The sequence below is a fragment of the Carassius carassius genome, chromosome 28 (assembly GCF_963082965.1).
Source record: "Carassius carassius chromosome 28, fCarCar2.1, whole genome shotgun sequence".
NCBI lineage: Eukaryota > Metazoa > Chordata > Actinopteri > Cypriniformes > Cyprinidae > Carassius > Carassius carassius.
In genome coordinates, this window is record NC_081782.1 from 13,121,615 (window position 1) to 13,263,842 (window position 142,228).

General features: G+C 36.8%; 12 protein-coding genes and 1 long non-coding RNA gene across 40 annotated transcripts; 7 read left to right on the top strand and 6 right to left on the bottom strand.

Moving 5' to 3' along the window:
* The first annotated feature begins 6,529 nt into the window (after positions 1-6,529).
* Positions 6,530-8,392, top strand: ckmb (creatine kinase, muscle b). Its single transcript, XM_059514451.1, has 6 exons — positions 6,530-6,719; positions 6,841-6,995; positions 7,065-7,197; positions 7,271-7,566; positions 7,650-7,839; positions 7,929-8,392. The coding sequence occupies exons 1-6, from the start codon at positions 6,530-6,532 to the stop codon at positions 8,105-8,107; spliced, it is 1,143 nt and encodes a 380-aa protein (XP_059370434.1). The 3' UTR covers positions 8,108-8,392.
* Positions 8,393-10,499: 2,107 nt separating this feature from the next.
* On the bottom strand, positions 10,500-55,704 carry mark4b (MAP/microtubule affinity-regulating kinase 4b). Of its 18 annotated transcripts, none has more exons than XM_059514411.1 (20): positions 54,776-55,703; positions 43,683-43,880; positions 43,254-43,307; positions 27,974-28,022; positions 27,367-27,432; positions 25,276-25,346; positions 25,051-25,107; positions 24,645-24,881; positions 22,737-22,856; positions 22,516-22,615; positions 22,140-22,249; positions 21,866-22,052; positions 20,332-20,543; positions 19,638-19,741; positions 17,724-17,999; positions 15,899-15,977; positions 12,902-12,938; positions 12,764-12,805; positions 12,610-12,649; positions 10,500-10,925 (listed from the first exon to the last, which is right to left on the bottom strand). In XM_059514411.1, exons 1-20 carry the CDS (start codon positions 54,824-54,826, stop codon positions 10,592-10,594), a joined length of 2,424 nt encoding a protein of 807 aa, XP_059370394.1. In that variant the 5' UTR covers positions 54,827-55,703; the 3' UTR covers positions 10,500-10,591. The 18 variants fall into 18 exon arrangements, with proteins under 18 accessions (XP_059370394.1, XP_059370393.1, XP_059370395.1 ...); XM_059514410.1 differs by having other exon boundaries at positions 12,902-12,946; positions 15,895-15,977; XM_059514416.1 differs by having other exon boundaries at positions 10,813-10,925; positions 15,895-15,977; positions 54,776-55,704.
* Positions 55,705-59,111: 3,407 nt separating this feature from the next.
* si:dkey-182i3.11 (insulin-like growth factor-binding protein complex acid labile subunit) lies at positions 59,112-61,817 on the top strand. Its single transcript, XM_059514431.1, has 2 exons — positions 59,112-59,246; positions 59,533-61,817. Exon 2 carries the CDS (start codon positions 59,565-59,567, stop codon positions 61,602-61,604), a length of 2,040 nt encoding a protein of 679 aa, XP_059370414.1. The 5' UTR covers positions 59,112-59,246; positions 59,533-59,564; the 3' UTR covers positions 61,605-61,817.
* Positions 61,818-64,611: 2,794 nt separating this feature from the next.
* si:dkey-182i3.10 (gastrula zinc finger protein XlCGF57.1) lies at positions 64,612-67,950 on the bottom strand. Its single transcript, XM_059514441.1, has 4 exons — positions 67,712-67,950; positions 67,072-67,294; positions 66,912-66,985; positions 64,612-66,153 (listed from the first exon to the last, which is right to left on the bottom strand). The coding sequence occupies exons 1-4, from the start codon at positions 67,889-67,891 to the stop codon at positions 64,750-64,752; spliced, it is 1,881 nt and encodes a 626-aa protein (XP_059370424.1). The 5' UTR covers positions 67,892-67,950; the 3' UTR covers positions 64,612-64,749.
* Positions 67,951-69,720: 1,770 nt separating this feature from the next.
* On the bottom strand, positions 69,721-74,603 carry si:dkey-182i3.8. 4 transcript variants are annotated; one of them, XM_059514434.1, is made up of 5 exons: positions 74,367-74,603; positions 74,015-74,207; positions 73,852-73,925; positions 73,661-73,745; positions 69,721-71,333 (listed from the first exon to the last, which is right to left on the bottom strand). In XM_059514434.1, the coding sequence occupies exons 1-5, from the start codon at positions 74,499-74,501 to the stop codon at positions 69,892-69,894; spliced, it is 1,929 nt and encodes a 642-aa protein (XP_059370417.1). In that variant the 5' UTR covers positions 74,502-74,603; the 3' UTR covers positions 69,721-69,891. The 4 variants fall into 4 exon arrangements, with proteins under 4 accessions (XP_059370417.1, XP_059370416.1, XP_059370419.1 ...); XM_059514433.1 differs by having other exon boundaries at positions 73,852-73,928; XM_059514436.1 differs by having other exon boundaries at positions 73,852-73,928; positions 74,015-74,227; positions 74,367-74,493.
* Positions 74,604-75,709: 1,106 nt separating this feature from the next.
* On the bottom strand, positions 75,710-77,361 carry LOC132108016 (uncharacterized). The gene is made up of 3 exons (XR_009424395.1): positions 76,936-77,361; positions 76,601-76,684; positions 75,710-76,041 (listed from the first exon to the last, which is right to left on the bottom strand). It is a non-coding gene; the product is annotated as an uncharacterized LOC132108016 (long non-coding RNA).
* A 496-nt stretch (positions 77,362-77,857) lies between these two features.
* si:dkey-182i3.9 (zinc finger protein 883) lies at positions 77,858-81,051 on the bottom strand. The gene is made up of 5 exons (XM_059514430.1): positions 80,724-81,051; positions 80,271-80,478; positions 80,084-80,172; positions 79,924-80,008; positions 77,858-79,453 (listed from the first exon to the last, which is right to left on the bottom strand). The coding sequence occupies exons 1-5, from the start codon at positions 80,997-80,999 to the stop codon at positions 78,000-78,002; spliced, it is 2,112 nt and encodes a 703-aa protein (XP_059370413.1). The 5' UTR covers positions 81,000-81,051; the 3' UTR covers positions 77,858-77,999.
* A 62-nt stretch (positions 81,052-81,113) lies between these two features.
* On the top strand, positions 81,114-86,191 carry hmbsb (hydroxymethylbilane synthase, b). 2 transcript variants are annotated; one of them, XM_059514454.1, is made up of 14 exons: positions 81,114-81,278; positions 81,831-81,884; positions 82,757-82,829; positions 82,958-83,007; positions 83,083-83,138; positions 83,310-83,387; positions 83,610-83,687; positions 84,145-84,220; positions 84,363-84,476; positions 84,560-84,598; positions 84,705-84,824; positions 85,649-85,702; positions 85,789-85,875; positions 85,974-86,191. In XM_059514454.1, the coding sequence occupies exons 1-14, from the start codon at positions 81,255-81,257 to the stop codon at positions 86,151-86,153; spliced, it is 1,083 nt and encodes a 360-aa protein (XP_059370437.1). In that variant the 5' UTR covers positions 81,114-81,254; the 3' UTR covers positions 86,154-86,191. The 2 variants fall into 2 exon arrangements, with proteins under 2 accessions (XP_059370437.1, XP_059370435.1); XM_059514452.1 differs by lacking the exon at positions 81,114-81,278 and adding an exon at positions 81,647-81,749.
* A 2,069-nt stretch (positions 86,192-88,260) lies between these two features.
* Positions 88,261-99,295, top strand: abcg4b (ATP-binding cassette, sub-family G (WHITE), member 4b). Its single transcript, XM_059514432.1, has 15 exons — positions 88,261-88,452; positions 90,040-90,280; positions 94,021-94,138; positions 95,083-95,215; positions 95,377-95,427; positions 95,524-95,669; positions 95,756-95,879; positions 95,960-96,074; positions 96,330-96,472; positions 96,828-96,926; positions 97,262-97,430; positions 97,583-97,683; positions 97,851-98,009; positions 98,089-98,207; positions 98,287-99,295. Exons 2-15 carry the CDS (start codon positions 90,049-90,051, stop codon positions 98,510-98,512), a joined length of 1,935 nt encoding a protein of 644 aa, XP_059370415.1. The 5' UTR covers positions 88,261-88,452; positions 90,040-90,048; the 3' UTR covers positions 98,513-99,295.
* A 3,181-nt stretch (positions 99,296-102,476) lies between these two features.
* nlrx1 (NLR family member X1) lies at positions 102,477-113,294 on the top strand. Of its 2 annotated transcripts, XM_059514408.1 has the most exons (9): positions 102,478-102,544; positions 106,126-106,250; positions 106,617-106,686; positions 106,777-106,886; positions 106,996-107,618; positions 108,691-110,114; positions 111,173-111,259; positions 112,269-112,520; positions 112,617-113,294. In XM_059514408.1, the coding sequence occupies exons 2-9, from the start codon at positions 106,145-106,147 to the stop codon at positions 112,969-112,971; spliced, it is 3,027 nt and encodes a 1,008-aa protein (XP_059370391.1). In that variant the 5' UTR covers positions 102,478-102,544; positions 106,126-106,144; the 3' UTR covers positions 112,972-113,294. The 2 variants fall into 2 exon arrangements, with proteins under 2 accessions (XP_059370392.1, XP_059370391.1); XM_059514409.1 differs by lacking the exon at positions 111,173-111,259 and having other exon boundaries at positions 102,477-102,544.
* Positions 113,295-115,028: 1,734 nt separating this feature from the next.
* On the top strand, positions 115,029-122,470 carry nherf4a (NHERF family PDZ scaffold protein 4a). Of its 4 annotated transcripts, XM_059514446.1 has the most exons (13): positions 115,029-115,108; positions 116,041-116,068; positions 116,250-116,314; positions 116,394-116,599; positions 117,143-117,350; positions 117,995-118,131; positions 118,234-118,438; positions 119,434-119,630; positions 119,974-120,168; positions 121,121-121,312; positions 121,425-121,471; positions 122,182-122,211; positions 122,453-122,470. In XM_059514446.1, exons 1-11 carry the CDS (start codon positions 115,054-115,056, stop codon positions 121,455-121,457), a joined length of 1,521 nt encoding a protein of 506 aa, XP_059370429.1. In that variant the 5' UTR covers positions 115,029-115,053; the 3' UTR covers positions 121,458-121,471; positions 122,182-122,211; positions 122,453-122,470. The 4 variants fall into 4 exon arrangements, with proteins under 4 accessions (XP_059370429.1, XP_059370428.1, XP_059370425.1 ...); XM_059514445.1 differs by lacking the exon at positions 122,453-122,470 and having other exon boundaries at positions 122,182-122,287; XM_059514442.1 differs by lacking the exon at positions 122,453-122,470 and having other exon boundaries at positions 121,121-121,345; positions 121,425-122,287.
* phykpl (5-phosphohydroxy-L-lysine phospho-lyase) lies at positions 122,066-129,508 on the bottom strand. 3 transcript variants are annotated; one of them, XR_009424394.1, is made up of 12 exons: positions 129,323-129,508; positions 127,722-127,840; positions 124,198-124,357; positions 123,962-124,036; positions 123,742-123,829; positions 123,543-123,659; positions 123,288-123,370; positions 122,976-123,201; positions 122,729-122,883; positions 122,536-122,617; positions 122,323-122,453; positions 122,066-122,209 (listed from the first exon to the last, which is right to left on the bottom strand). XR_009424394.1 is itself a non-coding variant. In XM_059514449.1 (12 exons), the coding sequence occupies exons 1-12, from the start codon at positions 129,379-129,381 to the stop codon at positions 122,169-122,171; spliced, it is 1,344 nt and encodes a 447-aa protein (XP_059370432.1). In that variant the 5' UTR covers positions 129,382-129,508; the 3' UTR covers positions 122,066-122,168. The 3 variants fall into 3 exon arrangements, 2 of the variants coding, with proteins under 2 accessions (XP_059370432.1, XP_059370433.1); XM_059514449.1 differs by having other exon boundaries at positions 122,528-122,617; XM_059514450.1 differs by having other exon boundaries at positions 122,066-122,453.
* Positions 129,456-140,689, top strand: ube4a (ubiquitination factor E4A (UFD2 homolog, yeast)). Its single transcript, XM_059514407.1, has 20 exons — positions 129,456-129,578; positions 130,183-130,350; positions 130,434-130,610; positions 132,899-133,011; positions 133,130-133,282; positions 133,417-133,576; positions 133,655-133,857; positions 133,948-134,139; positions 134,232-134,565; positions 134,658-134,784; positions 136,383-136,690; positions 137,039-137,171; positions 137,267-137,457; positions 137,543-137,643; positions 137,751-137,864; positions 138,058-138,232; positions 138,410-138,590; positions 138,667-138,814; positions 138,924-139,081; positions 139,638-140,689. Exons 2-20 carry the CDS (start codon positions 130,224-130,226, stop codon positions 139,771-139,773), a joined length of 3,231 nt encoding a protein of 1,076 aa, XP_059370390.1. The 5' UTR covers positions 129,456-129,578; positions 130,183-130,223; the 3' UTR covers positions 139,774-140,689.
* Positions 140,690-142,228: the final 1,539 nt, after the last annotated feature.

Genomic DNA, 142,228 nt, shown 5'->3' on the forward strand with positions numbered 1-142,228 from the left:
TGGCACACTTTGCTGCATGGAAAAAGTAAAACCAGTGTGTGTTTTAGGGAGAAAAATGAGTGCAGGGATATAAAGTGGAAGGAGAGTGAAAGCAATGGAGCAACTGTGAGCAGATATATGAGACTGGAGTGATTAATGGTTCAGCTGTTAGGACAGCCAGGGGCAGATCTACTCCCAATAAGGGCAGCTTGGCTGGGCCAGTGCAGGGCAATGTTCTCAAACAACGAGAGAGCTAATCTATATTCCAAAATGTGATGACGCCAAAGTCAATAACACCAATAAAAACCCCTTTTTATTCCTCTCTCTCTCTCGCTCTCTTCCTCTCTCTGCTGAACCACTTAACAGTTTACGTGGCACTACTGAATTCAGTTTGTATGTCAGGACTGTCCTGTCTGAAATTGTCAGTAAGATGTAAATTATATCTTTATATCTTTCAAATTCAGCACATAGTTGCAGTGCCTTTTTTATTATAACTCTCCAAAAAAATTTATAATAATAATTTACAGTTTTTTAAACAATTACCCACAATCTTAAATACATGGTTAAAGACTTGCATGTTAGCAGTAGGGATATGCTGTTATTAATCATTTATATAATTTGAATTGATAATTCCACTAATTGTGATTATATCACTTAGTTGCACTTTGTCTTATGATAAATGACACATGCTTGGCAAAAAAAAAAAAAAAAAAACAATTGAAAACATTTCTGTCATTCTGTGGAAAAAGTTTTTTTTTTTTTTTTTTTTTTTTTTTAAATAGCTAATAACAGTCTGTATACAAAATTGAATGTTTTTACATACTGACATTTATCTGTAAATATTACATTAGTAATATTAATTATATATAAATAAATTTAGGATATATATACAACATATTATTACATACTGTATTACTAAAATATAATTGTAAAAAATATAACAATATATGATATATTGAGTGTGCTTTTTATTTTTATTTAATTTTTGTTTATTTTTATTTTTTGGTCAGCAAGAGGCCAGTGATGTAAACAATGAAACACTCACATATGAAGAAGGATAAACCCAAACCCAAACAGACTGATAGTTTATACTATAGATAGTGAAAGCATGATATCAAGCAAAAATTAAATAATGTAATCAAGTTTTTTTTATCAATTCAAATATAATGGCAAATAAACTGATAATGATAAATAAATAAGTGAAATGAACAGTTACACTTTTTTTAAGTGCTGAGTAATATTAATTAACAGCATGTATTTACTATAGGGTTAGGTTTAGGATTAGGGTTTGATTTGGGGTTGTTGCATATAATTATGCATAATTTTGTACTAATACTATAATAATTACATGTAACGTGTAACAAAGACACCTTAAAATAAAGTATTACCAAATAAACACTTAACAGAGTTCAATATATCAGTTAATGTGAGATTCTTTTTATTTATTTCAATAGTCAATTATGAGGGGGAAAAAATAGTGTGTTTCCTAAGAATGAGGCACAATTTTGTTTTAGATAAGCACCATTCATTAAAGTATAAATGACTGAAGATGGGCAGAGGTGGGGAGGCTTTAGTCTAAGCAGTCAGGTTATGGGAGAGCAGTGCTAAGCACAGAGAATGCAATGAACATGTCTGCATGAAACACCCCCCCCCCCCCCCCCAACACCCCAGGTGACGCTCACAGCACAGCTGTTAAATCTAACAGTTATAGCTGTGCTTTCAAGGAGTTCTGTAAAAGTGCATGTTGAGTCGATGGGTGTCTGTTACTAAGTGTATGGACTGACTGTATAAAAGTGGGATATGTAATAAAACAGAGCCAGCAAAATGCTAGTATGGGAATCAAATGCTTAATTAAGCTAAGCGAGAACATATCTGGCGCCTTAGCACTACAATATGACTCAATTTAAAGATATCCAGCAATGTTTTTTTTTTTTTCACAGATGTACAGACCCATACTGCTGCACTGGACAAACACACTACATGTGGGGTATTATGCATGCATTTCATGCATAAATGCATTTTGATTATGGTCACTTCAAATTCTGAGGGCAGAGGTCAATATACAGGCAGAGGGAGGGATGGACAAACGAGGGACTCATGACTGAGTCAGTGCAATTCAATCTGGCGAGATGGCATGGAGAGAGAGTCAACCTTGCAACCTTTCACTAAACATAGTGCCTGTAGAGTAAGCCAGCTGACCAACTCTGATTTCAACAGAAGAAACAGCAGCGGATGTGCATATAGGTGCTCAAGATCTCAAGTAAATATCAGCTTAAAAAAATAAATAAAAATGACCTACAGTAAAAGCAAAGGGAGAGTATCTGGCATTCAATGACAAGTTATCCAGCAATGTTTATTTTCACTAAGATTTACATACATACTGCTGAAATAGAAAACACACCAGATGTGGGGTATCATATTTGCATTTCATGTGCATAAATGATTTTAATACGATCAGTTTAAAAAACTAAGCAAGGGGAAAAAAATAGAATGGTAGCAGGGTTACATATTTTGCCTAAATTAATATAATAATGGTAATAATATTATCATTATTACAACTAATTTAATATAACTTCAATTTGAAATTGTTGCATTATTTACATTTTTGGATACAGTTGAGAAAGGCAAGCCCTCTGAGAAAGATAGGCCAAAAACACAATTTTAAGGTACAGATGTGTTATAATGTTAAATAAAGGTTTATGCACCAATTTGTAGGAAGTGAAATATATAAAGATCACACATCAGCATCAGTCCCACACTTTTGTCATGGGGTCACTGGACAACGTCCCACCACTGCTTCTTATGTAAGATCAAATGGAATAAACTGGCTGTCTGTTAAAATAGACTGGAGCTCAGTTACATCTCTTGTTTCATCAGCCTGGGCCTTAGCAACTTGCTGACTTCTAATTTAAATGGTGAATTGGCTGGGTTATACTTTTATCTTTTAAAACCTAAAGTTGAGAGCAAACACAATCTGAATACTTAAGTCACGTGTAAATTTGTTTGAAAGCATGTGCATCGTACAATCCTGAAATACAACAGCTATCGGATAGCAGAAGACAGTCATGCACATTCAGCTAAATATATCTCAAGGTACTCAGCTGACTGTTGAGTTATACAACAATGTGCAGACAGGTATTGACAAGTGCAACAACTTAAAAGTAAAATTCTCATTTGCAAGGCATTTATTATTTGTGTGGTTCATTATATTTTACAATCAGAGATAAAAATAATAATAATTGCTTTAGGAACCAATTCAAAGATTGAAGACCATGGCTGTATTTTTGACACAGAGCTTTCAGAGGTCATGCCCTGTGCATGGGGTCCAAAGAAGGTGGCCTTGTAACAGCTGTAGACAAACCCTAAAGGTCTAATGTTTAGTAGTTTCTCTACATCAAATTCCATTGCATGTAGACATGATATTCTGCATGCAGACTCTGCAGCGGACCCTACCCCCTGTTATTTCCTAAAAGACATAGGTGTATACTGTTATGATATAAGGGGGGTTTCTCTGTTCATGGGGACCCCCACACACCCCGTTATGCCCCACTTTCTGCTGGTGACTGTCCTCTCTCACTGCTATGCTATGGTGTTGGAAGCATGGTTTCTAATTTTGGAACAGACTGTGAGCTTCAGTTTTTTCTTTCCCCTTTTAGTCCTTGAGTTATCCACCAAATACAAAGGCTCTCCTGCAATATAGCAAACAAAACTCAGTTTTTGGTCATCAGTAAAAAAGGAGATTTTGATCCGTCTTTGTACTTATTTTCATATCAAGTAATCCAAAGGTAAGAAAAATAGAAGTTTAAATCACATCAGTGTCTAGATACAAGTTGAATCTGGCAGTTTTTGGCACAAAAAGGAGATAATGGTTAAACTAAGTTTGTCACATTGGGACACACATACAGGATTTAACTGTGAAATTGTACACTGAGTATTAATGTAGAGTAAGGGGGATGGTTGAGTTGTTCTCTTGTTTCTTTCTGTACTGTACACACACTTTCACAAACCTGTCCCTTCACTGATGTTATGGGATTTTTTTTCTCAACAGGGTTCCTGGATATTCCACCCACCTGTCACATGCTCTGTCATGTGCTCTTGAAGCATTTCCCAGGGAGGAACCCACAGATAAACCAATGGCTGTGCAGTTGTGTTTTACTTATTCAAAAGAAAACTCCTTAGTGTGTTACTTTGGGATTGTAGGGTTGAATGAAGTAGATAAGAAATAATTGGTCTTGATCTTGGATTTCCAAATTTTTGGTATAGTTCCAAGAACATCAGGTTGTGTTTATATGTCCAAAGGCAGCTGTATTCTGCAATGAAGAAGTTTAGTTTTATTTATGTAGGACACTGGTTTCAGATTGGCTGATAAGGCACCATAGCATCATGTCAAATGAGGCATAAGAACAAATTCAAAGTGATCTTTAGAGGGAACTAAACTGAATGACCGATGCTTATTTCTCAGGAGAAATGGAATCATACATTTTAAAAATGGAAAAAAATAACTTCTGTGATAACCAACTACTAAACTGTATGGACTGGGTTGTGTGATGTTACATTCTGACTATGAAAACCACTTGGATGATTATGCAAAGTGCCATATACACATATTCTCTCAGGTATAATTAAAAAAAATAAGCCATAGTTGCAATTTTTATATTGCTTGCAATGGTTTAAGTAGTACAGATCAATAACTGGACACTGAGAACACTACTGGGTACAGTACGGACTGTCTTCACCTCAAGAGACACATGATGCCTTCTCTTACGTAAATTATATCTTACAAGACACGGACGAATACAGGGCTCACCACTACTTTAGTGAGAACAGTCAATAATGTCTGCAATTTTATAAGTAAACAGCATATTTTAGCATAAAAAGTGCATTTACCATATAAAGGCATTTTAAACACTCACATTCCACAAAAGTGAATATTATGCAAAAAAAAATTATGGGCTTTGTTTCAATTTTAGTCCTTTTTCACAATTTCACAAATTAAGTAGCAATTACAGTTTTAGTCCTCAACACTATAGTATGATACAATACAATAACTGAATGCATTATAGGTCTTAAAATTAGGAATTTTTGGGTCTTTTACAGTGTCTTCGAGTTATTTCATAACTGAGCAAGAGAGAGAACGTGCAACTGTGAGGGGGTGGGGACAGCTGTCTCCTCGTCTCGGGTGTTGTGATATAGCTTCTTTCCTTTTAGAACCTGAAACCCCTATTAAGGACCACAGCTGTCCAATGAGATTCAAGCATGCATGAGCCGAGCAACCAATGGGCAGCAAACATTCAAGTATATAAACCAAGGTCTGACATTTTGCAAAGTTGGGCAACCCCTACATTGGCTTGGTGAACAGGATCTGATCCCAAGGGCTGTTACCTTTTCTCCCGTACAGGTAAACTCAGCTACGGTTCAAAGATTTCTCAAGGGTGGGAATAAGGGGTATTTGATGAAACATGAAAAACTTCAGCAAAAAGGACGTTATACATTGCAGCTTTATGTGCCAAAATATTCCCCATACAAATTAATGAAACCTCATTGGGGTTAAGGACCGTATCCCTGATGCACAATATCTGGATTCTTCTGGAATTACATACTTGATCATTGGAGTATTAGAAATGCTCTATCTCATATTTTAAAGTTGCTTTCTACCTGTAGAAAGCTTGTCTTTGCTTGATAAGCTTCATAGAGTCATAATGCATTGGAAAGCTGTTAAGTAGGCAGCCTGGAGTAGATTGCTGTCTATGGCAGGAATGATCTGTGTGTGCTTGACACCTGTTGTAATTCTGTGCAAGGTCATGTCATCTGGGGGAATTTATAGCTGATGTATTTTACTTAAGTCTATTTATACTCCAGATATTGCATTCTTTTTAAATTAATGCAACTATGCAAAAGCTGTGAATATGTGGACAAACTGTATTTTGCATTTGATATTTCTAATATTTGCTAATTACATATTGCAAAAGCTAAATTGTCGGCGTAATACCAATTATGGGATCGAGTGTGCATGCTCCACCCCAGCAGAAATTAGAGAGGTGAATGTGCTATCTGCTTTGAGTGATGGGAGTGCGTTTGGCACGCATGCTAAAAATATCACCTGCTGTCTGATGCATATAAGCATGGGAGCTATTTAACCACCACTCCATTTAGAAATATGTGGTGCTGGTTAAACATAGCATCATATTTTGTTACTAGGAGACTAAAGTTTAATTGGGACACAATATATAGTATGCATTAACATTGTCTGCAACTGCTGGCATCTTAATCTGGAAACTAGTGCTGTTTATCCTTGACAGAACGAAAATAGGTAGTTGGTCATAATTCTCTGTTTCAATGTCAGCATTGAGAGACGCTGGTTACCCTTCTTTTTTGGGTCCAATGAGAAAGCTACATCTTAATAGGCCTGAGACAATGTTCCGGGTTGTCCACCCTAACAACGGCCCTGCAGACTAGATTTGCAGACTTATAGGTCTCCAAAGCACATAATAAGTACTTTGACAACTTGCCTTACAACTTGTCTATTAGCAGATCACGGAAAAGTGCAATCATGACTAAGAACTGCAACAACGATTACAAGATGAAGTTCTCTGTGGATGAGGAGTACCCTGACCTCTCCCAGCACAACAACCACATGGCCAAGGTCCTGACTAAGGACATTTACAACAAGCTCAGGAGCAAGTCAACCCCCAGTGGATTCACCCTGGATGACTGCATCCAGACCGGTGTGGACAACCCTGGTGAGTACATAGAACATGTCTGAATACATTCCCCCATATTGTCTAATCTCTCAGATTGCCACAAGCAATGCTTTAGTTACATAAAGATACATAAAGCACAACCCTTTGATCCCAATTCAAGGTCATCCCTTCATCATGACCGTCGGCTGTGTGGCTGGTGATGAGGAGTCCTACGAAGTCTTCAAGGAGTTGTTTGACCCCATCATTTCCGATCGTCACAGTGGCTACAAGCCCACCGACAAGCACACTACTGATCTGAACTGGGAGAACCTGAAGGTATGCTAAAGTTCTTTACATTATCATGGCAGCTTTAATTTACTGTGGCTGATGTTTTCCTGTATGCAGGGTGGTGATGACCTTGACCCCAACTATGTTATGAGCAGTCGTGTGCGTACCGGCCGCAGCATCAAGGGATTCACCCTGCCTACCACCAACAGCCGCGGTGAGCGTAGAGCTGTGGAGAAGCTGTCTATTGAGGGTGAGTCTCACTGACATTATGTCCTGACATCCACAAAGCAACATGCATGGTCTTACTGAAGTTCCTCTCACAGCTCTGAACAGCCTGGATGGCGAGTTCAAGGGCAAGTACTACCCTCTTAAGGACATGAGTGACAAGGAACAGGAGCAGCTCATTGCTGACCACTTCCTGTTTGACAAACCTGTGTCCCCCCTGCTGTTGGCTGCTGGCATGGCTCGTGACTGGCCTGACGCAAGAGGCATCTGGCACAATGACAACAAGACCTTCCTTGTGTGGGTGAATGAGGAGGATCACCTGCGTGTCATCTCCATGCAGAAGGGTGGCAACATGAAGGAGGTCTTCAAGAGGTTCTGCGTTGGCCTGCAGAAGGTAAACCCCATTATTTTGAATCCTTTGGTCATCTAATGCAAAGATAAGCAAACAAAGGCCTGACTCCTTGTTGTATATTGCAGATTGAGGACGTCTTCAAGAAGCATAACCACGGTTTCATGTGGAACGAGCATCTTGGTTTCATCCTGACCTGCCCCTCTAACTTGGGTACCGGCCTGCGTGGTGGGGTCCACGTCAAGCTGGCCAAACTCAGCACACATCCCAAATTTGAGGAGATCCTGACCAGACTGCGTCTTCAGAAGCGTGGCACAGGTGGGCTTGAAATTGCTGAACTTATAAAATGGCAGAAAGTTACACTGTGATCATCATTTTAAGAGACTCTGTGTGCTTCTATTACGTAGGTGGTGTGGATACTGCCTCTGTCGGTGGTGTGTTCGACATCTCCAATGCTGACCGTCTGGGCTCCTCCGAGGTGCAGCAGGTGCAGCTGGTGGTTGATGGTGTGAAGCTCATGGTTGAAATGGAAAAGAAACTGGAGAAGGGCGAGTCCATCGATGACATGATCCCTGCCCAGAAGTAAAATGGCAAAAGTGCTTTTTTTTTATTTGTTCTTTTAAGCAGTCATGCCATCTTGACTTTTCCAAGAGACACTCCACCCCGATCCCCTTTTTCCTACTTTTTTCTCTTTCCTTTCTTCCCTGTTGTCTTCTTTTCCTGCACTTTTCCTTTTTATCTTCCTGTTCCTCCTGTAACATCCTGGGATCAAACCTCCACATAGCTAGAAAACCCTAGCTATGTTGTCTTCACCTAACCTTTTTTTTTTTGGTTGTACAAAATTAATAAAACGGCCCCATGTAACAATCAACCTGTGTTTTAAGTCTTTATATTCTTGGTAAGTCTTGATTTGTACCTCCAGACACAGCTGTGAACTTGTATAATTGTGGGGGATCCTTTCAGAATTTTCAAAGCTGAACTTCGATACATAACTAGAACTTTATGCATACTTTTATAAATACAGTCAGCTAAACTGACCCAATAGTCATTGTGAACACTAAAATAGCAGTAATTTGTGCAGAATAGCACAATGACTGTCAACAATAGTTCAAGAATGGTTTTTCATTCAGTTATTATGAAGCCAGATCCCATTTGTTTGAACTATAACAAGTTACAATATTTTCAAATCTCACACAATATTTATATTCAACATGTAATGCAATAAATTAATATAAATTGCTGGTACAAAAGCAAATGTTTTAGAGAATTACTCAAACGAATAACAAACTTATAGGAAAAAGAGCAAATTGTAAAGTGTGATTTGAAAAGCACACATACACTGATCCAAATCGGTTCATACCTGTATCTCTGGATATCTGGCTTAGAGCTACCAAATGAGTATGATTTGGCCTCCAAAAAAAAAAAATTAAATTAATTACTCTAGGTAATAAGATCTCTATTGTTAAGTATTCCTTATATATTCCCAATACATTTCCTTAAAACTTATATTAAGAAAATATCTTTACAATTTTGAACTGAACAAAAAATAAACAGACAAATCACTGGATTTTCAGACAAATGTAATCATTCTTGCATTTTCTCACATTGCACAACTCAGACATATTCCAATCTTGACTAAGAGGACTTACGATTTCAAATCAGAGATAAAGTCAACAGTCTGTTTGTGGTCATTTAAGCAGAGTGCACTTCTGGCAAGATAACAGAGGTTTCTCATCAGTGTAACACATACAAGAGCAACACAAAGAGCATTGTGTCTCGACTTGGCTCAGCGGGATAAATTGCACCATTTGAAGGGTGAACTGCTTTTAAACAGGTGATGTTGCTCACTCAGCCCTAAAGTGCTACGGTGTGACCATATAATAAGACAAATCTAAAAACAAGGAGGCTCAGGAAAGCAGACATCACCTACTCAACCTGCATCACTGGCAAGTTTGACGACCAACAAGATCATTAAAAAATGAGGAGAAAACGCTATCACTTTTAGCACTTGCATTGTCAGCGGCTCCGCACGTTGTCTACGGTTCGAAATGGTGTGGCCTTCACACATGTTTTCTGTGAATATGGTTATTTAAACAAGGATAAAATTAAACACTCTTCTCCCTTACAAAGCAAAAGATTAGAAATAAAAAATTAGTTAAATAGCAGCAGTTAAAAAGAATGTACAGAGTGAACAAGTGACAAAAAATGGGTGTTAATAAACAACATGGATAAGATACCAGGTAAAATCAGCGGTAAAGGCCGGGACACACCAAGCCGACTTCAAAGAACTCACGGTGATGAAAGCCGACGGTGTTGTTGCCTCGTGTCGGACCAAAAAGCTGTGCTGGAACACATCGCACAGACTACAGCCGACGGCAGACTAACATGTCTGTTCTGCGCATGCAGAGCTGTTCATATCAGCAGCTGTTAATAGTATGTATTAGTCATTCTAAAGGAGAAACCGAAATGCAGATATACGAAATGTAAACAAAATGTCACTTGCTTAGCATTTTGAATATCAGTAACGTTAATAACTTTAATCATTTTAAGCAGCTCATGTTGTTATGAAAACATTTGCGTATTAGAATGATTTGGAAAGATCACGTAACATTTAAACAGCCTTCTGTCTGTACTGCCTTCATTCGCATGCTTGTTTTCATCACTTTTGCTTTAATTCTCTGCACTGACTCATTTGATAAACTGAACATCCAATCAGAGCTCTCACTCTCACTCTCACTCTCGCCGACAGCCCCGACGTTCCCAATGCGAATCGGGTAAACTCCCACTGATGTGAGCCTGACGAGAGCCGATGAGTGGAACACACCAAACAAACTAGCCCGACCATCGCTCGCCGTCAGCCGACATCGGCTTGTTGTGTCCCGGGCTTTAAACAGGCCTGGTAAAGAGTGTTCCTTCAGCAGGGCTTTTGTGTGAGCAGGTGCCCAGTTCTCAAAGTATGTGTGCCAGTCTTTGTAGGCTTATAGAGGGCGGGGGTGTGGGCGGGGCTACGTCCATTCATCCCATCTTTCTGTCCCATGCTTTTGTCCCTGCTCTCCACCCCCTCTTGCCCTCAGAGTTCGAGTTCTTTGGACACTTTGGTGGCGATGTCCCGAAAGGCAAGCGGTGACCCCCACAGGCGTTTAAATCGAATACCGCTGGTCTCGGCGGGGCCGTTGGGCAGCTGGCACACCTCGGCTTCGAAGGCAAAGCGGGATCCGGCGGCTCCATGGGTGCAGGAGAGGAGGAAGGGCCCGGCCTGGTGGACCTGGCAACCGCAGCCCTGCGCCGCCTCCCGCAGAGCCAGAACCACCTCGGCTGGGTCCCGCGGGCTCCGCACCTTCACATCCCAGCCGCATCGGGGGGTCCGGGGCTCTGTCGCTTTTTGATACCCAGATAGATAGCGACTGTGGAGGGAGGAGGAGGTGAAATGAGGGGTGGGCGGTGACGTCAATGTGCGGATGTGGGGGAGGGGGGACAAGAGAGAAATATATTAGAAATATGTAAGAGCAAAAATTTGAACTTCACAGAGACTGACTAAACTGTGTGGACTTCTAGTCTGAGATATTATTTAAAAAGGTAACACTTTGTAGTAAAGTTCTATTTGTTTCTCTTAGGTAGAGCATTGGGCAACACCAACTAACAAGAACCAACTTTTTTTTCTTTTACATTTAGTAATGTACATTTTCACTATAAACTATATTTTATTGATAATTCAAGTAAGTTCATATTACATTTAAACAATTTGTTTTTTACTAAAAGAAATTAATAATGAACATTGCTTATAGTTAGTTTATGATGTGTAATATGTTAACTAATGTTAACTGAACCATGTGGTAAAGTGTTACCAACAAAATCATATCTAAATAGTTTAAAATAAACATCCTAAAAATTTCTGAAACTCTTCTACAATCAAGAGAGGAAATGTTCAGATTAACACTAAAACCTGTTACCTGTCAGGAGACACTGGAGTTCTTCAGGATAATAAAACCATACAATCTGAGCATTATTTAAATTCAGTCTGACTAGCAGAAAAACCTGGAGAACATTTTGGAAGGCCTGAATAAAATGTGAATGCCATTAATTGAAAAAAAAAAATGTCAAGACATACACTGCCATTTAAAAGTTTTGGGTCTGTTTTATATACATCAAGTCTCACCAAGGCTGCATGCATTTGATCAAAAATACAGTCATATTGTGAACTATAATTACAATTGTAATATCCATAGTCTTTTTTCATTTTCAAATATATTTCAAAATGTAATTTATTCCTGTGATGGTAAAGCGGAATTTTCAGCAGCCATAACTTCAGGCTTCGGTGTAACCTGATTTTTTGAGTAATCATTCTAATATGCTGATTTACTGCTCAAATAACCAAAGAATATTATATAAATTTATATTGACTATAAAATTCAAGGGACAGCATTTCATTTTCATTTCATTTTAAAGACATTATAAATGTTTCTTCAGTCACTTTTCATCAATTTATGTATCCTTGCTGTATAAAAGCATTACTTTCTTTTTTTATTATTATTTTTATAAAAATCTTACTGACCCCAAACTTTGAGCAGTAGTGTATAAAATCATTCATACTTAAATTAATGGGCGCATACAAACATAGGGATGAAACATAATAACAATAATAAACAAGCAAAAATATTGGGTAGAGCACTACTGTATATTTATGTGGAAATGAACACAACTCAGAACAGATTCCTGTGCAGCCATACATTACCTGTCATGCACTACACACATTATACCTAAATGTAAATCTCAACTGGATGTAAACTGCATTCAAAGTACATACACTTAGCAGCTTTTAACAAAACTATTTTGATAATAATTCAAAATCATTCAAACATCCACGTTAAAAACTGAAATGTGATTTTCCAAAAGCAACAGCCAACCACTGTCAGAGAAATATGGAAAAGGTAAAGGTAAAGGGAAGGACAAGTACGGCTCTAAACAAAATCTACATACATCTAAGCTAGTTTTGATGCACACAGTACACAGCTCTATATAATGAACAAAATGCAGTCACATTCTGATCAATCTAATCTGCCAAGGAACGGATCACATGCTAGAAATTACCTGTATTTTTTAGCCTGACTTTTTGTAGTTGTATCTGTAGCTAAGGAGAAGTAACAGACAGTTAAAATCGTATGAAGAAGTTTAAATTTTTTCTAAGCAAATATTAAATCTGGATGATCGATTCATGCTATTATTGTTCATTATTGTTCTCTACCTATTTTCTGTCTTTCTTCTGTTTGAGCTGTTTGCTTGTTTTCTGCGATGAAGAAGATGGTCCAGAATTGGAGGATGGATGGCTTATGTTACTTTCTCTGTCGTTTTTGTGTATTAAAAAGAATTTACAATAACTCACCTTGTGACCGGAGATCTGCAGACTCTCTCAGGTTCGTCTGTGACCCTCAAAAAGAAGACAAATGTTCATGTTAGGAATCAACCAGCAAGTAGAGCGACACTTATTCTTCATCCCGTTCACATCTAACACCACAGACTTGCACTGTTACATTGACATCACCTTCAGCAATCCACAAAGCACAACAAAAGAAAGTGACTATAGTGATGGATTTACAGGGTGTATCCTTAAAATGTCATCTAAATACATTTATTTCTTCTGTGTCTGGTAATATGCTTTTAGGTTTATCTACTAATTTACAGAAGACGTTAGAAAAATATTAGTAGTTATTAATATAGCTTTAAACAAAGAAAGTGCTAGTTGACTGATGTCCACATGAGGGCGCTATGGATCAAGGCTGCTTTTATGAGGCTTGTGAAACTTTCCATTCACATGATGCAGCAAAGGAGGTGGCCACTGGAATCCCTCTTAAAGGGACAGTACAGGGGCCTCTTCCTCGAACATTACAGTGAACATGGAGGGCTCTCTGCTGGGTGTAAATAAACCGTATCTGGACAGAAAAATTACGTGGTAAGCAAGGGAGGCAAATGAGCTTGGCCAACGATGAGTGGGATTTGGCATGAGAGGATGAAATTGAAATTGTTTTAAATAGCTGCTTCTGCATTTTTTCCCACTATAATCACTAGAAACCTGATAAAGTCATACAGTTGTCCTCAAGCTGAGTGCGATTCCTGTGAATGAGTAAAAGGTGAGAGTAATGCTTAAATGAGTGCATGAAAAAAGTAGTACATGGATGGTGCTGGTGTAAAAGGCCCCTTGAGCAAATACAAATACAATGCTTTTTCAAATATTAAAATATCTGCAGCAATTAAGTTTTAACAAATACATTAACAATAACCAAAATAGTGTTTGTTCCCCCCCAAAATTTATTTTCTGTCACCCTCATGCTGTTTCAGACATAATTCTTTTCTTCTTATCAAAAGCAAAAAATTTTGCATAATATGCAAATTGGCACTGTCATGTTGTGGAAATGATAAATAAAGATCTGTAAAATCAGTCCATATGACTTGACATGCAAGTCTTCCTCTTCACTGTTCCTCTGAAAACTTATTTGATTCATATATGTCGTCTTGATATACCATATTAGAAATGCCATATAAGAAATACAGCAAAGAGTGAAACAACACCTTAAGCAAATTGTATGATTTCAGAAGACTTAAAATAGAGTGTAGCTGTTCCTGTGCACTTTTGTTCTGTGTCCTTGGTTCTGAAAAAGTTTTTTCCATTTACTCTTTCCCATATAGGGACTTTATGAGAAGTCTTTATTAAAAAATAATTACACGACAACATGAATTAAAGGGATAGTTCACCCAAAAAAAAAAAGAAATGTCTTTCCAAAACTTGATTAAAACACAAATTAAGATATTTATAATGAAATCCAAGAGCTTTCCGACTCTGAATAGACAGCAACAAAACTACCACGTTCAAGGTCCAGAAAGTAGAAAGGACATTGTTAAAATAGTCTATGTGACATCAGTGGCTCAACCGTAATTTTATAAAGCTACTAGAATACTGTTTGTTTGAAAAGAAAATGAAAATAACTTTGACCTGAACACAGAAGAGAAGAAAGTGTTAGAGTACCACAATGCATACGTGTGATGCTGCTGACGCAGGAGCGGCCGCTCTGACGTATAACAAGAATGCACTGAGCTTCGTTTACAAATAGAGGAAGACTCATGCTGTACATAAAACAGCCTTTGGAATATGTTTGAAGATTTTAACAAAGAGGATGACTTGCAAATTTTTGCCTTGCTTTACTTATTGGAACCAGAATATAGAGATGATGAACTGTGAGATGGTCGTTCTATGTCTGAGCGCCAGGTTCTGCGTCAGATTGAACGTGCATCGAAGACTGACATGGAATAAACTGTTGAATAAAATCATTATTTTTGTTTTCTTTGCATACAAAATTTTTTCTCATAGCTTCATAAAATTATGGTTGAACCACTGATGTCACATGGACTATTTTAATGATGTTCTTGCATCCTTTCTGGGCATGGAACATGTCAATTGCATTGCTCTCTATGGAGGCTCAGAAAGTTCAAAAATATCTTAATTTTTGTTCTTTAGATGAATGAAGGTCTTGCGGGTTTGAAACAACATGAGGTAATTAATTACAGAATTTTCTTTTTTGGATAAACTAACCCTTTAAATCAACCAGCTATGAGGTGAATCATAATGTTACAAAGTTTTATGAGAAGTGCACAAGAAGACAAAGGGACAAGAATGTCTACTTAGGGAGATTCAATTCAATTCAAGTTGACTGTCTCAAATTGATGTCTATACGGCAGAAATGTATGGTAAAAAAATCAAGAAGCTAGTTAATGTCAATGTCAATTTGGTAGTTTTGTATGTTCTTCATGGGAGTGTGTGGATAGCTCTTTCGAGTGAATTTTGCAGAGATTATCATTTTGGTGATTTTTTTTTGCAGAATCATGGGTAATGCTGTTTTTTGATTCAGGAATTCTGCTGTTAAACCTGATTATTTAAAAAATAAGTTAAATAATGCAGAATGATGGCATCAGCAGAAGCATAATATCGATTAACAACCCTGTAGCTCATAGTAGGTCGGTCTTGAAAGGTTAGAAGTTATGGTTCAAAGCATTATCTGGTGAAAATAAATGGTATTTTAACTTCTGAAACCACACTTTTGCTCTCTACATAGCATATGAGTCATATGACAAATATTTTGGAGCTTGACATCTGATATGTATGCTTTTCCAAAAGAAACAAAAGCATACAGGTTTGGAATGACATGAGGGTGAGTATGATGACTATCCAAAATGTACATTTTTGCAACTAAATAATATGTGTACAAGCTCAAGGAGGCGCTCTGACACCTAGAGCCAACACATGTGCCTAAGAGAGCGGTGAGACTGTGAGTATTTTGACAGACTGAGAGATGGAAAAAGGCCACAAACAGGAAGAAAACTTACTAACTGTTTTTGATCCCTGTGGCAGAGTGCAGCCCGAGACTGACTTGTTTGAGCTCTGGCGCTTAGAGGGGTCAAGATTGACCCTAAGAGTTGATGAAGGGAAGGAAAAAGGAGAGTGAAGAGAAGGACAGTTTGGTAGACAGAAAGAAGAAGGGGAACAGGAAGATCGAGAGAGAAATAAGATTGCAGCAAGGGAAAAAAACAAATAAACAAATAAATAAAATAGAAACACTGATCACCCAACAATAAACCAAAACCAAGAGATAGAGGGACACGAGGGAGCAGGAGCCTGAAGCTGTCGGTTAATAACAGAGGAGGCTTGAGGAAGAGTTGATGCAGAGAGTAAATACGCAAACTTATGCGGAAAAAGGACATTATCCACTGGATGTCAGCCTAGATAGGTTAATCTAATCAGTAAGTTTCTTTTAAGAGATGGAAGTGTTGCTCTAATCTTATAAAGAGCTTGTAGTTGTGTATCCCTGCAGAAGTCCTTCTTTCTGGCTTTCAGCCAAGAGAGGCGCATAAACAATTTCACTGAGGATGCTGAAGAGCAAAGCGCTCGATCAGCGTTCCTACCTCCTACTGAACGTCTCAATTGCATTACGGACTCCAAAAGCTCCCATATCTAACTCCATTATCTCCTCAGATCCCACAGGACAATGGCCACCAAACCAAATGAAAGATGACTTTGTAAACTGATTGGCTCCAGCAGTGGAGCCTCTGTCATTTTGGTATTATGCAGCTAATGGGCCGGTCACGTCAAAGACGATAACTAAAGTATAAAGTTATACAAATTTTCTTCTAATTCAGAGAGAATAGAGAGACAGAGGAATGATATCATTGCAAACTCTTTCAGAAAGTTTTTTCTAGCTGATGAATGATAAAAACTCACACAGCCAATCAGAATATACACATAAAGAAAAACTAAATGTTATTGTCTGTTTGTATGGACACAAATATAGTTTTCATAATTGTTGTCCATCGGTGTACATGCTAATTTAGTTAATATAGTTACTTCTGTTGATGTGGATGCTGTTGTTTTCGCCTTTTCAGGTCTTTTCATGACTTTATTTTTAAAGACTCTGTCCTCTATAGAGATCATTATGTCACTTTTTTTTTAATTTCTTATGCTTTAAACAATGTTATGACATGAAATTAACAATTGTTTTCATGGTAGTCAGGAATATATAGTAATCATTAAAGTTATTGTCTGTATTATAGTTACAGTTATAATGTCATTATAGTGTTAGGTCTTGGCAGAATAGATCTGCTGCAGCAGATAAAGTATCAAGACTTGCAACTACCAATGCTGTATGTAATAAATACTGCTGCTGCACATATAACACATATAAAATTACCTCCATATACAACATACATGAAATTACCCTGTAGTAGATCTATACAGGTGGAGCTGGGGAAGTGGGAGGGTTTCTGAAGTGCACTGCAACTGCTACACTAAGAGATAACCAAGTTTTTGAATGCTGTGCAGCAATCTTATTGGCTGCTAATGTGAAAAGAAACCAATCAGCTGCACAATGTGATTATATCAGATTGAGTTAGAAACTATCAGCCTGCGCCATCTAGAGTTTTATGACCGAACTTTGCATTTATCGTTATAGTTATGTTATAGTCATGGTTCTTCAGTATGAACAGGCCATAAAAACATCCTCAGGCAGCACAATGCTAACTCCTAGTGCTAACACTTAATAGGTGAAATATTTGGAAAGAGCAAACTGATGATGTGAAACTTGATTTATTTGGATCTATTTTTATCTATAATATTCTTAGTCATTATAGTTTACAAAATTAAACCGTCGCTCTCTTCTTACCTGCGGGTAAGTTTTGAGGTCAGCTTAGAGAACAGGTTTGAGGTGGCACGGCTACGTGAGTGTGGCAGAGGACGGGCTTCGTGGGAGAGGGTGGGTGAGGTGGGGGGTGCGTGGGTGGGAGGCCGGTGGTCCCGGAGCTGGCCTCCGTGGAAGGTGCTGCGGATGGTAGAGCCCCTCATCAACCGAGAACGCTCAGAAGATGTGGAGCTGGAGGCCCCGGCCCCAGAAATGCTGTGGGTGGACGGGGAGGCTGGAGGTAATCGATGTGACAAGGAGCTGAAGAAAGAGATTAGAAAACATGGATGGAAATTAAATTCCCCTTGAACTGAAATTGGGTGTGACTCGTCTGCCATTACTTTTGCCATGGACATGAATGATACCCACCCAGAAAAACCATTTTAAGATTCTAACAACCACCCAGAACATTATGGAAGCAAATTTTGCACAGGCAAACGTGCAAAAATGCATGTGAAAATGCCAAAATGATTGATTTGAAAAAATGACAGTGATACAGTATGTCATTAATCCTGCTTGTTAGCAGTCATTGTAGCTCTAATTGGAGGTTAATTTGGCAGCAGAAATTAATCAATTAGACAAAGTCCAAAACAAAATACAGTAACAGTTCTGTAGCGATAGGATTAGACCAATATCAGATCTGGAGGCTCAGAGAGGCAGCTCTGGTTGGGTTTAGTTGAGCGTAAATGTGAGGCAGGATGCTGAGTCACTGAGGCATGAGCTCTCTTGTGTTCTTATTCCCATCTCAGAAACAGCCACTTAAGGCAAATTAAAACTGAACCCTTAGCGGAAAAAAGCTTGCACACGACTGCACATCTGAATACTGCAGACAGAGATACGCAGAGAATGGAGATTATAGATTATAGATTATAGATGGAGGAATAGGGATGCTTTCCACAGCAACCAGCACTACTAATGTCTCAGTTCAGATGGGTTCACAATGCAGACGTGCCGCTCTTGGCACCAGACTGCCTCTGTCCTCTCCGTCTCGTCAGGTTTTGGCATAAATCTAACAGATCTCACATGCTGCCTCAGTCTGCCCACTGGCCCCGGGCCACTTCACTTAACGCTCTAAATAACCCTGCGCTGATGAACATTACACACACACACACACACACACAGGATTTCCTATAACGGTGTTTCACAAATTAGCTTCCATTGGTCGGAAACTCTGCAGTCATTAATAGCCGTTCTGGGCAGAAAATGAATGTGTTGAAGGGCTTGAAACAGCTCGGCTGGGCTGAGTGTATTCAGTGTGTCCATGGGGTCTGAGAAATTTGAGACTAGTCTGGGATTTAAAATCGCAGAATTTATGTTTGAGGATTTTAAACAGTAAAATTTACTAATTCTATTGAAATATTCTACATTATTTTAAAATCAAAAATCAAATATGGGAATGTGTGACTAATGTGCACTGAAAAATATTAATATCAATTCAGTTTTCTCTCAAATTATTACCCTGATAATACCGTTCGCAATAAAAAATATTGTATTAAATTATAAAAATCATTTTGGATTTCACTGCATATTCGTCTCATTCTGGTGACTGTGATTCTGCGTGTGTGGACACGTGTACTGTACTAGCTGGGCTCAGGGGAGGGAGGCTTCTTTAGGTCAACCATTCAAGCAGCCTTGTGACCCAGACAATCCACGTGCCTCCTCACGTTCTCTGTAAGTCACATGACACTCAGTCTTTGAGCCTCCCCCGAAGAGGGGGAAAAAGAGAGAGGAGGATGATAGAAGGACAGCTAAGCAGTCACCATCTGCCACTGCTGAAGCATAACAGACCAAATCCATCAAACAAGCACACAGAAAAACTACTTTCAGCTTCAGCATGTACATCAATTATGAAACTTCAATGCACATTTTACAAATATAAAGCACAGAGACACGTTTTACCTGTTCTCTTTCCCATTCTGTAGTAAGGAGTGTCTGTCAGTGCTCGTACGGTCCGTACACACGTAAGTGTTTCTACGGGTCATGGCACTGGCAGGGATGTTGTTCTAAAGCAAGAAACAGGAAGCAGGTATTAAAGCCTCCCAAAAAAGATGGATTTAAACACAGACATACTATCCTAATATAATCAGCTTTTCTGGCAAAGTTGTCCTCAGAAATTTTCTTTTAGGGACAAGCTGTTTGGGAAACATCACTTTATGACCAGACAATGCCGATAACGAATGTGAACATGTGCCATTGTATCCCAGGGGAAAAACTGTTGTTACTGATGTATTTGGTGTACAGGAAGTTATGTAACATTTTAATGGATGGCACTTGAACGGTCATCAGCATGATTTATATTTTCTACTCTTTTAATGGAATAGTGCATCTAAAAATAAAAACTGATCATCATTGAAACGTGCATGGTTTTTTTCCTTCTGTGCAACACAAAATAAGTTATTTATAGCGGAATGTCCAGCTCCCCTTTTCAACAAAATGTAAGCAAGGTTAAATTTCAGGTGGTTCCTTGTATAAATCTATCATATAGCTTAAATAAAAACAGCAAAAGCCCAATCATGAATAAACCACTTAAAAATGAATACTGTAATCAATATTTCATGTAACAGCATGTACATGGTTTACTGTGTTTGCTTACCGTTGTTGCATTGATGTCTTTGCGGCGGTCAGGGATCTCAGCTTTGTTGGGGTTGTTGGCTGAGCTGACCATGGGGCTCGACGGGGGGATGCTACGACTGCCCACCACACTGCAGCTGGCCTTCCTCGAGGGCAGACGTTCCTCTTTTAGATCCCCCTCTCCTGTACTGGTGGGGCTTCGCTTGGGATGGGTTACTGGCACTGACGGCCCACCTTACAAACATTATAAATGAAAGACAATTGTAAATTATGTTAATAATAACAACAAAAATAACATTAACAATAATAAATGTTGTTATTAATATGTTAATAAATATTCTTACTAATATTCATAATTATGAACCAGTTTTATTAATAATTATACTGATATTAATAATTGTAGAACTAATAATATGTTCCATTCTGAATAGAAACTACCACTAATACTACTAATTATTACGATTGTTAATATCAACTGATATTAATATGATTAGAATTTTAAATGTATTTATTTATAAAATTCCAATAATAATAAAAAATAAATGTAATGTGATTATTATTAATAAACTGATATTAATATGATTAATGTTTTATTATTAATAAAAAGCTATAATAATAATAGTAATAATATCAATAAGAATACAAATACTAATTGTATTTTCAAAAATAATAACTATTGCTATTGCAATGATATGTTAATTGATATTAATTATTAATATTTTTATTATTAATAAATGCCTATAATAATTGTTGTTGGCATATATTAATGAAAACATATATATATATATATATATATATATATATATATATATATATATATATATATATATATATATATATATATATATTATATATATATATATATATATATATAATTAAAATAAATAGATATTAAAAACTATAATTATTATCACCATTAAAAATAATAATAGTAATAATAATTACAGAAAAAAGTCATACAATTAACAAAAAGCTATACAAGACTTTCTTAGACAAAAATTCTAAAATACATTCATATGATGTTTTTTAAATACATAATTTAAGTAAAATTACATAAAATACATACCGTATTTTCCGGACTATAAGTCGCACTTTTTTTCATAGTTTGGCTGGTCCTGCGACTTATAGTCAGGTGCGACTTATTTATCAAAATTAATTTGACATGAACCAAGAGAAATGAACCAAGAGAAAACATTACCGTCTCCAGCCACGAGAGGGCGCTCTATGCTCCTCAGTGCTCCTGTAGTCTACACTGAAGACATAGAGCGCCCTCTGGCGGCTGTAGACGGTAATGTTTTCTCTTGGTTCTTGGTTCTAAATAAATGCGACTTATAGTCCAGTGCAACTTATATATGTTTTTCCCTCATCATGACGTATTTTTGGACTGATGCGCCTTATACTCAGGTGCGACTTATAGTCCGAAAAATACGGTACATAAAATTAACTCAAACTCTAATTGGCAGACCCCAGCAACACTACCATGGATCTCCTGTGAAGACCTCTGATCTAGGCTATTTATAAAAATGAAATGATTCATGAGGGGTGTAAGGACTCACAGAAGTCGCTGTGCCTCCTCTGGCGGTGATAGGTGGAGGCACTGCGCTGGGGTTTAGTGTGGCTGGAGGCAGAGGTGGAGCTGGAGGAGGAGGTGGAGGTGGAGTGTTTGCTGGTGCCATTCGTGATGGGACTGGGCCGCACCCGTACTAGAGACAGACTGCTGCTCAACCGGGACTCCATGCCATCCTATATGGAAAACATATAAGATATTACACATTAATAAGATAGCACACACACAGACAGTTCTCAGTTGAGCGGAAATATTGATCTCACCTCATTCTTGCGGCCTAGCAGCAGATACGTGGCAAATATCTCATTGTACTTCTGTGTGCTCAGGGCATCTTTGATTTCATCACGGGTGTAACCCATTCCTACCATCACATCTGTATGAACAGAGAGAGCAAAAATAATTAAAGCAAATAAACAAGTAGTCATTTAACATACAATTTTAACCATATTTGAGCAATGTGGTTTTAAGTGCCTTGCTAGGATGGCATTGACATCAAAAGCATTAATGTGCAATATACATCTTGTTGTGCGTATGTTTATATACTGGAAGACCAAAAAACAAACAGAAAAATAATTAGGAATATTACTTTCTAAAAAGTCAAAAAGGGACAAAAAGGCAAGTTGTGGCAATATTTATTACCTATACGGCTGCTGTCATTATAATCCTCTACAGGCTCTACATGAGGCTTCAGCTCGTCGTTTTCGTACCCGACATTGATCCACTTATCTTTCATGATTTGCTGTAAGGGAAGAACAGAAAGTCAGATAGAGTGAGCAAAAGCCCGCAAGATCCATGCAAACTCAATAAGATGCGTTCTCAGCTGAGATGTTGGATTGCAGGTCGCAGTTGCTCCTCCTCACCTCCAGGGTGCAGCGCTTGGTGGGGTTGAGCACGAGGAACCGGCGCAGGATGCTCTCACAGTCAGTAGACATGTAGAATGGCACACGGTATTTCCCCCTCAACACACGCTCACGCAGCTCCTGAGGGAAAAACACAGACTTCTATTCAACACTTAATCTAATACTGAACCCTTCAGCCACCGAATCGCCCCCACAGCACAAAGAAACAATCACAGCTCACTTGACCTACATTACTTGAGAGCACGCATTTCATAAGAGCAACTACTGCACGTGTGGTGCTTTAGAAAATGTCACACATTTAATATTAGTTGTGACTCAACATATTAAAAAGTTTAATAACACTTACATGTGATCCTGACCACAAAACCAGTAATAAGGGGTCAGTTTTTTAAAGATGTATACATTATTTTTTAGATTTATACAATATTTTTTTGAGAGAATCTCCTTTGAAGTTGTCCAAATAACGTTCTTAGCAATGTATATTACTAATCAAAAATTAAAGGCAGGGTAGGTAATACATGTATAAACAACTTTCTTCCAAATTTGTTTAAACTTTCTATATATATATCAATGCATAATTAAAATGTAAGTACTCTGATAAAAAGAGTATAAAAATCGAGTGACTCTAGACCGTTTAATCTGTATTAAACAGCTCATTATTTCCATTTCGGGACGAAACATAGGATTGGCTTAGGCGACTGTCACTCTCTCGCAACCATGGCAACCACCCTTTTGCCACACATGACCTGCCCACTTGCGCGTGCACGTTTGATTTGAGGAATTCAAGAGGCACGGATCCTAGGAATACCAAAACAATGGCAGAGAAACAGCAAGCAAATTTCACAGTACCAGCCTATGCAGTTAGTGAAGGCAAACCAGGCAAAAAAAGGAAGACAGTAACAGTACAAGAAAAGGCAATGAACAAAAAGTCTTTGGATAAACAAAGAAATAAAACGTGAGTTTATATCGGCGTGGCTTTCCAGCGATGGCGAGAACTGAGGGAACTCAAGGGGCTGAAAAGTGACTCCTTGATGGCTTTATTTCTGCTGGACAGGTAAATCTTTCTTTTTGTATTTTGATCATACATATTTTTTTCATGAAGCATGTGTCATTAGCACACGTAGCTGCGTAATATAGCTAACATAACATTACTTAGCGAGCCGTAGTAGAGGCTTTGGAAGGAACCCAGAAGGGAGGGGGTGGAGTGAATGGAAATAATGAGCTGTCTTTAAAACAGTCGTGAGAGGTCTACAGACACTCGATTTTTATACTTTCTTTTTCAGAGTACTTACATTTTAATTATGTATTGATATATAAATAAAGTTTAAACAAATTTGGAAAAAAAGTTTTTTATACATTTTTTTTTACCTACCCTGCCTTTAAGTTTTCAGATATTTATGGTAGAAAATTTACAAAATATCTTCATGGAACATGATCTTTACTTAATATCTAATGATTTTTAGCATAAAATACAATACATACAATGTATTGTTGGCTATTGCTACAAATATACCCATGTTTCTTATGGTTTTGTGATGCAGGGTCACAAATGTATTTTTAAACAAATACCAAAATGAAAATCTATTTTTCATGCTGAAAATCGTAAGGCTGTGATATTAAATTCACTTGTAGCATTGAAAATGTTCGATTTTAGATTTTTGTCCTTTATTTACACAAAATAGTGCAGACTGTTAATGGCCATAGTTTAAAAATGACTATGGCTTATCTATATTAGGGAGATTTTTAATATCAGTGCAAACAAACCTACCACTGCTTAAAATATAAAACCAAAACATGTATCTATATAAATATGGTTGTTGGATGACTTTTTGAAATACTCATACAGCCATGCGCTCTTTTACAAGGCCTTTCTTTCTTTTGTTGCTTATACTGAGTTGAGTAATTTACCTTGAGGTTTTGTCCATCAAAGGGCAGTGATCCGCTGACCAGCGTGTACAGTATAACCCCCAGACTCCAGATGTCCACCTCTGGCCCATCATACTTCTTCCCCTGAAAGAGCTCTGGAGCGGCGTAGGGGGGGCTGCCGCAGAACGTGTCCAGTTTACTGCCCAGCGTAAATTCATTACTGAAGCCAAAGTCAGCAATCTTGATGTTGGAGTCTGCATCAAGCAGGAGGTTCTCCGCCTGAGTGAGGAATAAGATGGGGAATACTACCATGAGCAGGAATGTCTTAGTTTTGTGCTCTGCTGTTATTTTAAAATGGAGCAAAGTGTGTAATCGTAAAGCCTTCATTGTTTTATGAAAGTTCCAGAGGCAATAAAAGAACATATAAGTCATGAGAAAAAACAATAACCTTCAGGTCCCTGTGAACAATATTCTTTTGATGACAGTAATGAACCGCAGACACGATCTGAAAGGGAAACACTGACAATTAAAAAGTGTTAAAAAATAGCAATTATGAAAATGCTAGCATCTTTAACACATTAAAAACATGAAATACCGCTTGGGTTTTGCTCCTTTCGAATTTTCATACCATCAAAGGAGAACAAGTTTCAAGATGCGAAGATTATGAACTTACCTGTCGGAATTTTGCACGCGCCTCCTTTTCCTTCATTCTCCCATGGGATACGAGGTAGTCAAACACTTCACCTATCATAAAATTTTTTTTAGGAAAACTTAAACTTTTCTGATAATAATATTGTATTTTAAAAACATACAATTTTCAAAAGTTTTTCAAAATACAAAAGTTCATTTAAAATTTCAAAGGAACTTGAAACAACATGAAACTAAGCCAATAATTAATTTTGGCTAATTGTCTTCAATGAGCCAAAAAAAGCTCACGTTACTCCGCTCCTCATCAGGTTACACTGGCTACCAGTAGCTGCTCGCATCAAATTCAAGGTACTGATGCTAGCCTACAAGACGACCACTGGCACGGCACCAACTTACCTAAACTCATTGGTTAAATCTTATGTGCCCTCCAGAAGTTTGCGCTCTGCAAGTGATCGACGCCTTGTGGTACCATCCCAAAGAAGTTCAAAATCACTCTCAAGGACCTTTTCCTGGACTGTGCCCAGCTGGTGGAATGACCTCCCAATCTCAATTCGTACAGCTGAGTCTTTACTCATTTTCAAGAAACAGCTAAAGACTCATCTTTTTCGCCTGCACTTAACCAACTAACACTAGCACTTTTCCTTTTCTTGTCTTTTAAAAAAACAAAAAAAAAAAAAACAAAAAAAAAACCCTTACCTATGCGTTCTATACTAGACTAACTGAGACTTGTCATGGCACTTGTATACTGTTGTTGTTCTCTTGTTGACCTGACTGCTTCTATTGTTCTCATTTGTAAGTCGCTTTGGATAAAAGCGTCTGCTAAATGATTAAATGTAAATGTAATTATTTATGTTTATTTATTTTGGTCGATCGCTGATATTGCATAGGGCAAGATATAAACTATATAGAATATCTTAACAGATTGATTTGTTGCAAAATGTAAACAATATTATCATCCAACATTATGAATTTCTGGAAAGCTGCTATTAGACAATAAGTGCATTGTGAAAAACGCTATAAAAATTTGCCTTGAATTAAATTTGTCAGCTGATATAAAAATGTCACACTATACAGTATAAAATAAAATAAAAACAGAAAATGAACAAATATTAAAAAATATTGTATTAATCATTTTGTGAATCAAAATGAATTTAGGCATCACTGTACATTATGTACATTATGTTGAGATTGACTATTTTGAGATTTGCTCAAAAAGATTGCATTTAAATGTTATTAAAATATTAACATCAAGTAAGCGTAAATGAAACCATTTAATTATAAATTGTTATATAAATTAAACAATATCTAATATTGGTCAACAATCCATATGGTACAGATACCTTACATAAACGTATGAGTAAAGATTAAGATAAACACAGATTGGATGGAGAATGGATGTCACTAATATAACTCATCTAGATACGTTACGGACAATCAATTTCCTGGCTAATGAAGTTAGCTACTTAATACCCAACGAATGGACGCAATATTTCATTCTGCTACGTATTCACTGACCACAGGATTAGACTCTTTAGAGGAAGGGATGGATAATGAGTAAGCTTCCAGTGAGATGTAAAGCAGGGGAAGGAAATCGAGAAGATTGTCAATGTGTAGTATAAGCTAGCGCTGTCCATACTCTCACATGTGCATCAGCCTCATCAGATAGACTAGGAATGGAAATGTGTGAATCATTAAGAGAGCAGCCGATCCAAGCTCCATGAATAGGATGGACTGAAGTTAAAATAAGCCTGATTTGACTATGAGCATCTTTACTAGCGGCAAATCGCTCTAATTGCTGAGCTGTGCGGGAAGGAAGGGAAAGATGAGATGAGAAATAACAGATGAAGCCCATGCAGCTGTGCTCAGTGCAGTCTGACTGATGTGACAGTCGCACACATGCATGTTTATGTGTGAACGCGTATGAAGACAGCAGACGTGTGTGATTATTCATGTAGAAACTTATCAAAGCTAGACTCTTCATACTGAATTAAGGAGAGACCAAGCAAAAATGTAATTTGTTCATTTTTTAGGTGCAACAATAATGTAATTTGCTACATTGAAGTAACTTTTTCTAAGACAGTGCATGTGTGTATGTTGAAGCAGGGAGGAATCGTACCACCGCTGGCATATTCCATCACAAGGTAAAGAGTCTTCTCTGTCTCAATCACTTCAAAGAGCTGAACTGTAGACATAAGAAAAAGATCATTTTATCTTGTGCAAAAAAGTAATAAGTAAACGTAACAATAGAGAATATGTGCCTGTTGTTGACTCCCTCAAGGAAAACTTTACCTAAACATAATTCAGAAATCTTCTCAACAGAGTAGCTCTCTTTTGATTTTTGAAGCTCAACAGTCCAATATGAAGTTTAACTTCTATTGAAACAAAGCTGACATAAATACAATATAAATATTAGATGAAAAACCTAAACTTAGAAATGTTCCCTTGGCAACTAACTGTAATTAAAAAAAGACGAAATACTAAATTTACTAAAACTAAAAAAAAAGGAAAATATAAATATAAAAGCCAAATTAAAAAAAATGTATAAACTGCATGTAACAGTACATAAATAATACTAATATAACACTGTTACAGAGACAGATTTAAACTGAATGTTCTTCAGAGATGGTCAGTGTGTTTTGAGAGTCCTCAAATGTCAATATTTGGTATCTACTCTGACATTCTAGTGTAGTAAACGTCCACTCAAAAGCATCTAAAATACTCACCTATGTTTGGGTGGTTGAGGCCCTTCATTATCCGTACCTCTCGAAAGAGCTGAGGAAAAATAAAGACAGAAAGTAATCAGTACTTTTGTTAATTCAACAACAACACTGAACTATAGAGAGCATTGTAATTCATAACAAATAATTAAAAATAAACAATGAATACAGTTATGTGTTTTCACTAGTGGTCTCAGACTTTTAGATCCTCTATTCGGTCAAGTTTAGGGTTGTTAAACTCATCCCAGTCAGAAACATTTCAATGATTGCATCAATAAAACATCAGAAGCCACAGTGACCCTGCAGAGACTGATGGATGGGGATTCATCAGTTTGTGCAAATCCAAAAACAGCATTTACACCGAAACCAATGATACATACAAAACACAGCCCACACTCTCTGATACAACCCATGGTGCCGCCTGCTCAGAGACCAGCCTGTCCTTTCTAACGACAGTTTAATTGAACAGAGAAGGAATCAAGCCAAAAAAAGACCCATCTTGTGACCAATCTTTCTTTCTGTTGTCTAGGACATGTCTGCAGCTGAGAATCATGGGCTTGTGGTACAAAGCTGAATCGCAGTTACACAAAAAGGATTCTTTCAATTTGTCACATTTTTGGCCAAAACATTTTAAATATATGCTAAATAAAGTAGTCAACACAATGAAGCTCAATGAAATCCATACTGAAATATATTTAGTTTCAACCTCCATTTACCAAAATAGGGGGGCATGAAAATACATTGCTGATATTTATTCAAAGTTTTATATGTTCCCATGAGTTACACACAACAAATAAAGCTTTTCTTCAAATGTGACGTGTCAATTAATTTGCTTATATTAAAATATATATAAAATATATTAATTGTAATTTAAAATGCCTAATAAATACATTTAAAAAGATTTAAAATTTATTAAAAAAAACATGTAAAAAAATATGATATTATTTAATATATATATATATAATACTTTAAATGTAGGCCTCTACAGTAGTACCTTTTTTTTCAGTTAACTACCCTTTTAAGTGTAGGAAATTTAACCAAATGGCCAACAATGAAACGACAAAGAAGGTGTGTGAGAACCGTCCGTCTGCTGTTTGAAAGCAGAACTTGATTGCTGCAAGGACCTTGTTTGACAAAAGGAGAGGGGAGGAGAGATGGAGTCAAAGAGAGAAGTGACGGACCAAGAAAAAGAGAGAGCGTGACTGAAAGACAAAGAGTCACGAAGCCTGAGAGTGTATGTGCGAGTCAGAGAAATAGAAAGGTAAGGTGAAGGACAGAGGAGAGAGTGAAAACACATAATAAGTGGAATGCGTTGACGGCTGACAACACCGTTTGAGTCAATTCTTCCAAACGCACTTTCGAATGAAAGAGAGAGAGAGAGAGAGAGAGAGAGAGAGAGAGGCCATGTTTTCATTTGTCCTGTTTTTGTCCTCTTTCACTGCCCTCTGTGTGTCCCATCAGTTAGTTTCCATTTACCATTCGTTTTCATTTCAGGAGCCTGTGCAGCTTCACTTTCCCAGCCCTGGGCCAAAACTATAGACTGACAAAAAGCATCACAACACAAGTCTTAACAAACTGATAGTGATAGGGAATGAGGGCCAAGTTTACTTTCTGACCACAGTATAAACACAATGATTATGACTGAGCGGCTCTGCCCTGTTCCAATCCTAGTGAGTTGCCTAGAGAGGCAGTATTTTAAGGCATCACATTCCCACATTTTAAGACAGAATCCTGTGGAGAAGACAATCCCAGAATGCACTCTCATGTGGCGTGTGAAGAAAAGAGAAATGTAAGAGAAAAAAGTTGAATTCAAATATACACAATATATTGAGCCTAATTAAAACATGTTTTATTTTACCTAATATTTGTGGTATCTTTATAATTAAATAGAGTATCATGTTGTTAGATAAGCTGTTCAGGAACAAACAGTTAAGCTTGAAATAAATAAATAAATAAATGTATTATAAACTTAAAAGGGTAGTTCACAAAAACAAAATGGAAATACTGTCATGACTTTCCATCATATAAGTCTTCACAGAAACAAAACAAAACAAAATCATATATATATTTTTCTATCCAGTATGTATATGTTTGGATGAGTTTTTTTAATGTCTGTATGTTTTTTTAGTTTATTATTTTTCTATAGAGTTAAAATATAAAATAATTTTATATTATATTTTAACTCAGTTTATGATTATTTTTATTTAAGTAAAAACATAATTGTTTTGTTTTATTATAATAATCCTGAGACAGTACCACACTGTTAGCTTAGCAACATGCTAATGTCAAACATTTGTTTATTTCTAAAATTTTATCTAATTAACTAATTGTTTTTATTTATTTTTAGTTTAATTTTAATAACCCTGATACAGTACCACACTGTTAAATTAGCAACATGCTAATGTCAAACTGTAATACACAAGACATCGGTTAAAAACAAAAAAGTATATAGAGTATCATGCTGTTAGCTTAGCAACATGCTAAGATTCTTCACTGGAATCAATTGTGAATCAAGTTATTTATGTCCCATGCAGTTTGACTTGTTGCTATGTCATGCATAAAGCTCAGTAAAGTACAGGATGCTCCCTTAGGAGGCAGCAGTCTATACAGGCAGTAGGCATCTCAGTAGGTTTTGAAACAAAGCCAATGATTAACTAAATTTCTTGATTGCTAGCAAAGCATGAGAAGTAGGAAGGCCTTTTTAGCTGACCTCATTATGAAAACATCTGAGTTTCTGTCTCCCCTGCAAGGCCTTTTGAAGACGAATGACCTCATACAGCAGGAAGGAATTCCAGTGCAGTTCTCTCAAGATTTATACTGTCTGCATGCTGACGGCCCCCGAGGAGTGTTATTCGCTTCTCGATGTACATACGTCTTCCTTTGGGCATAATTTGTTATAACAAAACCGGTACAGGAGCAGGTTTGCCCTTTATTTACATCAGACACACCGCAGATAACATTATGACGAATTGCCATTACATGTATTTTGAGAAACATGAGGCTTTTTCAGTAAGTCAAAGAGATCTCGACATGGTGTCACAAGCAAGCAGGACTAGTTTCTTGAAGCTGCGGCTCTAAAAGTACATTTTTAAAGATTGACAACATAAATTGCAGATTATGATCACTGTTGTACTGAGGTTTCTCATGTGCACTTCACATCTAACACTTCAACGGAAAAATCAGTTTGAAGTCACTAATCAGTTTGTTTTACGCATGTACGGCTGGCACACACAAACACAGATGCTCACAAATGCGAATTGAACTGATCAAGGCAGACAGGTTACATAATGACCCCGCTAATGTGAACGACTCTGAGCCAGAAGCACAATCACTGTACACGTAAAGAAAATCGAATCCACTTTCTCTTCCCTTCTGTTACAGAGACCAAGTGCTGAAACTAAACAGAGCTGTTACATCACTCAAATCAACTCCAGTGTGCCTCTGTTTTCACAAGTGTATTAAATGTTCAATATATCCCATGAACCAGGTGATATATATATATAAAAACAAAACAAAAAACACTTTCTTTGTCTTTAGTTTTATAGTAAAAATACCATGTCCAATTGATACATTGAATACAGTAAGACTGGAAATGTGTATTAAGGAGGTTTAATATGGTCCATTAAATTTAATTAATTAGTTAACACACATATTGGTTTGGAATCGGTTTCTATATTATACAATGAAAAGAAGTGCTTATACATTCATTGTAATAATATTTGTCTTTGATACTTAATATTTTTCGTAAACACAGTTTTTCGAGATTATATGATGAATGGAAAGTTCAAAAGAACAGAATTCATTTGAAAAAGAAATCTTTTGCAACATTGTAAATATCTTTACTGACACTTTTGATCAATTTAATGCATTTTTACGGAATAAAAGTAGAAGTTTGTTAAAAAAAACGAAGAATAAAAATCTTACTGACCCCAAACCATATATTATAGATTTAACAATTTATTTTGATGTTAAGCTATTTGTCTTATTTTTTTTTTTTCTTTTATGAGCAGTACAAGCTGAACGATCACATGACATCAGGGGTATCCTGAGACAACATCAAACGTCATCTGGCACATACACATATACAACGCCTCTAATTGAATTGCACATCAGCTGTTCACCTGAACCTTAAAGATGCCCATCAGATAATCCAGCCCCTCCCTCGCTCTCTTTCCTCGTGCAACTCTCCTGCTCTTCCTCAAAGACGGGACTTCCTGGTTTATTTCCCAGGCTTTGGTTACGTCACCGTTGCTATGGCGATCTGGTATTAAAGCAGGGACTTATCTCACCCCCTCAGTCAGGCGACGCTGTGCTGCTCCCTCAGCACCTGATGGAAAACCTGCATCTGCCTGCAAGACTGGCTATAGCTAGCATTACTGCTCACCTTCTCTCCACCTTCTACCATCCATTTTTCATGTTGTTGATTTCTAGACTTTGTTAATCAAACCCTGAATCGATCTTCTTCCTTTAGAGAGAGGAAATTGCCTACAAAATATGCTTAGAACGGTTTCTTTCTTTCTTAGTTCCTCTCAGGATGGTGTTGGTGAATGAGGTTGTGTTGGAAATGGAAGCCGTCTATTTCTGTATTGTGACATATTTTCGAGCAAAATGACTATTTTGGTTGATTTTGGACCAATACGATTTTATTAGGAGACACTACAGAAATAGAAACAAACAACTGACATAACCATTTCTTATCAAGCATAAAATCACAAAATTCCATGGACGAGATCTGGTGTTAAGAATAGGTGTGACACTTTACAGTGAGGCAATCCTTCAGCATTCTTCCTTCGCCAGATCACTAGAAGTGTCTAATAACCTCTGTTCTCTCCTTATCAAACTCTTTATTGAGACATCAGCATATCACAGCCGTCCAAATCCCACTGGGAATCATTATTCATCTGCGTCTGGTTCTGTCTCCAACTGCTCCATGGAGAAGGGGTGAAATATGCAAATCAGAGGCTTGACATTTTTGCATGTCTGAACAAGAGAACAAAAACACCCACGCAACACTTCAGACATCAAATAATAGCTATGACAACGAACATTAGCATGTGAATTATATTTTGCCTCCAACCACGTTACATAATTTCACAATTAAAGGGATAATTCACTCCAAAATGAAAATTCTGTCACCCTTTACTCACCCTCATGTCTATCAAACCTTAATTCTAATAAGACATTTTAATGAACGTTTGGGTCCAAACAAAATTAATACAACCATGCAGGTTTTGAACATGGTTATTATTGTTAACTAAAACTAGGATTAACATTTAAATGTAGTCATTTAGCAGAGGCTTGTATCCAAAGTGCCTTACAGATGAGGACAATAGAAGCAATCAAATCCAACAAAAAAGCAATAAAATGCATTAATAACATGATTTTTGTTACAACCATAAAAAACGTGTTACTTGAATCAAAATAAACATTAACTGAAATACATTATAGCAAAAAAAATTAACTTATTTTATTTCAGCTAGTTGCCAAAAGAAAATGTTTCATTTTCGTCTGGTTAAACTGAAGTACTAAAATAACTAAATAAACTAAAACATATAAATAAAAATTGATAAAAGACTATATGGACTAAATTTGCTTTTATCTTTGCAGGACTGTGATATGACGCGTGTACAAAAGTAACACATCTATAGCAATAGTGTGAAAGGTCATAGCACATAACATGCACAATACCAGTATAAACATGGATATCTTTTGGTATAATATGCATCACATGACTAAACTTGCTTCATCGTTTTTAGGGCTGCAACTAACGATTATTTTGATAATCGATTAATCTGTCGATTATTTTTTACGATTAATCGATTAATCGGTTTATGTACTTATATTTTAGTTTTTTCCATTTTTTCCCCAAGTAAATTATTAATAAATGGTCTTTATCCTTCAGCATAGATTTTTAAGATATTAACCATTTTGCACTGTCATATCCTAATCAAAAATATACCTAGAGTTGTTTTATTGTGTTAGTAATCCTTTGTCGAACTCTTCTGCAATCAGAACACTGACCCATACTCTAGCAAATTTCACAAGGAGATTTAAAATAATGTTTTCACCATGGCAGTCCTTAGAGCTCTAGTAGTTTAACATCCCGAACGAAGCTTATTAAGGAATCTTTCAGAACATATTTTCACGAAGAATAAGGATAAAACAGAATAAAATTGCAGTGCATTGTATTTTATTATTTACTGGGAAACAGCTTTACAGCTTTTGCTGTGAAATTGTAAACAATCCTTCGAATAAAGTGCCAGTGACATGAAACCTGAATGGAACTCACAATTTAAAGTAAAATCCATCAGAAGGTTGTCCAGAAAAAAAATTGGACAGTCACACACAAAAAACCTGCTGTGTGAAAAAGAGCAGTGAATACTTAGAAAAAAAAAGTGCATTTTAAATATTTACCTCTCTCATTCAGTCATAATTAGGCTGCACGACTGAATTTTGAACTGGTAAACGACAAACTGATCACAGAACATGTTTGTAAAGCTTTAAATGTTAACTGTTAAAAAGCAATGTTATCAGCTTTTACGACTAAACATTTGCAAACAACATTGTACTGGAGAATCTGCACAAATAAAAGTCTTAGGGGCCGTTCACATATCGTGCCTAAAAACGCGTGGCGCTTTCTCCCTCTTTCCAAAGCGCTCGGGCAGAAGCGCCCCTGAGGCGTCTGCCTTTGATAAGCAACCATTACGTGCTCTCTCCTTGAAGACGCGGAAATTTCAGCAAAGGATAAATGGATTTGCAGCTCAAAAAATCACTTGCAGTAGCTCTGCTACTAAATTTATTTCAAAATGGAAATCCATATACAACTATGATCAGCTGTTCCTTTCATCTTGACTGAGCTTTTAACGTTGTTACGGGAAAGGATGAAGCTGATTGGTTAGTTCTTGTCACATGACCCGCGATGCGCTTGCAGCATTCTGAAAAGTTGAGATGTTTTTAACTCGATGCGGTGCGGTGTTGGAAAAATAACGAACTTGAGCGCGCAAAAGACGCGATATGTGAACGTCCCCTTAAACAGTTCAGTAGTGCAGAGTTTACAGGTTACTCTTCTTTTTTGAAGGCTCAAAGTAAAGTACTCCCGGTCTCCCACATCCCGCTAAATGCTGCAGAGACGCTGTTCGGGAAGCACGTGACATAAAACGAGGCCAGCTATTGGCTATTCGCTACTTCTCCGTCTGTACTGGCTGAGTAAAACCTCCGATGGCTGATTACTGCCACACTTTGGTCACCGCAGATTTGAAATATGCACGAAATGAAAAGTTATTTAGCAACGAATCGATGACTAAATTAGTTGACAACTATTTTAATAATCGATTTTTATCGATTAAATCGATTCGTTGTTTCAGCTCTAATCATTTTCATAGTCCACACTGCGACGCGAAAACTGCGTTTTCAAATTTATCCACTTTGGAGAGCACAAAAAGCTCTGTTTCCTTGGTTAAAAATGCCCTCTCAGTTTGGATGGAAGGCCAAAACGAAGAGAAAAAGATGCGTTTTCAAAAAACGTATTAAAGCGTGAACAAGGCCATAAAGTGAAAACAGAAAAATCTAATCTAATTCCAAAATATTAACAATAAAATAGTATATCAAATAATGAAAATTTGGATTGGAAAGACACGAGAGTGAATTAATGATGACAGAATTGTAATTTTTGTGTGAAAATCCTTTTTAACATTATGGAAAGACGCAACACAACAGTTCACTGAATCGTTCATTAATTCAAATGAGGCAATCTGTATTCTTTAAACTGTATCACATTATGGGAGACGTCGACAAGGAGCTTACATGCTTGCCACATTATATCAAAATCTATCCGAAGACAGTATAAGAGCCTCTCAAGAGGGTAAGAACGGTTCTGCATCCATGCGTATTCTACTAAAAATCAGCAAGACTGTTGGTCTGACTGACGATTGTTATAATAATCTCCCAGCAGTGGCTCCATGTTATAATGGTAATCCCTGCGTCTACATCATTGGCTCATTCTGTTCCCAAAGGGAGATTTTTTCACTGTGATTGTCAGGGAGCTAATGGCATCCTCATATGACCGCAGTCGCTGTCTTTCTCTGTACTCCATCTCATTCGCACCTAAAGAGGTCTAATGTGCACATGTACAGCCAGCTGAGCCCTGGAAGAATGTACTATTCAGATGTGAAGCGTACTGAGAAACAGTGCAAACAAACATCATGTTAGCTGACCATTTAAAGTCAATTGTTCACATATATGAGTGACGTTACCAAAGGAGACACTGTGGGATTTCAAAGTACTTCTGTCACTGGCAGGCATTAGTCCATGCCCATGCCATTTCGCTAGCATTGATCTGGAGCCCAGTGAGTGACGGAGAGAGAGAAAGAGAGCTGGATCACCACAGAGAGCAAAGCAGATGGTCTCACTCTCATCAGGGCACAGCAACAGCTCAGGTCAAAGCTGCCTCTGGGGGGCCGCACATCAGGACAGGAAGTGCCAAAGCCTCGCGGCCCCTCAAAGTGAGGGAGCACATCGCAGAGGAATATTTCATTGGTCAGTGCACTTTTAAAGCTCTGGAGATTTATTGGGGAACTCAGTTGTGTTTTTTATGCAGGTTGTTGGTCTGAATTTCTTAAGGAAATTAAAACAGGCTGACCATTCGGAGTTTGATAAGAAATTTGCTAAGAAAGATGTTTAGGATCTTTTATGATATTGTTGGGCTCTTTTTCTTGTGGAGAAACATCTGAGAATCTGACAATAAAGAGATCTCTTTTGTGTCTTTTATGTCCTATGGGATGCTCCCTTAGTTTTTTAAGCCAGATGGATATGTATAAAATGCTTTACATTAACATCAATTTAATGAATATAAAATATATTCAAATTATATGATTATATTTTGTATTACATATATAAAAATAATCTTAAATTGCACAATTATTGTAGGTATAAAAAAATGTTTTCACATGATCCCTTGGAGATCATTCTAATATGCTGATTTGGTGCTCAGATAAATATTTCTATTATCAACAATGAAAAAAAATTATTTATAACCTTGTGGCAAATGTAAAAAATAAATAAAAAAAATTAAAAAATTTATGATTCTTTGTTGATTAGAAGATTCAAAATAACTAAATTTATTTGAAATATTTTGTAACATTTTAAAGGAGTCATACCCTCGTATTACCTTGGATACCTACTGCTGTATTATAGTCTTTCAGGCCCTTCTAAAAAAGAAAAGTGGAAAAAAAATAAACACAGAGCTCCTCAGACCCTTATTTCTGTAGGCATTATTGTCTCGCGAGATCTGATGCGATATTTTGGCTGTCGTGGACGGTCATTATAATAATGCAAATGAGGGGCGCGTTGATTGGTTGCAGGAAGGGGGGGGGGGTTGACAACGCAGGTAACGCTTTAGCATATCATTACAAACTGACATCATGGCGCAAGTTGTGAATGAACGCGACCGGCTTCCCGGCCAGTGTATATGTATGAGGCGCCGTTTAGGGCTTAAATCAAACTTCATTCACGCACACATATGAAACACGCTTGCATATATACAAAGTGGTCACACATACATGTATATGAACTCACGCACATAACGTTACTCATATGGGACACGAGCACAGCACACACACACAAATATAAGACGAGCACAGCACACACACACAAACTAGACGGCGCCTCATATATAAGCGTTAGGCAACAAATAAACAATAACCGAATTCATGATGATCTCAGTCATTTGTTTTTTGCAAAGTACGTTAGCAGCCATTCCCCATACCTCGAAGCTAATACTCCCGCCAGAGTTGTGCCTGGACGCGTTCATTGAACGATAATTCATGAACTCGTTCATATTTTGGGCGAACATGAACTGAACGTACCGCATTACTGCCTGATGAACGTTACTGTGAAGTCGTTCATTCTGGTGTCTGTGAACGCCACGCTCTCTCTCAGTTTAACTTCGCTATGCCAGATTTCTATAAAGCCTTCCAGGCGAAAACCCACCTAAAATATGTAGCGAAACCTTAATATGTAGCGGAAAAAACACCCAATCTGGCAACGCCAGACTCTCTTGTTCAAACGCGTTCATCAAAATGAACAAATCTTTTTTCGAGTCATTTCGTTCACTTAAGGGGCTTTAAATGTTACTATTAACTGGCAAATTCCCCGAACACATCAACCTACGCAATCTTGATCATATTCTGAATTAAGAAATCATTATAATGCAGTCAAAAGTCCGTTTTTGCAGTCAGTTTACAGGGAACATAAATAATTACTTCACCACAAGTCTTTCGTTTATTTGTCTAGTGACAGACGCAATAGCAGCATACAATAGCGCATTAGCAGTTAGATGCTGTTTGTTACACACAGTAGAGCAATAAAAACACAGTCTTACCGTTTCAATTGCAGGCAATTTTGTTGGAATGGCGCTTTTCCCGAGCTTCGATGCCAACTTCGCCTGATATTGCCCCAAATTTGTGAAGGATTTCGGCGTACAATGATTAGCACAAACACGTAACAATAAACCAGTGGAAGGGTTGAAGGAACCGCGTCATTAAAAATGAATTTAATCCACTGGTCTCTGATAGCTAGGTCCTTTCTTGGTAGAGAAAACACATTTACATGTTGATTCTGGCAGTCAAACACAGAGCAACTCACGTGTGCACTAGTTCCAGCGTCTTTCTCGACTGAATATGAGGGGGAGAGGGGAAGGGCGAGCTTCCTGCTGCGGTGTCCATATATGGTATATCCTGCCGCGTCTTGACGTCAAGACGGGGAAGAAATCAAAATCTCGTATTTGAGTGCACATGCACGTGGGCTATTTTACAAACCCTGAGGTAAACAAACGCTTCACTTTTAAATATCGGCTTCCCGGCCAGTGTATAATCGTTAGGCAATCATAACATACATTGATTCTCGTGGAAAAGTGCAAATTGTGGGTCATGACTCCTTTAAATATATTTTTAATATAACTTTTGATAAATTTAATGCATCCTTGATATATAAAAGTATTAATTTCTTTCTTTCAAACAAAAAAATAAAATAAAACGTACTATCCCCAAACCTTTGAACGGTAGTGTAGGCTGGTATTTGAACCGGGATTCATTTTCTCAATACTTTACCAAGAGAATAATTACTTAAAAGTTAAAAGTTGGCTTTGCCTGGAAGTGAGTCAGGACTGCCACTGGTGTCCCCTCAAAAAACAAAACAGGTGCATGATGCCCCTGGGCTTCCTCCACACAATCTGTCTCCTAGATACATACGACACACAATGCCCTACAGTGCCAGAAATAGTGATAATCTCATAATTGATGATGCTTACATAAGTAATCCATGAGTATTCGGAGTTGATCAGAAATAATCTTGAAGCGTTAGGCAGTGATGCATCTCCAGTGTGACTCATAAATGTCAAGTTCACTTCATCTTCTTTTCTCTTTGGAGTTTATCTAGCTCTGCCTGTTTGTGCTCTTCCAGAAATTGCTCTGATCGGTGCTTTAACAGTTATACAAGAATAAAATCTTGATCAAAAATAAAATTTTGAACTTCTAAGACATTCAGGTTACTTAAGCCCCTTTCACACTGCACATTGGTCCCGGAACATTGCCGGGTCGCCATCTGTGTGAATGCAAACACGTCCTGGAATTGATTCTGGGATTTACCCCGGGTTGGGGACCTAGTAACATTGCTGGGTTCAGTCCCTGAACGAGCGCTATGGGAACAAAAGCCAGGACTAATGCTGTAAAGGGTGTGTCGTACAGTCGTAGTGATGACGCACGTTATCGTGCGACTCTTTTATCAGGTGTTTTGAAGGCAGATCAATGTTTTTCAAAAAAAAAAAACTAATGAAGCAGAGATCAGTTAGTTCCTCACTTTCCGTGCTGAAGCTGAGATCGTTCGCTAGCTTAAGTGATATTTAATGTGCCTAGTGTTTTCGACTCATACATTACACGTCACACTCAGATGTCACGTGTCTTTACGGGACCTTTACGGGTTGTGTGTGAACGCGCGCACATATTCCGGGTAATTACTTGCAGTGTGAAAAGGGGCAAAATCCAGAAACATGTAAATCAACTTGCCCAAAAAGGATATTTCACCCAAAAATGAAAATACTGTCACAGAAGAAGATATTTATTTCAAAATGTGGACAAAAACATTTTACAAAATATATTTAATTTCCACAGGAAGAAAGTCATACAGGTTTGGGATGACATGAAGTTGAGTAAATGAATATAATTTTCCTTTTTTGGGTGAACTATCCCTTTAAACAGACATTTCATACCAGCAGTGGTATTATCACAATAACAGTCATATATCAATAAATTTACATCACTTTAAGACTGTAAAATGCTCACAAATTATACCAGGATTCACACAATGGGGCAGCTGTGGCCTAATGGTTAGAGAAATGGACTTGTAACCGGAAGGTCGCAGATTCGAGTCTTGGTGCTGGCAGGAGTTGTAGGTGGAGGAGGGAGTGAATGAACAGCGCTCTCTTCCCCTCTCAATACCCACGGCTGAAGTGCCCTTGAGCAAGGCACTGAACCCCCAGTTGCTCCCCGGGTGCTGGATATATAGCTGCCCACTGCTCTGGGTGTGTGTTCACTTCTCACTGCTGTGTTTGTGTGTGCACTTGCAGAGCACCAATTCAGAGTATGGGTCACCATACTTGGCAAATGTCACGACTTTCACTTTTTCACAATCAAAGCTGCATACGCTTTCAAACCAAGGCTTTCGGTTTCTGATATCATGTTTTAGACACTCCTCACATCTCTTGTACGCTAACTTGCTTTCTCAGGATCTCTGTTCCTGTGCTACAGCACCCCTGGAGTCCCCCACCCCCTCTGGCTTCAGTTGCCCCCATTGTTCGTCTGTCTGGAACGGCGCTCCTGGCTGCAAGAGACTTGAATGAGGGACACCCAACCCCCTCTACCCTTCTTCACCCACGGTCCAACTCCGTCGCACTGCCTGAAGGGTTTTTTTTTCATTAAAGTAGCACCGTGCTCATATGATGAGGCCCCGCACGACCATGATCACGCCCCTAACCCTCACACACACACACACACACACACACACACACACACACACACACACACACACACACACACACACACACACACACGTTGTTAAAGGCAAATTCCATGTCTTTCCCAACCCTTCTGAAATCCAGCTGCTGGGAAAGTTCATGGTCAGCTGATTGGGCTCTGCCCCCCTCCATCTCTAAACAGGATTAAACAGAGTTAGGAGAAGAAGAAGAGAAAGAGGCTGCTGGCAGATCTCCAGAAACAAAGCACCTCAGACTAACAAAACTTCTTGATCGTCTCCAGTAAGCATGACACTGCAAGTACAGAGCAGGCCTGTAACCACAACAAGGCAGACAATTTTTTTTTAGATTTGGTCCCTATTAACTATATGATTCCTTCCTTATAGGTTTGTGACGTAATGAATTAATGAATTCTTAAGATTATGAATTTGATTTTGCTATTTTTTATGAATAAATTAATGGTTTTATTCAACCAGGACACATTAAGTTGATAAAAAGTGACAGTACAAAGATTTATAAGGTTTGATGTGCAAATAAATGCTATTCTTTTGAACTTCTATCTATCATAGAATCCTGTAAAAATATGTTTCAAGGTTTACAGAAAAATATTAGACAACACAACTGTTTTTAGCATTGGTGATAATAATTAGTGCTTCTTCTTAAGCAGCAAAGCAGCAAATCAGCATATTAGAATCATTTAATTTTTTAAATGCAGCCCTGGTGACCGTAAGATACTTCATCCACATCTGTCATTGTTAATCATGGGAATTTGTAGGCCAGATGAAAACTGCAGTCGACAGTTAGGCTAAACAAAGGTTGGGAATGATACTATTTGCATGTGAGTGAGGGAGAGAACAAAGTAAGAGAAACAAAAATATTGTACTGGGAAAGGTCACCTGGTGTGTTTTAATAATACTGACAGGAGAGGCCTGCATTTCTACTGCAGCGTTTAATACACCCCTGCAGAGACCACAAGCACCTTCAGCCTCACCTAGTACAATATACTACACTCCACAAAGCATCTGACCCATCATTTGCATTTGGTTTCGACCACATGACATCACTCACAAGACCCTGATAAACTTATCAACAAATATAACTCTTTCTATAAGTGTAACATCACATATCTAACTAAAACCTGCTGTTACATACTTATTTAGCTTCATAATGCATTTAACTTGGATATCCTGGAAGAACTTTTACAGCTAGAAAAAATAATCTTTAGCTATGAAATGCTGTGTTAGCAATAACAGATCCTCTGAATGAAGCAGCACACCATACGTCTCACATTAGAGGTGTGATTATCACACAGACACTCTCACAGAAAGGCAATATTCCCCAGTCATCTTACCGTATGTACAACAGCTGGGAATATTTAGCACTTCATAAATGCATTTTTTTTTACTTTGCACCTAAGATGAATAAGATTCAATTCATGCAATAGACCTCAGACAACACTAAACATGAAAACAAATAAGAAATGAGGTTATAAGCATGTGTTTCCAATCATACTTTTTTTCTACGGTTTTTCAACATTTTAGCTTGGTAAGTGCACTTTAAAAGCACAAACTGATGTGGCTAAAACGCTTATCATTAGCGCTCTCTCTCTCTCTCTCTCTCTCTCTCTCTCTCTCTCTCTCTCTCTCTCTATATATATATATATATATATATATATATATATATATATACACTGAAAAAAAAAGTCTTTTAAAGTTACATTTCATGGACAAAAATAGTGTAGTATTTACTTGTATGGATTACATTATCTCAGGATAGCCAAACAAGCTAAAAACTTAAAGTGCAAAGTATGAAAACGTGCCTATAATGCAACAACAACAACGTCATAGTTTCCGCATTTTCAACAGCTTTCTCTTATTCAAATTGCTTATCTAATCTTTCCTGCTCTTTTCAAGGGAATTTTTATATTTAGCGGAGAACGAAACCAAGGACAAAAACTGCTCACTGTTTTATTTACCAGATTTCACACAGATAAAGTACTCCGACAGCTCCAGACATATTACAACAGCATCAGACCACAGTCCATCTAAACGCACAATGGTGGCAAATCAAAACCATTGGGTTAAAGTTCACATTTTCACTGACTGCTGCTTAACAGTGTCTAATCAAATACTATTTGACCAAAACAAGCTCCTCAATATGACCTTATGTCTCAGGCACTGAGTTCAGATAGACATTAGCACGCAAAGACATAATTAGGATCACAAGCTTATAAGAATGAAGCGGTTATGACCTAGTTCCTACCTTCTGTAAGCTCGTAGGGTTGAGTTGGGTTTTGTCTATGATTTTTATTGCAACCTGAAAAGACACAAAGGTAAAAAAAAATCATCAAAAAGTAGCTGACACATTGACTTGACATCTAAATTGCATATAAAAGAAGCAATCACCTGGAAAATTATGCTAACTGTGCACACCTCAGTAGGTTGATGACATAATTGCTTTTGGTCAAAGTGTGAAAAAGCTGGATGAGCATATGTAGAAATTTGTGTATGTTTTTTTATATGTCATCTGACTTGAAAACTATGTCACAGGAGAGTGCCATTATGTACAAATCCATACTGTGACTGAGAACTTGAGTAAAAAGGTTTACCTAAGTGGCAATTAGAACAGCCTTGTCAATCTTTAATTATTTAATTTTCTAAAATAATATAGTCATCTCTTTGTACATCTTACCTCCCTGCCGGTCAATATATGGCGTGCCAGCTTCACTTTGGCAAAATTGCCCTTGCCGATGGTCTTGAGCAGCCGGTAGTTGCCGATGTGAGGCTGTTCGTCCGAGCAGGAGGCGATGGAATTCCGGCAACGGGCTCCGAGTGAGCGACTCGACCATCCTGAACCCTTCTCTGAACGACTGGCTGAGAGGGAGGCATGCTGTGGGTTGACGCAATACAATGCTTTGTTAATAGATAATTAGATCAAAAGGTGACCAGGATTGACACATTCAGAAATAGTGTAGAATATTCAGCACACAAATTCATAATCTTGCAAAATTCAATTCAGGTTCATAGTGATTAATTAAAAGGTAAGCTCTCCCCAAAAAATGAATATTTAGTCAATATTTAGTCACCCTCATGTTGTTCCCAACTTGCATGACTCACTTTTTATGGAATATATAAAAGATATTTTGAATATATAAAAGACTGTTTTTGTTCATACAATGAAATTCAATGGGGTCTTCAACATTATTCATTGTAAGGTTGAAAAATGACTTTCATCGTAAGGACGAACGAAAATACATTTTTAAAAATATTTTGTGAGTGTTTGTGTGTGTTCCACAAAAGAAAATGTTACCCAGGTTTGGAATGACATGAGGGTGAGTAATGATTTTGATGCGTGCAAGTAACAGTGCTGTTTCAGTTAGCGAAAACAACTAAGAATCATTTCCATTCATTACAATAAAGCTGAAATAAAATAAACCTAATATAATATTCGATTTCTGTAATTAGATAAGATTAGATTTCTTTGTGATTTCTTCAAGGAAAGCTAATCTCTGCTTCGCTATACATTGCTGACATGTTTCATGTCTGGCTGTTCCAAGATCTTAAATCTAATCTATCCAGGAATGCATTGCGACACTAAACGCCACTCACACCTTGGTGAGACATGACGTATGTGACATTCTCAGTTGGATGCTAACTGCATAACTCTGTGTGAATACTGAACCCCATATAATCGTCAAGCAAATGCAAAATGGGTCTTAATACAGCATTTAAGAAAAAAAATGGTGATTCATTGCTTGTACATGTTATATCTATAAGGATATATTATATACAGTTTATCAATGTGAGGATATTTATTTTCTATATTGACATAATGACTCACAAATTTTAAATGACAGAGGATGGGAGCATAATTTCTTCACACCAATAAGCCCATTTTAATTTCTCCACATCCCCACACCCGATATTCCCAACAGTTTTGACCATTTCCTGCTGACATAGACCTCATCGCCTGTCACCCACCCATCTTCCTCCACCGCCACCCACTGCCCCACCCTGTCCAAACCACAAACAGTGATTGTTCCACTGCTGTTCTCTGTCTGATTGCCCTTGCAATTTATATGAGAAAGGTGGGGGCTGGGGTATGGGGGTTTCTCAGCGAAACCACTGAAATAGATGGTATAGATGGCGGAAGAAAGCTCCAGGACATAATGACCACAAAACAATAAAAGATGATGCATTAATCTTCATATTCAGTTTGCTTCCACTAAGTACATGCACTTTAAAAGTTGAATTTCAGACTCAATAAAGCAATTTATGTTTTTAATGTCATATAAATATATTACTACAAGCACAAATTCCAGAATGAGACAACAGACTGCCTATCTGGGTGGTGTCCTGCTCAGGGTAGGATAGAAGCACATGTGAAGGGGGTAGAGATGGGTCAGGGTCAGTCCATCCAGCCACACATCCTGCTATTGCATCTTATGAGTTACTCCCAAATCCATTTACAGGGATCTACGTCCTGTCCTGTCCTGTCTTGTCCTGTGAAGCTTTGCATTTGGCACTGCTGCTGCACCAGTTTCCTCTGTGCCGATTTCTTTTACAGCGTTTCCTTGAAATGAATGCACGACAATGAGCTCGGGTCGTTCACAATATCACCATGATATACTGTGCTGATGTGAGTTAAAAGCGTGGGAAACAGGTGTACGCCCAAACCAGGTGTGAAGAGCCCTGCCAAAACTCAAACTTGTATGGTTTCCTGTCTTGAATAGATGTTGTGCCATCTCCTTGTAACGGTTCTATGGTGTGGCTTCCAAAGTAAATACTTGCAGCAAAGCTTTTAACAGGTTCCATGTTAAATTATTTATTGGTTTGGTCACACTTTACAGGATTATGATCACTTATATGGAAATAAAACCAACAATATATACTTTGTGTAATGTATATTCCACAAAAACAAAAATAAAGTGATCAGTGTAGTCTAATTCACAACAATGATTCTTCTGTAGCGGTTCTTTTCAGTGGATCAAAACCATACAATAGCCAGGTTTTCATCCAAAGTTTCAAATTTGACTTAGGCGCAAAATTGGAATACCGCACAAAACTCACATAATCCAACGAATCAAAGTGAACTAAATCGTCACTTCATGATAAACTGGCACTATACATCACTAAGAACATTAGGAGAAGCTACTGAATATAATAACTGTCCTATATAATAAATTACTTGCACCTTAGAATGAGCAGACGAAACAATTAATTGAGGTTATTGCTTTCGGAGGTGGATTTTGTTGTTTGGGAACGCAGTCATTTAACAGTTCTGGGAGACAATTATACAGAAATACTCTGATGACAGACTTTGCTCGTGCATTTCCGAATGACCACATAACAACATTTTAGATGCTGTGGAAAGAGATCAGTTCGCTGGTTAGTCAGGATTTACCGTCCCATAGCAAAAAGTTACATTACTTTTTTGATGCGCTTGGAGGAATTTATTCGCAAAATGCATTTCCATCTCCCATTATTCACATGAACCCTTTTTTTTGCACAAGTCAAATACCACCTCAAACGAGCGTAAAAACTTTTTTACGAATGAAGCCATTTTTATTCAAAATTCTGCATTTCCATCCCTCGATTCAAATGCGATACTTTAATATATGCATAAAAGCAGGATGATGGAAACCCAGCTAATGTTCCAAAATGAATAACTTCCATTAACCAGATCTTTTAACAAATAGTTCAAAAAGACTGTTTGAATCACATTGCCCTGAATGATTTACAGCATGCAAAAATGAATATTATAACTGAATTATATCCAATTGAATCAGAATCAAATCAAAGAGCTTATGCATCAGAATCAATTACAGAATCATTACATTGAATCTGTAAATCTGTATCAATAATAACCTGCACTTGCAATTAACTGTGATTAAAGGTGCAGTAGGAGATCTAGGGAAATGCAGGTCTTTGACAAACCTTCAGATTTAGACAATAATACTAGTGCTGTCAACATTAACGCGCTAACGAATGCGATGAATTTTTGTCTGGTTTAACGTGTCAAAATATTTACCGCAATTAACGCAGCATCCGTATTTTCTGCCATCCGTTGGCTAGCTTTACATTATATGATCACGCTCTTATTCATTTAAATGCTTTTAAACATTTCAAGCGCGGCAAGACAAAAGAGAATGCGCTGTCTGTGAATGCCCTTATGTGACACATACACACACACACACACACACACAATGCATAGACAGGGCGCCAGAATCCAGTTCTCTTAAGCGCTTGAACTAACAATAAACATCCCAAAGTGCCAGTTTTGTCGATTATCCTCATAAGAGCAATCTTAAATGATTTATATAAAGTCTAAAATGAACAAAAAGAGTTGTGAGAGAATGAGGCGAGATCCATAGACAGTATATAAACGGTGAGATCCGCGTGTCTGTCTGCTCTTAAAGGGACAGCAGCCAATAAAGCTTCCTGTCAGTAAAGTTAAAGAACAAAGGGAACAGAGAAAATGACTCGCTGCTCTTGACTAAATAACTTTTGTAGCTTTAATAAGGATTAACTATTTAATTTATAGTTTATGCAGTGCAGACTGCATATAACTTTGATAACTTATTTTTTATAAATTAAATTTCTGTATATTTCCTAACTGTTAAGACAGGAACCGCAGGAGTAAACATGACATTTATTATGGGTTTATGTTAGCATTGTTTTAAGTTTACTTAAATTAAAAACTTATATTTTTGAAGCCTAATAATAAATGTAAAAAAAAAAAAAAAAAAAAAAAAAAAAAAAAAAAATCAGTAACTGTATTAATATCAGTAATACTGGCCTTCATTCATAAAAAGATGTCATTTAAACAAGTATTTAAATTTAACTGTGAAATTATTACATTAAAAAATATATTAAAAACGTACAAAAACATTTCTTTTTTTATTGCGATTAATTGCGATTAATCACAGAAAAAATGTGTGATTAATCTAGTTAAAGTTTTTACAGACAAATCTCTCTGTAGTTAAGATTCAAACTTCTTTTTTACTGTTGAGACTTGGATAAAAATTAAGAAAAGCACTGTAAGATTCATCTTGGCATTGTTTTACACAAGATATGTTACTACCTCTTTAACAGGGATTCCATAAATTAGAACCAAAAGTTCACACTTTTAAGAGGAAATCTCTCACATTCAATAATATTAAGCATGAGACCAGACACGTTAGAGAAATGATTTATGGTACTGTGATGAGAGCCGTGGGAGTGGAGCAAGGCAGGTGGAGTTTAATGCTAATGAGCTCCACCTCCGCCACTCACCGGTCTCCGCTCTTTCATGCTGCTCGACCTCCTCAACACCGAGATCTCCCTCAGCAGCGAGGGCTCTTCTGACAGCATGTTCCTCCTCCATCTCGGGTTTCGGCATCAATGTAACACAGTTCATAGAATGGGAAGGGGGAGGCGGGAACCGGTGAAGTAAAAGTAAGTAAAGTTATTTATTAATTATTAAGTATTATTTTATTGTTTTTAAAAAAATCTAAATTTCAAAAATTTCAATTTCAAAATCTCAAATTTCTCAATGTCTCAGAATGTTTCAATTTGTATTTACAAAATGTGTAAATATGAGAAATATGAAAAAAACTTGCTGTTGAATTTTGTAATTTTGAAAGTTCAATAAAAGAAAAAAATATTGGAAAATGCTAACTTTAGCCTGATAGCACTGAAAGTGAACGTCCCATCCTCCCTGCAAATCGCTGTCCAAAGCCACGCCCCCTGAACACACGAACGCTCACAGATCAGATGATCAGAGACAACATTACTACAATACTTCATGTGTCATTCACCGGTTAGAAAAAAACTTAGTACAGCTAGTAAAAGTACTGCAATACCAGTGAGGAAGATCAGGTTTTTGGTGTTTGTCGCCATTTTTGGTGCCAAATTTAAAGCATACGTGATCACGCTGATGATGCATCCTGTCTGCGCGAACAGGGTGTCACAGAGGTATGCAAATACACATGTTGACAGGAAAGTCAATAAAACGCTTGGAACGAGCGTTTTGATTGGATGCCATTTCTTGGTCCTATGCCTTCCACCGAATATATAAATACAGATACATACATTTAGACTAAACTTATTGATTACTATAGGGATGTGAAGAAACTTTCAACCAGCATAACAAAAAATGTTTCTGAAGACAATAACCTATTGCACCTTAAATTATTCAGCATATTGGAATATCAGTCATTTAATCTGATTTTACATTTTAAACTGAATTTGACATACATTTTTACTTTAATAGTTCATATACATAGTGAGATAATTGAATCAAGAGCTTGCGAATCAGAATCAAAATGAATCTGGAAATGTGTATGAATACCCAGACCCCGCAAATAACTGTGATTAATAATTATTCATACCATGTAATTCATCCAAAAACATTTTCAGATGAATGACAGCCCTACTTTGACAGATTCATTTAAACATGAATAATTCACACAGTTATTGTGAGAGTGTGAGAAATGAACAGCTAACCTTCCTCTGTTAAACAGATGACCCAAATCTAAGTCACTGATGTAATATTGGCTCATGCCTTGTGACTGAAATGCCATTACCTCTCTGCTACTTTTTACCCTTTAGTACCGGTCTCTGTCATGAGCAAAGCCATCTGAATAACTAATGGTGCAGCAGTCACAGACAGGCAGCGATCCTCATGACTACAAAGCAAAAGTCTCACCTTGGCATCAGATTAGAGTGTCAAACAAAAAACCCCAGCTGAGGCCCTTCTGCTAACCGTACTGCACAACCCCCCTCCCCAACAACTAGTAACATAACCCCCTCATCCGCACACACATTAGCCAAATACACAGGGAGACAACATCAATATCAGTTGTCAAGAGCAACAATCGGTGTGGCAACGAAACAGGGGGTGGTGCTGCTTCCACAATGACAAGAACACAAACATGCTGATGGTGCGATAATTGCTCATGGTCTAATCACACCCTTTTGATTATAAAAAACATGCTCAGAGTTAAAGGTTAGACTAGATAAACATGTTTACTTGTAGTGACCAGTCAAACTGAAAGATAATTTCCTTGTATTGAACAACAAAATGTGTGAATTTACGCTGACTCATAGACAGCACCTAACATCACTGATGTTGCCACAAAAACATCACCACAACAAACTAGTACCGCTACGAAGCAAGCATGCTATAGGTTTTCTCCTTATAAAAGACACCCCTTCGACTTCACTGCTTTCCTCCCATACAACAGACACAATAACCTCTTTTATTCAGAACATGGGTGTCTAGGCCTAGGTTTCACTAGTTCCTCAGAAACAAGCCACCAGGCTTGTGCTTCCCCTGCCTATCTGACCTCTACTTTGGATCAGCTTTCCTGCTTTACTGAGGAACAATAAAAAACAATCCTCTTAGTGAATTTCTTTTGGCTGAAAGTGGAGGCATAATGTCCAGTCACAACTATCGTTAAGACTTAGGGTGATACTGTGTTTCTCTTGAAGGAAATGATTTTACAAACACTAAAGTGAAAGTGAAAAAAGTGAAAGAAAGTGAAGTGACATTCAGCCAAGTATGGTGACCCATACTCAGAATTTGTGCTCTGCATTTAACCCATCCGAAATGCACACACACAGAGCAGTGAACACACACACACACTGTGAGCACACACCCGGAGCAGTGGGCAGCCATTTATGCTGCGGCGCCCGGGGAGCAGTTGGGGGTTCGGTGCCTTGCTCAAGGGCACCTAAGTCGTGGTATTGAGGGTGGAGAGCAACACTATTTGTTGCTGTTGTGCCTTTAGACTTATAAGCATGTGAAACAAGACACGGTACTCACATGCAAGCTGCAAATTTGATATTGAGTGCAATAGTATTGCCACGTCTTCAATAGAAACTTGTTTGCAAATTCGGTATTAAATTGTGACAGGTTAAGAAAACATTCAAAATGTTAAAATCAGACTAAAACAATATGTCCTTTTTGAAAACTCCTGGCGCTCTCTCTAAATGTCAGGATCCTTCAGAAGGAAACGCAGAGTTGTAGGTGCTACACACAGCCAAGAACACCAGACGACTTATTCATCTTAAGGTGCAAAGGTCGGGCAAAAAAAGGCAAGGCAAAACGTGCAAAAAAAAGAAAAGGTGCAGGCAAAGAGCACTAATAATTTAATAACATTGTTAAATGTAATATTCTGCAAATCTCAAAATGAATAAACATTCATATTGTACATTCTAAAGCTGTGATGCTAATTCACTTTTAGCATTTTAAACAAATGATTTTAGTTTTTATAGTATTTTTTTTATGCGCTAACCTCTATTCCCTTTATTAGCTCATTTGAATAAGCTGGACCTTCTTATTACAAGCTCTTATGAATAGAAGAATAATTCTATACATCCTTTTCCCTCATTACCTCACTTTAGAGGGTCAAATTTCTAAACACATATATTATGTTATTTATATTGTAAATGACATGAAAAAACATGTAAAAGATCAGCAATGAAGAAGTCAAATGCGTGGACACTTACAGACTTACTTTACCAATCAATTTCCTCTTTTAATGTTTCAACACTTCAGCATATGCAAAATGCCCACAGTAGGCAACACATACATATTTATCATTCCACATCAGAGATTTTTAGCCTGATTTAGACATCATTCAAAGTGTCTGCTCTGCTGTGAATTTAGCATGCTTCAATATATAATTAAAAATCAAACAGAAGTGCCAGTTTATAGAGTCTAGATCAAGTCAAAGAGGATGATGTAATTCTAACCTCTTTTTTCCATCCTTACCATTTTTCTCAGTAAAGCTGTTACAATATGATGCTTATCAAGATGGCTGCCATTTAGACCAAATTCAACCTTGTATGTTCGCAAATTTGTTTTGATAAATATCTTTTACGATGTACTGAATGTTTCAGGCTTTTTTCTCCAGTTGACCCAGTCCTAAAACTAGCCTTGAGCAGCTTCAGACAACATGAGGTTTCTCTGGCCTACATGAAATCGGTGGATTCACTTGCAGGCTCTCTCTTTTTTTGTTCTTTTTTACATCATCGTTCCACACTTATTCCATGGCTAGACAGAGAGTTTACATAACTTCCCAGATTGGTAGATGCATTTTCTATTAGGTTTGTTTTGTGTTCTATCTCATCAGCTCTCTATGTGACATGCCTTGTTGCTGTGTTTGTGCTTGCAGACATGCTGGATAGCTTAAGCACAAACTATGTAGACTTTTCATCATCTTCTTTCATTCACATAGCCAACCACTCCTTTTTCTTTATATATTCTTCTTTATTTTTCAATCTATGACGTTCACCACTAAGTCGCTGAGTTTAGGAATCCTTTTGTGGGTCAATAGTTTTTGCTTAACGCATAATCCAATTTCAGATTACAGTAGCAATAAACACAGGCAGTCAACTTTCTTCCAAATAAATTATGGCATATGATGTAACAATGTGGAAAGCAGATGTATTTTACATCTACTTATGAACTATTCAAGAAAAACCAAGTAAACTGACACCTGACATTCCACTTAATAAAGAGCTTTGGTAACCGTGAGTACACCGACCGCAAGTTATGTGACGGTTTTTAAGTGGAAACAGAGACAGCACTTCTGAACTGTTAATGACATAATGTGTGAAACCCATGTTTGCAACAGTCTACTAAAAACTATTTTGCTTCAATCTTGCCTCCTTTTCTAAAAATGTTCAGCTTCATATCTTGCATGTCTTTGAGCACAAAACAGTGCCTGTGGACCAAAGTTGGCTCCTGGTGACGTTCGATTTTTACTTTTGGCCCACGGCCCTCAATCAATTTTCATTCATGGCCCTTTGCAGTGAAAATTTTGGTCATTTCTGTCTGAAAGGGATAACAGAACCAAAAAAAATGAAAATTCCGCCATCACTAACTCACTTCCAAAACTATTTGCCTTACTATCTACTCACGTAATTTCAGTCTGTTCATCATATAAAGCAATAACATTAATAAGGAAGAATACTATACAGTCATTTTGACTACCTATATGGCTCTTTTTGGTAAGATTTTAAGTTTAAACCCTCTAGTCAACACACATCGGTTTTGAATGGAAAATAACAATCAGTACAGAAAGTCAAATGAGTATGGAACTCCATGAGGGTGAGTAGATGATGACAAAAGTTTTGAGTGATTCCTTAAATGCTACTATTTAATATTAATAAATCTTGAGGCAATCATAAACATGAATAGGCCTTTAATAAGATACCCAGACATACAAATTGCAAAATGCAGGAGAACGAAAGCCCAATATAAATTTTATTAACTGTGTGTGCAAAAATAAGGCCAAGCCTTAGCCATGATACCTTGAGAAGCAAACATGTTTTTGTATTAAAAATGTTACAACAAGCAGTTTACTGGCATCTGTTTACTTACACGTGCACACCATTAACAATGGCAACTTTTAATGTTTTTAATTAAGATACAACAAAACGGATGCATAAATATGCCACTGAATACTACAAAAATGCAATAAGAGTAACTGCAGTTTGGCATTCACACAATGATGTAACCAAATATCTCAAATTGGGGGAGGTCAACAGTAAAAAGTCATTAAATGCCTATAATGATCAACCACTAATCTGAATGTTGATGCTTATGGCCCTGTCTATGAATACAAGGCATAGCTTGGTCGTAAAAACAGAATTCACAAACTGAATTCAAATACAAACCATGAAGAGAAGTGGGTTAACATCACATCACGTAGGCCTGAGGTTTACAAGAAAATTTTAACAAAGACCACAGATGACTGCAAACCAATCATCCACAAATTAAATGGTATAGATAGTCTTTAAAAGAATTCTTACTCCTGAGCTAAACGACAACAAAGACAGCCATAGAAAAATACTCTCAATAGTCATCTGTGACAGTGTTTTAAGGGAGGGGCCGGATGCTGTTCATTTTAAAATTCATGTTCTAGTCAATGTAACCTTTTAGTTTGTGAATTAATTGAGATATATTTTTTTGATAGCAGTCCCAAACGCTACTGACAATTTCAGATCTATAAAACTCCAGCCCCACTTCTGGCTCATGGCAGTGATTCTGACTGAGATATTAATGAATCGTTCTTTAGACTCGATACTTTTCAAAGAATCGCAAAATCGATTCGACTGACTCTTTGAAAAATTCGACTGAATAGTTTTTTTGAGTTATGTCTGATTCATAGTGAACTGATAAATGACTCAACTGATAAGCACTTTGGGATTGAATCAATTAATTGACCAGCAATGGCCAATAAATACTTTAATAGCTAACAAAAGTAATGTTACAAATGGAAATACTACATACTTTGAGTATGTCTGACTGCAGTTTTATAAACACATACAAAACAGAGTCTGTTTTAAAACAACATTTTTACTAAAGTTTATATATATATATATATATATATATATATATATATATATATATATATATATATATATATATAGCCAATCTATTTGTTTTACTTCAATACAAAATTACAGGCCTATTAAGTTTTTTATGAGCAGAATAGAGGTTGCAACAGGGACAAGTAAAAGGATCATACTAATAAGAAAATAATTCAATAATTAAAAAAAATAAATAAAAAATTAATAAACAGAAATAAGTGACATAGAAAACTGAAAACATAGAAAATGTAATATATAATCCCAGGATGCCTTAATGGCGACGTAAAAGAGTCGCTGAATCTGTTATTTTGAACCATTCCTTTGAAACGAAGCGTTTTGAATGAACCGATTCGCGAGTCTCACTTCGCATCAACTCCTCATCTAGCGGAATAAAATGACGTAAGAGCGCTTTTCACTTACGTGGTCTGCATTCCTGTCGTTCCCCGGCTGCAGCGCTGCGCGTGAGGACATGGTCTCCGGAGCTTCAGCCTTCAGCAGCCCTGGGTTTATTTCAGCGATCCGTGGACAGTCGCTAGTTGAATCAGCACAGAGAAACAGTCAGCAGCCGAGCCAGTATCGCGAGGCTATCGCTGCCCTCTCAGACCACCAGTACAGCGTTTCCCCTAAACAATCCTCATTTTCGTTTAAGTTTGCTGGATGGTTCGCGCAATACTGGTGGGATAAGAACAAAGATTAAAAAAAGGCTATATGATGCTCATGTCTGTGGGAGTTTGACTAGCCGAAACAATAGATAATTTTGTCCTTATCTAGACGAAAACGTCTCGTTCAATTGTCCTCATACCATGTCCATATACAGCGTCTGGTTTGCAGAAATGTATGTTGTATCCTCAACGATCAGCATTTGACGAATGTATATCACGAGACAGACGGAAAGAAAACAAAAGCAGAAAAGAAGAGGAAGAAAAAAAAGCTACCGCAGCATCAAACAGGAAAACATAGTCCTTTTTTCAATGAGTCTAGGGTTGTCCAGAGAAAATAAACCACTCCCACGGACGCAGTGTCCCCTTCAAAGTGTCATATGTGTGCATTTCCAGGAAAACAATAAATTAATAAATAAACAACAGCGGGTACGATACGAAATCCAAACTATTACGCGTATCTCGAGCGCACTCCCGTCCCGACAAAGACCAGTGAACAGTATCCTTTATCGGGGAGGCAGGGTAACGTTATGGGAATGCTCCCAAAGATAAAAACTGTACAGTGGATGTAAAACGTTCATACCCAGCAGAGAGTGACACTGGCATCAAGGAAGGACGTCAGAAGAAAGAATCGGCTGGGCAGGGCAGCGGGGACGCGCGCACACACACCCTTCCCCATGGTCCTAAACACACTGACTCTTCATTCATTCATGTAGCGAGAACCATCGCTAGACAAACAGGGATGATATAATAAATGTCTTCCACTCCTCCAGCTGGTCACTGTACGCTAGTACAACCTGGTGCTTGGAACATGCATCTGCATAATATCATATTTTGTCTATGAAAGATGACATATGTGACACAGGATCACAAAACAAGTCATAAAGGTCTTTTTTAATTTATTTATTGATAATTATACATCATCTGAAAGTTATAAATAAACAACTAAATTGTCACGTACAAGTTATATGACAAACAACAAGCAGTGAAATGTAGGTCTGGCATACTCTTTTTAGACTGTGCAAAAAATAAAAGAAAAAGAAATACAAATAATGATATATATGAAAAAATAATAAGAACATTAAATACAAATAATGAAATATACACAATATATTAAACTACTGTGGTGCAGTGAGGATGAGTTGCATAGGTTAAACATATTAGGATGAGTTGCAGGTTATCTCAAAAAGTGCAGTGTGCAGAGAGTTATTGGGTAACCCTACACTACCAGAGTCTCTAAAGTGCAGTCTGTTATATGTCCATCTCTCCTCCAGAGAGAGGAGAGATGTTCTGGAGATACGCTCTGCTGGCCTTTATGAAATAACGATCCTGGGCTGAGCTGTTTCCATACCGCGATGAGATGCAGTGAGTCAATATACTTTCTATAGCCCCGATATAGACCTATTATATTAAATATTGACAAAATTGCCTTTAAAGTTGTCCAAACGTAGTTCTTAGCAATGCATATTACTAATCAAAAATGAAGTTTTGATTTATTTATGGTAGGAAATATTTAACACAATATTTCATGGAGCAGATTCTTTACTTAAAATCCTAATGGCATAAAAGAATTTCCTTTTGGCATAAAAGAAAAATCAATCATTTTGACCCATACAATGTGTTCTTAGCTACTGCTACAAACATAACCATGTTACTTATGACTGGTTTTGTGATCCAGGGTCACATATATCCTGCATTGCTAAATTAAGAAGACATATAGAGATACAAACGGTACGAAGAATTTTTATTAACCACAAATTAAATTTAAATTAAATTAAATTTATGCATTTAGCAGATGCTTTTATCCAAATAAGTGACTTACAGTGCATTGCCAACAAATATTATTAACAAATATTATTAATAATATAATATAAAACCATTTGAATGTTTGGGCCAGTTAGACTTGTTCTGAAAGAAATTAATAATTTTATTTAGCATGGTTATATTAAATTAGTTAAAAAGTGACATTTTAATGTTACAAAGATTTATATGTCAAATAAATGCTGTTCTTTTTAATATTCTTTTTAACATTGATAATAATAAGAAATATTTTTGAACACCAAATCAGCATATCTGAAGGATCATGTGACACTAAAGACTGGAATAATGCCTGCTGAAAATTCAGCTGTCATTTTAGGAATAAATTACATTTTAAAATATATTAAAATATAAACGATTTCTTTTATTTTAGATAATATGTTTATAATATTTCTACAGTCATGTTTGGCTCAGTGGTTTTATGCTACTATTTTTTTTGTAAAGCTAATACATTTTAATCCTAACCATTATGAAACATTTGCTGAATTAGAATTGCTTTATGGGTAGAAATATGGAGTTATTATATATATGCAATATATGCTAATATTTAAATAATTTGATTAATGGTTAAAAAAATAGTGCTTTATGAAATAAAGCTTTGTGAATGGAGATCCCTCGCAAATTTGGGGGTCCTTGCTTTGCATTAAAATATGGATAACTGAACATCATCAGACAAATAATACAATATAATAGTTTTGATGCATTTATTACAACGACATTAAAAAACTATTACCATAGGCCTATATTATTTTGATTTCTGACTGTTCTCTAGTTAATTTTAGCCTATGCCTATTTGAACTTGCACAAAAACATTAATCCACGGATTGAACAATCTTAAAGCTAGATTAAACATTGAACATTTTGCCTAATGTTGTCTATTTTATGAAACAACAAATACTGGCAATCATAAAAAAAATTCTGAAAAACAGCCCACACAAACCTTAGAACTACCTTTATAAAACAACCTTCAGAGGTTAACTCATTATATCTCTAGAAACAAGCAGTCCTTGCATGTCAAGACATCATCAGCACCTATAACCCCATCTGCAGTAACAGCATTCTAATAACACTAAAACACTGTTAATAACCTTTTTATTTAATTTTTTGTCCCAGAAACCATGCCCCACCACACAGTTCTGACTGGCTGAAGTACTGTTCCACTTTTCAAAACCATAATTCCTGAAGTGGGACACTATAGGAAATTTGATTAAAATAAATTATTTATACATAGTATCAGAATTGTTTTTCTTAAAATTAATGTATACTCCTTAATATCAAGTTTGTCAAAACTCAATATCACTGACCTTTGGGTGGTCTTTATACAAGGTGCTTCCTGTTTGATGACTGCTCCACCTTCATGATTTTGATCACATGAAACCACAGCTTTGCTTACCCATAGTTTCACTGACATTCACATATTTATAGGGAAGCTACAAACACAAGACCATAGGTGTCCCACAGTAGACAGTGTCCCACTTCAGGGCAATTCACCCTACCCCAAACCAAACCTCCACCCATCCCTCAACAGCCCTAAACCCAGAACTTTCTATTTAAGTGAAAAAAGTGAAAGTGACGTGACATACAGCCAAGTATGTTGGCCCATACTCAGAATTCATGCTCTGCATTTAACCCATACAAAGTGCACACACATAGCAATGAACACACACACACACACACACACACACACACACACACCCCGTGAACACACACCCGGAGCAGTGGGCAGCCATTTATGCTATGGCGCCCTGGGAGCAGTTGGGGGTTCAGTGACTAGTGGGACTATGCTGGACATTAGCAAAACCATCAGTTCTGACAATGTCAGTAATTTGCTTTTGAATGAGCAAAGAAAAGACATCGTTCTTCTCAACTGCGCCATCTATTGGTTAATAAAGGGCAGTGTATTGATTTATTTCCCTATTTTGTTAGACTGTGAATAAATAGCTTTCACATAATTGAAGGCAAGTATTAAAAAACAGAGAAACTGGCTAAAAAAGGACTACATTTGCTTGCAAACAAGACTCCACCATCCCCCGAATGGGGATTGCTTTATTTACAGTATCAAGGTAAAGCTTGTTGGTGAGCTGAGAATCTAGAGCACCACTGTTTTTACTCCTATATCAATATCAATATATTTATGTATGTATGTATTTAATAAAAACCTTTGGCAGTAATTTTCATCCACAGTTTCCATTCACCTGTTTGTACTGTTTTGTTATCTAACGTGTTTGCTGAGATCACCTAAGCTGTGGTGAGATTTTAACATGTGGTTAAGATGATCTTCGCATTTGTGACATCACAGATAGGGCCTTTTAAGCTCAGCTGTTCTGCTGACAGGTCTTTTTTTATTATTCTGTTGTGATACAGGACATTTGACTTCACAAGCACTCCGTTTTGCAGGCTGGATCTCTGTGCAGGTAAGTCTGTCTACACACTTTATTTCTAAGAGATATTTTTGAAATTATTATATATTGTGTGTTTAGAAACATATAGGCACATTATTAGATTATTATATGCTACATGATTAATTATCTCTAATACTAATGAAAAATGTGCAAATTGGTGGCTGAGAATGGATTTACTGGCCAAAAAAAAAAACATTCTCTCATTCTGTCTCAAATCTCACAGTCAGTTGTTTAAAATGAAAGTGAGAACTTATATACATATGCCCAGTTTCACATTGTGTCACAATCTAACTTCTAGGTTTCTAGATTCCTGCGGCTCGCATCATTAAAATGTTGTGGCTTTTGTCAATGGTTTTGGCTCTCATCGCAGTGGTGGACACCTGTCCGATACCCTGCATATGTGAAGATCATGACATCGTAATTTGTTCGGACCAGAGACTTCTGGAGCTCCCTTATCTGCCTCAGAATACCAAGCAATTATATGCTAAACACAATATGATTCAAGCTCTCCCAGATGAAGGTTTAGAAGGATTGTCGATTCTCGATCTCACCAAGAATGTCTTCAAATTGTCACTCAATACCACCTGGCAGAACATTAGCAATCTTACGAAGCTATTTCTGAGTGGAAATGGACTGAGCACATTAACACCAAGACAGTTTCAGGGGCTGCTGAACCTCAAAATGTTAGATCTCAGTGACAACTACATTGAAACACTTCCTCCGAAGTTCCTTTATGGGCTGACCAAGCTTCAGATCCTTAATCTGAATATGAACAAGATATTAAGTTTATCCTATGGCGTCCTGGATGGAGCTCCCGCCCTTAAGGACCTCCAACTCAGAAATAACATGATCGAGATGGTCGAGGTAGGTGTGTTTGAGAACTGCACACAACTACAACAAATTTATCTGGCAATTAACAACCTAAAAAGTGTAGGTGATGGGAGTTTCAAGGGTGCCATAGGGCTAAGTCACCTTGATCTTAGTCGAAATGGAATAGTTGCCATACCTATCGGTGTCCTTCAGGACACTCAGAACCTTACTAGCCTCTATCTTCAAAAAAATAACATAACTTCAATCCCTGAGGACAGTTTCTCTGAGATCCCCATGCTGAAGCATTTGGATTTGAGTCATAATGCTCTTGCTTCCATGTCCAACGGTTCGCTCAGAGGTCTTTCCCAGCTGGGCGCACTGGACCTGAGTTTCAATCAGTTGCGGATGCTAACATCAAATGTGTTTCAGGAATTGGGAAAGCTTGAGAGCCTTAATTTGTATCACAACAATCTGATGTTGCTTCCCAATGGCTTGTTCAATTACTTAAGCAGGGTAACAGAACTTCAGCTGGACAACAATAATATTTCTGTAATTCCACCTGACCTCTTTCACCCACTTTCTTCTTTGGAAGATCTACAACTGGACAACAATCACATTTCGGAGCTCCATTCACAGACTTTTATCAATCTGACGAATCTTAAGCATCTCGATCTTTCCAACAATGACCTTGTGAAGATTCCCATGCACCTCTTCAAAAGGACACGCCATCTGAGGGATCTTAGCCTGGAGAACAATCATATCCGTTACATTCCAAAACTGTCCTTGAAACACTTAGTCAAGCTACAGACTCTGAAACTCAGCAACAACAAACTGTCAAGACCCTTTGCAGATCTACTGACTGGTCTTAGTCATTTACGGGAGTTATTACTCAGTGAAAACCAGATAGAAACCATCCCTATTGGATTTTTCACAGGTCTTACAAAGCTGAAGTTTCTGGATTTGTCCAACAATAAATTGCATTCCATCTCTTCTGATGCCTTCGAAGATCTGTCGGCATTGAAAGAGCTGGATCTGAGATTCAATGCTCTCGATAAACTTCCAGAGGACATCTTCACATCTTTGAGAAATCTCAAAAGGCTCTATCTGGAAAACAACCAGCTCACACACTTGCCCACCAAAGTGTTTTCTGCTCTATCCAGATTGGAAGAGCTCCATTTGGACAGAAACCAGATCCAGCACATTCATCCAACACAGTTTGAAGGCTTAGTGATGTTACGCGAACTTGACATTACATTTAATCAACTGCGCTATATGGACAAAGGGACTCTGATGCCTTTAGCAAATCTAAGGGTTATCCATCTTAATGAGAATCCATGGGATTGCTCTTGTGTGTTCATTCTCTATATAAGTCAGTGGTTTAACAATAATACTCGCTTAGTAAAAACTACACCCATGTGCTATTCTGGTCAACATCTTTCCTATCCAGCTCTTTCCCCATATTCATTATCACAGCATTGTGCAAATTCTGCATGTATCTCTTTTAACACAGATAAATCAGTGGTTCTCATTGCTTTCACTCTGGGTTATCTTTTACTTTGAGATCTGGCTGTCTGTGCTGTGCTTAACTCTGAGATCTGTGTGGTTAAAGTGTTGAGACATGAAACCATCACTTCTTGTGTGCAAATGATTTATGCTTTTGACCTCCGAAATGCATACATGTGTTGGCATCAGAGGAGCTATATACATGATATTACATAAAAAATGAAATATGATTTATCTGAGATTTAATGTTCTCTGTAAAAATAAACTGCTATGCCAAATACTTTCAGCATCTTTATATTTCTCAGAGTGTGTGACAGGATTGTGCATTTTAAAAAGACAACATGCTGACGCTGCTAGAGGGAATTTCCTCTTACTCATTTCAGAACCTAGAGAAGATTCACTTGCATTCACTCATCTGAGTGTTTCTAAGAATTTTATGTAGGTCTCTAAACAAGGATGTACGACCGTATGCAAACTGCGGTTAATTTTCTGCAAAACTAGTTCTGATCACATTTTCGTTGCACTTCTTCTTTTTACTGGCCTAGTTTGTAAATAATGACTAAAAACCTTTAAACATCTACATCGAAATTATATTTTACTAGATTTTGTTGTCTCTGAAGTAAGGCTGTCACGATATTAGATTTTTCATATCACGGTTATTGTGGCCATAAGAATTCACGATATCGATATATCGTGATATCTATAGAAACCTTGGGGGGGGGGGGGTACTGTCAAGTTCAACGGTATGATGAATAAATATTAATGGTAACACTTTACAATAAGATGCTATTTATTAACTAACATGAATGAACAGTGAGTGAACAATACATTTATTACACAATTTATTAATCTTTGTAAATGTTAATAAAAATAGTCGTTCATTGTTCATGTTAGTTCATAGTACATTAATGTTTACAAACACAACTTGAGATTTTAATAATGCATAAGTAAATGCTGAAATTAACATGAACTAAGATCAATAAATGCTGTGAAAATAGTGTTCATTATTATTTATGTCATTTATATGTGTTAACTTATGTAATTAACTAATGAACTTTATTGAAGAATGACTGCAGATGAGGCATTAAGTGCATGGAACTGAAACCAACTTTACATTTTACAGAGTTTAATGTAGAAATGTGGTCGCTCAGTTTTTCAAGATCAGTTTTAATCATGTAACTGTTAATAGATTTGAACGAAGAAATAAAGTGTTACTCCACACAGGCGATTTATTGCAAATAAAAAAATGAAGACAAGTAAAGAAAACGCGGTACTTATTAAGATAGTCACCCTTTACTTAAGTGTATGAACACAGAAAACCGCTGTTAATAGGTTATATAATATTTCCCAGTCTATGACTTGTGAAATAATGTCAACTTACTCTGATGAACACTGCTCTCCTCGGAGCAGCTGCGAGGGCTGCGTCTTCTTGTGTGACAGTGTCAGCGTTAAGGCACAATACTGCCACCTGGGCACTCAACCAGGTACTGGCGCTTGAGTATTTAAATGTGGTGTTATCATAAGAGACCCGTTCATTTTAAATATTGCGGTATATCATCACACACGAAATTAACACGATATCGATAATTGTTGCGTTGAATATCACGGTTATCGTCAATACCGGTATATCGCGACACCCCTACTCTGAAGTAATAAATGCAGAAGATTTTCAATGAATGTGGACACTTAGTCTGATGATACATGGGGCTACTTTTTAAGCAATTTTGGAAACCTTTTTTGAGCAATGTTGCTTGGACACGTTCCCCACTGAGAATGGGAAACACATTTCTATCTGGCTACTAGATTGATCATGAGCTCTGTGTTTCACCTGGTTGTCCATTGACATCAATACTAACCAAAGTTGCCTGGCAACATTGCTCAAAAAGTTGCCCCATGTTTCATCAGCCTAACAATAAAATAGAGTGGAATAATTAAACATCTAGGAAATGAATTGAAATTGAAGCTCACACGAGAAATGATGTGGAAGCACAGAGGATTGTGAGTCACTTCTCGCAGGAGATTTACAACATGCTACATACAGAGTTCTGGCATGAAACACTAGATGGCGCAGTCCGATAGGTCTAACTCAATCTGACCTAATGGCATCATCTCATTGCACACCTGAATGGCTCTTTCCTATATCGGTAGCCAATGAGCTTGCTGCTCAGCATTCAAATAGATAACTAGGGCTTACCGTAACAGTTGCAGCTTGCTTCAGAAACCCTCCAATAGTAATTTCTCACACAAACATATTTTTTTCTTATAAGACATTATTTTAACATCTGGGGTCATATGGATTACTTTCATGTTCATTTTGTGTAGTCAACTGTAAGGGTGCACTTACAAACACTTACATTACATGGACTGACAGAGATGGATTATTTAAAAAATAAATAAGCTGTTTGTGTTCCTCAGAAGAAAAAAAAAGTGAGTGAGTAAATGATGGCAGAATTTTGGTAAGCTATCCCTTTAAGATTGACCTCAATATGAACTGAATCCTTGAGAAGAAACATTGCATTGATTGGATGTTCTGATTTGATCAGAACAAGATCACAAACCACAATCTTATTACAGTTGTTGTTGTTGTTTTTATTTTGGTTTTTGTGAGCAGTAAAATCAAACAAACAGCCCTACAAAGTAACAAAAGGAAAAAAGACAGACCATTTAAATAGATATTAAAAGACTAAATTACTAAATAATATGTTGAATGATTTGTTTGTCAAAGTATTTACAGATCATTTAATATAAATTTAAATATCAACTGTACACTAAACAGATGTTTAAAGAGGTCATTATGATGCAGGGCATAGAGGAGCAACATTTATGTACATTATGCAGAAAATAATGTGTTTTTCTAACCTTAAACCGCATAAACACATTGCATTACACCAAATACACAACATAATGTTCTTTTTAGCAACGTCATATGACCCCTTTAAGGGATCTTTTATACTGAAATCTAATTGTAGAAATCAGCATTAAGACACATTTGACCTTGTCTATTAACTTAAAGGGAAAGTTACCCCAAAAGTGTTAAATTCTGCCATCATTTATTAATTTTTGTTAGAACACAGAAGAAGATACTTTTAGAAATGTCTTTTTTGTCAATACAATAAAAGTCAGTATACTTCAAAGGTGTTTACCATATCAAGAGTAAAACAATGACAGAATTTTATTTTTCAGGTGAATAATCCCTTTAAATTTATACACATTTATGAGACCTCAGATTTCTGAGATAAGCAAAACTCTTCCCACACTTGTCACACACATACTGCTTCTCTCCTGTATGAATATGCATGTGAGCTTTGAGCGAATTCGACTGGTTAAATTCCCGCCCGCACTCGGCGCATTTGAATGGCTTTTCTCCGGTGTGTATGCGCTGATGTCGACGGAGGTTTCCCAAGGTGGGAAAACCTTTCCCGCATGCGTCACAACTAAAAGGTTTTTCACCGCTATGTAAGGTCAGGTGAGCCTTAAGGCAGTTCTGCTGCCGAAATGTCTTCCCGCACACCGAACAGATAAAAGGCTTTTCTCCGGTATGAATACTTTCGTGAGTTTTCACACCGGCCACACTCTTAAAGGTCTTTCCACACAAACAACAGCTGTGTTTGTTAGCCACAGAGTGTTTGTGTTGGTGAGTTTTCAAGGTGTTGATGGAACTAAGGGTCTCGCTGCACACTGTACAACTGACCGGCAACTGTCCCTCATGAATCGGCAGATGCATTTTTAGGGTGTTTACACAACCCAAGACTATCCCGCATACACAACAGGGGTGTCCGTTTTGTCCTGCGTACTTTCCCTCATGCAGCCGGAGTAGATACTTCTGGACAAACCCTTGATTGCACGTTTTGCATTTGTGTGGTTTCTCGCGGGTGTGAGTCAGACGGTGTGCCTTCAGCGAGTCGAGCTGGTTGAAACTTCGTCCGCACGTCTGGCAGGTGAACGGCTTCTCGCCTGTATGGATTCTCTTGTGGCGAAGTAGGTTGTTGCGAAAGTTGAAGCTCTTCTCACATTGGTCACATTTATGCAGCTTCTCTCCCGAATGCACGACCAGATGCTTCTTGAGACAGTAAGCTTGATTAAAAGACTTCCCACAAATGTGACATGTGAAAGTCTTGTCTTCGTTATGAATCCTCTGGTGACCCTTCAGCTGTTTGTGTTCGGTGAAGGTCTTGCCGCATTGATTGCAAACATAAGGGCTCTTATCATTATGAAGCTGGTGGTGTACATCTAAACTGCCTTTACTTCCAAAACGCCGACCACACTGCGAGCAGCTAAAGGGTTTCTCTGCCGCCACATGAACGACCTGATGAGCTCTCAACAGAACAACCGAGTCAAATTTCCTCCTACATTGTTTACAGCTGAGTGTTTTACCTTTCTTCTGCCGGCTCACCCGCACACCTCTGGTTTTTGACACACTCAAACTTCTAGATGCTTTCGCATCATCTTGAGTCCCAGAGGAGTTTTTAGTATTGTTTAGTTCAGTGCAGCTGATGTCCTCAGCATCATAGTCCTGCAACACCACGAACTGAGGATGCTTGCTGTTTTCTGAACAATCAGCTGACTTTTCTGCCCTATTGACTGCCGTCTTCTGTGTTTTAGTGAGCTTTTCAAAACAGAAAAATTGAACAATTTAGGTCACAACAGGAATGTATTATTGCAGTATATGCTAAAGTTAAAATGTTTGGGGTTAGAAAAAAAGTTTTGTAATATATTTTTGTAAAGATTTTGTAATATTTTGAAATATTGTTACACTTTTTTTTTTGTTTGAATATATTTCAAAATAATTTATTCCTTTGATGGCAAAGCTGAATTCAAACTAGTCATTACTTAGTGTCACATCTTCCTTCAGAAATCATTCTAATATGCTGATTTGGTAGTCAAGATTTTTTTTTTTATTATTGTTAATGTTAAAAAAACACAGTTGTGCTGCTTAATATTTTGGTGGAAACTGCTCATTTTCTTTTTCATCTTCCTCTGAAGGATTCGATTAATTTTTTTCAATAAAGTGTTTTTAACCTTGAACCAAACCAACAATCTCTGAGAATGAATTAGACATTATAAACTTAGTGTAATTGATGCAGCGTTGTAAATTGTAATAATGACAAATGATGTTACAATATAAAACTTCTGCCTCATATCCACAGATTACAAGCATAAAACTATTTATTTGACCATAACTAATATTCAAATATTTATAATTAACATTTCAATAATTTCAGAGTGTAGTGAGAAGGATTTTTCTGACCGCCCTTTAGAATATGGATAGTTCTTTACTGACAATTCATCAATTACACAAGGCAAAAAAAAATTGATTACTTTCAGAACTGAACTGTTGTGCTCTATTATGTGTGAATGACTTACTGTTTCATCATGGTCAGTCTCGACTATCTCCTCCTGTCCCAAGCTCACAACAATGGCGATTTTCTCCGCAGAGACTGCAATGGCACAGCAGATCATAAATCTTGAAGATATGCTCTGAGAAGCACAGTGGTGTGGATGAAGCGTAAGCATCGAATCTCACCTAGAGTAAGCTGGTCAGGGGACTGACTTCTTTGAAGACAACTGTCACTTAGATTAGTCTCTCCTTGTAGAGTCTTCTGCTGCTTCTCAGCTTGCTTCAGTCTTGTTTTCAACTCATCCTGTGCTCTTGGACTCATTTCTTTGTGCAGAAGGGCAGAGAAAAGCTGGCATATTTTCTCCACTGCTTCCTTTGCATTACGTTCCAACACAGAGTTCAGCTGTGTCTGAAATATAGGAAGAACTCGATTAGAAATTTGCTACACTAAGCTGCCAATCATTAAGGATTAGCTACAGGACCTGACAGGATCACTGTTTCTTACAATAAATAACTTTGATAACAGGATTGTTACCCAGTGTCTTTGTTATACTAATGCAGACAATTTGTAAACAAACTGAGAAACTGGAATTAAATTAATTCCTTAAAATGAATTTAATTTGGTGTCACCATTTAAAGGATTGGTACAAAACGCTAAATATTACGCTTAAATTATCACTTTATCTGTGACTCTGAGCCCCAGAGATAATTGTATTAGGTTATTTACTAAAAACATTTAATACTTTTTTTAATCAAATCATGCAGGTTCTGAAGCATAGTTTAAAAAAATGCAGCAAGCAAGAAAACGGTAATTTCGTGCACTTACCTTTAAGTCCAGGGTGACACATTTGTCGTGAGTTTTTGGAAGTAACGTTATGCCTGAGAACTCCATGACTTTGGCCATTTCATTTACCGTTGTCTTTACGAGTATCTCAAGAACAGAGACAACCTCAGATTCCAGAGAAGACATTATTCTCCTGTTACTGTTTTTGGTGACCGAGATCATAATATTTTCAAAGCCACTCCAGTGTTTGTTGTTGTTCTCTTGTATTGAGTAGTGAAGCACTTGTGCTCACTGCCGCCCCTGACTGGACTGGAGTTTATTAGCAATACAAAACGTATTATTGTTATATTTTTCATATTCATTTATATGCCATATGCATTATTACTTATTCTTTATTATTTTTACTCTTCATTATTTTCGTAACACTGTCTTATGTTACAGCCTACTCTTTTTTTTATTCATTTATTCTAATTTCCATTTAGGATCATATTCCATTGACGTAACATGTTTTTCTATATTTGACATATAAAAAGGTACATTTTTATAAGAGGATGTAATACTACAACCCCAATCTTTATTTTTATCCAATCTTATTTATTTCATTTATTTTTATTGTCATGTCAGCGTGACCCAGTCCTGACTTTTGGTACACATTTGGTAAGGCCTAGGTAATGACAAAATGGATAAACTTGTTTGACATTATCAGTCAGACATAAACCTCTAGTGATACATCTTTCATTTTGTCTTTTGAAGAGTTTTAGAATACTCTCTTAAAACTTTTAATAGAACATACTCAATTTGATTTTGTATTCATTTTTTTTTTTTATCTTTTTTTATCATTATGATTATCACCTGTAAATGTGATCATTTATAATGACTTTCTCTGCCTGGAACTGTCTGTGCATCATCTACAGGTGCATCTCTATATATTAGAATGTCATGGAAAAGTTCATTTATTTCAGTAATTCAACTCAAATTGTGTAACTTGTGTATTAAATAAATTCAATGCACACAGACTGAAGTATTTTAAGTCTTTGGTTCTTTTAATGGTAATCATTTTGCCTCATATTTAACAGTTTGTGGCACTGCTGAGGTGGTATGGAAGCCCAGGTTTCTTTGGCGTTTTTTGGACCACTGGGCAAAAGTCCGGTTCTTCTTCTCCATAGCCCATGTAAGACACCTCTGATGTTGTCTGTGGTTCAGAAGTGGCTTAACAAGAGGAATACGACAACTGTAGCCAAATTCCTTGACACGTCTGTATGCCTTGACCGCAGCCTCAGTCCATTCCTTGTGAAGTTTACTTAAATTCTTGAATTCATTTTGCTTGACAATCCTTATAAGGCTGCGGTTCTCTCTGTTGGTTGTGCATCTTTTCCTTCCACACTTTTTGCCTTCCACTCGATTTTCCGTTGACATGCTTGGATACAGCACTCTGTGAACAGCCAGCTTCTTTGGCAATGATTGTTTGTGGCTTACCCTCCTTGTGAAGGGTGTCAATAATTGTTTTCTGACAACTGTCAGATCAAGCGTCTTCCCCATGATTGTGAAGCCTAGTGAACAAAACTAAGAGACCATTATGAAGGCTCAGGAAACCTTTGCAGTTGTTTTGAGTTGATAAGCTGATTGGCATGTCAGCATATTTTAATTTGTTGAGATAGTGAATTGGTGGGTTTTTGTTAAATGTGAGCCAAAATCATCACAATTAAAAGAACCAAATACTAAAACTTTTTAACTTTGTGCATTAAATTTATTTAATACATGAGTTTCACAATTTGAGTTGAATTACTGAAATAAATGAACTTTATCACCACATTCTAATTGATTGAGATGCACCTGTGTGTAATTATAATATATACATTAATTTATAATGTGTTTGCATACATACACATATATATGTATGCAAAAACATTATAAATTAATGTATATATTATAATTACACACACCTCACATATCATTAAGTGAAGCCATTGGTATTATGTTATAAGGCATGTGATTTGATTTACACAATGGTCTTAGTTTTATAACCTTCATTTAAAGAACACATACACAAAAACAATTCAAATATTATGTTCAACTATTTCCAAAATGACAAGGAAAACATTATTTTTTATAAATAAATTAATACAGTCAAGCATTTCTTATAACTTTCACAAAATTATTTACAATCCTACATGAAATCCAAGGACCTGTAGGCAGATACAAGTTCAGCAGTCTGAAATCTCTCAAAGTGGAGCACATTTGTGGTCTTTGTAATTTCTCTTATAGGCAAAACTTTTCCAACACTTAGTGCACGTGTATGGCTTTTTGCCTGTGTGAATGTGCATGTGTGCCTTCAAATGGCTGGGCTGTGTGAAACTCTTCAAACAAATGTCACAGGTAAATGGCTTTTCCCCGGTGTGCACGAGCCTGTGCCTTTTCAAATTGCCCGATAAAGGAAACGCCTTCCCACACGTGTCACACTTGTGCGGTTTGTCACCAGTATGAGTGCGTATATGCATCTTCAAAGAGCTCGACAGCTTGAATCTTTTCCCACACAAAACACATTTGTGAGGTCTTTCTCCTGAATGCAGAAACATATGGGTTTTATACGAAGCCTTTAGAGAAAAGTCCTTACCACAGATTTCGCACTTGAACGGTTTCTCTCCCGTGTGAAGCTGCTCGTGCATCCGGAGGGAAGGAATGCTGCTGTACCTTCTGTCACATAACGTGCACGTATAAGGTTTGCTGTTGTCCGAATGCAGTTGTAAGTGAGCTTTTAAAGTGTAGGCACAGCTCAGGAACTTCCCACACACATCGCAGCGCTGAGCGTTACTCTTATCGCCTGGATTTCCAATCTGATTGTGTGTTAGAATGTGGTTCCTCAGGAGGTAATTATACTGGAACTTTTTCCCACACATTTCACACATAAATCGTTTTTCTCCGTGAACTGTCATGTGGCCTTTTAGTGTGCTTCTCTGGTTGAATCTTCTGCCGCACACCTCGCAGACGTATGGCTTGTCGTCGGTGTGAATGAGGATGTGCCGTTTTAGAGTCCCGGAAAGCGCAAAGCTTTTCCCACAGATGTCGCAGGTGTGTGGCCTCTCGCCCGTGTGCACGTGGAGGTGGAGCTTCAGAAGTTTATGGTATTTGAAGCTCTTATTGCAGTGGCTGCATTTTATCGGCCTGTCATTCGAATGAATTCTCTTGTGGTAGTTCAACGTGCCGATCAGGGAGAAACACTTTCCGCAGGTGTCACATCTGTATGGTTTTTCACCCGTGTGCACCCTCTGGTGCATGTATAAACTTCTTTTGATTGTGAATCCTTGTCCGCATATATCACAGGTAAATGGTTTGACTTCCGCATGGACCAGTTTGTGCGCTGCGAGATCTCTGAAGCTCTTTCCACAAGTAGTGCAGGGAAATTTCTTCTTTTCAAGCTCCTGCCTGTGTTTGCGAAGGTGGGTCTCTAGCGCTCTCAGCAGAGTGAATTTCTTTCCACATTTTTCACAACTGTGAGGTCTAACGATTGAATGCACACGTTTGTGCAGCATGAGAGAAAACATCTTTGGAAAGGCCTTTCCACACTGTTCACATTCAAAAGACTCTTTTGCTTGTGAAACTTCAGGTTGATTGGTTGATGTCTGTAACACTCCTTCCTGATCTTCAGACCAGACCCTGTCATCAGCTACGGGTGAAAACAAAACTAAATCAGGGTCAATCAACATCAATCATTGTTGTTTCATATATTCAGTTTAGCAAAATTCATGCTGCTGAATGAGAGTAAATAATTAGCCTGAGATGGTTTATTTTTCATTAACTGACACTGATAAAATAGTGCACAATTTAACCTGTTAACTGTCACTCACATTTTTGAACAGACTTGAAAGTGTATGGTCCAAACCTAAATTTTATAATTCATGACTGAAAACATTTTGTAACATGACTTTGATGTACCATTTTCATGGTAATGCAATGTTTGATTTTAGGATGAAAAGGATGAATTTTGTGATGAATTTTTTTGTTATTTAAAATAGGTTAAAATTATTAAAAAGCTATTTTAAAATATGATATATATCTGCAATATTTTAATATTATTTCCATGCATTAATTCAAATACATTTATTAATATATTATTAATAGCTATTATTTTTATATTTTCAGTTTTCATTTGAATATTTATAGTAATTGTATACATAAATATAAACACACACACACACACATATATATATATATATATATATATATATTCTTAGCTTTATTTCAGCTATCAAAAAATTTTTTTAATAGCTTTAGTTAACAATAAAAACACTGACATATATAGTAATGCCTGTCTTGATAATATATAACTGACACCAGTCATAATGATTTAGATGTTCAGTGATTGATTGTACAACCCGAATTCCGGAAAAGTTGGGACGTTTTTTAAATTTTAATAAAATGAAAACTAAAGGAATTTCAAATCACATGAGCCAAAATTTTGTTCACAATAGAACATAGATAACATAGCAAATGTTTAAACTGAGAAATTTTACACTTTTATCCACTTAATTAGCTCATTTAAAATTTAATGCCTGCTACAGGTCTCAAAAAAGTTGGCACGGGGGCAACAAATGGCTAAAAAAGCAAGCAGTTTTGAAAAGATTCAGCTGGGAGAACATCTAGTGATTAATTAAGTTAATTGAAATCAGGTCTGTAACATGATTAGCTGTAAAAGCTTTGTCTTAGAGAAGCAGAGTCTCTCAGAAGTAAAGATGGGCAGAGGCTCTCCAATCTGTGAAAGACTGTGGAAAACTTTAAAAACAATGTTCCTCAACGTCAAATTGCAAAGGCTTTGCAAATCTCATCATCTACAGAGCATAACATCATCAAAAGATTCAGAGAAACTGGAGAAATCTCTGTGCGTAAGGGACAAGGCCGGAGACCTTTATTGGATGCCCGTGGTCTTCGGGCTCTCAGACGACACTGCATCACTCATCGGCATGATTGTGTCAATGACATTACTAAATGGGCCCAGGAATACTTTCAGAAACCACTGTCGGTAAACACAATCCGCCGTGCCATCAGCAGATGCCAACTAAAGCTCTATCATGCAAAAAGGAAGCCATATGTGAACATGGTCCAGAAGCGCCGTCGTGTCCTGTGGGCCAAGGCTCATTTAAAATGGACTATTTCAAAGTGGAATAGTGTTTTATGGTCAGACGAGTCCAAATTTGACATTCTTGTTGGAAATCACAGACGCCGTGTCATCCAGGCTAAAGAGGAGGGAGACCTTCCAGCATGTTATCAGCGTTCAGTTCAAAAGCCAGCATCTCTGATGGTATGGGGGTGCATAAGTGCATACGGTATGGGCAGCTTGCATGTTTTGGAAGGCTCTGTGAATGCTGAAAGGTATATAAAGGTTTTAGAGCAACATATGCTTCCCTCCAAACAACGTCTATTTCAGGGAAGGCCTTGTTTATTTCAGCAGGACAATGCAAAACCACATACTGCAGCTATAACAACAGCATGGCTTCGTCGTAGAAGAGTCCGGGTACTAACCTGATCTTTCACCTATAGAGAACATTTGGTGCATCATTAAACGAAAAATACGTCAAAGACGACCACGAACTCTTCAGCAGCTGGAAATCTATATAAGGCAAGAATGGGACCAAATTCCAACTGCAAAACTCCAGCAACTCATAGCCTCAATGCCCAGACGTCTTCAAACTGTTTTGAAAAGAAAAGGAGATGCTACACCATGGTAAACATGCCCCGTCCCAACTATTTTGAGACCTGTAGCAGAAATCAAAATTGAAATGAGCTCATTTTGTGCATAAAATTGTAAACTTTCTCAGTTTAAACATTTGCTATGTTATCTATGTTCTATTGTGAATAAAATATTGGCTCATGTGATTTGAAAGTCTTTTAGTTTTCATTTTATTAAAATTTAAAAAACGTCCCAACTTTTCCGGAATTCGGGTTGTAAAAGGTAAAGGGGTTGGGAAATTTCAAACTAAAAGTTGAGACTCTTACTGTCACTGTTGGATATTTTCTGGATGGTTTCTTCTGCTCTGTCCTCCACCATAAGACGTCTGCTTGCATTACTCTCCTTTGCAGGCTTTAATTTCCATCAAATGTAAGGTTTTCAACCAACATTTATCACACTGTAAGTTATAATTTTTAAAATAAATTCTTCTTTAAAACTGCATTGTATCATAACTCACTTCAGTGTTTGAATGTTGCTGGTGAGACGTAGTTGCAGGATCCTTCAGAGGACTCACAGAGAGAGTTACAGCATCTGCTGTGAGAGAGGAACACAAAACAAACATCATCACAAATACTAAAATACTTCAGGCTCACAATGCATGTGGAGAATCTGTCAAGTACCCTGAATCTCTAGGTTATGGACATGGGTTGCTCCACTGAGATCACGGCCCATGTGAGAGGAAGTCTTCTTCGGCTCGGCTCGACCCTTCAAACATGTTTGAGCTGGAACTGGTGCACCAGAAGAACAGTATCTGAAGAGACTGCAAATCTTCTGCACCACTTCTTTGGAAAACCTGTCCATTATGGAATTAAGCTGCATTGACAAAAGAAATGCTCTTATTGAGAACAAAAATAATAATACTAGAACTTAATTATTCCAGTTTTTAAATAAAATGATTGTTATTTCACTATTTCCATAACTAACATATCACAACCAACCACGTTAAAATTACTTAATAACAGACTTTCTTACCATCTGAATCTGAGTGTCGTTTGGTTTGATGGAGAGACTGGATGTAAAAGTCTTTCGTATCTCGTGTTTAGCAGAGTCCGTCAGTAAAGACATGACCAGAGCGGTCTGAATCTGAAAAAGTTCAAACTGTGCCATAGTGTCCTCAGTTAAAGGAAATGCAGCAAAATCAACTCAACACGGGTTTGACAGTTTGCAGAGTGAGAAGAAAATAAACAAAACGTTGAACTCCCAATAAAGTTGCACGAAACAGTAAGTACTTCCTCTTTGTTTCATTTTATGTCACTTCCTCAACCCGTAACGGCAAAGATGGCGGTTGTATGCACATGTCCTGTCCCGCCCCTCCCGCTGGAAAGCCAATCATCTGCTTTTAAAAGTCAAGCCGGGAAACATTTAAGCCTATCGTCTGGTTCCACTGACGCACGCGAACAGTTGAGGAACCATTGCGCATGCGTAGTAAAAGTATAAAATGTGGGAAAAAGGCGTTTTAAACCTTATTTTGGGGCAAAGTCATAAAAAATTTCCAGCGATTTTTATCATATTTTACTGCTGTTTCTATACATGTAGTTGTCATGTCCCGGTGACCAATGAAAGTGCAGTTCTGACTCTCTGCCCATTCATTTAGATGGGAGTCTTACTAGACTGAAATAGCTGCCCGGAGGCGTTGCCAAGATGGCGGCCGAGTGGTGCGACTTGCCTAAAAGGACCATTGAAATTGCTTATGACCAACAAACAAACTCAAGGAGTTTAAAATTCAGTGCTAAATTTTTGAGGGCATTAGACCATTTTGGATCAATTTGATCATAAAATGGTTTTGCTAAGACACATTATAGACCTTTGATGGAGCAAATGTACTTCCGAAACAGATTTTCAAAATAAAGGTCATTGAACGCTGCCAAAGGAAGCAGACTCCAGACTAACTAATTAGAAAATGAATAATACAATTCCTAATTGTGTGTCTTTCTTAATTTACATGTTTAAGGTCAATTGTTTAGTAACAAATCCCGCGAGAATTATTTATTCAAGAGATACCATTCTTAATAGCAAAGAGTCGTGAATGCTTTTGACCATACGTTTATCTGAAATTTCTGAAGACCGGAAGGTTTTTGAACACTTTTTAAAAAAGTGTTCAAAACATTTAAAAAAAAAAAAAAAAACGATAAATCGATTCGAAAATCACATTATAAATTCGCTCATAGTTGCAGGTTTTCCATAACCATGGCAACATATTAATTTGTACTTTGTGAATGTATCATGATAATATAAATCTTACACACACACACACACACACACACATATATATATATATATATATATATACACTGTCAATCACTGTCACAGGTAAATGGTTTGACTTCCGCGTGGACCCGTTCATGTGCTGCGAGGTCTCTGAAGCTCTTTCCATAAGTGGTGCAGGGAAATAACTTCTCAAACTTCTGCATATGTTTGCAGAGATGTGTCTCTAGCGCTCTTACTTGTGAGAACTTCTTCCCACATTTTTCACAGCAGTGCAGCTTTATGACTGAATGCACACGTTTGTGGTGAACTAGAGAAAACATCTTTGGAAAGGCCTTTCCACACAGCTCACATTCAAAGACTCGTCTTCTGGTGGCCTTTCAGTTTGCTCGGTTGACGTTTGCAACACACCTTCCTGATCTTCAGAATAACCTGTCATCAGCTGGTGAAAAAACAACACAATAATACAAAGTGTTGAACATATAATCTATTAGATTCCTCTTCAAAGTGCTTCAAAGATCACATAAAATGCCTTTTGTTATATATTTGCTATTGAAACTAGAATATAATCAAAGGGCTTTTTTCCTATATATATATATATATATATATATATATATATATATATATATATATCAAATAGCCTTAAGTCTATTTTAGTGGTTCCAACCTTTTTGACTTTTATTCACAGTCCAAAATGGAAGAAATTTGTTGCAGATATTACTTATTTGGCTACTTATTTGAACTTCTGATGTATTGTAATGTTAATCAATGTCATACTTTTTTTTTTAAGTAAATTTTAAATTTTAAGACTGTTTTAAGAATTATAAATGCATGACAATGAGGTTAAATTTGTTGGGAAAACCAGCATATAAATGACATAAAAGCTAAAATAAGGGGTAAATAAGCAGGGTGAAAATTCTTAATGGGGAAATTGGGAAAAAAAGGAAAACATTTTTTTTTTTTTTGTAAATGATAATGCAAATATGACAACTTTACCTTACCATAAACAATTACTACAGTCTGAATGTTGCTTCTGCTCTGTCCTCCACTAAAGGACATCTGTTTGCATGACTCTCCTGTGTATCCTGTCATTCACATCACATGGAAATGTTTTACATGTAAGCACTAGATTAACAAATAGTACTAAAAGTTTCATATGCATATTATATACCATACCAGCACTTTATACTGAACAACCAATTTGCCATCAAGGAATATAAACATATTTTTGTCATTAAATAGAAACATCCATCTATCTATCTTTCTTCTTTTTAATACAAGCTAGACACCTTTAACCATTTATGTTACAGATGATATTAATAACTCCAGCTCTTACCTGAGTCTGAGTGTCGTTTTGTTTCATGTTGAGATGAGTTTCGACAGAGCTGCACGTCTTTGGCGTGTCCAGCATTAATAAGATCAACAGAGCAGTTTGACTCTGAAAAAACTCCTAACTGGACACAGTGACCACAGCTACGAGCAGTGCATAAATTAGAAACCGTGCACAAATATTATTCCAAAATAATATTTAAGCAAGCACGTTCTGCATTGGCAATCCAACGCCTTAAAAAATTGATTAAATTATCTTAATAGTCATAATAGCTTGTGAATAACAAATTCTCAATATGAAGTCAGGTATGCAAACTCCATAGAAAAGTTGCACTCTGCGCTAAATACTTTTTCTTTAGTTCGTAACCATTTCAAAATAAAACTATGCGAATATGCGCCATTGACCATTAATAATTTTTCATTAAAATATGAATGAAAATGTGCCCTGTAGAAACAGATAAACAAACTAAATTAAACTTATAGATAACACTATAGTTCTGGCTAATTTGCCAAATAAGATTGTTTATTGTTTTTGTGTTATGCAAAATGTTTTGCTTTGAATTGCAAATGTTGAGAAACTCTCGACCATCCATAACGTGGACAGTTCGTGTTCACTTCCGAGGCAACGTTTTTAGAATAAAAATCATTTAACGCCAAAGCCAAAAAGCTGGAGAACTTTGTACAGATTTTTAAATAAGTCAAATGTTTAACAATTTTTCTTTTTGGCCATTAAACTATTTAATCGGCTCTTTACTCTTGAGATCTTACCCACAGGAATAGTGAAGACTCTTGTGTTTTTCCTAACAAAATTCCAAATAAAACACCAATAAAATAACAATAAAAGAAAATTCACTGCATTCTCTGCAAACTGTTTATTGTTGAACATGGAGTACACTGTACTTTGAAAATTTGATTACTATTAATCCATCTTTTCAAACCAAATGTAAACACTGTGCTATTCTAAATATTTTGTTATGTCATCTATCTGAAGAAAAAATCAACAACTTTAAATATCACAAATAAATTGGCAATTCAATTGAGTTCCCAGCATGCTTTAAGGCAGCATCTTTTTCACACAGGTATACACTTGTGATCATTGTAATTTCTACGGTATGCATATTTCTTCCCGCACTTCTGGCACGTGTAGGGTTTGACACCAGTGTGGATCTGCATATGTGCCTTCACATGGCTGAGTTGCACAAACTTTTTCCCACACACCTCACAGCTGAACGGCCTCTCGCCGGTGTGGATCCGCTCGTGTCGCCTCAAGTTTCCAGATAAGCGAAAGCACATTCCGCACGTTTCGCACTTGTGTGGCTTTTCGCCGGAGTGAATACGCATATGCAGTCTCAGACTGTGTGGAAGCCCGAACTGGCTTCCGCAAACAGAACATCTGTATGGTTTGGCTTTGGTATGAACAACCTCGTGCATTTTCAAACCAACTTTCTGAGTAAAAGTCTTATCACAGATGTCACACTTGAACGGTGTCAACCCCGAATGAAGCTTCTCATGTTCCTTCAGCGAATACAAGCTGCTATAGCTTTTGCCGCAGACTTTACACATGTACGGATCCTTTTCCGTATGAAGTCTCTGATGTATTCTGAGCATAGCGGTCGAACTGTAGCACCTTCCGCATTCGTCACACGGGAAAGACTTCCCATCTTTAGATTTGCCATTCAGATTGGCTTTATCACCATGTGTGAGTAAGTGTTTCTGTAGGGCATAGTTAAAAACAAAGCTCTTCCCACATATTTCACAAATAAATGACTTCAGGGCTCCATGTATTCCCATATGCCTCTTCAGAGACTTGCTCTGATAAAACTGCTTGGAACAGATTTCACAGACATGGCGCTTCACACCGTTGTGCATGAGGAGATGCCTTCTGAGATTTGTAATGTGGCCAAACTTCTGCCCACATCTGTTACATACATGGGGTTTCTCTCCCGTATGCACGAGCTGGTGCATATTCATTTTCTTTTCCGTTTTGAAAGTCTTGTCACAGAGGGTGCATTTCCATGGTCTGTCATTGGAGTGAGTGAGCAGATGGCAGGCGAGGTTGCTTGAGTGTGTAAAGTGCTTCCCGCAGATCTCACAACTGTACGGTTTCTCACCTGTATGGATCCTCTGGTGTGCCAGTAAACTTCCCTTCACGGTGAAGCTGTGTCCACATGTGGAACACAGAAACGGCTTCACTTCCAGGTGGACACGTTCGTGCATCTTAAGATTTACGAAGGCTTTCCCACATGTTTTACAGATCCCTTTCTTCTCTGTGTGATTCAGTAGGTGTTTTCTTAATCCTTTTAAGTATTTAAACTTCTTCCCGCACTGCTCACAACTGTGAGGCCCTTTTAAATGTCCACACTTGTGCTGATCTAGTGAGCGTCTATAGAAATATTTCTTTCCGCACTCTTTACAGTCATATGGCTTTGTCTTCTTGGGTTTTTTAGATTTTGTACTTATTTGTCCTGCTTGTGCGTTTTCTTCAGCTTGCTGGTCCTCAACAGAGGCGATGGTGCTGTTTTCAACTGCAAAACATTAACAGGGTTCCACTTATTGAAAGCTGAAAGTAAGGAAATTAATACTTTAATTCAGCAAGGACACAATATACTGATCAAAAGTCACAGTTAAGACATTAATAATATTACAGAAGGTTTCTATTTCAAATAAATGATGTTCATTTGAATTTTGATGAATCAAAGAACAATTATTTATGCTTTCCTCTGTTTTCCACATTGATAATAAGAAACGGTTCTTGAGCAGCATTGATTCTGAAGGATCATGTGACATTACTAATACTGTTTTACTATATTTTTTAATAAAATAAATGCATAAGAAGAAAACCACTGGTCTAGAGTCTAATATTTTACAATTTAATAATATCAAATACTGAAGTACAGTTTACATAAATGATTGATTGATCAATGAACAAGTAAATCCAATTTTTTACTTTTTATATAGATAGTACACAAAAATATCAAAGCTGTGCAGCACATACCTATAAAAAATGCTTGCACCAGGTTCTCTTGTCCACTACTTGATGACTCAGGAAAAAATTCAGAGACTTGATCCTCCTTTGCACACTGAAAGGAAAAAATCGAATCAATACGAACATTGATGCTACCGTTTTAGTTCAATCTTTTCAATAATGAACTCACCTCTCTGCCTTTAACCGAATCTTGTGGTTGAACAGTTTCTTCAGGTAACACAGTGAGCAGTTTATGTCTCTCCTGAGACACTGATGGAGCTAAAGTTGCAGAATATGTGAGGAGAATGAAATTACTACAGTTAAGATTACAAGTGGATTGAATGTTCTGACATTAAAACATATGCAGGAAGTCTTACCAGACATATCTCTGACAGCATGACTGTTTTTACTTTCTGGTTTCTTTACATGCTGCTTCACCAACTCTTTTACATTTATTACATCATCATGGTAACTTTTAAAACCCTGAAACTGAGTTGGCTTAAGCGCAAAGCAATAACTGAACACTTTGCATATTTTTTGAACAGCCACCTTGGTAAAGGTCTCCATCACAGCTGTCAGCTTGACCTGCAACAGATAATAACTACTGATTAATTCATCTGGACTTATTCATAAATGTTCAGTTTTGCTTAAATGTTTAGTTTTTTTAACTAGAAGGATGAACCTCAACATTTAATTTAAAGAATTATATAGAAGTCCTTAACATAACATGTGTCCTAGCATAGAAATTAAAGACTACCACAGCTGAATAATCACAATTTATTGATAATTAAATAGCATACAAAATAGCTGCAAAATGAAAACAATCGTACCAGTCTGCGTTGTTTCTCATTCATCTCCGATATCAGATCTCTGTCACTAACGTTACTGATTTCACTGTGAGATGGGCATGTGGCCACACATTCAAACACTCTCTGAATCTCGTCTAAGACTGTTTCTATCAAAAGCGTCATTATAGACACAGTCTGTTTGCGGAATAGGTCATACTCCGCCATTGTGCTCAATCGGTAACTGTCATTTCTGATATATAAAGTGAGTGAATGAAGTAAGCCCATAAACGATACCGCGATTTCTGTGTTCACTTCCATAAAAAAAAAACGTCTTCAAAATAAAAGACGTTGGTCGTCTTGTCTGCGATTATTGCCGTGTCCAGTGACGGCGCACTCATAATGACTTTTATTTTGAAATCAAAATGCCGCACTTTTAACGGAAGTCACACCCAACCGGTAACAGTCGTGAATGACATTTGTCCCAATTCAGTATTTCCTCTTGTACAATAATGAACGAGAAATTACTTTAATTTCAACGAGATCAGCACTAAATAACTTGGATCATCTTACATTATGTCGGAAAAGACAAACCTACAGGTATGTTTTCATTCATTCTTACGTTACTCAAAACTGGAGAAGTTGAGTTGAGTAATGAAAACCAAATTTAACTCTATTTTAACCACTTTTATTTGACATCACTGGTAAACCATACAATGCAGCTCCATTAGTTATGCGATTATAGCATAATTGCTAACGTTAAATTGGTTTAGGTCTAGTGGTTAAAAAGAAGTTGCTTCTGAACCGTCTTAACTCAGAAAGTTTTAGTGTAACGTAGTATGGTCGAATATGAAATCTCTATGAAAGGTGTTGTTTACTCCTCCCTCGTGTGTAACGGACACAGTGAATAGACATTATTATTGTCTTATCTGCTGAAGCCAGGACACTGGGGCGTGTGCCTCCTTCATCATTCTGTCCTGCTTTATATTCTCTACACACTGCTTTCTCTTCCTCTGAAGACTCCTGCTAGTTAACCCTACAATGGCAGATGGACCTTATAAATACATCAGGGTCAGAACATAATCCAAAGGAACATGTTCGTCTTTGATATTTGTGTTGGTACTGATTTTGCTTAAAATTATGCTTTCACAGGATGCTGATGGCAAAGTCAGCAGGGTGATCCGTGTTGGCACCAGAAAAAGCCAGGTAAAATGTCTTTTGTACATTTATTATAGCCTGTTTTTTGATTTCATATATATTCATTTCAAATAATCTGTGAAAAAAGTATGTTACATGTTTTAATATATTTAGATTTCATATATTTATATATTTCCAGTCTTCATTGTCGCATGATCTTTCAGAAATCATTCTAATATGATGATACTCAAGAAATATTTTTTATTATTATCAACGTTGAAAACAGTTATGCTGTTTAATGTTTTTCTGGAAACTGTATCACATTTTTTTTAGGATTCTTTGACAAAAAAAGAAGAACCATTTATTTAAAAAATATATTTTCTATTATAAATGTGTTTATTGATTCTTTGATCATTTTAAAAGCTTCCTGCTGAATTAAAATATTTATTTCTTTAAAAAAAATTACTGATTCCAAACTTTTAAACCGTAGTGTACATGCAAATTAGACCATCTAAAATATAGCTAAAATATCTCATTTTCATCACCTGATAAATTGGAGAAATTTAAATGTACACGTTTCAGTTCTTATGACTGACTGCTTGTCATTGGAAAAAATCCATGTGTTTAAAGTACCACTGTGTCTTAGTTATGTTCTCAAGTTTTCCAAAATATGTTTTTACTTTTACTTTCAATGTTATAGATAAAGTCTTTGTATTTTGCTTCACCATCACTCAGCAGTACAAATGTAAGTTTGATTGGGTGTGCCAGTTGTGATGATGGCTTTGATAAGATTTCTGTCTTTGTTAGGGTGGGTACAATATTGCTTTAAGTAAAGAAACCAGTTACAGCCCTCCACAAGAAGATGAACCGTAAAAGACCTTCATATTTTGTGGAAAAGGAAATGTCGTTGAACCTTCTTGTTACTTTTTTCCCCTTTTCAGCTGGCTCGAATTCAGACAGACAGTGTTGTAGAGAAACTCAAGGAGTTACACCCTGATGTTCAATTTGAAATAGGTAAGAGATCATCACCAAATATGCAAAACAATTGTTGTTTATTTCGAATTGAGTTTAGCATGTATGATATAGTTAATATTCACCCTCTTTAAATTGCTATCCACTTCAGTCTTTTTATTTCGTTTCAGTGGCTATGTCAACAACAGGAGACAAAATACTTGACACAGCTTTATCCAAAGTAAGTCAGAAGTAAAAAAAACGGATTATTTAATGAAGTGATATTGATGTAATAAGTAATTCATGTGTGTTAAAGATTGGTGAAAAGAGTCTCTTCACAAAGGAACTGGAAAATGCTTTGGAAAAAAATGAGTGAGTCCATCCTTCATTACTTCTTGATATCATTTATGTATACTTTGCACTTTACACAGATATGTTCACTGGTCCTTTGGTGAATTTGATGTTTCAGGGTGTTTTGTGCTGCTACACTGGTGCTTATGTTTCTGTATGAATAATACTGTTGTAATATTTGTGTCTCTATAGGGTGGACCTGGTTGTACACTCTTTAAAAGACTTGCCAACTGTTCTTCCTGTGGGCTTCACTATAGGATCTGTGCTGAAGTAAGGAAACCACAATAGTGTCTCTGTGTTCTGAAGTGCTTTTATGTTCCTCCACATCTGAAGGGTCTTTTATCTTAAAAGTAGCTGACATGTCATGTTACAGACAAACGTCAACCTAAAAGTTAATAAATAATTATTAAAGTGTGTGGAAAAACTGATATAGGGTATTGCTCATTGCAAATCCTTTTTTAATTTTTGATGAACATTTCCTTCTCTTCAAAGGCGAGAAAACCCCCATGATGCTGTTGTCTTGCACCCCAAACATAAAGGCAAACGTCTAGACTCTCTAGCCAACAAGAGGTAAAAGCAGTGCCCAGTACAAAGAACTATATATTTGTTTAAATATATATTAAAGTACACTAGCATTTAAAAGTTAGAAGTTTTAATAAACTGATAGTTTTAGTCAGTAAAGATGTGTTAATAAATTGATCAAAAGTGATAATTAACATTAATAATGTTACAAAAGATTTCTATTTCAGTTAAATGCTGTTCTTCTTAGCATTCTGTTTATCAAATAAATCAACATTGATAATAATAAGGAATGATTTTTGAGCAGCAAATCAGCATATTAGACTGATTTCTGAAGGATCACGTGTTTATTATTTTTATTTTTGTTCTAATAAAAGCAGTCTTGCAAAGCATGAACGACTTCATTGAAAAATATAAAAAAATCTTATCAACCCCCATATTTTTAATTGTAGTGATAAATTTGATATCTGTTTTCTTGAATAATAAATGATATATTTTATATCTGAAGTGTTGTAGGTACCAGTTCTCTTCGCCGGGCCGCACAACTAAAGAAGAGATTTCCTCATCTGGAGTTTAAAGACATTGTATCTTTCAGTGCAGTGCAGCATTTTTACCGAACTTCCTGTTATTGTATGTAGATGCTGATAGCAGGTAAATGATCATTTCAGTGTATTAACAGGCACTTGATGTTTTCTGTGAGGTTATACCTTAACAGTTGTGTTTCAGAGAGGTAATCTCAACACTCGTCTAAAGAAACTGGATGAAAAAGATGACTTTTCAGCCATCGTTTTAGCAGCAGCTGGTCTCCGGAGAATGGGCTGGGAGAATCGCATCAGCCAGGTATCATACTTAAATGAACCTAAAATGCTAATGCAATAAAGATTTTGAAGATATTGACCTCGGTTGTTATCATCTTGCTTCAGATCCTTGGGCCTGAAGACTGCATGTATGCAGTTGGACAGGTGGGTAACGTTCAGTGTTTCTTTAGTCCTGATCTCTTGTACAGTAGTGAGTGCATTTGTTCCATCACATTGAACCTTACATGCTGCTCTTACTGTCTTGTTAAAGGGCGCTCTGGCAGTCGAGGTGAGAGCTCGAGACCAGGACATCCTGGAAATGGTGTCAGTATTAAATGACTCCGACACTGTTTTGAGATGCATCTCAGAGAGAGCCTTCCTCAAACACCTGGTAGGCTTCCTGCTGCACTCGAATACTCCTCACACCTGTTTTTGGATCAATGATGTAATTTGTGAAATATTTATTTATTTATTATATTTTAAAATGTAATTTATCCCTGTGATGGCAAAGCTGAATTTTCAGCATTATTACTCCACTCTTCAGAGTCACATATTCCTTCAGAAATTGTTCTAAAATGCTGATATGGTGCTCAAGATCTGCCAAATGATCAGTTGCAATCAATTGCATTCAGAATAAAAGTTTATATTTACATACTTTATATGTGTGTACATATTTATTATGTATATCATGTGTATATATCAAGGAAAAATATATAAAAAGTAATATATTTATCATTTATATTAAATAATTTACAAGTATAAATATATATCCATACAAATATTTCTTAAAATATATGCATATGTGTTTGTATTTGTACACACACACACACACACACACACACATGAATGCGATAAATCATGAATGACCCTACAAGAAACATTTGAATGGTAAACCACAATGGCAAAAATAGTTGTGCTGCTTAATATATGATTATTCTTTTTCAGGACTTCAATTAAATGCAATTTTATATATATATATATATATATATATATATATATATATATATATATATATAATTCTTACTAAACCCAAACTTTTAAATGGTAGTGTAAATATTTTTATTTTAAATAAATTTTTAAGGTACAGTGAATTTAATTATAATATGAATTACATTAAGTCATTAAATAGAACCTTTTCTGCCAAATGATATAAACATGTTTTAAAACTAACAAGAATGCAAAGAATACATTTATAAGACCTATTTCTTTTAATAGGAAGGGGGATGCAGTGTTCCAGTTGCTGTTTACACTGAAGTTAAGAATTCACAGGTAGTGAAGAGCTTCATGCTGTTTTATGATCTACCCAACTAGAAAATCTGAAAGACAGATCTGAATAACTGTGTGATGTTTTACAGCTCTACCTGACCGGAGCGGTGTACAGTCTTGATGGTTCAGACAGTCTGAAGGAGACCATGCAGACAAGCATCAGCTCTGACAATCAGGTGGTTAATCCATAACAAGAGAAATAAAAATTCCAATATTCTGAATCCTTCTTTGAATTTGACACTGATCTGAGCATCTGTAACCTTATTGTCTCCAGGTTGAGGAGCAGGAGAAAGTTGACGAGAAGGTCCAGCGTGTGGGCATCACTGCTTTAAAGGTGTCAGAAGCAGCCCAGGACGCTGCAGAGAAGTTAGGAGTGGACCTCGGAAATCTGCTGCTCAGCAAAGGAGCCAAAGAGATACTGACTGTAGCCAGACAGCTGAATGATGCACGATAGGTATATAACAGTCCGTACCTGTAGCTGAAGACCAACCAACCCCGTTTCCAGAAGCAACAAGTGTCAACAAGTGTTATGTAATCCAGTGGTCTTTATATTTTGTGTTATTAAGATATTGGTTAGTTTTTCACAGAAAATGTGTCTTTGTATTTACAGATGTTTAGTGAAATTCAATATGCAGTTACTACTTTAAACAGACTTGCAGTATGATTCATAATAATAATGCCAAAATAATGACTCCACTATTCACAGTGTAACAGAGACACTGGCAAACATGAAGATCATCTGCATTACAGAGAGCTAAAAGATCGAAATTATTTGTGCATTTTATATTAAGCCATGATGCAATCATGCCTTTTTAAGATGGCGTTTGTTGTATCTAAACACATGCTTATTTGAAACTTGAATTATTCTGGGGTGTATATTTTCTGAAGCTGCTTAAAGAGTCATCTACAGTTTACCTTCACTGACTCTGATATAGGTGTACAGCATAACCACTACAAAACGTTTTAGTATAATTTAGTCAGCTGTTTTTTTTCCATAGATAAAGAGTTTGATAGTAGAATGTTTTTCATTTCATCTCAGATTTTTTAAACAAATATATTTTATGCATTTGTCGAATGTAGTCATTGAACCCTTTAAACTGAATCCAACATTTTTGCCTGGAAATTCAAAATATAATCTCTGCAAATGTCTTAGTGTAATAGCTCTAGGCTGAAGAAGATGTCATTTATGGAGTTTGTAAACATTACCTGAGCCTTTTCATTCACTCCACTCAAATTCATACAAATTCATGCTTTATTTATTTGGCTAAATGTATTTTCTGGACTTATTCTTGTGCCTGCAATTGTATGATGAAACATGATAAAACTTGGTATTCTGCAACAGATTTTTTTTTGTTTTTTTTTGGTTGTTGAATCAATGTGAGTATATGCAAGATTCTTAGAATGTACTGAAATTATAGAATTCTATGTCCATTTCAGAGTCAGAGATGTACTTGTAATCTTTAAATAACTTGATAGCCTTGACATTGTCATTATTTTGAAATAAGGTGTCTACATTTACATAAAACGGCGCATTTTGTAAGTTTGGAGTTGTTTGGCTTTACGTACTGTATTTTCCAGTCTAAATAAATAAAGCGGTATGGATGCTATCGTGTTGTTTTATACAAACTGCCTTCGACAGTGAGACACCACTGGGATAAGCTGTACTCAAGACCTCACATGTGATGGTTGAGGGTATTGGGGATAGTAAATAAAGCAAATCTTTTCTGCATTATCAGATAAGACAGGTTAGTTGAGTTAAGCATTGTACATTACTTGATTATTGATTCTGCTTGTGTGAAGAGAGTTAATGTAAAGAAGAGTAAAGCAAAGAGAAATTATTATGTAGACTTAATAATGGTCTTGACTGAAATATATCAGAGAGGCTATGTTCTTGTTTTTCAATTGTATAAAGATGTGCTGAAATACATCAATAAAATATATATATATATATATATATATACATTTTTTTCTTGGAGCTGGAAACGCTGCTCTGACCTCTTAACATAAAAAAAAGTATTTTCAAAGATTATCAAATAATTTTAGTATGGACACATACTTTCCAAGATTGATGCTTCATATATATCTATTTTCCAGGCACCAGGTGACATTTAGACAGAAGGACTCTAAGTTGTCAAGCTTAGACTAGTCCAGACCAGAAGATATGCTCTTGTTTTGAGCATGAACTTGCTTTATTAGCGTGTGGTTTCTTCTGGAAACCGGTTGTAGCATGTTGCCATCGCGTCCACTCATTTTCACAGGAAATTACATAGCACACTGTCCACAGAAGTCTATAATCTTATACCTGCTTTAATAAACAAACATGCATTTCAAAGACACGTACATGTTTGTGCGGAACTCCCATTTTTGTATTGATTTTATGTATATATATTTAAAACATAATTTGAAACATTTTATAATTGACGCATTAAAATAAATTATAACACTATCTTGCAATAAATATCGAAAGTAGATGAATCAAATAAATGCTTATTTTGGTTTCCATGGGACCGCTCGCTGAGCGTGCATGTCTTCTTCTCTCGCGCATCATCGGTGGTCTGGCTTCACTTCCATCCATCCCAGGTTTTGCGTGACACCTCTCCACGAAACTCTCCTTCAGGACTCAAGTTTTTCATTCAGTTCTGTACGGTATTACCAGAGGAGCACGACCTGCTTCTGTTACCTATTGTGAAGAGAAAAGTGTTCTACATTTCAACACTTTTAACGAATACATTTCCTCTCAAGTGCGAACCTGGGTGAGTGATTTCAAGAATTTGGTTTCTAGGATTTGCAGTTCATTGTCAGCATTAGCCTTATTTAACCATCATCTGTGACTATAACAACAACATGACATCTAAAAATATATTTTTATAGTTTTATTCTTTAATCTTATATCTCAATCATATTACTATACTGTGCTATGCCATTTTATTATACTAGAATCTAAAGAAGTTTGTTAGTAACCTTAACTAGGTTTTCTTAATTATTTAATAATTATTTAATACAATAGTGTTATATTATATAATTCATTTATATTTTTAAATATGTATGTGGTGTGTTAATATATGCTCATGGTATTAAGGGAGATAAAACTACTAATTCTTTGTGGATTAGCCTACAAAGCCAAATCTCTTCATTCTTTATATTGGAATGTAAAAGGTTATTAACTCTTAAAAGGGCAAGCACAAAACAAAACATTGCTGTTTTCTAATACTTTAGGGCTCATACTATATAATATCATGTTTCTTTTCTTTAATACAATTTCCTAAATCTTTTATACTATTTAAGCCTTCTCACTTATTAAATTAAGCCTTCTCACTTATTTTCTCAAATAAATTTTTTCCTTTTAAAGGGTTAATGTTCACAAAATTATTGAATACACACTAACTACTATTTCAACCGGCCTCATTTTCTAAAACAAACTGTATGCACATGTTTATGGATGTGTGTTATGTAACACTTGTATATTAACATGCACAGTGTCTCACTAAACAGTGGGCAAAAATCAGAGGAGTGGTGATAATTTGTTCTGCCCGTATGTCTTTGAAGAATTCTTATTATGTTTCACAGGTTATAATACATTCCAACAAGATTTCCATTGTACAGGCTGGCTCCACACAGCACAGTCTACTAATTCTCATGTGAACACTGGAGCGATCCCCTCCTAGTGCTCTCTGTGGGACTGAGCCAGTGATGTCTGTCTCTGACCTGGCTACTTACATTCTCTGATTTCGCTCTTCCTTTTGGCTCCAAACTCCAGGGACTTACATCTAGCTAGTCAATTCAATGTGTCAGCATAAAGCAGTCTCTCGGAGGAAACCAAATCCCAGCCTTTTAGAAGAGCTCCAAATTCTAACCCAGATCAATTTGACAGAGTAAGGGCCTCTCTTGAATGAGCAGACAGTGTAAAGAGGTTTGCATTTCAAGGGGAAAGTATAGGAAGACGCTCCTATTGAAGATTTCTCATTTTGAATAGTGATGTACATTATGATGACTCATAGCATTTTTTTAATAGAGGACAGTGATATTAGATGTAAAAAAATGTAACTATGCAGTTTATCACATGGATCAGGGTGTTCTGTACTTCTCTGTTGATACATTTTTATAGAGAACATTGCAGTAATGGCTGTTGAAAATTCCACTTTGCATTACAGGAATAAATTATTTTAAAATGCATTAAAGTTGTTTATTGTAATAATATTTCAAAATATTACAGTTTATACTGTATTTCTGATCAAATAAATGCAGCCTTGGGGAGAATAAAAGACTCATATTTTTATACCATTAAAAAACAACTTTTGACCGATATGGTCACAGCACTGAATGATTTTTGCTCTCTTTAGACCTTTGGGATGGCAGTGACAGCATCTGAACTTGGGTCAGTTAGTATTACTATGGAGGATAGCCTGTGTAATGGAGGAACACAACCACAGGAAGCTCCACTGCTAACCCATCTGAAAAAGGTAGAGAACCACATCACAGAGGCACAGCGCTTCTCTCACCTGCCCAAACGCACCGCTGTGGACCTGGAGTTCATGGATCTGTCCTACGCCATCAGAGAAGGGCCGTGGTGGAAGAAACAAGGTCAGGAGATCATATTTTACACATTTTGATCAAGGTAACCATAAATAATCTGTCAAACTCATTTAACTCATCGGTCCTAAATAGTGCATGACTTGTAGTTTTGATCTCATTCATTCCAAACAGATCTTAAAGGGATAGTTCACCCAAAAATGAAAGTTCTGTCATCATTTACTCACCCTCATGTCGTGTCAAACCTGTATGAGCTGCTTTCTTATGTTGAACATAAAATAAGATTAATCAAACAGTTGGTGGTTCCCATTGACTTCCATAGTATTTATATTCCTACTATGGAGGTCAATGGGAACCACCGACTGTTTGATTACCAGCAATCTTCAAAATATCTTATTTTATGTTCAACATAAGGAAGCAACTCATACAGGTTTGGCACGACATGAGGGTGAGTAAATGATGACAGAACTTTCATTTTTGGGTGAACTATCTGTCACGTTCGGTGTTACAGATAACACAGGAGAGGGAACCTATTTGCAGGTAAGTCATTTATAAAAGGGTAATCCACAGGGGTAAACAGTCCAGACAGGGTCAAAACCAGAATATCCAAACAAAACATAAACTAAACTAAACTAAACAAGAAGACAAGGCAAGGGCACGAACTGACGGACATGAATAAACACCGTGGGAACTGAGGACACCTAGTGGAAACCCAAGGAACACAACCCAGACACTGTGACAGTACCCCCCTTCTACGGAGCGGCTCCCAGACGCTCCAAGACAGACACAAAACAGAGACCAGGAGGGATGCGGACAGGTGGAGGCTCAGGGGGAGGGACGGAGGGCCAGAAAAGAAAAACATGGGGAACAGGCACCAGAATGTAAACACAACACAGAAAGACCAGGAGGGAGGAGGACCGGAGGAGGTTCAGGGGGAGGGACGGAGGGCCAGACTAACAGATAGGAACAGGGACAGACATTAACACAAAAACAAAAGGAAAAAACAACATGAAGCCCCCCAGGGCGGAGCAGAAGACCACCACACCCTTGTGGTCAAGGCCAGAGTCCTCCAGGGCAGAGCGGAAGACCACCACAACCGTGTAGTCAGGGCAAGCGCCCCCCAGGGCGGAGCAGAAGACCACCATGTCCGTGTGGTCAGAGCGGAAGCCCCCCAGGGCGGAGCAGAAGACCACCACGTCCGTGTGGTCAGAGCGGAAGCCCCCCAGGGCGGAGCAGAAGACCACCACAACCTTGTGGTCGAGGCCAGAGTTCCCCAGGGCGGAGCAGAAGACCACCACATCCTTGTGGTCGAGGCTGGTGTTCCCCAGGGCGGAGCAGAAGACCACCACCACCATGTGGTCAGGGCGGAAGGCCCCCAGGACGGAGCAGAAGACCACCACCCCCCTGTGGTCAAAGCGGAAGCCCTCCAGGGCGGAGCAGAAGACCACCACATCCCTGTGGTCGATGCACAAAGCCCCCAGGGCGGATCAGAAGCCCACCACTTCCGTGCGGGACTCTGGTAATTCCATGGTGTCTCTACTGGACTCCAGAAGATCGGTGCTGGCCTGACACTGCTCATGAAGATCATTGGTGACTTGCATTTGCTCATGAAGATCAATGGTGACTTGCCTTTGTTCATGAAGATCAGAGGTGACTTGCCTTTGTTCATGAAGATCAGAGGTGACTTGCCTTTGTTCATGAAGATCAGAGGTGACTTGCCTTTGTTCATGAAGATCAGAGGTGACTTGACTCAGTTCTTGAAGATCATCGGTGACTTGACTCAGTCCTTGAAGATCACCGGTGACTTGACTCAGTCCTTGAAGATCACCGGTGACTTGACTTGACTCTGAAAGGTCAACGGTGACTTGACTTGACTCTGAAAGGTCAACGGTGACTTGACTTGACTCTGAAAGGTCAATGGTGACTAGCCCAGACTCTGGAGGATCAGCGGTGACTAGCCCTGACTCTGGAGGGTCAACGGTGACTAGACTTGACTCTGGAGGGTCATCGGTGACTAGCCCTTACTCTGGAGGGTCATCGGTGACTAGCCCTGACTCTGGAAGGTCATCGGTGACTAGCCCTGACTCTGGAAGGTCATCGGTGACTAGCCCTGCCTCGGGAGGGTCATCGGTGACTAGCCCTGACTCTGGAAGGTCATCGGTGACTAGCCCTGACTCTGGAAGGTCATCGGTGACTAGCCCTGCCTCGGGAGGGTCATCGGTGACTAGCCCTGACTCTGGAGGGTCATCGGTGACTAGCCCTGACTCTGGAGAGTTCCCTGGCACCTGACTCGACTCTGGAGAGTTCCCTGGCACCTGACTCGACTCTGGAGAGTTCCCTGGCACCTGACTCGACTCTGGAGAGTTGACTGGCACCTGACTCGACTCTGGAGAGTTGACTGGCACCTGACTCGACTCTGGCGAGTTCACTGGCACCTGACTCGACTCTGGCGAGTTCACTGGCACCTGACTCGACTCTGGAGAGTTCACTGGCACCTGACTCGACTCTGGAGAGTTCACTGGCACCTGACTCGACTCTGGAGAGTTCACTGGCACCTGACTCGACTCTGGAGAGTTCACAGGCACCTGACTCGACTCTGGAGAGTTCACAGGCACCTGACTTGACTCTGGGGAGTTCACAGGCACCTGACTTGACTCTGGGGAGTTCACAGACACCTGACTCGACTCTGGGGAGTTCACAGGCACCTGACTCGACTCTGGGGAGTTCACAGGCACCTGACTCGACTCTGGGGAGTTCACAGGCACCTGACTCGACTCCGGGGAGTTCACAGGCACCTGACTCGACTCCGGGGAGTTCACAGGCACCTGACTCGACTCCGGAGGGTCAACTGGCACCTGAATCGACTCGATCACTGTTTTTATCTGATGAAACTGACTCATGCACAGTCTAGTCTGGCCTGAAGATAGCAGATGGTTCTTTACTCTGAGTGATTTATTGGTGAAAACATAACAGTGTGGAAGATTCTACTCTTTTACAGCCTTCAAATGCCAACAGGGCTTTTACTTTTGCAGTGCGGTCACTACAAGTAGTTTAAATAAGATGAGATCACATCTAACATCATTGGGGAGAACAACATTTTCAGTTCAAAACTGGCTGCTGACATTTTATGCACAATATGATGATCATATAGAGAATTAAATATATTAGTAAATATGATAGATGGAAATTGAAATGAAATGATAAATGTAATTAGCACTCCCTATGTTTCCACTGTGGCCTAAAGGAAAAGTGCCACCAATGATGATAAGATGACGGTCATTAAATGACTTCTTAACATTCAGTGGACATGTATGGGAATAAAGTCAAAGGGTAAAGGAGAGGGCTTTCCAGCGATTTGACTGTGAGAACAGAGCTTTTGGACTAATAGGCTGATAATTAGGGCGCCTTGCTTTGAAATACTGTAAGTCAGACTTTTTTTTTTTTTTCAGAAATACTATATCAGTGACTGCTAAAAATGTCATAACTGTTTTTTTATGAGATCTTATGTGGTGGGCGAAAGCGATCATGGTGGACTCGTAGAAAGGTCAATGAGCAGACTTGTCCAGAATGGTTTGATTAGCCACTGTACTTAAAGGTTTTGGAGTCTAATTCTTTCATCACTTTTATCACTCGCTTTCTCACATTTCTTAGCTTTGGAAAAATATGTAGTACAGTCACGAGGTTTACGGATTAAACCATACTTCTTATTTGAAGGGATTAACTGCAAGTGGATCGTTTGTTTCAAAGGAGAACCGTTTGACGCCAAGCATATCTTTTTTTTTTTCTTCCAGGTTATAAGGCCTTACTCAAGTGTCTATCGGGGAAGTTTTGCAGTAGGGAACTCATTGGCATTATGGGCCCCTCTGGGGCTGGGAAATCTACTTTGATGAACATCCTGGCGGGATACAGGTGAGGATGCTGTAGGTGCAAAATTGATCTGAACAAAAAATAGTGAGAAAACATGTTATATTTTTCATTCCAATTGTTGGTATTATTGGTAAATAATAAATAAGTTTATTACATTTTAAATGTTATTTAAATGAAATTAAAAATTTAATTAAATCTTGAAAGCTTCCATACCTATCCATTACTGATTGTCTGTGTTGGGGAGTAACTAGTTACATGTAACAGCGTTACGTAGTTTAATTACAGAAGAAATGTAACTGTAATCAGTTACAGTTACTGAGAAAAAAAGTATTATTAAATTACAGTTACCTATGAAAATGTTAACAATTACAAAGGGAGTTACTTTAGAATTTCTGTTTTTCACACACACCCACATACAGATTTAACTGATCGCTTTCATACATTGCATTGACTGCTCTAAAATATGAAACACCAATGATTCAGGAGTTTAGGACACATGCTTATTCAATAACTGTTTTATCTCCTATTTGGGTTTATGTATAAGCTTTTTATGTATAAGCTTTTTTTAAGATCAACCTTTTTTTGTTTTGCAAGGCATTGTTAGATGCCAGTGTTGTCATACCAAAAATTTGATTTTAAAAGCAGTGTCATAGCTATTAGACTATTTATTGTAATGATTTTAAATCTGTATTTAACCTCATAATGATCTCAAAGTAAGAAGATGCACCAAAGTCTGATTTTGTGGTGGCTGTGCTTTCAAATTAAATATTATAATGTTAATTCAATTGATGAAGGACTTTGAAAGTCTGAGAGTAATCAATGTTGAGTCCTACTGTAAGGTTAACCCTGCCTGTTTCAAATTTAGAAAAGTAATCAAATGTAATCAGTTCCATTACTTTATAAAAGTAATTGAAATAGTTACACTACTTAGTATGTTTTAAATAGGGTAATCTTCCCAACACTGCTGGTTGTCTTGTGTGTTACAGGGAAACAGGAATGACTGGACAGATCCTGGTAAATGGAAAGCTCCGAGACCCCCGAACCTTCCGTAAAATGTCCTGTTACATTATGCAAGAGGATAAATTGCTGCCCCAATTGACTGTTCAAGAAGCAATGATGGTGAGTCTGTAGGGTGAATGATGTAGTAAAGGATGCCCCCTACTGCAGGTTTGGTGCTAATGCCCAAATTTATAACAATCACTAGTCACCTGCAGAAAAAAAGTAATTTCTAATGAGGAACACAATAAACTCAGCTCAATGATTTCTGCACTGTTCTCTAGGTATCAGCCAACCTGAAGCTCAATGAAGACACTGAGGTGAAAAAAGAGCTGGTAGGTAAAGCTCATCACCTCATTCAGACTTGCCCCAAATGTATCCCTCTGGTGAAAAATCTTGCCTCTTTTCTGTGTGTTTATGTTGACATGCAGATAAAAGAAATTCTGACAGCCCTTGGACTGTATGAGTGTGTCCACACTCGAACTGTCTGTCTCTCTGGAGGCCAGTGTAAGCGGCTGGCTATTGCCCTTGAACTAGTAAACAACCCCCCAGTAATGTTTTTTGATGAGCCGACCAGGTAACAATGTCATCGTATTCGGACACAAATAAATCAGCATTATTTAGATGCTTGCAGCATTAACAGATACTGTTTATTTTGTCCAGTGGTTTGGATAGCGCATCCTGTTTCCAGGTAGTGTCATTGATGAAGTCTCTGGCACAAGGAGGGCGAACTATCATTTGCACTATTCACCAGCCCAGTGCCAAACTATTCGAGATGTTTGATAAGGTATGTGCATGTGCAAATCTTTTTGGAGATCTTCAGTTCATGCCACTCATCATTTCATTCCTTCTGGGTCTCTTTCACAGCTGTATATTTTAAGCCAAGGCCAGTGCATATACAAAGGAAGTGTCCCATACCTCATCCCTTATTTGAGAGGACTGGGCCTTCACTGTCCCACATACCACAATCCTGCAGATTTCAGTAAGATTTATTTTAATGCAAAAGATTTCCGTTTTAAATAAATGCTATTCTTTTAAAGACGGTTTCTTAAAACAAATACATAAAATTAACGTCTCTCTGGTTGATATTAAAATAATATAGAACATATTTTAAATCGTAATTAATGTGATTTTGATGAAAAAACTGTCTATACACATTACAAAGAATCAATAACCAGTAATCAGTTTGGCACCAGTATATCATGCGTCATACATTTCCCCTCTGTTTTGTGTGTAGTCATTGAAGTAGCTTCAGGAGAGTATGGGGACTTGAACCCAGTGTTGTTTGAGGCTGTTCAGGGTGGCATGTGTGCACTGGAGCAAAAGTGCAACTGTATCGACAAAACCACTCTAACCCCATGCACTGCAAAATGTGTCAAAGTGAGTGATGCAAGTTTCAGAATCTGCCTGTGGATAACATCTGTAATGCTTACTTGCACAAATTGTGGTCAGGATGTTTGCTAGAAGAAGTGATCCACTGTGTTCAAAAGTCTCTTTCATCTCAAAATATACTGATATGATATAACTGTCTTTTTAATGTTTTGATAAGAGTTGACTGCCAAAGACATGATTATATAAAAGATACTTACAAGCCTGTACTTGGCACAAGAGTACATTCCGCCTGCTTTAAATAGTACAGGCTGTCTGGGGCAGATGGTTCATGCTTTAACATAATCTTGTACATTTAATGAATTTTTTAATGACTCATTTTGCTTTCCTACACTTGCTTTTACAGGATTCAGGGCATGTTGAGAGCCATACTTTTGCAACAAGCTCTCTAACTCAGTTCTACATTCTCTTCAAGAGAACATTTATTACAATATGCAGAGATCAGGTACACTGTTGTCTCATGTAGTTAAAATCTGGCATCTCAGCCCTAAACTTTCCTAATTAAGTTTTGTGTCCAAAATGACACAATACTGCTTTATGAATGCAAATCACAGTAAATGTACCAACACTGAAAATGACAAAACTATTTTATTTTTTCTGCTGAAAATAAAAGAGATAAAAATAAAAGAAAGTAAAAATGGCAATAAATAATAATTAAATTATTCTGCTTATATATATATATATATATATATATATATATATATATATATATATATACACAGTATATTTTTATATTAGTTTAATATGGTTTTTGAAATGTTTCTTGTTTTTTTGCACAAGGTTTTGACACATCTCCGCCTAATGTCACACATCTCCATTGGAGTGCTGATAGGCCTTCTGTACCTCAATATTGGCAATGACGCCAGCAAAGTCTTCAACAACACTGGTTTCCTCTTCTTCTCAATGCTCTTCCTCATGTTTGGAGCACTGATGCCTACAGTCCTTACCTGTAAGTTAGTGAAGAGGCATGAATGCAGCAGTCATGTAACAGCTTTGTTGTCAACACATGTAACACAGTTTTGGGTCTAAAGTCATGTCCTACTTTCATTCAGAGGAAGTGAAAGTGGTTTTTAGAGTCCTAGATTCTCTGTCCTCTTTCAGTTCCCCTAGAGATGGCTGTGTTTCTGAGGGAACATCTAAACTACTGGTACAGCTTGAAGGCTTACTACCTGGCTAAGACAATGGCTGACATTCCATTCCAGGTGGGTGCCAGCCTGCCTAAGCCTAACTGACTCCATTTTATGCATGATATGAGCTGAGCATATCTGGACAATATTGAAGGTTTAATATAATGGATCTAAGACAAAGAAAACCAAGGACTTGGATAATTCCTTTAATTGTTATTCACTCTTTGTCCACTCTTCCTCAGGTCCTTTGTCCCATCATGTACTGCAGTATTGTATACTGGATGACTGAACAGCCTCCAGAGGCAAGCCGCTACTTGCTGTTTTTGGCTTTGTCGATCTGCACAGCTTTAGTAGCCCAGTCTCTTGGACTTCTAGTCGGTGCTGCCTCCACATCCCTTCAGGTACATGTTACAGCTGTTAGAAAAGCCCCAGACTGCGACTAAAACATTAATGACAATAATGTAAAATCTTTCTTCACAGGTGGCCACTTTTGTCGGTCCGGTTACAGCCATTCCGGTGCTGCTATTCTCGGGGTTCTTTGTGAACTTTGACACCATTCCAGAATACCTACAATGGAGTTCCTACGTGTCCTATGTCCGGTATGCTATTTATATCTTAGTATATACTTTTACTAGGCAAATATCACATTTCATGTTTGTTTGATTGTGTTTCTGCCAGGTATGGGTTTGAGGGGGTGATTTTGTCCATATATGGGATGAATCGAACTGAGCTTGAATGTCCAGGGAGGGTTTGCAAGTTCCAAAGACCTGAAGAAGTACTGCAGTTATTAGATGTAGAAGATGCCAAGCTTTACATGGACTTCATCGTACTGGGGATTTTCTTCCTCATCCTGCGACTAGCTACCTACTTGGTTCTTCGGTACAAAATAAAGTCAGAACGGTAATATTCAAGTCATGGCCTTGAATGGTCTGCAGCTCTTGTGGCCTGTTTTCAGGCTACACATATACACTATAACTTCCAAAGGTGTCATTATCTGCTCAGGAAGGTCAGACTTATTTGTTCATAATTTTCATGTTCTGGTTTTGTTTGTCATTTGGAATAGATTAATTAAATGTCATTGTGTACAGAATTGGCTTTAAAAAACTGAATAAATATTTAAATGTTTTTCAGTGTTAAAATGATGCAATACCAGGTGTTGGAAAAAATGTGGTGTTATGCAAGGCTGCTATATCCAAATTCAAGATGTCATACCAAATTTAAATATGCAAATGATAATTTACTGATCTTTCTCTATTCATTATGGCAGTTGTCAAACTCATTTAACTCCGGCTTTAAGCTTCCACTAACATTGACTTAATATTTTTTTTTCTCAGAGCTGATTAGAATTAAGTTTTTTGCATTTCCAGTTTCAGAAAGCACATCATGAACATGTTTAGCTTGAGATGAGGATGTTTACATATCATTGCACAAGTCCGAAAAGGGTTTTAATTCAAACCAGAAGACTGTGAAGGTTCACACAGTGCCTGTGTTTCTATTAAACCATTGTATCAGTCTTTTTGTATAGTAGATTGTATTAGTTTTCTTTCTTTTATGATTATTTAGTATTTTCACTTGTATTTACCTGGTGCTAAATTGTATGTATTTAAACACAGTTATAATCTTTTAGACCAACAAACTTTCATACAATGTATATCAGCAATGTATTGTGCAAACAAGTCATACTGCCAAATGTCCCTAATGTGTTAAGAAATAAAATTATGAAATTCATCAGAAGTGCTGTTGCATTTTCAAAACAATCGTACTCAGTGTAGCATTCATTGTGGTTCATATGAGGACATAGAGGAATAATAAATGCTTAATTATAATTTATTTGACCCCTTACAATAAATAATAACAAAAGCCATTTGGCAATGCCTTTTTAGAATTTATTATTATTATTATTATTTTAACATTGACTAACTCTGACTCACTGAACTAAACCTGAAAAATAGCATGTGCAAAAGAAACTAAAGCAGCCCCACCCTTAAAAGCTTCATGGAAGAGTCTTTCCAAGAATTATTTTGAAATACTCAGAATCTTTTTGAGAGCTTACAGTGGTTGAAGCATTTCATCATCTTCGAGAAACCCTATACAGGTCCATATATAGAACCTGTTGGACTTGATACTGATGATTGTGTGTAAGTTTGATTGGGGTTTTCCAAAGTAAAACTGCTTGTTTCAGACATTTTGTAGCCTAATATTTTATAAAATAAATTATATTCCTTGGGTGGACCTATAAAATTGTGAAAGGCAGTATGATTTTGCTGACTGAATCATGGGCGTCAGTTTGGTTTGAAATGTGGTGGGGACAGAGACGCATTCAGAAGTGCATTTTCAGAAGTGGTGGGTACAATGATGCATTTTTTTTCTCTTTCGCGCAGGTCATGTTTTGAAAGACGTCCTGTATCTTATTAATGTAAATAAATAAAAATGTATACAAAAATGTGATGATGTGCGACTCGTTTTATGAAGAAGAAAGCCGTACAAAGCATTAGACATATGATATATGACCCACTAATCTGCTTCATATCATCATATAAGTACCATGTTGACAATATGACATGGCCATGACGTGGTTTAATGTACCTAAACAATGATTACCAAATTTCTCTTTCATGTTGCTTTGTTATAACCACTGAAAACGGGGAAAAAAATCTAACCCAAAATCGGGCCTCGCTCTACATTATCCCGCTTATTACATGGCTACTCACCAAATAAATCAATAATTTGACACAAAATATTGATTTAAAAAAGAGTTTATTGATTTAAACACGATTGTATTGCTTCCGCTAAAGAAAATAGTTCCGTCTCTACGATTAGAATCCTGCCGCGTCCATACCAACGCTCTGTTTTTCATGGCAACGGTGTTATTATCAAGAAATAACAGACTTCATTCTACAGTGGAATTCAACCAAGCCATGTAATAATTTGATTAAATTCCCAGTACAATTTACCATATCTACACACAACACAACTTAAGCACTACAAATGTTATCAAGATTGAAAAAGCAAAAATACGTGTAGCACATGAACACTATTGACTATCACACCATGATCTGACTGCTCTCAATTCACAACAACATGCATCCATCCAATCTACATCAGGCATTTTGACTAAAACTTGATCCATTCCTCATCATCATCATCATCATCATCACAACTATTTCAGAATTCAGCAATAGATTCAAGCAATAATTAAACAAGATACTGACTACTCAACAATCATCTCCCCCAACACTTGCTGTATGAACGCAAACCGTAACTAGCTAATTAAGTTGGTGGCTAAGGAAGTCTAACGTAACATTAATTGCAAGAGAAGAATTAAAACAGCCGATCCCTTGTGTGCAAATGCACAAGACCTAGCCATAATACCAGCAAATCTTAATAAACATAAGTTATCGCGTCTTACCTTTGTGTCAATGGTCTGCAGACCCTTGCTTTGTGTACAACAACATCCATTTGTTCTACAAGTTATCACTTTGATATGTTATAGTCCATGGCACTAGGATGCAACCTTGTGATATTGTATGAAGGCTAAATGACTTGCTCGTCTATGATACATTCGCCAGAAATTCTGGCCAATCCCAGCAAAGACTAGGTAGCCTCGTTCCCGCTCGTTCACTGTCCATTCCAAACTGTCAACTCATTTGAAAAACATTCTTTAAAAAAAAGAAGCGCGATAGTCATATAGACGGTTTCATCGGGCGCACGCGCCTGGACCTAAGTTAACTTCCGGTCTGTGTTGTGTATATCGGTCTGGCTGCAGTGCCTTCTACAAACGCGGTTAAAGTCAAGGCGATGAGTAGACTGAGGGCTCAGGTGGTTGTGCTGCGGGATGTGTTTCCCATACATTTATTTATTTTTGGAAACTCACCACAATTTTAAAACTGATCGATTTTCAAAAAGGCTTCGTTGAATAAACATGAGTAACGTTATGTACTGCACGTTTAATAATAATAATCCCTTACATTTATATGTTTAAATATCAAAACGAGGCACAGGTGTTTTTTATATCGCTGTTTTTCTGAAGGAAGACTTGCATGTTATATGCCTGATAAAGCAGCGTGTGTGAGCGTACTTTGTTTACAGCTGTTACTGGGGAAACCTCCATTTCTCGCGCTTTATGTCTATGCTTTAAAACATCTCCTATTGGCAAAGAATGGATTTGCATTCTCATTAAGTCCGCCTGATCCATGCAGCAAACATATTTTGTTTGTTATCAAAAAATATCTACTCTAGAGGGACTTGGCTGATGTTATTGATTCTATTTGGAATTATATTAAGTCTACCGGAAGTTAAGTTAGGTCCGCAAAAGCGCGCATGCGCAGTAACGTTTGTTTATGTTGTTGCCGTTGAAACCGTCTATAGAGAAAATAATAACAGTGACACGATGACTCCCCCTCCCCCAACCTAGAACGTATCCCAATGTTACAGTTGTTGCAGTTTTAATGAACAGAAAAGCGTGTAGCCAGCGCAGCAGCAGAACTCGAGGTTTAAAAAAAAAAAAAAGTGGTGGGTACAAAATGACTCATGACGAAATCTGGGGGGGACACGTCCCCCCCGTCCCCCCCGTCCCCCCCGAAATCGACGCCTATGGACTGAATACATTAACTGGTGGCAGTGGCAAAGTTAAAACCCAAGCAGTATCCTGAAGAAAGCTTGTCTTTTGTAGATTTAAAGCTGCTGGTAGGATAGCTTTTATTTAGTCATTTGAATTTCGCTACAGCGTCATAAAAATAAAGTTCAAAGTTGAAAGGTGACATTTGTGTTATGTGGGCGGTACTACAGTTACTGAACGACTTTCAGGGAAGGCATTCACAGAGCGGAACGCTCTCATCGTCCTTAGTGAGTGGCAGCTTTCAGTCACGTGACCGGATCGAAGCCCTGGAGGGCAAAACATCGCAAATATCTCACCTCTCAAAAGAATAAAACAAAGGTATGTGAACAAAATGCAAGTTTTGGCCATTTGCAATCGATATTAAGCACCCGCGGCATTTTTTCAATCATTAAACAGTGCGACAAACTTTGTAAAACACTTAAAGTGCCTTTATATATTTAAAATATTAATATTAAAAGATCAAATTCAGTTATCACTATATTAACGATGCATAGTTTACATAAGCAAACAGATTCTTTTTAAGCAGCTTAATGGTTCAATGTTTTCCTTATAATGGTTTTCTTTGGAAAACCATTTAATGTAAAACTTTACACATTGTGTTTATAATAGCTTTTTTACGTGTGCAATTACATAGAATCTTACAATACAGCTTGAAATAATTTAGAAAATGAGAAACGTTTGGTTTGGAGCCTGATCACTTCATTTTATGGATATGAAACTTCCCCATTAAAATTAACAATTGTATGAGACATGCTTCATCTTTGTCAACACCATGATCACTAAAGTATTTTATTACATCATATCCACTCAACTGCAAAGAAATGACCAATATTTCCTTAATAAAAAACTCCATATCAATCCAAAATATTTTTGTATGTATACAATGAAAAAATAAATGAAAAATAGTTTCCTTTTCACCTTTACAAAAATCACAAGAGTAATCAATTTTTATTTAAAGCGTTCCAGCACATGTTTAACTGGATATATTCTATGCATTATTTTAAAAGAAACCTCTTTTACTTTATTATTAATATAAAATTTGTCTACTGTTCGCCAAGCTTTACGCCAATTCACATCTCCAAATACAGAAGACCAGAAAAAGCGAGCTGGAGGATAAACAATGTTATTAAGTATATTCCTAATATAATTATTTGAGACTCTATTTTGTATGTATTACCAATAAATATTTTACTCTTGATCTCTTCAAAATTCAAATCTTTCTCATGTGATGCATTTCTAAGAAGAAACAAAACTTTTTGAGGGATTGCACCCATTACAACTGCAAATTCCTTAGGTTTAACTGGTATTTTAAATATATTCAAAAATTCTTTATATGTTAATAAAACTCCATCATTGTTTAGGAGCTGGCTAACTGCTATAATATTGTTTTCAAACCAGTAATCAAAATATAAAGTTTTATTTTTGTATAAGATGTCTTTGTTGTTCCAAATACAGTACCTCCTTGGTGAGAAATTATGTTTATAGGCCAGAGTCCATGCCATAAGAGCTTTTTTATGAAATTTTGCAAGCTTCACCATTATTTTTTCAGTTGAATAATTGCACTTCAACAAAAATTCAAGATCACCAAATTGCTTGAACAAATAGTTGGGAAAGGAGTTCCAAATACTGTCTTTATTTTTTAAATATTGAATAAGCCAATTTATTTTAAATACATTGTTTAACGTATCATAACTCAACACCTCTAGACCACCATGGTCTTTGGAGTTGCATAAAATGTCTTTTCTCAGGTAATGAGGCTTGTTTTTCCAGACAAAATTAATAAGCATTTTATCCAATTGCTTGGTAACTTTAGGAGGAATATCCAATGATAAGGATGTATAGACTGATCTGGAAATACCTTCAGCTTTCGACAGAAGTACCCGCCCCTGAATAGACAAATCCCTTTGCAACCACATATTAAACCTCTTACTTGTTTTAGTAATAATTGGATTGAAATTTAAATCATTACGCAAATATTCATCTTTACATATAACAACTCCCAAATATGTTACTTGGTTTTTAATTGGAATATTATGGAAATTATTTAAAAAACATTTGTTGACAGGAAACAGAACTGACTTATTCATATTCAATCTTAACCCTGATACTTCTGAAAATTCTTTTATACAGTTCACTGCCCTACTTTTTTTTTCCGTATCAGAAGCCGTTTCACTCGGATATACAAAACAACAAGGAAAAAAGTACAATCTCAATTTCTGTTTCTTGCTGAAAACAAATTCTGAATCGCCCAAAATTTGTTCTGTGTTCTGTGGTGACAGGTTGCATTTTTTTCTCCCTATGGCTACTTTTAAACTGGGTTGATTTTCATCGTGGGTTAAAGGTTTGAAATGTTGTTTAATTACGTTTCACTAAAATGCCTGTATTGAAACATTTTGCATTCTGCCTATGATAAAACTGTGCTAGATGTAAAATTTTGTGAAGGAGGGCCACTGGTAGGAAGCTCTTTAGCTGTGTTTATGATCAATATGCATAACAGTGACTGTAAAATATGTATTTTAAGTATGGAAATGACATATTTTCAGTTTTGATATTTGGGTTATGGTCATTGCACTACATTAGGCTTTACTTTTATCAACAACCTACCACACCCCAGCCCCCTGCCCTGCCCACACCCACTGTCCTCTTTTTGGAAAACTAATATATGGTCACCCTACATGGCGTTCACAAAACTACTAGGATGGTACCACTATGTTTCACAGACACACCTGGAAATTAATGTTGAATTGCTTTGCTTTATAAGATAATGTAAACCCATGAGGCAAGAAAAACTTAAAAGCATGTTCATATATCTTCTGGTTACATGAGCCTAAGCTCTTTTCAATAAAACCCATGCAAAAGTTAATATCAGATCATTTTAGAATACAGTAAGATGTACCGAATATTTTCAGTTTTATGCAAAACAGAAATACAACAAATAGAATATCAGATCTCTGTCATATGGCCAAAAATGAATGCAAAGAAGAAGCTTTTTTTGCATAGCTGTGTTTGACACATGAAAACTGTAACAAGGTATCTTACAAGGTAACACGATGTAACCTCGCTCTCACTTGAAATGTGTCCCCACATTAAGTCCTTGAATTTGATGGTATTGGACCTGGAAAGTCCTTGAATTTAATCAAGGTGTGGGAACCCTGTTTAAGTTGTGACTTTAAAAAGGGGCCCCAATAAATCTTACAATTATTTAAATGTAGTTATATTAATATAATTCTAATTAAAATGGTTTAAAACACTGAAATATAAAGATGTACAACATTCAACTGACTTCATATTTTTGACAGCCACTGGTATAAACTGGTCGCTGGATGAATTGTTTTGTAAATTACTTAATAAAAATGAGTTTCCAGTGTTGGTTTAGGTACAGGTGTGGTGACAGGTCACACCTTCATAGTGTCTGGCTCATAGTCATCAACACAGTTGTCAGAGGGAAAACATTTTCTGTTGTGTATTAAACACACAGACAAGGACAGATTACTTGACCTTACTGATCATTCATTACTGTCACCTGATGAATTTCAAGCAATCTTGCATATAAAGAATTGTTTCTATATATATATATATATATATAAAACACCTGTCTGGAGGAGGTACTTTAGACGCCACATTAGTGATTCATTACATGGTTTCTTTAGATATTAGACCAAAACTAACATTTTGGGTGTGTTGTTAAACAAATATGTGTATGACAGAACTGTGTAGGCATCATGTGTCATTGAAACACAAAACCGAAGGAGGGACCTTACAAGGTTTGGCTTGATTTTGTCAGGTACATTAACATTACTGTGTTGACTGTAGACTGTTGACTGTTTACATGTTCTACACAATTTTTTTAGACCTGTTTAACCTTTTAAGTCACTATGACAAAACATATCATCCTTTAGGGGTTATTTTAAAGTCAAAATGTGGCGATTTGGGAGGTCATCGGGAGCTGAAGTGTTAAGATGGAGATGCCAAGGTTCAACAAGAGACGTCTGCTGCTACCTTCACACCAGGGCTCTTAAGAAGAGTAGGTGTTTGACATTTTAAAAACATTTAAAATATCTGTTAATCAAAAGTTCAGTATGAGCAGTAATATTGTAAAAACTGTTTCCTATTGTGATATATCTCGAAATGTAATTTATTCTTAAGTAGAATTTTCAGGAATCATTACTCCAGTTTTCAGTGCCACGTGATCTTTGATGAATGTATTCTAATATGCTAATTTGCTGATTAAGAAATGTTTTTTATTACTAGCAATGTTGAAAACGGTTGGGCAGCTTAATATTTTTTTTATTGTTTTAGTCCTTGCTGAATAATTTTTTTTTTTTTTTAAACATACTGAAAATAGTTTTTTGGTTTGTATAGTTACAGAAATAACAATTGTTTATTTCAGCCTTTAACGCAAGTCTCCAATCAGATGGCATCTGTGGTGGTGTAAATCACCATCACTTTTCATTTCCAGCGTAAGTATAATAATAATACTTAGAAATCCAGCATTTGTCTATTGTTTTCATTGAATATGTTTTGATATTACTTGCGTTTTGCCTCATCAGCAAGACAACAAGCTCTTATAGATATACATGTAGAGAATTGAGAACATCTATGTGCTATTCCATTTCTGGATTCAATCCTAGGTTCTTTTGTACCTATGAACCCATCACAGGTGTGTTTATTCATGAATCATTTACATTTAGTTGGTAAATCACTCTGTTAGCCCTTTCAGCTCATAAAATAACAATATCTTTTATGCTTGTATTACAATTAACCCGCAGATCCCATTGAGATCCACAAACAGAAGCTGACATTATGGTTCAGTCACCTTCCTCAAGAGGAGAGGCAATTTGGTGGCTACTTTTCTCCCGAAACTATGCATGTGCAGCCACTTATCCTGGAGCATCATCCAGATGAGGACAGAGGTCTTAGTCCCTTCAAAGAAAAGACAAGCATATCCACACGTCCCTCTCTCACAGTTGAGCAGCTCTTTAATCCTAACAATAATGGAAACAAGGCACGAGGACTCAATGTTTTGCTGTATGGGGCTGTCGGCACAGGGAAAAGTACTGTCGTCCGTAAACTAGTGCTGGATTGGTGTGCTGGATCTGTTTTCTCCCAGTTCAAACTTGTGTTGCCTTTCTCTTGTGAGGATATTTCCCCTTTATCCAAACCAACATCCCTTCGAGACCTCGTGGGCAGGAAGTACATGCACCTTCGCAAGACACCTTATCTTAGTGGAGATTATGACAAGGCTAAGGATGTCCTCTTCATCTTCAATGGAATGGAGAAGATGAAGCTGGATTTCTGCATCGGCTCCACAGAGTTATGCAGCGATCCCAATGAGGCTCTCTCATCGGGGGCTGTTGTTGTTAATCTACTGAGGAAATACCTGCTTCCTGAGGTATGAGGCTCAGCTGTTTACTCTTTGAGGTTTTTTAGGCTGTGACCTGGCATGTTGAATGATGCCATGTTCCAGATTAAATCGGTGGTGGTTTTGTGATGTAAATGGCAGAGCCTCGGTGAATGACATCACACATTTTTGTACAGATCTATTAATTTACTAAAAATACAATAAAATGCACTTCATAAATACAGTAACTTGAAAACACCTGGTCTGTGATGCACATTTGTATTTACATTTGTGAATTTAATTGAATTTAGTTATTTTTATACTAATGAAGGAAAAGCTATAATAAAGAATATATATATATATATATATATATATATATATATATATATATATATATATATATATATAATATAATATAATAATATAGATTTCTTTTAAAATAATATAAATAATAATAATTTATTAGTAGTAGTTATATGTTTTTATTACATTTTTTTTTTCAATTTCAAAGCCTCATCAAAATAATTAAATTCTTAAAAATAAAATCTTATTATATTTTATTAGTAGTGAAGTTTTTTTTTAAATTAATTCATTAATTAATTTAATTATTATTTTTTTTTAATTAATGATATTAAAAAAAAAACTGTCAAACAGTTCAAAGTCATGTGAAGCTACCAACATACAAAATAAAAAACAAATGGACATATCATAAAGAGCATGTGTGTCTGGGTCAGTAAGTCTTTTATAATATTAGATCATTTGAGACTTATGACAAAGCAGGTTTTTTCATATTTATAAATTAATTTATGATATTGCTTTTTTGATATATCTTAAAACTATTTTATAACTCTTTGGAAAATAATGATTAAGATGTGTACACATATATTTAAAATGATTTTATTATTATTATATTAAATAATATATTCATTCATTGCTTTATACTTGGTTACACTACATTATATTAGAGAGTCAACTACACTTAAAAATGGTATAAAAGTCTTTCAAAATCATATGAAACCACATGTATTCAAAAATACCTTTCTGAAAACTTAAATGTGGCCAATTACTTTTTCAGCTTTAGATTAACGTTTATGGTAATTAATAGCTGTTGCTTTTCTTACAGGCCAACATTTTGGTTACAACCAGACTATCTGCCGTGGACAGAGTTCCTAAAAAATACATAAATCGTTTTGTACAAATCTGTGGCTTCAATGATCCTGATCGCCAGAGAGCCTACTTCACCAGCAGGCTCTTGCAACAGAATGAAGGCAAGCCGGGCAAGGCAGCGGAGACACTCATAGAGATGTTTTACCTAAATCTACAGCGGGAGAGTCAGTTAGCAACCGCTTGCTTCTTACCATCTTACTGCTGGCTCACATGTGCCACTCTTCATTTACTGCATTTTACTGATACAAAGTCACCAATTCGAACCCTCACTGGCATCTACACCAGCTTCATGAGGCTCAACTTTGGAGGAGAAGTGATAACCGTGGATGGAAACGTATCTTCACAAGAGCAACAGAACTCATTAATGCTCTATGTGGTCCGTACTGTTGGTAAACTAGCTTTTGATGGCGTTACCAACAAGCGGACGTCGTTCTCCGCTGAAGAACTGGAGCAGTGGGTTGGTGGCAAGACCAAGACGGATGAAGAACTCCAACAACTGGCAGTGTTTCGCACAGATGTGCTTGACTTCTTTCTGGTTCCTCGAGATTATCATGGTACGGATCCAGAATCTGGTGGTACACGCTATGTGTTTGCTGTTCCCGCTATGCAGGAATATCTAGCTGCTCTCTATGTCGTTCTTGGCGAGAACAAAAGCGTTCTGGAGAAGTTGACCAAAGAGGTTTCTGAGGCTTTGGGACAGGCCAGTGAGGACATCACAAGCCTCCTGAGCATCCTCTCCAAAATAATACCTTTCCGAATCTTCGCCATTTTCAACTTGCTTAAGTTGTTCCCAAAACTCTTCGAGCGAGTTACCAGCCACAGCAAAGGGCATATCGCAAACACTATGGCGGCGGAAATGTTTCGTTCAGAGGACAGCTTCAATGAAGATGTTTTGGACCAGGTGGAGCAAAGCCTCCTGGGAGTGCATGGTCCACAGCCACAGGAGGAAATCTACACAAGAGCGTTTGAGCTCTACCCTATCTTCATGGGAGGACTTCTTCATTACGGGAACCGGAGGCTGTTAGACCAGCTCGGATGCAGCATCAAGAGTCAGACAGTTTCTCAGATCACCCGTGCGCTGAGGAAACACCTGATCAAGGAGAGCCAGAAGAAGCAGCCTCCAGAGGAGCTCATGGACCTTCTGGTCCTACTTTATGAATTCCAGAACCCTCGACTCACAGCTGAAGTCCTCCAGTCCATCAAGACCATCAACTTGTCAACTGTGCGCATGACGCCACACAAGTGCTTCGTGCTGAGCATAGTTCTGAGCTGCACAAGCTCAAGCTTCCACCTGAACGAGCTCAACCTTTCCTCCTGCCACATCACTCCAGAGTTACTTCAGATGCTCTGGCCAGCCTTCCGTCACACTAGCAACCTCAAGTGAGACATGCACTTACTATAGAGAAAACTAGGCAATGTTTTGCATGCTTGAGCCAAGTAGTTCTATGCATAAAACTGGAAACATTTGAAGCATACTGAACATCTGACTTCATAAGCTCTTTAGATACTCTATTGCTAAATTTGATACTAATGCATGTTTGGGGCTCATCAACTAGCAGTTTGCTGTTTTAAAACCAATAGTTAGAATATATTTTTCACTATTAGTTTTAAATGTATGATTTATGTAAAGTGTCTCTTTGCTGTCCATACAGAACTTACCTGCTAAATAACAATAATCATCTTATACCAACCTAAGATTGAGTTTTTCTGGTCTTAGCTGGTTCTCTCAACATGACCAGATGAAAAGTCCCCTTAACCAGGCAACAGACTAACCTGAGCAGAATAGGATAATAGAAAATAGAAAATAATTTCACAATATTACTTTTACTGTATTTTTGATTAAAAAATGTAATAAGATATTCTTAAAATATTCTTTTTTTGGTGGGGTGGTGTTGGCGCAGTGGATAAGACACATGCCATTGGTGTGAGAGACCCGGGTTTGAATCCACTGTGAGACACCAATGTGTCCCTGAGCAAGACACTTAACCCCTAGTTGCTCCAGAGGCGTGCGACCTCTGACATATATAGCAATTGTAAGTCGCTTTGGATAAAAGCGTCAGCTAAATGAATAAATGTAAATGTGAACACTTTCAAACTTATGTTTTATATTAATTTTAAGTTCATTTGAATTCTGATCCTCGAAAGAAGCTAGTTGAAGTGCCCTCTAATACACTGACCTCAAGTTTTGTAATGTGTACATGTTATTGAGTGAAAGTAACAATAACTGAGGACTGGTTGGTCTTAAAATTGGGGTCTTAATGGACCTTGCCTTCAGGTTGCTTTGCTTGCAGAATGCAGTTGGTAATAATTACTTCTAAGCACAATTGCCTCATTAGTTATTGATTTTCTGCCTGGGAAATCAACAAACTAATATCATGCATGTGTGTGTGTGTGTGTGTGTGTGTGTGTGTGTGTTTTTGCTCACTGTGTGTTTACAGTCTCCAGTTTAACAGCCTGGGTCCTGAGTCCTGTATTCTACTGCGAGATCTCCTGCTCGAGCCCAACTGTACTATTAAATCAATACAGTAAGCATACTTTCAATAGCACGTTATTACTTTGATATATTCATGGTTGAGGAGGTAGGTTACATTCGAACTGCATAAAAAAAGGCATTTTTGTTTGTTTTCCAATAACAAGAGTTGGAAAACTCAGTCTATGTAATGTATTTGTTAGTGACATTGCATTTCTTCACCGATTCTTGAGATTTAGGATAAAAACATCCCAAAAGGTATATATTTATTAGTGTATTTATTTTAGTAGTATTTATATACCAATAGCTTTTATTAAAGTTTTGAATGAGTTTTTTTTTGTTTTTATATTTTCAGTTTTTATTTACATTTTTATTCATTGTGTTATGTGTTTTTGTCATTTTTACTATTTTTAATATTGCAAATATACTGTTAATGTTTAACCAATTTTTATTTCAGTTAAAGTTATTTAATTATTTTAGTTACATTTTATTAGATTTTTTTGTAATAGTTTGATGTGTTTTTGTCATTTGTATTATTTGTAAACAAACTTTTTATGCTTAGTTAATTTTTATTTCAGGTTTAGTTGTTGAGTTCAGGTTTAGATTTCCAATTTATTATAGTGCCCTTTAAAAATAAACTTATTTCATTTAGTTGCTAAGCTATTTATAATTTAGTTTTTCATCCTTCATTTGTCCATTTTTCATTTAATTTCAGCTTTGCTTTATTCTTTTATTTATTTTGGTAATGATGTGTGTCTGTACTTTTTAGAAAATTTTTTATTTCACTTAAATTTGCAGTATTTATAATAAATAATTTGGCACATTATTTTAGTATTCGACTGTATTGACCAATACATTAATAGTCTTAGATAAAACATTTTGTGAGAAAAAGAAAGAAGTTACTACTAAATGTAAATGTACAACTATGTTACTAGTTTAATCCAGAAAAATGAATAGATGCATACACTACTTTTTTAGTTTCATCCCTTGAATCACTGTGATTATATTCAGGAAAAAGTGTTTCTTGATCTTTTTTCATGAATTTCCTGTTGCTGTGATCATAGGTTGTGTGACAACTACTTGACGGACACCGGCATCAGCCATCTACTGGAAGCTCTGTCTGGTAACCACTCTCTGCAGCGGCTGAATCTGATGCACACAGGCATCGGGGACCAATCGGCACAGCTGCTGGCCGAGAGCCTTGGCCAGCATAAAATGTTACAGGAGCTAAATGTGGCCTACAACAACATTGGAGACAGTGCAGCTCTCACTCTGGTTGATGCCTGTCGTGAACATCCCAGCATCCACACCGTACAGTGAGTACAACAATACATTTGCATAGTTCAATCATATGTGTCTCTTATAAATCCATCTGATGGTAATAGATGTTTTATACTCATACTTCGTCTCAGCCTGTACCTGAACAAGCTTACTGATGTGGGGAAGCAGTCGCTGTACGTGCGTGGTGGTCCTCGGGTCAAGGAGGGCCGGCGGGTCAAGGTCTTGGCATCTGTAACGGAGGGTTCAGACATCTCAGAGGACTGGCATCCCATTCTGAGCGTTATTGGAAAAAATTCTCTTTCCTGGGATAGAGGCCGTGTACGCGAGCAACTGCTGGTCTTCCTGAAAGACCTGGAATGGGGTCGCAAACAGCACCAGAGTTTCTGGAAAAAGATGCACTTCCGACGAGTGGAGAGTGTTGTGAGGCAAATGCTGCGCTTACTGGAAAAGAGCAGTGATACTGGAACAGGGACCGGTATAAAATAAAATAAGTATTATATCAAAGCTAAAGGGATTTGGGAAAATTTGGAGCCATATTTCAATCCAGTCAGCCTTTAATATTTCCCAGTTAGATTTTAAATGAAAATGCCACAGTTTTCCCATATTTCAGTATGGTTTCCCTCAACTTAGACGAGTTGATACGTACCCCTCCTGTCTCAGGGCGCCACTATGTTAGCATTTAGCTTAGCACCATTCATTCCTTAGGATCCAAACAGGGATGAATTTAGAAGCCACCAAACACTTCCATGTTTTCCCTATTTAAAGACTGTTACACGAGTAGTTACATGAGTTAGTATGGCGGCACAAAATAAAACGTGGGGATTTTGTGGATAAAAAAATTATAACTATAATGTATGGCGGAAAAGCACTTCGCAGCACTTCGACCTCGGCGCAGTAATATCATCACTCCTGAGAACTCCCCCTCCATATCAACTCGTCTAAGTTGAAGGAAGAACAACCCTCTACATTGCGAGTAAATCACTGGCATATGCGACTAAATCTTCACTCTGGCGACTAAATGATGTCTAATATTAGCCAATGGCTCATACATTCTCAGATTTTACTCGCCAGTGTTTGAGTTGGAGGCTAAGTTTAGCACAGATATATTTTCACTCTCCGAACACTCTCTGACAAAGTTTCACTTTGTATTTGGCGAACCTTATAATCTAGTGTGAAGTCACACGACTCCTGTCGCTTTCTCTCACATGCGCGAAGTGGGCGGAACTAATGCATAAACGGCAATCTCATTGGCTGGTGCTCACTTATTATCATCCCTGTTTTAATTTCAGCAAATTAGTTCCCGCGAACGGACACAACCTGATTGATATTCATGAATCCAGCAGCTCGTTTATCTTTAGTGCATTTTTTACTGTTCTTATTAGTAGAATTCAAATTATTCATATTATCATCATTTGAGTATTATTGTTTGTTTTTTCCCTTTTTTTTCAGAAACACTGAATGACAGAGGGCACCACCACCAGTCCTAAATTCAGTTAAAATGTGTATGCATTCATACTTGGTTACCAAGTTAATCATAATGACTAAAGTTCTATCATTAAATAGTACTTGATTATCCAGATATCAAATCATAATGCTTGACTCACTGATGTTAAGAGTGTACTTTCAGGTATTTAAAAAGCTGTGCCATATATATGTATGTATGTATATATATATATATATATATATATATATATATATACACAGTATATCAGTCTGGCGAGTAAACTAAAAAAATGTACTAGCCAATGGTAATTCAATTGACAAGGTGTTCGTAGAGGGTTGAAGAACAGTGAAATATGGAAAAACTGTGGCATAGATTTCCATCTACTCGCATATCCATGTACTGATTAGGTCATTTTGAGAAAACACTGTGACAAATTAGTTTTATTTGATTGTTTGAGGGAAAAATAAGTATTCACTACGCCGTAATACTTCAGATAAGTACTTGAAAACTGCTCCTTGTTCCATGATGACATTTTTTGCCATGAAAAGCCATTTACTATGTATATGTATTCAGGGAGAATTTGTTTTTTTTGTTATCATAATTTAATTGTAGGAGTGTCATGCTGCTGTGTGTATGGGTAAACCCTTTAAACAATGTTTGGGTGTGAAATGGTGCTCTAGACAAGGTTTACAAAGTAAGGTATCCAAGACAAGGCTTTAGATTCTTTTGTAATCTTTCCATACCTTTTGCCTTAATATTTGATTGAAAAAATGTTTGAACTAACAAATCGTGACTGAAATTTGCTATGCAATAACAACACAATAAAACTAAAAGTGCTTATGAAAGGTGGCTCCCTGTCAATATTTATAGCTCTTGACTAACGCTAAATAAAATGCTGGTTTCTACCGGCTCGAACAGTCTTATTTTAGAGGAGTTTGTTGTCAGTTGTCTTAATTAAGAGTTGGTTATGTAATACCCCCTTCGCATATGATTATGGTTGAAGTGTTGTCTCATAAACCGAAGATTAAATATTAATCTCCTGTGTGTTATTGTGGTGGAACAAGGAGGAGCTATACTGACTAAAGCATTTTAATGCTTCATTTAAATGTGTACCTTGCACTCTCATGAAGCCCAGGGCTCAGCCAGCAGTGACAAGCAGGATCATGAGATTCACCACAGGTAATTTACTACGGTATATATATATATATATATATACATACATACATACATACATACATACACACACATTGTTTTCCATTGCAGCGATTGTGCAGACTGTTATGTAAAAGTCAGGAAAGACATTTTAAGATTTTATTTTTACAAAGCGTTGGAGACAACAACCTTTACTGTATAAAAAGTGAATGTAGTAGAATGGTCTAGATGTCTGTTATATTAGCAGTGTAATATTTATTATTAATAGTAGTATTTATATACATTTATTTATATTAATGTACACTTCTAAAATCCGACTAATTATAACATTCTTTTTTAAAAGATGGTGTAAAAGGTTTAATCATTTTCAGAAGTCAAAGAGATGTGTTTATATACAGTTATGTAAATTAGGTGATTTCTTCATTGCTTCTTTGCAAAAATGTAAACCAATAAATTCCCCCTTGAGGTTTTAAAACTTAAAGTGTAGACAAAAACAAGCTCTGGAGGACTGAGGATTTTCCTTTTGAACTCTGATCTCAAGTCTTGTCAGCATGTTGTGATTTCTAATCACATTTCCCTAATCAAACTCTTTAGTGTTTATTTTAACTTAAAGCAGCCTGTGCAGATTTAGCCTCGCAGTGCATCTCACAGGCAAATATGGAAAACAAAACCCTGCTAAGAACAGTATGTTTTGTGGTTTTAGATCAATGGAAATTAGCCAACTGAAATAATGTGGCATATTGTACATGTTAAAGGCTCTTGAAAGCAATTTATCTTCTGAAATTTGGGGAAAAAATATGCAATTGCTGGTTGCCAGTCATATGTCACTAAACAATAATTAATATTAAACAGTATTGAAGACTTTTTCTTTTGTTTATGAAAGTTGTTGCATCACTTCTGATATTTTTGAGTAGATATGGATCACCTTCTTAATACTTCTTAATTGTTTACTATCACAGAACCAGCGGATCCCCCAGAGCTACCAAAGTAAGCCTTCAGAATGCTCTTTAAATGTGACCTTTTGACCTCCGATTGATCACCCTACATGTGCACACTAATGATTATACATAAGCAATCTGGTTTACTCAAACTAGTCAATAAAGTATCTTATTTTTGGTTAGTTTACATAAAAAACATACGTACAGCAAAGTGCAAATGTTTTTCACAGGAAGTTCACCTTCAACCCAAAAGAAGGGATTGACAACCCTGCTTTAGTGATCTCTGATGACACAGGTAATCATTTTCATCCAATCAGTGACTGATGTATCATTAATGATTGAAAGAAAAAAATACCTGAATGAATTTTCTCTAGAGCCTGATGTGCATCCGCGGATGTGTGTTCTGAAGCGGGAAGAGGGTCAGGGCTTCGGCTTCTACCTGAGTAAGGACGCTGGCTGCAGGGGACATGTGGTGCGCCAGGTGGAGCCTTGGAGCAGTGCAGAGCGGGGTGGGCTGAAGAAGGGGGACTGTATTTTGGAGGTCAATGAGGACTTTGTGGATGACAAGGAGCACTCAACTGTAAGAGCACTTCCTTATGCAAACATGAGACCTTTGTATTCTGTGAATTAAACACATGGACACTAGAATACAAATTATATTGCCAAGTAGATGCAAACCATTTAAAAAATTGTTCAACGAAAAAATCCCCCATATTTACTTAACATCATTTTGTAGCACATATGTGACCTTTCTTGTGTCAAACACAAAATAATCTATTTTGAATTTTATATTAGAATATTAGAAAATACAGGACTGTTGATGCGTGATGCGACTGTACAATGAGAATCAAGTATCCCATAGACTGGTGTAAAAAATAAAGTACAACAGACATTCATATTAACATGAACTAAGAATTAATAATACTTCAATATTATTTAATTGAACTGAGCTAACATGAACTAACAACGAACAGTTGTATTTTTATGAATTATTGTTAGCAAAGATTAATACATGTTGTAACAAATGTATTGCTCGTGGTCAGTTAATGCATTGTTTTTCCAGTACACCTTACTGTGTATTATATCTAGTCTTGTTGGTGTGTAAACTGTGCCTTATTTTCAGGTGGTGCTAAAGGTGCAGGCGTCTGGGCTCAAGCTATATCTGTTAGTGCTGAGTGCTGAAGATTATGAGTTTGCAGTTTCGGAAGGAAGAGACCTCATGTCGCTCGCCAGTGCTTACCGTCCCATAGAGGGCTGTTCTCGCCCACGGTTGTGTTACATCATTAAAGAGCCTGGCAGTGGCTTGGGCCTCAGCATCATTCCTATTGAAGGTACTGCTCCTTTCTAAACGTATATTTGAAGCAAAGAATCATGTCATTTTTACATTAATTTCAAATTAGTAGTTTATTATTCACATAACAAGATGTAGTTTATCAAAGCTTTTCACAGAAGAGGGCATGTATTAATATAGGGTATATATATCAGGTTATATAAAATATAACACATATATAAAAACACATAATAAGCACAAAAAACATTTTTTTAAAAGAATTGCCGTATAGACACATACATGTTCCAAATAAAATGGCAAAATGGCACCATATTTTACACACACACACACACACACATATATATATATATATATATATATATATATATATATATATATATAGTTAACTATAATAACCCTGACCACAAACATTCACTGAAGAAAAAACAATTAGTACACTCACAGGATACAGGAAATCAGTATGGGTTGAGAGTAAACTCACTCTTAGATAAGCCTGATGTTTATTTATGCACCCATTGATTTTATGATGTCCAGTTACACTAAATGAGAAACTGCTCCTCTAGAAGAGATGTTAAAAAAGTAGTTGATGCACAACTTCAGGGAACGTTTTAACATTGTGTATGCATACATGGATCATTGTGGACAGATCTAGTTCATTTTATTCAGTACTGTGTGTGAGAGTAGGTGAGCGAGGCCGTTATCGTCTCAGCCCAGTGACTGATGGTCCAGCTGAGAGAGCAGGAGTCCAGAATGGAGACAGGCTGATCTGGATCAATGGAGCTATGATTTCAGCACTCAGTTATGCAGCACTGTCAAAAATGGTAACACACTTGTATAGAATCGAATACCTACTTATATTGTAATCTCTGGTGCTTTCTATTTTTGGGACATTAGAACATCTAGATTTCACTTTGTTCCATCAGGTGAAGAAATGTGGAGACCATGTGACTGTCTTGGTAATTGACAGCAGGAGTGAAGTTTGTTATAAGCACATGGAGATACCCATAATTCCTGCTTTTGCCAAAACGCATAATCTACCCTACAGACCAAAAACACTACACCTGACTCAAGGACCACAAGGATACGGGTTCCTCCTAAGGCAAGAGAAGTTACGATCTGGAAGTATTGGTGAGAAATCGCTGATTGTTTACCAGTGTTATTATTATTATTATCTAAAATCAAAACTATTAAAATATGCTTGTTCATTGAAAGCTTATATATAATAAATATTAGATGGAAAACTGTCTGTATTAGATGAGATGTTGTCTTGGCAGCTAACTGAAATAAGTTTAAACTGCAACATTAAATTAACTGGAAATTAATAAAAAATAAAGCTGAACTAAAACTAAAACTAAAATAAAAATAAATGTAGCTTAAATGGTATATTAAAAATAAAACTACTAAAAATTACCAAAATATTTAACACAAATAAATATCATAAAATGAAAAATTAAATGTATAAAAAAGGGGAAAAAGAAAACGAGAATATAAAAATAAAAGACATTTCAAAATATTACAAACTAAATAACTATAATAGCAAATAAATAATCCTAAAATAATAACATTCTTTAGTGCAGGGGTTTCTCTGAGAAAACTGTTAAATATAAATAAGTATTCAATGTAAATATAATATTTTAAATATGTAGTATGATTTAGTATAAATAATAATGAACAAAATAAATGGTATAATAAGCATTTAATATTATTGTTAAATATAAATTGTATATATTATAATAATAAATGTTAAATAAAATATATAATATTAAATCATTTAATTACTAATGAATAATATATATTTAATTACCATTCTAGTGATGGCTTTTATGTTTCTCTTATTACTTCAATAGTATACAGTATACATTTCCAGAAAATATTTTATACTTTTTTTTTATATATTATATAAATATTTTTCATAGTATAAATAGGTATTTTTATAAAATATAAATGGGTCTTTATTTAAAATATAAATAAAAAAAATCAACTAAAATACAATATATATAGCTGACTATATTTTAGGAAGAGGGATTACCATATATGGGGTGGGGGGGTTACTTGCTTTTAGATGTGCCACTAATCCAAAAACACTAGTCATTTCAGCAGTATATGATATGTTTGCTCTATAGCGCATGTATTACGAGAGATCGACCCCTGCAGCCCAGCTGAGACTGCAGGAATGGAGGATGGAGAGCTTGTACTAGCGGTAAACGGGGAGCAGGTGGAGGATGCAGAGCATGAGGGCATCGTCAGCAAAATACGGCAAAGCGGCCAGCAGGTCACCCTAACCACCATCTCCATCCTTGGCAGAGACTATTACACACAGGTGCTTACATGCACATGCTTTCACACGCAAATGCTCATACAGAAAAGAGAAGCAATAACATTCAGCTTGTGAACAGCTGCTAAATCAACATATTTTTCCTCTGACTGAAGACATTTGACTCTGAGAGCTAACCAAGGGCTGAATCTCAAGCTCCTTATTCTTATAGTACACAACGAAACAGGTGTTTTTATTGAAATGAATCTACTATTTGGAGTAGACATTAAACCCCCTGGGAATGGGTGGGGCCGCCTTGACCTATATAACATAGGCAATCACTATTCTTGTTGTTTTTGCTTGGATTTACCACTGAGAGAGTAAGTGTCTGTTATTTGATCCACTTCAGCTGGGTATTTCTCCATTGCTGTTCTATGAAGACCATATTCCAAAAAGGGAACAGTTTCCCAATCCTCCTCCGCCACATCAAGAGGGACACCAAAATCCACCACATCCTCGACTTTGTGTGCTTCACAAGGAGGGTGCGGGATTTGGCTTCAACCTAGGCTGTGTTCAGAATAAGCCTGGGACGTATATCGGTCAGGTACCGTAGAGCATTTATATTTAAAAAGCATCTGCTAAATGCTTTAAATGTACATTTAAATGGAATAGAGTGCAGCAGTGATGACTTATTTTTTTGTTGGCCATCCCAGAAGTTAGTATCATCCAGGTTCCTTCTAGAAAAACCCAAATTATTTTTTCCATTGGTTTTTGGATCATTCCAGAAAAAATCTCTGTGACCGACAAAAGTCTATAATTCTAACATTTATTTTGATAATCTTCACAAATGAACACAAATTTCAGGAATTTTTAAGCCTAAACATAATCACACCAGAATTAAAAAGGTAAATGTAGGTTATAAACAAATATGGTCACATGACATCAATGTCACAACCATTGCGTTTTCGACTGCTCTTTCTGTCTTTATTTAAAATACGTTTTCCCTGAAACTTCAGGTGAAAATAATTTGCAAGAGGGTGATTATGAAAACAAGAAAGCTGTAAAAGCAGACAAGTATGTAGATGACTTCTCCTGTTTGGCATGATGACTTTAATGTCTCTGACAGACCCATTTCAAATCTGTTAACCACAGACCTTATTTCTGGCATTTAAACAGAAACCCATTAAAAAAACAGAAGCAGAAGTGCTAAAATGCTAACTTGTTTCTGGATTTTAACCTACAAGAACATCCCTTCAGCACTCTATTGCAAAAATGATTGTTTTCACACAAGTCTCCTTGAACACGCCCTCATCTGCCATTGGTTGTACAAATAATAGCCCTGCCCCCAAACTCATGCCATTGGTTAAATGAGTGCTTATATTTTGTGGGTAGATAACTTTTTTTTTTTTTTAAATACAAATATAAAAATGGGAATATCAATAATATATGTCTCTTCGCATTTTTAGAAGATATAAAAATAACAGACTATTGATTTAAAAATGCTTTTCCATGTCTATGGCAAAACTTACACATGTAATTCTCCTTCTGGTCTGTAGGTGATGACGGGGAGTGCAGGAGAGAGAGCAGGGTTGTGTGAGGGAGATGTGGTTGTAGAGGTGAATGGACAGAATGTGGAGCAAGAGTATTTTGATGAAGTGGTGAGGTTGATAAAAGATGGAGGAACTCCTCTCAGTCTGCTAGTCATGGAGGCACTCGGATATGAGAAACTGAGGAGCACCAGACAGCCTGTAAGTTCAGGACTCAGTATTTACATTAATAAAGTGAGACTTGCTCATACACATACATGCATTTTGTAATTTCAGGATTATTATTATTTTTTATTTAAATATTTTCTTTCAGGTTCCAGATGCTTCACAAGATGATTTTGTATGAATTAATATAGTCAGGTAAAACATTTTGTTAATTTGACATTTACTGTACAATGTTAATTTTTTTTAATGTAAAATTAAACTGCATACCAGTAAAGTCTCTTCTCTTCCAAATATCATAAATACACTATGTGGCTAAAATTATAATTTGAACTACTTTGTAAACAGCTATAAAAGATCGTTGTATATCTTGTAGAAACATTGACTATAGAGTAAACATGCTTTTCAGAAAAAAGCTAATAATCTTGTCATTAACCATATTTATTATTGAATCAGTGTCATTATTTAATGCAACCACAACACTTTTAAGTACAAATGTAATGTAAAAAATTGGAGACTGGAGTATGTGTACAATCAGGTTTCAAGTTATTTATATTGTTCTATGGCTATAAAGTATGAAAGCATATTAAAACCTTAAAATCCTAATCTTAAAATCTTTTACACCACATCCTGGAAAACTAAGTAGATGTGTGATTTAATGTTAATATATGTTTATTCATGTTTTATTTTGAAAATATGTGTAGCATGAGTGAATTTATTACTCATGCTTTATTTTTGTTGTAAGTACTTCTAACTGAATTCTGAATATGAACAGATAAATATTCAAGAATGTAAAATCACACACAAATTATTTATTAAAATTCATTTATGATATGCAATTAAGACTGTTTGCTCTATGCACTATACTGAAAATTATTTTCCTGTTTTTTAAACCTCAACTTCCGCAGTCCTGTTTTTGATGGGTATCCTCCAGTTCTGTAAGTCCAAAGACAAACTGTCAATTTCTTAATTATTGTTTTAAACAAAATGAAAATACGTCAGATTAATCAGTTACCACATGCTGAATTAACTGTTAAATTACTACCAACCTCTGAGAATTTGGTCAATGCATGTAGAGACTCTCTCAGCGTCCTCAATACTGAAGCACATTGGAGGTTTGAATTTGATGACACTGTCCCACGGTCCATCAGTGCTTATAACTATACGGTCCTCTTTCAGCCTGAACAAATCAAAATGGGCAGCTGGTTATCAGGTAATTGTAGCTAGTTGAGAAAGAACAGAAATGGTCAGGACCTTCGTACAAGATGTGCTGCTTCTTCTGTTGCTGGTTTTCTGGACACTCTGTCTTTTACTAGCTCCATACCTATAAACAGTCCAACACCACTGCAAAAAAGAACAGAAGATATGTCTGCTAATGTTCTTCTTTGAGATTACAGCATGATGTTACAATAGTATTTTACAAGATCTCAATAAAGATTGATTTTCAGAACTTACCGCACATCTCCGATGAGTGGATGTTTAGTCTGAAGTTGAAGGAGCAGCTGTTTAAGATGACCACCGACACGCACAGCGTTGCCTCCGAGGTCTTCTTTCTCTAAAACATCCAATACTGCCAGACCAATGGCACAGGATACTGGGTTACCACCAAACTGTGTGGGACAAAAAAGGTTAAATATTTACCTAAACTCTTCAAAGGGTGTTAAAGCTACATATATTACCACAGAAGCATTATGGTTCTCACTGTGTTGAAGTACTCCACACCATTGGCTGTAAAAGCAGCGGCTATTTCTTCTGTAGTGGCCACACACGCTATAGGATGACCATTTCCTATTGGTTTGCCCATAGTCACAATGTCAGGGCAGAAGTCTTCGCCTTGAAGCTGAAAAGCCCAGAAATGACTCCCAACACGATTGAAGCCTGTCTGAATCTCATCTGCCACATAAACTCCTCCTGCTTCACGAACGTATCTGAGGGGAAAAAATACAATGTTGTGTGTCACATAATTCCTGAATAAAGAGTAAAGGCACTCAACAAAAATGACAAGGAGACTTACTCTGCTACTCTTTTACAATAACCAGCTGGGAAAATGATCTGGCCACCAACACTGGGTAAAGACTCGGCAAAAAAAGATGAAATCTATGGACAAAATTAAAGGGATCATTCACCCAAAAATGTACATTCTGTCATTATTTACTCAACTCATATGACTTCGTCAGAACAATGAAAGTCAATGGGGTCCAACTATCCCTTTAAGAAGGACAATCAGTATATTTGAGTAAAAACAACTTAATTGCTTTTTCTACCATACCTTGCGGCCTTTCTTATGGACCTCTTCAATAAGACTTTTCACAGTATCTGCATAAGCCTGTCCTGGGTCAGGATGGTCTTCTCGGTAGATACCATGGTAAGTATCAGGAAGAGGTGCCTGTATTTATGCAAGAATGAATGATGTGTAGCAAAGAGCCATTATTATTGGCTTAAAAGTTGTTTGTATGTCCTGTACACACCACATGCACCCACTCTTTTTGGCCCTCAAGTTTCCGGAACTTGTATGGGCTGATGTCGATGAGTGAGGTGAGATGTCCATGATATGCACTGGAGAGGCAAGAAAAGATGACACAAAAATAAGTCTAATGTATCTTTTTCTTTTTTCTTTTCCATTATTGACTGATATAAGAATCATAACTGTTCACTATTTCACATTTAAAAAAGTTATGTAAACCTTACTGATCTAGCACAATGACATCCTGATGACGTGTATACTGACGGGCCAGTCTCAAGGCAAGATCATTAGCCTCTGATCTTCAGAAGATAAATCCAAAAATGCAAATAAGATTTTGTAGAATAATTACAGGTTGTGGTATTTATCATTTATGGTGTGCATATATTGCAATTTTACAATCTGCTTAATAGAAACATAGTAAAAAAAAAAGGAAAGAAAAAGATTTAGTAAAGTTACTAACCCTGAGTTGACAAAATAAAAGACACAAAGTTTCTTTGGCAGAGTGGCGGCCAGCCGATCTGCATACATAACAATATTATCATGGAGGAATCTAGTGTTTGAATTAAGAAGATCCATCTGAGCAGCAGCGGCCTGAGTGATGCTGGGGTGACAGTGTCCCACTGCAAAGACAAAATGCATCGAGTATGTCATCATGATACTTGATACTTTCTCTAAGTGCTCTTTAAAGCCTATTTAAAATTCAGTGGGATGATGACAAGAGTTGATTACATTTCTAAAAGAATACAGGTTATGAAAATGTATCATGGTTTTACTACAGTAACATTAACTATGATATGCAGGCAGAAATGTTGTAGATCTGTTAGGAGATATATTTTACAGCACAGATATTATCATAATTTCAATTTCTAATCTCTTTTGAGGTTCTTGCGTTGCTACTTTGACCATAGAGACCAAGGAGAAGCATGTTGTTTAGATTCACTGAATCAATCAAACCAACTTTGTGTTGCAAGAAATCAGCATTAAGTGACAATAAAAATCCGCACAACTGACACACAACAGGCCTATTTTTCACTTTTGATTTTATTTCACACAGTGCAATACTGCTACACTAAGAATTTCTGTCTGAAAAACATAACATTATCCAGCTTTCTCTAGAAATTTAATAGCATATCACTACGATCTTGTCTTATAAAGAAAGTGCACATTAATATGCAGCCTCAGAAAGGGGTGCCCAAACTTTTGCATAAAACTGTATTTGCATTGTAAACACATCAGATAATTATTTCTTCAGTTATATTTTCTAAATGTGTTCAGACTACTATTTTAAATGCACAGACCACCATTCAAAGGTTTGGGGTCTGTAAGAAAGAAATTAATACTTTTATACAGGAAGGATGCATGAAATTGATCAAAAGTGACAGTAAGACAGTAATTTAACAATTTCAAACAATCGGATTTGAAATAAATTGCTGTACATTTGAACATTCTATTCTTCAAAGAAATGAAACCTGAAAAAATGTATATTTCCACAAAAATATTAAGCAGAACACCTGATTTCAATATAATGAGTTGAAATATTTCTTGAGCTCCAGATAAGCTTATAGAATGATTTCTAAAGGATCATGTGACACTTGAGAAATGGCTGCTGAAGATTCAGCTTCAGATTAATAAATTACATTTTAAAAGATTAAAATAGAAAACATTTATTTTAAAATGTAATATTTCTCCATATTATTGTACGTCTATTCCTAATAAGGAGAATCAGTAGGTTTGGAATAAGCCAAAACATTGGAGATTGCCTGCAAATCATTGGTAGAGAGTGTGCTGACCTATAATTTAACTTCGTAGTATGGGCATCTTAATTGTAAGCAGAAACATAATCTGGCAAGAGTCACTAATATAGCTATTAAAATCATTGGCAGAGCACAGAGTAAGTTAGGAGAGGTTTACACCTCAAGATGTGTCAGGAAAGTGGAGTGTATATTAAAAGACCCAACTCATATAAATATAAATGTATAACTAAAATATTTTTTGTACCTGCTGCGATTGGATTTATTAATCAAAAAGCTATGTGATTCAGTATAATGGTTTTTGTGCGTTTTGTAGTATGTGTCTGTATGTGTATTTGGTTTTTGCTGGTGTGGTCAAAGACAAATTTCAACCATGGTTGACAAATAAGATGTATTGTATTACAGTATTTCTGATTCAATAATTGCAGCCTTTGTGATCATAAGACACTTTTAAAAGAGAAAATTACAAAATTTCTGATTGACCTCAAACTTTTGGACAGTTGTTTTTGTGATTTTTTTTCATTTAATATATACCCAATTGCAAAAAAAGTTGGGACACTGTATAAATTGTGAATAAAAACAGAATGCAATGATGTGGAAGTTTCAAATTCTCAATATTTTATTCAGAATACAACATAGATGACATATCAAATGTTTAAACTCAGAAAATGTATCATTTTAAGGGAAAAATAAATTGATTTTAAATTTCATGGCATCAACACATCTCAAAAAAGTAGGGACAAGGCCATGTTTACCACTGTGTGGCATCCCCTCTTCTTTTTATAACAGTCTGCAAACGTCTGGGGACTGAGGAGACAAGCTGCTCAAGTTTAGGAATAGGAACGTTGTCCCATTCTTGTCTAATACAGGCTTCTAGTTGCTTGACCGTCTTAGGTCTTCTTTGTCGCATCTTCCTCTTTATGATGTGCCAAATGTTTTCTATGGGTGAAAGATCTTGACTGGAGGCTGGCCATTTCAGTACCTGGATCCTTCTTCTACGCAGCCATGGTGTTGTAACTGATGCAGTATGTGGTCTGGCACTGTCATGTTGGAAAATGCAAGGTCTTCCCTGAAAGAGACTATGTCTGGATGGGAGCATATGTTGTTCTAGAACTTGGATATACCTTTCAGCATTGATGGTTCCTTTCCAGATGTGTAAGCTGCCCATGCCACACGCATGCAACCCCATACCATCAGAGATGCAGGCTTCTGGACTGAGCGCTGATAACAACTTGGGTTGTCCTTGTCCTCTTTAGTCCGGATGACATGGCATCCCAGTTTTCCAAAAAGAACTTCAAATATTGATTCGTCTGACCACAGAACAGTTTTCCACTTTGCCACAGTCCATTTTAAATGAGCCTTGGCCCAGAGAAAACGCCTGCGCTTCTGGATCATGTTTAGATCTGGCTTCTTTTTTGACCTAAAGAGTTTTAGACTGCAACAGCGAATGGCACAGTGGATTGTGTTCACCGACAATGTTTTATAAAAGTGTTCCTGAGCCCATGTTGTGATTTCTATTACAGTATCATTCCTTTATGTGATGCAGTGCTTTCTAAGGGCCCGAAGATCACGGTCATCCAGTATGGTTTTCCGGCCTTGACCCTTAACGCAGAGAGATTGTTCCAGATTCTCTGAATCTTTGGATGATATTATGCACTAAAGATGATGATAACTTCAAACTCTTTGCAATTATTCTCAGAGAAACTCTTTCTGATATTGCTCCACTATTTTTCGCCGCAGCATTGGGGGAATTGGTGATCCTCTCCCATCTTGACTTCTGAGAGACACTGCCACTCTGAGAGGCTCTTTTTATACCCAATCATGTTGCCAATTGAACTAATAAGTTGCAAATTGGTCCTCCAGCTGTTCCTTATATGTACATTTAACTTTTCCGGCCTCTTATTGCTACCTGTCCCAACTTTTTTGTAATGTGTAGCTCTCATGAAATCCAAAATGAGCCAATATTTGGCATGACATTTCAAGATGTCTCACTTTCAACATTTGATATGTTATCTATATTCTATTGTGAATAAAATATAAGTTTATGAGATTTGTAAATTATTCCATTCCTTTTTTACTCACAATTTGTGTCCCAACTTTCTTGGAATCGGGTTTGTATGTTAGCAAGGTAACTAACCGGGATGTAACTTAAAAAAAAAGAAATAGAAAATATATAAATAAACTTGAAAATAGGTCCCTATATACTGCAGCATGCATGTCAAAATGTCCTTACCATGTTGAACATTACTAATGCAATCCAAGTACTGCATGCCATTCTCATCATATAAATATTGACCCCGTGCTCTCACTATTTTCACGGGATCATGGGAAAAAAAGAGTCTGCAGGACTGCCTGAAAATAAAACAGAAAGAATATTTAATCTAATCTGAACAACGGTTTAATCGCGTGCATCTATCAAATCAACTTCTTCTAGGATTTTATGGCGGTTGGCAAACCAACTTAAAAGGTGCATTCCCGCCACCTACTGAAAAGGAAGCTTAAGATAGATCTACTCTTTCAAAAACAATAAAAATAAATTTGATTTAAATTAAATTAAATTTAAAAAATAAATAAATAAGGTCATATATAAGAGTTTACACAGAATTAAGTTTTACATCCTATTAAATAATCCTGTTTTCTTTAAAAATATAAATAACTCATGATAAATTCTTGATTGTTTGGTACCTTCTCCTAGGAGAACCTGAAGTGTCAGCTCATTGATTTCTATATTTCTTAAAGCGTTTATTACCTGGGACCTCGCTTTCATAAGCTTCGCATTCTATAAGCACATGTTCTACATTTTCAGCTAACCCACTTTTATCACAATTTCCATTCTCATGTTTACCAATTCTTTGTAAGCATTGATTTAATAAACAATGTCCAATACGCATCCTTGTGACTAAAACGTCCTCTTTCCTGTTTCCGAATCTTCTTCTCTCTGAACCAACTTTTTCTTGAATGCATTAAAAATGTCTACCTTTTGTTCCTTCATTCCATTCCTCCTGCCAAATTTCCTGTATTTGTTTCGCTATTATCACTTTAATTTCTGTTTTACTTAATGCCACTTCAACATCAATTTGTGAATGATTTAATGCCTGTTTAGCCAGATTGTCAACCTCCTCATTTCCTTTCACACCCATATGCGATAGAACCCATACAAGATTTACCAGAATTCCATACTGTCTTGTTCTGTAGAGACTCTGCATTACTTCGTTTATGTCTTATGTCATGTCTTGCCTTGCTGATGATGTTCCACTTTCCAAGCTATTTAGAGCTGATAGAGTTTCTGTACAAATCACTGCCCTTGTTGGTTGTATTTCTTCTATCCATTGAAGTGCTAGACATATTACTATTATTTCTGCAGTGAATTCCAAAATATGATCTCAAGTTCTTTTTGACATTCTATTGTGTAATGTTAAAAAGTGGAATACCGCTACTGCTGTTTTCCCAAATTCTGGGTCTTTTGAACCATCCATATATATTTGCACTGCACTATAATAAGTTTGATCTATGTATTGCTGTATACCTAGATTTTATAATCCATATGTATTGTTATGCTTTTCTTTAAGCAATTGGATATCAATCAAAGGCATTGGGAAAAGCCGAGGAGGAATTGCTGACCTAGCCACAGTAGGGGCAACATTGAAATCACTTAATCCTATTCTCCGGGCTTCCCCACTGGCCTTCCATCCAAATCTTGCCTACGAATTACTTGAGGCATTAAACCCATCTCTACTTGCACTGCTGATATTGGGGAGGATCTGAACGCCTATCAAATCAAAAACAACATCAGGCGTTATAAAAGAGCGAAGTCTACTGTTCGATCCAACTCACCCAATCAGCTTCCTGCGCATTTGCAATGTCTCATCTTTACGAAAAACTTCCAGAGCCATTCCAACGATACGGTTTTGTCGTCTGTTTCACCTGACCGTTTACAGCCTAGATACCCGACAAGACTTTGAACCGCAGAAAGACCATAAGAACCAGCCAACAATGTCTCGTCCACTGCTGATGACGTCACGTAGCGCGTACATTCTGGATCTGTTGGACTGGATCACATCGGAGTTTACACATTTCAACGCGAAACGTGGTATGGCGTGCATCTACATTGATATATTTCAACGTAAATCTGCTATTTCGTGTTTTTATTTACTTAACGTTACCTTGAGTTGACGTGTTTTATGAACATTACCAGCCCGCTGTCAGTTATTAAACATGTTGCTAGTTACGTTACTCAGCTAGCTTAAGACACCTGACAGCTAGCAAGGAGATCTGTCAGCGGCTTTGACAGCTATAAAGCTCATGTTTATCTAGGTTTACATTAATTGCACATCTTTTGAGACCTCTTAGTGTTTGTCTGATGTAGTCTGATTCACTGCTGTGATTAATACGACACGTCTGTGTAGCAAGTTAGCATATTTGACACTAATTGCATTCATGCTGGTTATTGTGAGGTCACTATTGATCTGTGTTGTGCTTTCCTGTTGCTTGAATATGACTAACAGGTGAATTAATCAATTCATATTAATGAATGACTCATCAAAATAGTAAATAAATCGTTGTAGTGAGTCATTTTGCACTTAAATGTACAGTGCTTTTTTCCAGATGGACTTTATGATTTACCTAGATGGACCTCGGCTCGTCTTGGGACTTGGATTAGATGCTAGCTCTAATTCACACATCTTTCCCTACAGGCTCTGAATACACATGTTGATGGAGGACGTGCTCCAGGGAAATGACAGACCAGGGCAATAACAATCAGAACATCTCACAAAACCCCTTCGCAGCGCTCTTCAGTTCCCTCGCTGACGCAAAACAGTTTGCATCCGGCCAAAAGCAACCGCGTCAAGCTGAGCAACAATGTAAGGTCTTGGTAATAAGCAGCGAAAGCTACTTGCAGGAAAGCATTAATTTAATGGCACTTTGTAATTGTTTTTCCCTACAGCTGTAGATTCAGGAGAGAGCCAGTCTGAGTCCGAAAACTCTGTGTCTGACAGCATCGATGACAATGATGACTCCGTGGCAGAGATCAGCCGATCTTTCCGCTCCCAACAGGAGCTCTGTGAGCAGCTCAATGTCAACCACATGATCCAGAGGATCTTCCTCATCACTCTGGACAACAGTGAGTGTTTAACACCTACTGGTTATGAGAACTGTCTGTTTACTGACTGTGAATGGTTTTAACTCAAAACATATAACTTCATATAAGATCAGTGATCATAAATATACACTACCATCCAAAAGTTTGAAGTCAGTAAGATGTTTTTAAATGTTTTGAAAGAAGTTTGTTATGCTCTTCAAAGTTGCACTTATTTGATCAGAATACAGTTGAACAGTAATACTGTAAAACATTATTACAGTTTGAAATAACTATTGAAATAACTTCTATTTAAATATATATTTTAACATTTATTTTATTCCTGTGATGGCAAAGCTGAATTGTCATCAGCCAATACTTACATCACATGATCCTTCATAATTCATTCTCATAAACTGATTTAATGATTATTATCAATGTTTTAAGTTATGCTGCTTAATATATTTGTGGAAAGCGTGGTAAAGAACAATATTTATTTGAAATAACAATGTATTGTAAAATTATAAATTCTGTCACTAACACATGCAGCAAACGCAAATATTGTGTTAATTATAATTCTAAGAAATGCACAACATATAAATAAGAGTTCAGTGGAGCTAACAACAGCATTTAACATAGTATGACTTTGATTCTTTTATCCTACTTGGTTCTGGATTTGCCTTATTTAGCTAGCTTTTCATGTGAGTTTATATTGGTTTCTTTTGATTGGATGCAAAACATTTTTGGACAACCTGGCTGTCCATTCAAAATAAACATGATTTTTTTTTAATTGCTACATGATTAGAGAAAAAAATGTAGCAAAATGTCAACACCCATACTGCACTGGGCTTAATTAGACTATCTGTGGGTGGGGATAAATAAAAAATGCTAAAGTACGGTCTGTAGTTTTCACAGAAAGCTGAAGTCTTTTGTTGGAAATATGTTATCTTGGTGCAGATATCACAGAAAAATAATACACTGTTGATTTACTTATACTACTAAATATTGTAAAAGTACAGAGCTGGTTGATAATCAGCAAACGTAACTTACACTTTAAGTTGTGTTATTAGTTGCATTTAGCATGGTTTCCCCTGCTGTCCATAACCTGAGCAGAAGAGACTTGACACATTTTTGGATATGATAATAACCAGCTGAGAACTTTTTTTTTAAATACTTTCCATAATTAATCCATTTTATATGTATGCTGAAGTGTACTTCTACATCATTTGGAAAGAAATGAATATTAGATTGTAGATGACAGATGTTTCGATGATCTCAGTTTAGGTGATTGTATCACAATGACATGCATTTTCCAGCCAGTTCTGCAGATGACCTTATCCACTGGAGTTTGGACCATTTAATCCTTTTTGTTTCTCTCATTAGTGTCTTTATTTTTATCCTCCACATCGATCTACTGTACATCTCTGATCTGTTTGCCATTCAAATCTTTTTCACAGTTTGCGTCAGTTGTGCTAAAAGGAAGGTTTTGCAAATGTGATATCTGAGCCCCCTGTAGCCCTAAATTTGAAACTACTTTTCAAAAGTTAGAGGACCATAAGGTAGAACATGCTATTATTTCGCGAGGACGCATGAAAGTGATGGCAGTAAAGACATTTAGAACATTACAAAAGATTTTCATTCCATTACAAGATTCTAATGATCAAAGAATCCTGAAAACATTATCACCGTTTGTTCCAACAAAAATAATGAAGGGAAAGTTCACCTAAAAAGGAAAAATCTGTCATAATTTATTCAGCCTCATGTTGATTCAAATCTGTATGGATTTCTTTTTTCTGCGGAATACAAAAGACTAACTGTTTTGCTTTTGGTTACCATTGACATATTGTATAGGGAGAAAACAAAAACAATCAAAAATATTGAAATATCTTCTTTTATGTACCACGGAAGAAATAAGAAAGGGGGAGTTAATGATGGCAGAATTTTCATTTTGGGTTGAACCTTCCCTTTAAACATCAATAATAATAAAAAATTATTATTGAGCACCAAATCAGCATGTTGGAATGATTTCTGAATGATAATGTGACACTGAAGACAGGAGTAATGGTTACTGAAAATTCAGCTTTGCCATCTCGGGAATAAATGACATTTTAAAATATATTAAAATGGAAACAGTTACTTTTAAATTGTAATAATATTTCACAATATCACAGTTTTTCCTGTATTTTTTATCAAATAAATGCAGGCTTAATAAGCATAAGAAACTTATTTGAAAAATATAGAAAAACCCCAAAATTTTGAATAGTAGTGAATATGTTTGTTCAGAACATGCACTAAGAATGCATTTATTGTTGTATTAAATAATATCTTTCCAGGTGACCCTAGTCTAAGAGGTGGTAATGGCATCCCACCACGCTGTGTATACCTTGAGGAAATGGCTGCTGATCTTGATGGCCAGGACTGGCTTAACATGGACACCATAGAACAGGTGTCATTCTTTTCCAGATTTGCACAATAGCAGTTGTATAGAAGTTGTATACACACATATGTGCACACATATATTGTGAACTTTGAATAAAAATGATATTCCTTATTACCTCCTCCAGGCTTTGTTCAGCAGGCTGCTTTTGCAGGAGCCGGGAAACCATCTCATTTACATGACCTCCTGCAGTATAGTGAATCTCTCTGCAGATCGTGATGCAGGAGAGAAACGTGCCATACCGTACCTTTACGCTTGCTACCGTAGAGCTAAAGAGGAGGTATTTTTCTGCAGACGGCCTGTTTTCGGGTTGTGCCAAAGGAATAAAATGTGGCTGCTTGTTGCACTGTTTAGTCACTTGATTGCATTGTTTGTGCTTAATGCAATGTGTTAATGTTCTTCAAATCAACACAGATCACTAAAGTCCCAGAGAAGCTGTTATCCTATGCAGTGCGCTGCAAAAATTTGACTGTGTCCAATGCCCGCACTGTTCTGCTGACCCCAGAGATCTACATCAGTCAGAACGTTTATGAACAGCTTCTGGACCTGATGCTGGAGGCTGTGAGAGGAGCCCGTAAGTGTCACATGATACATTTGAAGGTCCTGGACCAATTCCATGTGTTTGACTTCGTTTGTGTTGTGATCTCTGCAGAGTTTGAGGAAGTTGTGGAATTTTTGGAGGAGGTTATAGCTAGTCTGTTGGCTGACCAAGAAGTGCGGACCTTCGGGGAGGTTATGGTGCCAGTCTTTGATATTTTCCAAGGCCGGGTCAAAGACTTAGACCTTTGTCAGCTGCTACTGTATTCCTACCTGGAAATTCTCCTGTACTTCAGTCGGCAAAAGGATATTTCTAAGGTTCGGATCCAATGCTCATTAATGCTAATGTCATTGCGGTTTCTTTCATATAGATCAAACATTTTTTGGATGATAATATTCTGAACCTAGGTTTTAATGGAGCATATTCAGCCCAAAGACCCTAACAGTGGGATTCAGTATCAGAAAACGCTTCTGGGAGCAATCCTGAATATTTCTTGTCTGTTGAAAACCCCTGGTGTGGTTGAGAACCATGGCTTTTTCCTCAATCCTTCTCGTTCCAGCCCACAGGAAATGAAGGTTCAAGAGTCAAATATACACCAGGTGAGCACAAAATAAAAAAGCATGGTTTTCAAGCTTGATGACTTGATGAAGCCAGCCATTTATTCCCTTTCATTTGTTTTCCCCGTTGCTAGTTTATGGGGCAGTTTCATGATAAGCTGTATCAGATCCTGAAAAACTTGCTTCAGCAGTCCAGCGAGACACGCCACCTGCTGCTCTCGTGGCTGGGTGGCTGCCTGCAGGCCAACATGGGCCGGGCAAAAATCTGGGCAAACCAGATGCCCGAGATATTCTTCCAAATGTTCGCCTCAGATGCATTCTTCTTAAATCTGGGCGCTGCACTGCTCAAGCTCTGCCAACCGTTTTCTCGACCTTACTCGCCCAAACTCCTGACCTTTAACCCCACATACTGCTTGCTTAAGGAGCTGAGTGAAGAAGAGCGGCGCAACCGAAACGTGCATGCAAGAGGTGACTGGCCTGTGCTTCACCTACCAGACCACTACCTTTTATTTCTCTTCCGAAATAACAATCTAAACTCAAAAATATATCTCCCTGTACAGGTCTGGACAAGGAGACATGTCTGATACCTGCATCCCCTCAACAAACGGTTGAATTTGCCCAATCATACAGTCTTCTCACAGAAAATCTCATCCTTACACAGCTTACCCTGTACCTGGGCTTCCATAGGTAATACTTCATTATGAAAGACTCATGACACTCATATAAGTGTGTGTGTGTGTGTATATGCATTTATTTGATCAAAAATACAGTAATATGAAATTACTGTTTTCTTTTAAAATATATTTTCAAATGTAATTTATTCCTGTGATGGCAAAGCTGAATTTTTCAGCCATTACTCCAATATTCAGTGTCACATGATCCTTCAGAAATCATCCTAATATTCTGATTTGGTGATTTAAGAAATATTTCTTATTATTATCAGTGTTCAATAAACAGTTTATTTTGAAAAAAAAAAAAAAATAATAATGATTTGAAATTTCCAAAGAAGAGCATTTGTTTGAAATAGAAATTCAATCAAACAAGTCTTTACCATCTCATTTTAATTTTAATGTATTCTTGCTCCATATACAGTACAGTACAGACCAAAAGTTTGGAAACATTACTATTTTTAATGTTTTTGAAAGAAGTTTCTTCTGCTCATCAAGCCTGCATTTATTTGATCAAAAATACAGAAGAAATGTAATATTGTGAAATATTATTAAAATTTAAAATAATTGTTTTTAAATTTATTGTACTTTAAATTATCATTTATTTCTGTGATGCAAAGCTGAATTTTTAGGATCATTATCACATGATCCTTTAGAAATCATTCTAATATGATGATTCATAATCAAAGTTGGAAACAGTTCTGCTGCTTAATATTTTTTCAGAACATGTGATACTTTTTTAGGATACTTTGATGAATAAAAAGTAAAAAAAAAAAAAAAAAGAAGCTATGTTTTTAAAATATAAATATTTTGTAATAACAATATACACTACTGGTCAGTAATTTGGGGTCAGTAATTTTTTTTCTTTCTTCTTTTTAAATAAAATCAATACTTTTATTCAGCAAGGATGTGTTAAATTGATAAAAAGTGATAGTAAAGAAAATATATTATTAGAATATATATTATTAGAATTTTTTTTTTTTTGTTTGTTTTGAATAAATGCAGTTCTTTTTAACCTTTTATTCATCAAATATATTAGACAGCAGAACTGTTTCCAACACTCATAATAAATCAGAATATTAGAATGATTTCTAAATGATCATGTGATAGACTGGATGTTATATGTGACACTGAAGGCTGGAGTAATGATGCTGAAAATTCAGCTTTGCATCACAGGAATAATTTTTTTTTTTAAAAGTATATTCAAATAGAAAATTATTATTTTAAGTTGTAATAATATTTCACAATATTACTGTTTTTTCTGTATTTTTGATCAAATAAATGCAGGCTTGATGAGCAGAAGAAACTTCTTTCAAAAACATTAAAAATAGTAATGTTTCCAAACTTTTGGTCTGTACTGTATATGTTTAAAAAAAAACTCACAAGTTATCAGTTTGAGTCAGTCTGACAACATTTGCTGAACTCTCTAAAAACTTTGTCAGAATAGTTACTGAATTAACATCTTAGTATGTAAAAAAAAATGCTGTTATTGTTTTTCCTTTTAATGCATGTAGTTAGGACGAGTTATGGGGGTGTAGTGATGAACCCAGCTGCTTTATGTGGGAAGCACTGATAAGCAGAAAATAAACATATGCTTTCATGGTAATTGTTTATCAGACTTCATGATCAGATGGTGAAGATGAATCAGTCTCTACACCGGCTGCAGGGGACGTGGCGGGACACGCAGCTCAGTGGAGGTCCAGCAGCAGCAGAGCTACGGGAACAGTTTGAACGCCTCATGACAGTCTATCTCTCAACCAAGGCTGCTACCACGCAGCCCACAATGTTACAAAACTGCCTCAACCTCCAAGCGTCCTGTGCCGCCCTGCTGGTTCAGCTCAGTCTGGGCAACCAAGGGCCTGAGCACATCCTTCTCACCTTTCCCTTACCTGCACTAGAGAACAGCCTGCTATGCTTTGTGCCAGGTATCCCCCTAAGTTTTTGTGTTCCTTTTCAGTAAACAAGGTCGAAATAAATATACATCTATACGTTTATCTTATAAATTTGACTTTTTTTTGTTAACTCACAGTTGAGAGTTTATACCTTGGAACTGAGAAGGAAAAAAAGTCAGAATTGTGAGATAAAAAGTCTTTTTTTTTTAGTTTTTTTATCCTGTGACGGAAAAACAAAAAATGGGAGGTGTAAACCGAATTCTGAGGACAAATAAGGCAAAAGTTTGGATTGTGTGATAAAAAGTCACAATTACCCATTTTATTTATATACCTAAGTGGGCTGCAGTTTTTCAAACACCCAATCTCTTGACACCTTCACAGAATTCATTGCCGAAAACATGGGCGATTTCTTCATATTCCTCCGCCGCTTTGCTGACGAGGTGTTGGAGTCCTCGGCGGAAAGCTTAGAACATGTCCTGACCTTCATCACTGTGTTCATGGGCAACGTTGATAGGTGTGAGCCGGAGTAATGCGGAGTTTCTCACGCTATTTTTATTTTTTTTTGCATTCCATGTGGCTTGTTGTTTACTCTAGGTTATTTTCTCACAGAATGAAGAATCCTCATTTGCGGGCAAAGCTGGCAGAGGTTCTTGAAGCTGTGATGCCCCATATGGAGACTCTGTCACCTGGCACTGTCCAGCCTATCATGTTCCAGCGCCAAAGGGTGTTCAGCACATATCGCCATGCACCCCAACTTGCTGAAGCCCTCATCACAGTGTTTGTAGATATAGAGTTCACTGGTCAGTTTCTTGATTTTTTTTTTTTTCTGTTGTTAATTTGATTGTTACATCCTATATTTGATTCTGTCAATGACTTGTTTCTCAGGTGATCCTCATCAGTTTGAGCAGAAGTTTAACTACAGACGACCAATGTATGCCATTCTGAAGTACATGTGGGGAGAAGAGAGCTACAGGGAGAGCATTAAGGTGAGAACCATACAGATGTTTTGATATTATAAATAATATTTAGGTTGCTTTGAAATTTTGTTAATCTCTTCCTTGCAATTTCACACAAAAAACATTTGTTTCCTCAGTGTCTTGCCGATTATGCATCTGAAAATCTTGAAGCCATGAATCCACCACTTTTTCTGAGGTTTCTCAATCTCCTCATGAATGATGCCGTCTTCTTACTTGACGAGGCTATACAGGTACTTGTCTGCCTAGGCAGAGTGCTTTTGTTTTATGCAAATCCCAGCTATTTATACTGGTAACACATTTTGTTTGTTCAATTTAGCTTGGTTGTTCAATTACATTAACATATTAACCTCTTAAGTAGAAATCAAGGATATTTAATTGAGTGATTAAAGATGTGACACTCACATGTGCATCTGTTCCTTCCAGTACTTAAGTAAGATCAAAATCCTCCAGCTGGAGAGGGATCGGGGGGAGTGGGACAGTCTGGCCCCTGACGCCCGCAGAGAGAAAGAATCTAGTCTGCAGATGTTTGGACAGCTGGGTCGCTTCCACAACATCATGTCAAATGAGACCATTGGCACCTTGGCTTTCCTTACATCTGGTAAGAGACATGGAAGAAACAAAATGCACTAAAATATTAACACATCACAGATTTCGGTCATAAACTGTCTGACCAATTTAGACCTGAACAGAAGGGTTTTAAATAATTATTGGATGAAACACTTGGCTTTAAGTGTACAAAGTGACACTAAAACTACTTTTCATTTCCCCCCTCCAGAGATAAAAGGTCTTTTTGTTCACCCCTTTCTTGCTGAGAGGATCATCTCCATGCTCAACTACTTTTTACAGCACCTGGTAGGCCCCAAGATGGGTGCCCTAAAGGTGAAAGACTTCAGTGAATTCGACTTCAAACCCCAGCAGCTAGTGTCGGACATCTGTACTATTTACCTAAACCTGGGGTAGGCGCTTTGATTACATATTTCTTTATTTTTTTAGGAATAATATTAACTGTTATGGATGATGTTTTGGCCACAGAGATGAAGAAAATTTCTGCGCCACTGTCCCAAAAGATGGAAGGTCATATTCACCAACTCTGTTCTGCCAAACCATCCGCGTACTCAAGAAAATCAACAAGCCTGGCATCATGATTGTATCGTTCAGTCTTTTAGCAGATAAAATTAAGGTATATTTGATCACTCTGCACATTTATCTTAGATGCATCCCTTTCACAGTAGGTCATGGGTGTTTAAATATTAAATGGTAACCTTGTTGATCATCTGTGTCTCTTTCAGTCACTTGCAGACAGGCATCAGCAAGAAGAGGAGACCTACTCTGATGCTCCAGATGAGTTTCTGGATCCCATCATGTCTACGTTGATGCTTGATCCGGTGCTGCTACCTTCTTCAAACGTCACAGTGGACCGTTCAACAATAGCACGACACTTACTAAGGTGAAACGTGTATCAGGTTTATTAAACAAAAACTAAAATTAAACCCAATAAAAAAACATTTTCATTACTTAAAATAAATGTCAACTGAAAATGAATTTGAATAACTATTTCAGCTAGCTGTGTGATTTTATTTCAGTTAATTTAGTAATTTTATTTGTGCTAAAATAACTAAAACTGTAATAAAAGTGAATTACAAATATATACATATTAAAAAACTGCTAAACATTATAGACTATATACAATTTTAGTATATATTAAAGTTTTATATTCAAATTTTAGTTCAGGTTTTAGTGATTTTGTTATGCACATTTGTCTTTTTTATTCGTTTTTGGTTTTGTAAATAATTCTATATCTTTAATTTTTATTTCAGTTTTAGTAATTTTAGTGCTTAAACTTATTTTAGCAGCCAAGGCAACATGTTTTTTATCTAATGTTTATATTTTATTTTATTTCAGCTTTACAGAAAACAATTTCTATAGTTTTAGTTGACCGTAACAACACTGTTACTTGATTAGGAAAAAGTTTTAATAGGTTTTATTGATCTTTTTTGTTCTAGTGACCAGACAGACCCTTTCAACCGCAGTCCGCTCACCATGGACCAAATCAGGCCCAATGAAGAGCTCAGGCAACAGATCATGAAGTGGCTTGCTGATCATAAGCAAAGCCACCAGCAAATGGGACCCAGCGGCTAAACCACATCACTCCCTTCCCCCAGCACCCAGGCATGCTCTGTATGACTAAGCCATTCAGATGTTTCTGGCCTCTTTCATACCTCTTTGAAACAAGAACATTTAACCACATTCGGAGGAGCACGCCTACATTCATGGTGTTAGCATGCTCCTCAAAGGTCAAATGCAGATCTCCAAATGACATAGCACTGTAGCATATTCGGCTATCTGTTCTTTCAGACTCCTCAGAGGTCTGAGGTCTCCGCAGACAGAACTCAAAAACGGGAGTCACTTTTTCTGCTACATTTTGCCTTGCAAAGATGTTCACTGTGGGAAATTAAACTTGGGCTTATAGACAGATGACAGCGTACATGAGGTTTGCTTACCTGTTCAATGCATTTGCCCTACCTCTGACTCATATGCATGCAATATTTTAAATGCATTGCTTATATGTTAACTTTTTAAGTTAGAATATAAGCAGTGTACCTCACTTGATACTAAAGAGGAATAGTTTGCCTCATTTGATATTAAGGAGGGAGTTGTGGCAGTGTTGATTTAAAATATCAAAGCAAACCAATGTTGGCTGCTAAAGAGATCGAACTATCACAAAATATTTTGCTAACATCATCAGCATTATATACCATAGTTTTAGTTTTTTTGTTGTTGTTGTTGTACTTATTAGTTTTAAAGGCATCTGTGTTCCATAACGCAGCAGTAACACGTCCAATTCTTCGTGGAATGGTCGGTAGCTTTACCATTTGTCATAATGCTTTTGTTCATTACAGACATTTTATGCTTGAAGCTCAAGAAGCATTTGCTGTAATATGCACTTTTATGAGACTCATTAAGAATATTGAGCTTTTGTTGAGATGTTTAGAAATACCCCTGCACTCTTTACAAGAATCCATTGTCTTTTACCAGTGCAATATGTCCTGAGTAATGACTTCTGAATCAGCCTTATGACCTCCTCTCATGCAGAGTGACATCATGTCAATTGCAAAACTGCATGCTCTGGGTGGATGGACCTTGCTACTGACATTGTCTTAAAAGATGACATTGATAGGACACTGTCCAATCGCTGCTTCTGGTTGTGAGAAAGTTGCATTCGATTGACCTGTCAAGTGGTGTAGGGTATGTCTGCATTTTGATTTTGACTGAATTATTTCTGCGAGTGTTTTAAGTCTGAAATTCTTTATTGCCTCATATTTTCAAGACCTCACTCAATCAATAAACCTGCAAAAAAAAAGCTAATCTAAGTGCTTTAAAGCCTGTTGTGATATTTCTGTCTGTTAGATTGTGCATTTGCTCACTCATTTGTCTCTTTTAACACAACTGAATCAGTGGAACTTGTTTTTTCATATAATGTACATTCTAACATGTCTCTCGTGAATATAGAACAACCAGACTTTCTACGTTGGTCTTAGATGAGTGATTCTGCTAACTAACTAAATCAAACTACCGCAAATAACAGCATGCTGTCTTGATGTTTATTTTTGTGGGCAACTTTTTTTTTTTTTTTTTTTTGTATATTAAATGTGCTAATGGATTCATTGCACAATATTGGATAAAATAAATCTGTGTATTGTAATTAAAATTTCTAAAATGAAAGACATTGATGTGTAAATTTTTTTTAAACATTTTTGTAAGTATTAAGTTAAAAGCTTCCATAGATTTATTGTAATTTTGTGTTATTTTTTTTTTTTTTTTATTCACTATACATAGGCTATATGTGTGTTGAGAAATTCAAGCTTGGAAATTAGAAATTTCATTAAGATTTTCTCCGTTAAAGCTGCAGTTTTTTTTTTTTTTTTTTTTTTGTTAAATGATCTAAAATCAATTATTGAGCTAGTAAACAACCAATCAGTGTTCCTTAACTAAGTCCGATAACGGTAAACTTGCAATAATGTTTTCTGATTTGAGTGGTTTGGGTCTGTTTCCGTGGCAAAAACAAGTTTGCTTCCATTTCTCTTTTCATCGTTAATTCAGGTCTGAAAGAAGGACATAAAGAAGGAGTCTGGGCTGGTGTGGGTGCGGATGGCCTCGTGGGGCGTTGTGCTTTGGGAGTCCTGGGTTCGAGTCTTGGCTCACGGACCTTTCCCAATCCCAACCCTCTTGCTCTCACCCACTTCGCTTCCGGTCAACCTACTGTCCTATCTAATTTGAAAACCATAAAACACCAAAAATAAATCTGGAATAATTAAATATTAAACTGTGCATGATGTATTGAAACACGTGTGACTGAAATTAATTCATATTCCAGTTTTAAATGAGCGTAGAAACGTTGCTTAATTGTCTCAACCAATGGCGTGAGCTCAGAGCGGGGCTACCTATTTCACTGACAAATAGTAGATGTGGGTGTGTTCAAAGAAACCTGTGCGAAAACAGTCATTACTACATTCGCAATTCCATTTACTGACGGTAGGGGTGCAGAAGTTACACACGCAATTTAATGCAATTTCTACAAGATAAAAATATATCG

Coding starts and splice junctions, on each gene's coding strand:
- ube4a (XM_059514407.1), top strand. CDS start 130,224: ATGACAGACCAGGGCAATAACAATCAGAACATCTCACAAAACCCCTTC. Junction 130,351..130,433: donor GCGTCAAGCTGAGCAACAAT/GTAAGGTCTTGG, acceptor TTTTCCCTACAG/CTGTAGATTCAGGAGAGAGC. Junction 138,815..138,923: donor TTTTAGCAGATAAAATTAAG/GTATATTTGATC, acceptor TGTCTCTTTCAG/TCACTTGCAGACAGGCATCA.
- abcg4b (XM_059514432.1), top strand. CDS start 90,049: ATGGCAGTGACAGCATCTGAACTTGGGTCAGTTAGTATTACTATGGAG. Junction 94,139..95,082: donor AACATCCTGGCGGGATACAG/GTGAGGATGCTG, acceptor TGTGTGTTACAG/GGAAACAGGAATGACTGGAC. Junction 96,927..97,261: donor TTACAATATGCAGAGATCAG/GTACACTGTTGT, acceptor TTTTTGCACAAG/GTTTTGACACATCTCCGCCT.
- si:dkey-182i3.8 (XM_059514433.1), bottom strand. CDS start 74,501: ATGGCACAGTTTGAACTTTTTCAGATTCAGACCGCTCTGGTCATGTCT. Junction 74,208..74,366: donor ACGACACTCAGATTCAGATG/GTAAGAAAGTCT, acceptor TTGTCAATGCAG/CTTAATTCCATAATGGACAG. Junction 73,746..73,851: donor AGCAACATTCAAACACTGAA/GTGAGTTATGAT, acceptor TGGAAATTAAAG/CCTGCAAAGGAGAGTAATGC.
- si:dkey-182i3.11 (XM_059514431.1), top strand. CDS start 59,565: ATGTTGTGGCTTTTGTCAATGGTTTTGGCTCTCATCGCAGTGGTGGAC.
- phykpl (XM_059514449.1), bottom strand. CDS start 129,381: ATGGCTCTGGAAGTTTTTCGTAAAGATGAGACATTGCAAATGCGCAGG. Junction 123,660..123,741: donor AAAAAGAGTGGGTGCATGTG/GTGTGTACAGGA, acceptor GCATAAATACAG/GCACCTCTTCCTGATACTTA. Junction 122,618..122,728: donor CCACTCATCGGAGATGTGCG/GTAAGTTCTGAA, acceptor TCTTTTTTGCAG/TGGTGTTGGACTGTTTATAG.
- hmbsb (XM_059514452.1), top strand. CDS start 81,720: ATGGCAGATGGACCTTATAAATACATCAGG. Junction 81,750..81,830: donor GACCTTATAAATACATCAGG/GTCAGAACATAA, acceptor ATGCTTTCACAG/GATGCTGATGGCAAAGTCAG. Junction 84,599..84,704: donor GCATGTATGCAGTTGGACAG/GTGGGTAACGTT, acceptor GTCTTGTTAAAG/GGCGCTCTGGCAGTCGAGGT.
- mark4b (XM_059514410.1), bottom strand. CDS start 54,826: ATGTCCTCACGCGCAGCGCTGCAGCCGGGGAACGACAGGAATGCAGAC. Junction 20,544..21,865: donor GAGGAGGCACAGCGACTTCT/GTGAGTCCTTAC, acceptor AATGTTTGTAAG/GTGGGCCGTCAGTGCCAGTA. Junction 10,926..12,609: donor AGTCAGGCTAAAAAATACAG/GTAATTTCTAGC, acceptor CTCCCTCCACAG/TCGCTATCTATCTGGGTATC.
- si:dkey-182i3.9 (XM_059514430.1), bottom strand. CDS start 80,999: ATGGAAGTGAACACAGAAATCGCGGTATCGTTTATGGGCTTACTTCAT. Junction 80,479..80,723: donor ATGAGAAACAACGCAGACTG/GTACGATTGTTT, acceptor TATCTGTTGCAG/GTCAAGCTGACAGCTGTGAT. Junction 80,173..80,270: donor TGCTGTCAGAGATATGTCTG/GTAAGACTTCCT, acceptor CTGCAACTTTAG/CTCCATCAGTGTCTCAGGAG.
- nherf4a (XM_059514442.1), top strand. CDS start 115,054: ATGAAGCCCAGGGCTCAGCCAGCAGTGACAAGCAGGATCATGAGATTC. Junction 117,351..117,994: donor CAGCATCATTCCTATTGAAG/GTACTGCTCCTT, acceptor GTGTGAGAGTAG/GTGAGCGAGGCCGTTATCGT. Junction 120,169..121,120: donor CTGGGACGTATATCGGTCAG/GTACCGTAGAGC, acceptor TCTGGTCTGTAG/GTGATGACGGGGAGTGCAGG.
- ckmb (XM_059514451.1), top strand. CDS start 6,530: ATGACTAAGAACTGCAACAACGATTACAAGATGAAGTTCTCTGTGGAT. Junction 7,198..7,270: donor GGAGAAGCTGTCTATTGAGG/GTGAGTCTCACT, acceptor TTCCTCTCACAG/CTCTGAACAGCCTGGATGGC. Junction 7,567..7,649: donor TCTGCGTTGGCCTGCAGAAG/GTAAACCCCATT, acceptor TGTATATTGCAG/ATTGAGGACGTCTTCAAGAA.
- nlrx1 (XM_059514408.1), top strand. CDS start 106,145: ATGTGGCGATTTGGGAGGTCATCGGGAGCTGAAGTGTTAAGATGGAGA. Junction 107,619..108,690: donor GGAAATACCTGCTTCCTGAG/GTATGAGGCTCA, acceptor CTTTTCTTACAG/GCCAACATTTTGGTTACAAC. Junction 112,521..112,616: donor CCCAGCATCCACACCGTACA/GTGAGTACAACA, acceptor ACTTCGTCTCAG/CCTGTACCTGAACAAGCTTA.
- si:dkey-182i3.10 (XM_059514441.1), bottom strand. CDS start 67,891: ATGATCTCGGTCACCAAAAACAGTAACAGGAGAATAATGTCTTCTCTG. Junction 66,986..67,071: donor CCCTGACCAGCTTACTCTAG/GTGAGATTCGAT, acceptor GTGCCATTGCAG/TCTCTGCGGAGAAAATCGCC. Junction 66,154..66,911: donor AGACTGACCATGATGAAACA/GTAAGTCATTCA, acceptor TGTTTTGAAAAG/CTCACTAAAACACAGAAGAC.